Source organism: Tachypleus tridentatus, chromosome 1 (assembly GCF_004210375.1).
Source record: "Tachypleus tridentatus isolate NWPU-2018 chromosome 1, ASM421037v1, whole genome shotgun sequence".
NCBI classification, from domain to species: Eukaryota; Metazoa; Arthropoda; class Merostomata; order Xiphosura; family Limulidae; genus Tachypleus; species Tachypleus tridentatus.
The window spans coordinates 165,422,613-165,554,289 of NC_134825.1; the positions used below are offsets into that span (position 1 = coordinate 165,422,613).

At 35.3% G+C, this 131,677-nt stretch overlaps 1 pseudogene across 1 annotated transcript; it reads right to left on the reverse strand.

The window, feature by feature from the left end:
- Positions 1-11,340: 11,340 nt before the first annotated feature.
- Positions 11,341-103,233, reverse strand: LOC143233418 (SPARC-related modular calcium-binding protein 1-like; annotated as a pseudogene). Its single transcript, XR_013018130.1, has 13 exons — positions 102,582-103,233; positions 77,418-77,589; positions 73,271-73,474; positions 68,942-68,989; positions 60,424-60,546; positions 45,462-45,695; positions 43,800-43,880; positions 31,638-31,727; positions 29,525-29,774; positions 23,279-23,372; positions 19,836-19,908; positions 16,799-16,988; positions 11,341-14,892 (listed from the first exon to the last, which is right to left on the reverse strand). The product of XR_013018130.1 is annotated as an SPARC-related modular calcium-binding protein 1-like (transcript).
- Between the last annotated feature and the right edge of the window lie 28,444 nt (positions 103,234-131,677).

Sequence of the window (131,677 nt, forward strand, 5' to 3'; positions counted from 1 at the left end):
TCTGAGTTATGGTTGTAAGTCATCTTCAGTATTAAGCCTGTTTCTAAATTTAGTCTTTGTAGCTGTATACAGTGAAAATGTTTGCTCATTAAGATATGTTGTTGGAAAACGCATCAAAATTTTCAAAGCTCTGTTACTTATTTCAGGGTATTTCATGGCCAATTCAATCCAAAATTGTGTAATTTATTCCTGCTGAAATTTTGTTTTTACGGTTTAATCAGTTGAAATTTCTATAAGCTGTTCTTTCTCTTTCAAACGCAAATCGTCAGTACTTGCAGAATCAACAAAGGAATTTTGAATCCACAGTAATTTTTTTTAAATGAGGAGTGAAGTACTCTCCAATAGTTGTACACAAATCAGATACGTGCTGCAAGACCGAAACTTTTGCATCTTCATTTAAGGGAAATTTATTCATAAGTAAAAAACAAAGCAAAAAAACACTGATATTTTCGAAGCAATCAAGTTCTTCCATAAGTATACATTCACTCCAAAGTCTTAGCTTACGTTGGAGCGCTTCCATTTCACTCTGAGCTTTGAAGTACCCTGCATTGTAACGTTCACTTTATCTAGATAGGCAAGTAAGTCCGAAAGGTAAACCACTTTCTGTATCCAGCATTTGTTCCTTAATTTGTATGCAAATTCAAAATGACATTCAGATAAAAAGAAACCTATCTCCTCACGCAGATCGTGAAACAGAGCGAGCACTTTTGCCCGAGAAAGCCATCGGACTTCAATATGAAGTAGCAAATGTTTATACAAACTTCCCATATCTTCACAGAGTAAACTTAAGATCCTCACATTAAGTGGTCTTGATTTTATAAAATGAACTATTTTTATGACATCATCCAGTGCCTCATTTAAGTCTTCTGACATTCGTTTCATTGCAAGTGCATGACGATGAAGACAGCAGTGGATACTCTCGATGTCCGGGTTTTTATGCGTGCCACTACGCCTGAAAATTTTCCAACCACAGCTGTAGCTCCATCAGTGCAAACATCAGGGCAAAGCTGCAATTGGATCTCACGTTCTTCCATAAATAAATCGATCAGTTTAAATATTTCTTCGCCTGTTGTTTGAGTAGGCAAAGGCTTGCAAATTAACATGTCCTCTTTAAAACTAGCTTTGTGAATATGGCAAGCAAACACAAGAAACATCGCATAACCTGCGACATCTGTTGATTCATCCATCTGAAGCGATAAAGATGGACTCACTATAACTTGCCTTATTAACTCCGTATAGCAATTTGCTGACATGTCCTTGATTCTTCGAGAAACCAAGTTTTCAGAAATGGGCACAGAGTTAATGTTTTTAAGAAATTTCTCATCAATCGTGCACTCTATCAAATCTTTTGCGCATGGTTGTATCAAATCTTCTGCAATTGTATGAGCTACACCCGCTTTTGCAATACGGTGACTAAGATAACATGAAGCAATAACAGCACCTTTGTTCTTTCGATGGACAAACGACCGAAATGTAGCTTTCCTTGCATTTAATTGCAAAGACTTTCTTTTGAATTACTCAGAAGCTGGATTTTTTTAATTGGAATGTTTGGTTTCGAGATACCGTTTTAACTTTGCTGGATACAAACTACTGTTACTCAATACTGTTCCACATTCAACACACAGCCCACTAGGTCCATCTTCATTACCCGTCCATGTAAAATTGTATTAAATAAATCTTTGATCATACTTTCTTTTCTTTATTGTTTCGGTATGTCTTGCATTATCGTGAGTTGAAGTGCTTGCACATGACAATAACGTCGATGAATACGTATTAGGCCTAGGCCTTGGACGATTTTTACTTGTATCAGATTTATTTCTGATATTCAGCTACATATCCATTATAAGGGTGACTAATAATTATTTATTTGTCTAAAAACGTATTCTTATATCTTTGGCGCTTCAAAAGTATTTTCACGGACACAAAATAGCTTCTTAATGAAAACTAGTTCAAACACTTGAGTTTTATCTTCACACAATGACATGTTGACCTAAGATCAGCGTTGCCATAACAAGGTTAGAAATAAAAATTTGTGTAAAAGTTAGGTCGCTAGAATAATATATTTTTCTGGAGGAAAAGGTAACCTGTTATTTTTACATTTTTTGTTTTGTTTTTTAATAGAAATTTTAAGCCAAATAACAAACAATTAATCCAGATCTGACATGCGTCTACATCTCGAACGAAATGAAACAAAATGAAAAATGACGTCATGCGAGCGCATGACATCATATACCTCACTGGTACCAAGTTTGTCTGATTAAACTAAAACGAACGAATCTAGCCTGGCCTAATAATTACAAGTTATAATTGTTATAAATATAATTATATTTCATATAAATATACTGTGAAATTGAAACAATTGATACTGCATCTAATTGCATCACAATGTTTCAAATTTGGACAAGTTTCAGCTATGATGTCATGTCTCATTTCGTTCGAGATTTAGCCGTTAATCCAGATCTGGCTTTCAAAAAACAATTGGCATCACTAACCAGGGTTGGCCGATGTTTCATACGAAAATTACGTGGCTATCTTGCATCTCCAATGACGCATGCGATCTCAAGATGGTATCATATCTACTAGCAACCAGCGGGGCCACTATCGAAGTTAATTGAGATTGTATTAACACTTTCACTTCCCCTAAGCTAGATAAAATAGTCTGGCGCTGGGCAGAATAAAATATTAAAAGGCCCAATACGCGATAAACGTGTTATATTAAAGACATATTTTACTTTTTTGTACAGCGTATTCTCATTAAGTTTTATAGTTTTAGTAAAAAATATTAACATTCTAAAATTTCCTCGCGGAGCCCAAGATAACTATGGCGAAACCCAAGGGCACCGCAGAGCATAGTTTGAAAAACCATGGCCTTGTGGATCTGCGTCAAGATAAAGTCTCGGAACGCAAAAATACAAGGTCTGATTACTAGACTCGGACAGAATGCAAATAGCCACCTTTGTAGCTGTGAACTAAAATACACTGCCAGCTACTACGTTTGATTTTTTTTCACACAATACTTTAAAACAATCAAGTATTGAGTCTCTAAACTTTATAAACAGATGTTATTTTTATAAACAATAAAAAATTGTGTCTTCTGCGCCAGTAAATAGGTTGATGTAATGGCAAGATTTACCGGTTAATATCAGGAGCCATAAGTGACCGTCTGCTTTACTAAACCAAAAGTAGCTCCATTCGTTTGTTTTGAATTTCGAGCAAAGCTACTCGAGGGCTATCTGCGCTCGCCGTTCCTAATCGTGCAGTGTAAGACGAGAGGGAATGCAGCTAGTTATCATCACCCACCGCCAACTCTTAGGCTACTCTTTTACCGACGAATAGTGGGATTGACCGCGTCACATTGTGACGCCCCCACGGCTGAAAGGGCGAGCATGTTTGGTGCGACCGGGGTTCGAACCCGCGACCCTCGGATTACGAGTCGAACGCCGTAACACACTTGGCCATGCCGGGCCTACCAGGAAATAACGATTTACAGTTAGCTGATGAAATTTCCAAAGAAACAAAGAGTTTTATCTAACGTACATGGTTACTTGTTAATGAAGAAGCTTTGCTCAACGTTCGAGTTCACTTTACTGAAACAATAATCATCATGTTTGGAATAAATAATAAGTTTGATTTGGTTACAGATCCAGATAAGAGTTAACTTGCGGTAACAATTAAATGATAAACACAACATTACAAGTTCCACCTGATATTTAAATACCAGCAGATGTTTGTTTGTTTGTTTTGGAATTTCGACAAAGCTACTCGAGGGCTATCTGTGCTAGCCGTCCCTGATTTAGCAGTGTAAGACTAGAGAGAAGGCAGAGAGTCATCACCACCCACTGTCATCTCTTGGGCTACTCTTTTACCAACGAATAGTGGGATTGACCGTCACATTATAACGCCCCCACGGCTGAAAGGGCGAGCATGTTTAGCGCGATGGGGATGCGAACCCGCAACCCTCAGATTACGAGTCGAACGCCTTAACACGCTTGGCCATGCCAGGCCACCACCATATGCTAATTTATTCTGAAAGTTATTCATTCACGTGACAAAGAGCAGACTACATTTATATATCTCTAACGTTTCTGTATCATTACACATTTGAACCGAAATTTCTTAAACTGAAATTTATGACTGACAGATTTGAAATTAAACTTAATTTACTGTATCGAAGAACCCGTCATGGCCAGGTGGTTAAGGCGCTCGACTCATAATCTGAGGGTCGCGGGTTTGAATCCCCGTCACATTACACATACTCGCCCTTTCAGCTTTGGGGCGTTATATTATGATGGTCAATTCAATCCCACTATTCTTCGGTAAAAGTGTAGCCCTAGAGTTGGCGGTGGGTGGTGATAACTACTTGCCTTCCCTATAGTATTACATTACTAAATTCGTGAGGCTTTGCGCGAAATAAAAAAACAAACAAACTGTATCAAAAAATATTGAGTCACATTGAGTTTTGTTGTTGTTCGTAATATTCTTTAGGAAGTCAAATACGGGCCTGGCATGGCCAAGCGCGTGAGGCGTGCGACTCGTAATCCGCGGGTTCGCGCCCGCGTCGCGCTAAACATGCTCGCCCTCCCAGCCGTGGGAGCGTATAATGTGACGGTCAATCCCACTATTCGTTGGTAAAAGAATAGCCCAAGAGTTGGCGGTGGGTGGTGATGACTAACTGCCTTCCCTCTAGTCTTACACTACTAAATGAGGGACGGCTAGTGCAGATAGCCCTCGAGTAGCTTTGTGCGAAATTCCAAAATCAAAAAGAAGTCAAATACGTTTGTGTTTTTTTGAAGATGTTGATTTTGACCCACGAAGATATTTATTATACAGATTATAACTAAAACATATTCACTAGCTAAAAACAATAAGAACAGTCTATTTTATAGTAAAGTATATTTTAGAATTTATATAATTATATTGCTAAAAGAGGATTAAAAAATAACCCATGGACAGAGTTAGCTACATCACAACCCATGGGTACGGTAAACTACATCAGATTCAAGATCCTGTCTTTAATAACCAACAATAGAAGCAAACAACAGAAACTCATATTAATACAAATTTGATGGAATAGACGAACTCATTTTACGAGGGTGATAATGTTTAGTGCTCCATATGACACAGTCAAGCTTAGCAAAAGCACAAAACAACTGATATCAAAATACAACTTTTTAAAATTTTTAGTTATTACTTTCTTTAATTTTAAACCTCTAAGGGCCATTAATTTTTATAGAGTTTATGGTCTCCAGTTTTTTATTATTGTATTCTGATACTTTGAATTGTAAATGTAAGCTATTCCCAAGACTTATCAGTTCTTTTCTTTGTTTTCTTAACTGGTGTTTTGTTGTATGCGTTTGATTTTAATAGTATTTTTTTTACTTTGTCTACTAATGTGCTGAATGCTAGAAGGCTCTTTGACGTTTTGAGTCTTTTATTTATATATATATTATTTAGTTTTCAATCAACGATAAAAGATTTGATGGTTAAAAAACGTGTTTCGCGATTGTGAATAAAAAGACGTAATTAATGAGTTCTTGTAACGAAATCATTTCATTGTAGAAAGATATACTTGATCTAAGTTTCAAACAACAGAGGGCTGCAGCAACGTTTAGTTGTTGTTTTTTAATTTAAAAAATTACATTTGTGAAAATACGACAATTTATTTCAAAATATCTTACTAGGATGCAAAATTTTTAGCCGTGGCATTTTCTTCAGTAGATGAGTTGCGATAAAATAGCAGACGAAGTGAGTCCCTGAAGATGGCTACCGTTAGGTCGAGATATTGTATGAATTATGAATGTCGTTACGGCGAAATATTGTATGCATGCTGTTACGGCCCAAATTTTTTAGCATTTAATAAAATCTGCTAGAGTTGTTGGGAGAATTGTTAACCTGGTACACAACTTTACTGAAGCAAAAACATCAAACGTGCCCAAAAGTTTGTTGTTGTTTGTTTGTTTCGTTGTTGGTATAGTTAACAATATTTGTAATTTTACCAAACTAAAAGTTTTAAACCTAAAAGATCAGATATATATATGAAAAGAAAAATTATATTACAAGAATCATTTAACTTTCTGCAATACCTTAAGTGAAATATTATTTTGTGACTTAAGTAGTTCTTCCTTTTACAAATTCATTACATTAACGTTTAGAATATGGATCAATAAGGGATATTTTTAAGTTAAGAAAGTGTCAATTTTTGAAAGATTTTTAGAATATTTGTAGTTAATTTTTGGTCTCGTTTTAATGTTCATGTGCTAATATAAGGATCGTCTTTTCTAAAATTATAAGTGGTTAAATCACTATATATCAGAAATTTCTATTATTGGATTTTTTGTGATAAAAATCTAAAATATCTCAATAAATTACCAGAAATGACGTCGTCTGCCAAGATGTCATAAAATATATCAGTGTAAAAGTAGATAAGTATCTGTACTTACTCAGTTGTTGTGAGTACAGAACCTATCTTGATGGTTCTTTTTCACGAAAAGATGTAGTTACTAACGAAAGAAAGGTTTTAGGGTTAAAGTTTGTTTGTCTGAAAGACTGTTGAAGAGTTAGTACAATACACTGTAAAGCGGAATTTATTTACGTTGTTAACTGAAGTTTGCCTTGTTCACAGGATTATAAGTTTATTACAAACGTGGGAATTTCTGGCACTTCAATAAATATACAAATCAAGTCATAAATGAACTGCATTCTTTTAATGGCCTTATAGAAACTAAATTATATATTTAATATTCTACGTAAATAAAAACACTAGCTATTCATGGTAAAAGAAACTAACTTAAAGTTCCAATAAATTTCATTATCGAAAGACTGTATTTTTATTAGCCAGACTGTATTTGTTTTATTTAGGTCTTTCATACAGTTAATTGCTTTCGACTGGTATTCAAAGTGGGACTTTTTAACAGCGTCCAGTAGTCTCAGACATATCTACTACTTTATACACTTAAAATAATTTAGTTCCTAGCAGAAGATATCAAACAGAATCTGTTCTACAGCAGAAGTTTCAATGTGGATAATACAAATGTGTGGGATGACGTTTCGAAAGTCTTAACCCTTAAACGTCAGCCATCATCAATTGATGATACTACCCACAGCATTCCAGCTGTTTAAGATTTAATGAAAACAAAAGGTGGAAGACTTTTTTTGAAGACGTCAACTGTGATATGTAACTAATTGTATAAGTTGTTTTTTTTTTTCAAAAGGGGCGTTTTCAAGATGTCTTGAAATGTATTCAATGTTAAATTATCATCAATTTCGTGTTAGACGGCCAAGTGTGTTAAGGCGTTCGACTCCTAATCCAAGGCTCGCGGGTTCGAATCCTAATCGCACCAAACATGCATCATAATGTGACGGTCAATCCCACTATTCGTGGATAAAAGAGTAGCCCAAGAGTTGGCGGTGGGTGGTGATGACGAGCTGCCTTCCCTCCACTCTTACACTTCTAAGTTAGGGACGGCTAGCACAGATAGTCCTCGAGTAGCTTTGTGCGAAATTCAAAAACAAACAAACAAACAAAAACAAATTTCGTGTTAGTTTCCGGTGATCATTTTTGCTACGAGAAACATATTTTCATCAAATTCCTGAATCTCGTAAATAAACGTTATAAAAACTTTATTCCTAATTTAAAAAAACTATTAAACAATAAAACAACTAATTTAATAGCCAGCGGGCTTCAAGTGACCGTCAGATATATCGTGGAGAATGAAAAAAACTTCGTACAAGCAATACATGTATATCCTGCTATTCTACTTTAACCAATTACCTTTCGTTTTACAAGGAAGATAACTTTGGACTACATCAAGAAAGTCTCCTATTGATTATTGACGAAAACACAAAGCATAACTTCTAAGAGCAAAAGAACTACAAATTCAAAACTGTGTTTTTCTTTCTTTTTAAACCAGAAATTATTAAGTTCGAGCATAATGAACGATAAACAGCTTTAGTGGTTAAATGACTGCAACAATGATATTGAAAATAAAATAAGCCATAGGACTATAGGACTAAGAGAAATCTAGATCTATAAGCTGGATCATAAGGAAATCCTACAATCTCACCAGGTCGTTTGAAACCAACTGAATGGAATCCACGAACTGCGTGAATTCAGAAGTTATGTTGATAACATATAACATAATTCCTCTTTAATTATTTATCTATTAATTGTCTGTAATTAAGTTTCAGATGTTTCGCCTGTGAAATTTGTTCGATAATGGTTGTTTTTTTAAACTTGTCTCTGAATTAGTCCGTACTACATTTCTAAAATTAGTAACAAGCTGTACGCGTATTATAATTAGGAAAATTCTGTTATTAACTGATACCTGACTCTCATTTGAAGACTGTTGGTTATTCTGGTAACTGTTCTATTGTTTAGGGTCTTCATGAATTTTGATGGTTATTGCAAATAGTACATTTTAAAGATATTTCGGCAGTGTCTCGTGCTACAAAGAACCTTAAATAATCAATTACAAAACATAGCTGACATCTTTATTGAAAAACAAATATTCAAAAATACTGTTAAAAATTAATCACCACAACGAAAATGTCAGAAGCAAAACACAATAGGAATTCAAGCGACGAAAACAAACAAACTTAGGTTTTTTTAACCTCACCATCAGGTAATATATTGTTGCCAATGACGTAACATAACAACGTGGGTTTCATGTTTGTTAACCCTGGCATCAGATAACATGCTGTTGGAAATAAATGATAATATTAAATACTGGGGTGGTCCTTTTGTATTATAAAAACATTCGTAACTGCAAACTTTTATCTATATTTCATAAAATTCAATTTTAGAGGGTTTAATCTTTGGCTAATTTTCTTCAGTTTTAAAGTTATTTTCCGTTTTCAAAAGGATTCCTTGCACAGTATTATGATAGTTAAGACCCCTCTTGGCGTCGCTCTAAATTTTGAAATATTATGTCCCACAAAACTCTGATTGGTAGAAATAAACTGCTTGACTCAACCATTCAAAATATTTTTTTCAGATTTGTAATCCATGAAGTATGAACAAAGATACAGCTGTATGTAGCAGTAATGGTTTTAGAGGTTTCATCGTTCCCATATTCTCCATGATCAGTATCATACACCTTCTAATATAATTATATTATGACCTCTGAGGTCACTTGTTCTTCTTATTACTCTTCCTTCTCTACTGTCAACATCATTTCTTCATTTTCAGTTACTATGATATGTTTTATTCGAGCATGAATCCAAAGGTAAGCAGCATCTACACACGACACAGTCTTCTTTCTTTCTATGTTTATGTTCCTGTCAAGACATTTTACAGATTTAAATTATGATTATGTTGTCTCAATCAGAAGAAAGTTTGTTTATATTGTACTGGTGATTACGTAGTCTGACGCTTCCAATCAGTTCTTCAGCTCTGATGTTTTTTCTCTAAATTTGAGCAAGTTTATCGCGACCGTGGGTCTTAAAACATTTACTGCTATATACTTACTTTAATATTGATGTTTGTTTTACTTAAATATACATATATATATTGAAATGCATGTAACTTATACTGTTAAATGTGTATTGCAAAATCCCGCCTATTCAATAAATATGTTGAAGATTCTCCAATGTAAGAACCAATCACACATGTATGTAAAAACTAGTGACTATCAGTATTGTTGTCAGCTGAAATTTCAAGGACCTCGCCCAACGATTATAAAATGTAGCCATTGCAACACGTGGAAAGACAGTATATATTGTTGGTTTGCCATAGTTGGTATACTACAAATAGTGCAATACGTGGGAAGAGAGTATATATTGTTGGTTTGCTATAGTTGGTACACATTTGTACTATAAATAGTGCAACACGTGGGGAGAAAGTATATATTGTTTATTTCCTATAGTTGGTACACTATAAATAGTGCAACACGTGGGGAAGACAATATATATTATTTGTTTGCTATAGTTGGTACACTATAAACCTCAGAAGCTATAACTGTCAGTAACACTTATTAATCGGGAAACTACAGATATTTAACCAGCAACGTTAATAACTTTCGAACATTACAAACTGTTTCAATTCAGCGTTTTAACATTGGACATCAGTATTTCTACGAAAACATTAGATAACTTCAGCGGTGAAAAACTCACGTATGATCAATGAAGAGCTAGCTAGCTACCCGTTGAGTGAACTGTGCCGATATCAACTCAAAATTAATTCGCTCATCGTGAACCATCGATAAAATATTCAGTTTTAGACCAGTTAGAAGAATCAATAATGTCTCTTTGTTTGTAACGCTTTTGTATATAGATCATTATTTGTACTAACAGTTATTATGAATTGTATTATTATTATCATTGTCTACTAAAATATATTTGTATGAAGAAAGAAAACTGTGTGAATTTTAATCCACTGTTGATGTTAAACATTCAGTTATGGTGGAACTATATATAATTTAAGAGTTTTATGTTAACATTTTAAGCAGAATAAATGGGGTCCAAATCTTTCTTTATCATTGTTACTTTTTAAATATATAACATCAGTGGGTTTATTAAATTTGAAGACTCGGCATGACCAAGTGGTTAAGGCACTCGACTCCTAATACGAGAGTCGCGTGTTCGAATCCCCGTCATACCAAACATGCTTGCCCTTTTAACCGCGGGGGCGTTATAATGTGACGGTCAACCCCTATTCGTTGGTGAAAGAGTAGCCCAAGAGTTGGCGGTGGGTAGTAATGACTAGCTACCTTCCCTGTAGTCTTACATTGCTAAATTAGGGACGACTAGCGCAGATAGCACTCATTAGCTTTGCGCGAAATTTAAAAAAAAACAGACAAACAAAAACAAATCTTCCCTAACAATCTTTAATTAATCAAGACGCTAAATCTAAACATCGTGTTACAGACTCTCAGATGAAACATGGTGGAACACGGTTCGAGAACTAGTGTTGTAGATTACACGTGTCTCCTTAATCAGTCAACTGACGTTCACTGCAGTTTATCACGCTTTGGAAAATGAATATTACTTGTTGTATTTTACGTTTGATTAGAAAAGATGCATCAGAGCTGATCGCTGTGTAATTTAAAAGTAATGGAATGATCACACGGCGAAAGACACGTACAGTAATTACTGTATAAACAATCTTGATTGTAAATGTTTATTTTATCAGCTTTTACGTGACGGCAGAAAAACTAAATCACTAAGAAATCTCAATATTTCTAACATTATTAACATATGTTTAAGACTTAAAGAACTACGTCGACTTAAACATTGGTATAAGATAAAACTGTAGCCTTACCCCCAAAACACGACATTATATGATATAGAATTTAAAAAAAACAACTTAAACCCAGATCTTCTGACACAGTCACTGAGATTATATATTCTGAAATTGTTTATTTGAACACTGGATCAGATATTTCAATAATATTTATCTATATACAAAACTTTTGTTAAAAACTTCGGTTAGAGTCTACTTAAAATTACGTTCATAAGTATACTTAAAGCAGGTCAATAGGCCTTGTCAATAATTCAAATACAATAGTAAGATACAATTTGTTGAAAGTCATAGTTGTCGGTTTGATAAATCATTTGAAAAACATTCAAAAATTAATATTCAAATAATTATTCACTCTTTCAAGTTATATTTTGTGATACATAAACAAAAAAAAAAACTGAAAGCACGCTTTAAAAAATTCTTCAAATAGGTGAATAGCGACACCTAGTGTCCACGATAGCCAGATGGTTAGAGCACTCAACTCTTAATCTGAGGGTCGCGGGTTCGAATCCCCGTCACACCACACATGCTCGCTCTTTTAGCCGTGGGGGCGTTATGATGTTGCGATCAATCCTACTATTTGTTGGTATTTATACCTAGAACTTAATAGTTTCTAGCTTACTTTAGTTTGGTTTTTCACAACTTATTTATACCCTTCTATATTTTGTATGTGTAAACTGACGAGAGAAACTCGGTGCCCGAATTTTAAAATGGCTGAATAATTTTTCTTTAAAACATTTGTTTTCATGTGATACAATCATGTTCTGTGTGACAAGGAAAGCAAGTCAAAGTGTGTGTTAGTAAAGAAATGTGATTTAGTAACATGTTTTGAAGTGTCGTTGTTTCGTTATCATTCGAATGAATCAGCTTACCTGATTTACCTTTCTAATCTTTAGATTACCCATTGAATAATATTAAGTTAGTGTTAACATTTAGTGTAAATAGTCATTTGTTACATAAAATACACAGAAAAACCCACCAGTTCTTGACTGAATTTGCCTACGAATTCCAGTATTTCTGTTGCGTTTGTGCGAGTGATTCGTAGAACTGGAAACCTTGTAATCTACATTGGACTATCTGCTGTGCTTACCGAGGGGAACAGAACCCCTGATATTAGAGTTGTAAATCCGTAGACTTACTGCTGTACCAGCGAGGGACAAGTAATTTATTGTTTGTGTTTTTCTTATAGCAAAGCCACATTGGACTATCTGCTGTGCCCACCGAGGGGAACAGAACCCCTGATATTAGAGTTGTAAATCCATAGACTTACTGCTGTACCAGCGAGGGACAAGTACTGTATCGATAGTTAATGTAGAAAATAGTGCTTAACACCCTGTTAAACCTCATAAGAACGCTATCAGTACTTCTACAGTTCAGAAACTGGATTCGTATATTAAACTACGATCGAATGTTTCTTATTATTTGTACAACTCTTAAACTGAATTACGGAATTTTTGTGAAGGACAAAGGCCAGAAATTAAAAATATGAATTATGTGAAAAAAAAAGACATTTTAAGACACCAAACAAATATTAAACGTATTTCTTTTAATTTCCAAAATACTAAGAAATCTTATCAACCGTAGAGGGGTTTTGTAAGATGTCCCTATATCCGCTCTCCTACAGAAGACATATTTATAAGAGTCATGATGTTGTACACGAAATGTCCTTTGAAAACTCTTCAGTACTCCACATGGCTTACTGTCCTCTTGCATTAGTTTCTCCTTAGTCGTTTACAAATTAAAGGATAACAAATTTATCACAGCTAGCTTGTAGTGTGCAAATTGTTAAACAAAGGCAGAGGATATTTCAGTGCTAACTTGTTAAGTAAACACAGCATGTGTTCTCCACGACAGAACCAAATGGCCCAAAATCAACGACTCGTGCGTCAATATTATGACCATTATTACTGGTTTAGTTTATTTTGAATTTTGCGCGAAGCCACACGAGGGCTATACTGCGCTAACCGTCCCTAAATTAGCAGTGGGATTGACCGTACATTATAATGGCCCTACGGCTGAAAGGACGAGCATGTTTGGTATGACGGGGATTCGAACCAGCGACCCTCAGATTACGAGTCGAGTGCCTTAACCACTTGGCCATGCCGGGTCCCATTACTACTCCTTATTATTGTTTGGGAATTTTCATCACAATTGATAATAATACAAAACGATATCATATGCATCTTTATAGTTTTGAAATAGGAGAAAAACATTTTTTTGGGGAAACGTTTTTACAACTGTCTTTATCAGTATGCTGAAGGCACTGAGAGATCAGATTTGGACAAGAAAATAAGAGAAACTTTTGTAAATAACATAAAGTTAACACCGAGTGCTTTATTTGAAACTGTAGATATAGTAAAAATATTTAAGAAGTGAAAACAGAGATAAGCTATTAAAGATGTATAATTATTAATTTAATAAACCTAAAAATACTTTTTTTCTTCAATAACTACAAAGCAAAACGTTTTATATGAAAATTCTATGGATCATTTCCTCGTATTTTGAACTTATCCTATTGAATATGTATATATTACAAACAGCTCGTCTTTGTAAAAACCAGCATATTCAAATTCATTTTTTTTAAAGAATACGTGATACATATAATTTTTTTCATAATAATTCCTTGTGTTGTAATTTGCAGATAACACTTGAAGGAAATTTCTTAAAAAATGATACGTAAAACATAAAAAATATTAGCATATCTTTTTAGAAAAGTAATGTTAAATTACTAAAAATTCTTATTTCGAGTAGGGCTGCTAAAGAAAAACCACTAAATAATCTGTCGTCAGATACGAAACGGTGCAACGTTTTGTGCTTTACCTTGTGAAATTGGTTTATTTTCTAATTTTGGAGTGTAGTGTGATGTGTTTTTTTTTTTTTAGCCCTAGAATAATTAAATGAGTATTATAAAATGTGAATACTATAAAATGAAACAAAATACATAGTGTACAGTAATTAGATTTTTTCTATTAACTTTTTTAAATAAAAATGGTTTGTTACGCATTCTATCTTAACACTTCATTTAAACCCTAGGCTTAAATGCTGTGAAAAACATCGAGTACAATTTCGAATACATTTGAATTTTTTGCAGCAATAAGAAGCAAGAAAACGTAATTCTTAATACGTTTTATTGTATTTTACGCCTCTGTACTTGTAACCACGGTCCTTGTCAGACATATTGTTTTCACTCTTTATCACACACATATATTACCACATACCACGCGTTCACTCAAAGACGACACCATTTAAAATTGTGTGAAATACTTGTTGAGGCGCTTTATATTTACTAAATATTATATTTCCTTTGAACAATAGATGGCGCAACAATACAGCAGATGACAACGTGTACCCGATCTCCGAAGACTAGCCTCAGAACTGATAGAAGAAAAACACGATGTGATTGACACATTAACTAGTCGTTACTGTCATAAGCCATTCACAGTATGACAAGTATTTGACATTATCTAAACATTTTAATGACTTAACTTGCTGGAAATCAAGGTTGTCAGTCCAGATGGCGGCTAGCCATTACGTCGTTTCAGACTCACTTGACAGACGAACGTTAACAATGTCTGACTAACGTGCTTGAAGCGGCTTCAATATTCTTTTAAAAGGGTTTTTTCCTTTCACAGCATCACCAGGTGTCTTTATCCGGACTGCCAAAAATCACAAATTACACCCACTTAAAACAGTTCAACGGATATTCCTAGTACTCACATAAATAAACGGAAACATTTAAAATATGTACAAAAAAGATTTTTGACAGTTTAAAACATTCATATCTGCTGTTACAATTTATATTTCGGACATAATTTAACCAATCATTTCGTGTAAAAATGATTCTTGCTCACTGTGAATATCTATCTAAATATATTACAACCATAATATTTAAGTCAAAACAAAGCACATTAAAATTAAACAAAACATGCTGCATTTAAAAAAATAACATAGGGTAAAAGCTACAACGTGTGATTATAAAATATATCCTAGGTTTTGGAGGTGACTACAGAAATAGGATCCACATTGCAGTGGGGATACACTGTCTATCAGTCCTAACCTCCAATTCGCTAGTCTTACATAAGAAATAGACACAGAAATAGAAACAAACAAATTGGAGGTTAAGACTAATAGAAGGTGTACCCCACAGCAATGTGGGTCCTACTTACTCAGTAAACTCTGAGACCCTAAGATATATTTCACAATCCCACGTTGTAGCTTGTACCCTGTGAGCTTTTTTTTTTTTCAAATGCAGCGAATTTTGTTTAATTTTAATGTGTTTTGTTTTGGCTTAAAATTATGGTTATAATATAATTAATCAGAGGTTGGGATTTACTGTTACTAACGCAGTCCTTCATGATTTTGTTTACTTATTTAACTTCATTTAAATGTAATTATTTAATTTCCCTAAAATCTATCTATATATTAATATTTCAATTACAAATACATTTTCAATTCTAAGCTGGAAATCTGTGATACCTAGCTTTCATTTATGTCTTTACATGCTGTTTTTTATAATTTTCCATAATGTTTAAATAAGTCCAACTAATAGAAGAAATTATTGTATTTATAAACAAGTTTATGTTTTGGCTTGAAGGCATTTACACTAGTTACAGTTAAATCTATTTAACCATAAAATTGTAAATAACGGATGAGAGTAACAGGGCTGCGAATTTAAGCTTCGTTAAAGTTGTTTCGTTTTTTAATAACGAACATTTCACACAGTTTCGCATGTTTCGAAGAAAAACTTTTTTTATCATGTAAGAATTTTTTTTACTTATCATGAAAAAAAAACAATCTTATTTAGACCAAATGTGCAACAAATTTAACACAATATGTTTGTGTCATTTATACTAGTTCTTGTTGCCATAGCGACGAATAAACAATATTGAAAAGAAATATATAATGTCAAAATTCACACACAAATGAATACCACACATAAATGACACGTCATGCGACTTGCAAATCGTTTATGTACTAGCGACGTGAGTCTTACCGATTGCTCTAGAGAAATCTATACGCGGTGACCGTCAATAATTTGAACATAATGAAATGTGACCTCATATAAAAAAATACATATGACATTTTGTGGAAAATCTGTACGTGATGGAGAAAAACGGATATCATTTTCCTATTCAACGTACGGGAAATATTGTATAACATGAAAAACAAAAATCATTGCAGGCCTGTGTGGTTGATACCTAGAATTGTCGACCTTATGCGTGCGTGAGCTGAGCGGTCAGGTCAGAAACAACTACGGATCAGATGTAGTCATCTGTAATTTTGAATAAATTTCCAGAGAGGAGACAGCTAAACATCAGCACAGGCCGCTACAAGTGTTTATCCGACTTTTAAAATCTAAGAGCAGGATTTATTGTGACATTTATAAAGTGCCCACAGCTGAAAATGTGAAGAAGCATTACACCTCGAACCCTGGAGCCTTCGATCCGCAACCTAAAACGCTAACCACCAATGTAGTCTACATATCAAAGATTGTACTATCTTCATTTGCACTAAAACTATTCATTGAGAAAATGCGACAAATGGTAATTTTCAACCACTAACCTCTTTCTACTTCGATACACTGTAACCATTCTCGTAAGTTCACGTTATTGTCGTTGTTCCCTATTTTGTCGCAGTACCAAAGTAAGTTTCTCCAACACTTCTTCAGTCGTTTCCGACTTCTCTTAGACTTTCTAAAATGCTTCCACGAACGTCGAAAAGTCTTCCATTCCTTACCTCTTCGTTCTAAGACCTGATTGGTTGAAATATCGGTTACAGCTATAAGAAGTATTAAACTCATACCAAAAGATAAGTTGGAATGTCGCCACCTAGTTATTAGTATGTGAGAGATTTACATCAGGCTATATATATTTAATTACTTATAAATGCAGATCCACAACACGTCCATATTAACTTAATAACTATATTATTCTTGTGAAAACAATCATTTGTAAATACTAAAAAAACCAAAAAAATAGAATAATTATGGGACATAATTAATTTTTAGAAGTCCGTAATAAATATTCATACATATTCTACTTTGCAACTGAAATATAAATCCAATCGTCCATACAGGTGTTAAAAGTTTGTTTTTTTTCTATAAAGATTATTCATTGCTAAAAATAATTTAACTTTTACTTAAATGAATTAATGCTTATGTGACGATAAGTTTCAGTGTAAAACATAAAGCAATTAATTCTCAGTAGCTAAGATTATATTATGTTCACTTTAAACAGACATCAGAAGGAAGTAAAAACACAGATATCAGTATAGTTTCGAACATTATACAATTGAAGTATTCTAAGTACAGTCACCGTATTACATATTACAATATTAAATGAACATACTTCTCTTATTATAGCTCGCAAAACAAGAAAATATAAGCTTCATAATATACTAATCATTTGAAATGCTTGAAATAAAATGTCTGCTTTCACCTAGCGGCGACTTTCAACAACTTGATAATAAAATGTCTGTTTTCACCTAGCGGTGACTTTCAACAACTTGATAATAAAATGTCTGCTTTCACCTAGCGGCGACTTTCAACAACTTGATAATAAAATGTCTGCTTTCACCTAGCGGCGACTTTCAACAACTTGATAATAAAATGTCTGCTTTCACCTAGCGGCGACTTTCAACAACTTGATAATAAAATGTATGCTTTCACCTAGCGGTGACTTTCAACAACTTGATAATAAAATGTCTGCTTTCTCCTAGAGGCGATTTTCAACAACTTCCAATTGTACTTATTCTTACAACTTGTTACAAGTTTCCTGAAAAACGAGGTGCTAGTTTTAATAAAACTTATCTAGACATCAGAAGTCTTCAACTTTTATCACTAGTTAAATAATGACCATCGCTAAACTATCAACTTACATTACTAACAGTTTTAACTTTCAGTTAAAAACAATAATGTTTGGTATTGCCGCGGTTCCTCTCCCGCGTCTAGCGGTGCAGAGCTAGAACGCAAGTATCGTCTGTCGTAACTGAAAATCCACTCTCGGTGAGTGGTGGGAAATAAGACTGGTAAGAACCTTCTGGCAAACTGAGAGACAGTCCGCCTTTCGCTTTTTTTCCTTTTCCTCCAGTTTGAGAGCGTTGGCACTTTGCTAGGAACTGACGGAAAGATGACCGAAGAAGGTCATTACCAATGAAGTAAAAAAAAAAACTTGTACTAGAAATGAAATCTCAACACAAGGGATGTTTTAGAAGGCATTATTTCTTGAAATGATAGAAGTAAGTGGATTAATTAGAGTCTTCCGCACTTATTTGATTTTTTCAAATTATTCCAATAATATACTAAAACTCGAGGTCTTAAAAACTGATGAAACATTCCAAACACTATACAAGATTCCCTTTTTTTATCCAATAGAATGTGATTTGGATTAAACCTAAAATCTGTGTCTACCTTTTTAGCCAGGTTACTGAGGTTATTGCACAGTTTTGTTACTGTGTCTACCTTTTTAGCCAGGTTACTGAGGTTATTGCACAGTTTTGTTACTGTGTTTACCTTTTTAACCAGGTTACTGAGGTTATTGCACAATTTTTGTTATTTTTCACAAAATTTTCTAACTCTTTCATTCAACACTATATTTAAAAAAAATTGTTGGCTCACAAGAATGTAATTAAAAGACATTAGAATTATAAATAGAATTGATAGATCATTAAATAGGACGTAAGTGCTATAGGTTGATAATTTAATTAATTATAAGACGTGATTGCTAAAGATTGATAATTTAGTTAATTATAGGATGTAAGTGTTAGAGATTGATAATTTAATTAATCAGAGAATGTAAGTGATATAGATTGATAATTTAGTTAATTATAGGATGTAAGTGTTAGAGACTGTTAATTTAGTTAATTATAAGATGTAAGTGTTAGAGATCGATAATTTAGTTAATTATAAGATGTAAGTGTCAGAGATCGATAATTTAGTTAATTATAGTATGTAAGTGTCAGAGATCGATAATTTAGTTAATTATAGGATGTAAGTGTTAGAGATTGTTCATTTAGTTAATTGTAGGATGTAAGTGCTAAAGACTGATAATTTAGTTATTTATAGAATGTAAATGCTAGAGTTTGATAATTTTGTTAATTATAGGATGTACACGCCAGAATTTGATAATTTTGTTAATTATAGGAAGCATAAATAATATTATAAATTTTAAACGTTAATTGAAGTATTCCATATGGTGTCAGAGTTACTAAAATTTAAAATGCAATTTCTGATGAAAATCGTGCTAACTTATTCTTGCTAAATTCATTAAAGTAAAATTTCAGATCCATCTTTTGTCTCCCACACGTCCCTGCCCAAGAGCCTTTCCACCGTTATCATAACTTGAAGATAAGAGACAAGTCATTCTCTAAAACGCCCTTTATATATACTTATCTCTAAGTTATTGCACCCCTGTTTTCATACCATAATTCACATATATCTTGGTTAAAATATCAGAATGTTCGAGAAGCAAAACACGATTAAAATTTTACTGTCTTATAACCTTCAGTACTAATCCTACTTTTACAACAAAAAAAAACTCTTTCGATAAGTTGACGAGCCTGCGATTATTACTAACGCCCTATCTTGGTAACATGCACCTACCTCGTTATTATTTAAGTCGAGATCTTTAAACTTCCATCGAGCAGCCTGTTCATTTGTCGGTTTCTCTGCGGTGCTAAAATAAGAGCCAATAAAATCCGTTAGCTGAGACCTCTTAATATGTGTTCAAGTGACGTTAATAAAACGGTATTGAAATTTATCTTGTTGAGATTTCATGAAGAAAATTGTATCACAAAAATTATAAAATTTCAAATTTTTTTAGAGATTTCATTTTTAGTTTCTAAAATACGTGTCATATTTAGAAAAAAAACAGTTATTGTTGTCAGTTTGTGAAACTAACCAAACTATCTTTATACTTCCAACCTTACAGGTGAGTTATGATTCATTTCTTCGTTTAAGTTTTCAGATTAACAATCTTTGTTTTTGTTTATTTACATTATTTTTACACTAGTTATGGCCCGGCATGGTCAAGCGTGTTGAGGCGTGCGACTCGTAATCTGAGGGTCGCGGGTTCGCATCCCCGTCGCGCCAAACATGCTCGCCCTTTCGGCCGTGGGGGCGTTATAATGTGACGGTCAATCCCCCTATTCGTTGGTAAAAGAGTAGCCCAAGAGTAGGCGGTGGGTGGTGATGACTAGCTGCCTACCCTCTAGTCTTACTATACTAAATTAGGGACGGCTAGCACAGATAGCAATCGAGTAGCTTTGTGCGAAATTCAAAAAACAAACAAACAAATTTACACCAGTTTGACTTCTGGTTGTCTATTGTAGTATCACCTACGTATGTAAAAAGTGCAATGTCGTGAACCAGAATAGTGGATCATAATAAACTTCGTCCAGGAATTTCACAAAAATTCTAATAGAGCATAAGGGCAGAAAAAGCCATCTTAAAAAGCATATTTGTTCTTGAAACAACACTCAAGACTAAGACTAAATATTGATAATAACAAAAAGGTTGATTTTTTTCCGATTGTTAGACAATATTCAAAACTTATAAATTTGTTCTTCCTATAATTATTATCATTTGTATTATTCCTGTTTCGCAAGCCTACAGAAAAACCCGGGTAAACCTACTTAAAAAAAGAACTCCTTCGCAGATCACAGGGCTATCTTTGTGCCCATTCTTGAAAGAGAAGGAGATATCTTATCAGTTTTTCATAGTTACTAGCTAAATTTTTCTTTGAAGATATTCAAGCACCAAAATCTACAGCAAAAACGGTTAAGCTTTCTACACATAATCTGTGCACAGCTACTAAGTAAACTCCTGCGAAGGTTGTAGGACTATTTTTAAGTTGATTTTTGAAAGTCAAGATTTCCGCTCTCTAAAATTTTCTACTTTCTTCCGTGCATTAACTGAAAGAGAATTTGTGCAACTTAAATCGCATTAATTGGAAACCTCTACGTTAAGAATTCATGATTTTCAGAGTTCACTATTGTATTTTGTCTCTACGTGGTTTTCTGCGACAATTTTGAGCGAATTTTCTAACAGTAGACGATTACCATGACATATTTTTCTATTGATTTTCCTACTTTGCTAAACTGGTAAGTTCGTTTTATTGTTATTGGTATTTATATTTTTCTTTCACAAACCTATAGCTAAATCGGCTGGGTTTTTTGCACAGAAACCTGGAAAGAAATACTATATGAAACACTGAGAATGCCCATGACCTATTTAAAAAGTTGGTTATTTTCCATTTAAAGTTTATTTACGTGGCTATAAATACATAATATATCCAATGTTATTGTGAGTTGCTTCCTTTGTACTCGAAGCTTGTGAAACCTCCAGCTCAAAAACATGGCCTGGCAAGGCCAAGCATGTTAAGGCGTTCGACTCGTAATCCGAGGGTTGGGGGTAAGTCCCCGTCGCACCAAACATGCTCACCTTTTCAGCCGTGGGGGCGTTATAATGTGACGGTCAATCCCACTATTCATTGGTAAAAAGTAGCCCAAGAGTTGGCGGTGGGTGGTAATGACTAGCTGCCTTCACTATATATTGCTGTATTAGAGACGGCTAGCGCAGATAGCCCTCGAGTAGCTTTGTGCAAAATTCAAAAACACAAAACACACACACACAAAAAAAACACTTGGCTCTGTAAATAATGGTTGGATTGGAAAAGGATAATGCAGTAGTAAACTGTTGAAAAACATGTAACATTACACTGAATGTAATACTTGTATGTAACTTACAATTACTTCTCCATAAATTGGCATAAAAACTTAAGAAACAAGATAATTAAAAATTGTTAATTTAAAAAACAGAATAGGGATCGTCCAAAATGTACAGAAACAAATTAAATCAAAACACAGAGATTATATTTTTAAGTCTACAACTAAGAATTCTAACAAAAAGTAAACAAACCAGACTAGAAAAAATAGTCTAAATTATTTTCTCAAACAACAAATCCCTGTTTTGACTCCAATAAAATAGACGAGTACTGTAGATGGGGATTTGTAGCTTAAAAAAAAGTATAGACATTATTTCCAGCCTATGTTTACATACTTTTTTTTATAGTTCCTAGTTGCAGTCTTGAAAATATAACCTTTGCATTTTGATTCAATTTGTTTCTGTACTTTTTTGACGACCCCTTTTTCAATTAAGAATTGTTAATTACCTAGTATAAAACGGTAAAAGGCCTAATGTGGCCAAAGGCTAGCTAGCATCACGTGCTGTCTTCCCAACGTTTTAATGGCGATATATCACACCACTGAACACTTCGCAGTTTCAGCAAATGTGATTACTATTCCAGTTCTTCGATTGATAGTATCTGCAACAATAAGCGATGCGTGCCGTTGTTGGATGACCCTCACTCCGGTCAACTTTTCTAAATTGGTATGGTTATGCTAGACCCTAAGGGTTGTTAGATCTAATTGTTTAGTTCGTGTGTTCCATGATTTGGGTTCAAATTATCAGAGTGATTTCTCAGATATATATATATATATATATATATATAAGATACATATCATTTTGTTTGGTTTGTTTTTAAATTTCACGCAAAGCTACACAAGGGCTATCTGCACTAGCTGTCCCTAATTTAGCAGTGTGTGACTGTAGGGAAGGCAGCTAGTCATCACCACCTACTGCCATCTTTTGGACTACTCTTACTAACGAATAGTGAGATTGACCGCACAATACAACGACCCCATGACTGAAAGGGCGAGCATGCTTGGTGTGACGGGGATTCGAACCCGAGACCCTCAGATTACGAGTTGAGCACTTTAACCACCTGGCCATGCTGAGTCTGTATATCACTTTGCATTCTTACTCAATGTCGTACACTTACACAGAAACACAACTATATGCATATGGAAATACCTTTGCCAACACCTAGACATTTCAAAACTTTCTAGTCTATAATATTCCTGTAAGATAATACTGATAAGATCATAAATAATCAATCATTTAAGCTCTGATCAAAATGTTAGTTCTAAAAATGTAAGAAAAAAACGTGTAGTTTCTTTATATATTTATTAATTTAAAAAACTTACCTGGAAGATATATTTCGAGTCGAGATCGTCATTTCATTGCCTAAATACTCAAGGAATTCGTTGAGGAAGATGTGCTTATTATGTATTCTACAACCTAAACAAAAGAGAGAAGTGGAGAAGTAAGTTAAAAGTAATAAGTGAACATCTCAACATCTTATGTTGCAGCTGTAAACGTACTGATGAAACCGAAACTCGTAATAAAAATTAAATTACTTTACAGGCTGAAAAAATGTGCAACTTTGAAATACTGTTTAAAGGCTGGAAATAAAACAAAAGTCCAGACGTGACCCAGTGGTTAGCATGTTGGATTGTGTATCGAGTCCAGTTAGTGTAGAATGAAAATCAAATAAAAATCAAGACGTGACCCAGTGGTTAACATGTTGGACTGTGTATCGAGTCCAGTTACTGTAGAATTAAAATAAAATTGCGTTTCACAATATCAGGTCTTGGGTGTGTTACAAGAGTAACAGCAAAATCCCAGTATTCGATTATATTAGTCCTAATGTTGGCGGTGCTGACTAAAAGCCTTCTCTTTGGTCTATCAGTTAAAAATTAGGGACATCTAGGAGAGGTGTCCCTTGTGTAGCTTTGTGTGAATACCGAAGAAATACCACATTCTCTGTCCCCGTTTCTAAGCAATATTTCTCAAAAACAACTGAATTAATTTGGACGATAGTTTGAAATGTGAACCAACTTAGGGATTTTTTTATTTCGTTAACTTGTAGTGATTTGAAATTCCAAGAACTAATCATTTCTATCAGTTAACATAGGGACTGATTTTTCACACTATTTTTGTTCTATAACTCAGTCAAAATAACCAGATTTTGTTTGTTTGTTTGTTTGGGAATTTCGCACAAAGCTACTCGAGGGCTATCTGTGCTAGCCGTCCCTAATTTAGTAGTGTAAGACTAGAGGGAAGGCAGCTAGTCATCACCACCCACCACCAACTCTTGGGCTACTCTTTTACCAACGAATAGTGGGATTGACCGTAACATTATACACCCCCACGGCTGAGAGGGCGAGCATGTTTAGCGCGACGGGGATGCGAACCCGCGACCCTCAGATTACGAGTCGCACGCCTCAACACGCTTGGCCATGCCAGGCCTAAAGTGGTTGGTGTCCATTGATAACGACGTATATAAAGACAGTTTTTCATTTTTTTTCGGGTCGAAAATGATTGACGCTGTGTAGCTGATGTATGCGCTCTACTGAGTGCCCCTCTGGTTGTAATTTGTGATTCACCCGTGCGGTAAGTGCCCGTTTTGTTTTTAATGATTTTATTTAAATATTACCATTATACTGAAACACGCCCAGAGGTAAAAATTTGATGTAAACCTTTAGCTGTCTTTACGCAATGACTAGATCACTCGACAAACAAGTGTGTGTGTGTGTCTGTTTTGTAATAGCAAAGCCTCATCGGGCTATTTGCTGAGTCCACCGACGGGAATCGAATCCATGATTTTAGCGTTGTAAATTCATAGACTTACCGCTATATCAGCAGGGTACTGCGAGAAACAAGTAAAACACTTATTTTCTGGGGTCATTGGATACAAAATTTCGCCTAAAAAAACTAATCTTAAAAGCCAGGGAAACGTATAAATCAAAATATAACTAAGCCTCAAATAGTGGTGATCTTTGTAACGTACAGTGATAACAATGTACAAATCTAAGCCTTTCATTAAAGTTTAGAAGTTATCAAACAACAAGCACAAAATCGGGTTGAGATATTTAAACGTGTTACTTTATATTCTTACAATTTTCAAAATCTTCAAACGGTTTCTAGAAATATTATCATTAAAAATAACTGAAATTTTTGTAACAATAATCACAAGCCCATATCAACAGAAGTTAATAACTTATTGTAGCTTTCAACGGAAACTATCAGTAAAAGTTAATGACTTATTATAAGTTTTAACGGAAACTATCAGTTGAAGCTAATAACTTATTGTAAGTTTTAACGGAAGCTATCAGCAGAGGCTAATAACTTGTAAGTTTTAACGGAAGGTAGAAGCTAATAACTTATTGTAAGTTTCAACGGAAGCTATCAGTATAAGTTAATATGCAAATTTTAACGGAAGCTAACTACTATTACTTTATTATACGTCTAATTAGAAGCTAACTACTGACACTTTATTATACGTTTAATTAGAAGCTAACTACTGGCACTTTATTGTACGTTTAATTAGAAGCTAACTACTGGCACATTATTATACGTTTAATTAGAAGCTAACTACTGGCACTTTATTATATGTTTAATTAGAAGCTATATACTGGCACTTTATTATGAGCAGATAGCCCGATGTGGCTTTCCTATAAGAAAAAACACAAAAAAAACACACTTTATTATACGTTTAATTAGAAGCTAACTACTGGCACTTTATTATACGTTTAATTAGAAGCTAACTACTGGCACTTTATTATACGCTTAATCAATAGCTAACTACTATTACTTTATTATACGTTTAATCAATAGCTAACTACTGGCACTTTATTATACGTTTAATTAGAAGCTAACTACTGGCACTTTATTATACGCTTAATCAATAGCTAACTACTGGCACTTTATTATACGTTTAATTAGAAGCTAACTACTGGCACTTTATTATACGTTTAATTAGAAGCTAACTACTGGCACTTTATTGTACGTTTAATTAGAAGCTAACTACTGGCACTTTATTATACGTTTAATCAATAGCTAACTACTATTACTTTATTATACGTTTAATCAATAGCTAACTACTGGCACTTTATTATACGTTTAATCAATAGCTAATTACTGGCACTTTATTATACATTTGATCAATAGCTAATTACTGGCACTTTATTATACATTTGATCAATAGCTAACTACTGGCACTTTATTATACATTTAATCAATAGCTAACTACTGGCACTTTATTATACGTTTAATAAATAGCTAACTACTGGCACTTTATTATACGTTTAATCAATAGCTAATTACTGGCACTTTATTATACATTTAATCAATAGCTAACTACTGGCACTTTATTATACGTTTAATTAGAAGCTAACTACTGGCACTTTATTATACGTTTAATTAGAAGCTAACTACTGGCACTTTATTGTACGTTTAATTAGAAGCTAACTACTGGCACTTTATTATACGTTTAATCAATAGCTAACTACTATTACTTTATTATACGTTTAATCAATAGCTAACTACTGGCACTTTATTATACGTTTAATCAATAGCTAATTACTGGCACTTTATTATACATTTGATCAATAGCTAATTACTGGCACTTTATTATACATTTGATCAATAGCTAACTACTGGCACTTTATTATACGTTTAATCAATAGCTAACTACTGGCACTTTATTATACGTTTAATAAATAGCTAACTACTGGCACTTTATTATACGTTTAATCAATAGCTAATTACTGGCACTTTATTATACATTTAATCAATAGCTAACTACTGGCACTTTATTATACGTTTAATCAATAGCTAACTACTGGCACTTTATTATACGTTTAATAAATAGCTAACTACTGGCACTTTATTATACGTTTAATAAATAGCTAACTACTGGCACTTTATTATACGTTTAATAAATAGCTAACTACTGGCACTTTATTATACGTTTAATTAGAAGCTAACTACTGGCACTTTATTATACATTTAATCAATAGCTAACTACTGGCACTTTATTATACGTTTAATAAATAGCTAACTACTGGCACTTTATTATACGTTTAATTAGAAGCTAACTACTGGCACTTTATTATACGTTTAATCAATAGCTAACTACTGGCACTTTATTATACGTTTAATCAATAGCTAACTACTGGCACTTTATTATACGTTTAATCAATAGCTAACTACTGGCACTTTATTATACGTTTAATCAATAGCTAACTACTGGCACTTTATTATACGTTTAATCAATAGCTAACTACTGGCACTTTATTATACATTTAATCAATAGCTAACTACTGGCACTTTATTATACGTTTAATAAATAGCTAACTACTGGCACTTTATTATACATTTAATCAATAGCTAACTACTGGCACTTTATTATACGTTTAATCAATAGCTAACTACTGGCACTTTATTATACGTTTAATCAATAGCTAACTACTGGCACTTTATTATACGTTTAATCAATAGCTAACTACTGGCACTTTATTATACATTTAATCAATAGCTAACTACTGGCACTTTATTATACATTTAATCAATAGCTAACTACTGGCACTTTATTATACGTTTAATTAGAAGCTAACTACTGGCACTTTATTATACATTTAATCAATAGCTAACTACTGGCACTTTATTATACGTTTAATCAATAGCTAACTACTGGCACTTTATTATACGTTTAATCAATAGCTAACTACTGGTATTTTATGTTTTAACAAAACTTGTCTACTGATACCTAAATATATAAATGCACGTGAATTCATTTGTAAGAGTAACGTGCGTGTGTAGAAAGCTTTAAAAATTTCTTTTAGCTATAAAAAAAATGAAACTTAAAGTGGAAAAATATAAACGACGTCACCAGGAGTGAAAAATAAGAGGAGAGATATTTGGAGATTGGATCTGTCATCCATTTGAACTGATGTCAGTGTTTAGGTTAATTTGTGGGATATTTTCATTTGTTTGTAGACACTCACAGTGCACTCGAGTTTTGATGCTTGCCCCAGACACCTAGGTTTTTAAAGGTATGGTTTTTGAATTTCACGCAAAGCTACACGAGGGCTATCTGCGCTAGTCGTCCCTAAACTAGAGGGAAGGCAGCTAGCCATCACCATCTACCGCCAACTCTTGGACTACTCTTTTACTAATGAATATAGGATTGATCGTCATATTATAACGCTCTCAAAGCTGAAAGAGCGAGCATGTTTGGTGTGACGAAGATTCAAACCCGCGACCCTCACTGGGCCGATTTTCAAAGCGTCGCTAGATACGGCAATCGGTTTGTTATTTTTGATCAGACTATTCGTCTCATTATGTCTTTTGCACTAGAGATGTTTGGTGGGTATCAAATTCATTCATACCTAACCCTCTACATAAATAGTCTAAAAAAATCACTTAAACGTTTACCCCCCCCCCGCTGGTACAGCGGTATGTCTACGGATTATCATCCCTAAAATCAGGGGCTCGATTCCCCTCCGTGAGCTCACCAGATAGCCCCATGTGGCTTTGCTGTAAGAAAAAACAAACACATTTAAGTGTTTTAACTACTTTAAATACACAGTAATGCCTTTACATTTTATGAATTTTCTACAATAAAATACACAATATCGCAGCTGAAAAAACACACATTTCGTGTATGAATCACAAGTTTTCCTCTAATATACGTAATAACTTTAACAGAAAGTACCTGTATCTTAACACATAAAAAGTTTAAAAAACGCTAAAAAGCGGTTCCACATTAGAAGCTCTGATGAAAGGTAACCACTGACATCTTAGTATGTAATAGGTTTTAACATAATCTAAATATAATTACCCTGTTATAAGTTTCAGTGGAAGTTAATTACCGACAGTTTAATTTATATTAAACAAACTCGATTATATACACGTATTAAACTTATGCCTTTTACAAAGTTTATTTATTTACGCTATTTTAGTATCAAAAAAGAAAAACGTATCTAATCAAATCTCGAAGTCTTTTTTTTCCATAACCAACAACCAATCACTTCGAATCCCAGGTGGTAATTTGAAGATGGTCAAACGAAGGTAAGCTATTCCAAAAATAAATTTGACAATAGTATTTTATGGTAGTAATTATTCTGAAGGTTTCGGGATCTTTCTCAGAGTAACGACAAATCTACTGTTAAAAACATACCATAAGGGTTGTACTAAACAATCCATCAGAAAAATACGCTTCGTGTTTCTTTATTACCTATCAGTAGCTTATATGAATGATTTTCATACTACGGGTCGTCATTGTTATCATTCTACGAATCTGTTATGTTTACGAGTAGAAAACAGTGTTATGTTTCAAGTTATAGACTATCTTACGAGAAACTCTTACGATCGTTTGTAGTCGTAATAATAGAGCTGTCTCAACTATAAAAAAAAAAGTTCGAAATTACAACACATTTCTTGTAAGTAATTATAAATTACCAGAAAAATACAACATTTTTTCATTGTAATGGCCCATACATATTACCGAATTTCAGCCCACTCGACAAGATACAAGGTATTTCCACCTTAGTAGTTAAAGAAAAGAAGATAAACGTTTGTTGTCATGAGAGAAAAAGTTTCATTACCTTTAAACATTTTGGCTGTTCTTCGGAGTTTTCTACACCGTGGTCTTCCGCTGTGAGAAGTAGTTCCTAGGATTGGTTTCCCCGTCTGTGGTTCTTACGCACCAGCACACTGCTTTACTCTTATTTTTGAAGCACTGGGTATCTTTGTAATGCCCGTTTTTCTTACACTCTGGGACATAAACTCTGCTCCGAGGGGACGTTCCCTGGGTCTCAAGAGCTTTCTTTCTCGCCACCTTACACTTCTCCAAGACTAAAACCAAATGGTTTGAAGGAATATTCTCATGAAAGCCACTAGTTGATAAATTTGCTAACTAAAGACTATCTCACACTGTAAGTTATATTCCCAAGAAAACAACTGATAAATTATAGGATCTATTCTTTTATTTTACACTTAAGATAAAAGTAGTTGAAGGATAAATTTTAATATCATGGATAATTCGTCGTAAATTCCACTCATTACGAACTATTGTCTTTATTCATACCACCAAGATAAGAACCTTAAGAAGGTAAATGTATCACGGAAAAGCTACTGATAAATAGTTTATTAGTATGTTGCTCTGAAACGAAACTTGCAACCCAAAAGTCAATCATTTTCTAATACTTCTGGCAAAATGGATTTTGAATGTTTTAAATTTTAGTACTGGGAGCAGCTAAACAAAAAATGCTCGAACGAAACTTGGTAGAACAAACTTGACTATCGAAAAAATTAGGCTTAAGAAAGAATAGCTTAACATACTTGACTATCGAAAAAATTAGGCTTAAGAAAGAATAGCTTATAAAGTATTGTACATGAAGCGTAATGTAGACCAATTACTAAGGTTGATAATAAAATTATTAACGTTATTAATAATGATGTTATTGTTAAATGTCTCGGGACATTAGTTTCTTACAGAATTTTGACAGTTATAATATGAAACGTTTTGCTCTAAAGTTTTCAATTATGTCCGTCCAATTCCTAATTGAGTGAAAAGTGTTTGATAATGAAATATACACTAAACTAATCCAAGATATTTAAGTGCTTAATGCTATTAACGAAATTTAAGCATTCCAAACTTTAAGTTTTTTTTTATAAATATTGTAGAAGTAATTTCGTTTAAAGCTTCATTAAAATTTTGGGCCCGGCATGGCCAGGTGGTTAAGGCGCTCGACTCGTAACCCGAGAGTCACGGGTTCGAATCCCCGTCTCACCAAATATGCTCGCCATTTCTGTCGTGGGGGCGTTATAATGTCATGATCAATCCTACTATTCGTTTGTAAAAGAGTAACCCAACAGTTAGTAGTGGGTGGTGATAACTAGCTGCCTTCCCTCTAGTCTTACACTACTAAATTAGGGACGGTTAGCGCAGATAGTCCTCGTGTAGTTTTGCGCGAAATTCATAAAATATTTGGAAAAATATTAATGAGTAGCACGAACACAGGAACGTAGTTGTACGTTTTGTGTCAGAAAGATATCAAAGTCATGTAACAACAGGACAAATTGTATCCAAAGTGTTATATTAACTATATATAATTTAGTGCCGGAATGTACCCATCTCAGGATGTGTGTGTAGTTTCTCATAACAAAGCCACATCGGGCTATTTGCTAAGTACACCGAGGGGAATCGAACCCCTGATTTTAGCGTTGTAAATCCGTAGACTCACCGCTGTACAAGCGGGGAGACCCCAGCTAAGGAGTAAATGTAACTTCACTCAGTTGTAATATAATTTCAACATTTTTGTCGTAACCGTAAAGGCCAAGTGGACGCTCAAATTGACACATGGGACTAGCTAGCACTATGATACATGTCAGCTAGAGGTAAATTAATTATTTTTTTACTTGCTTTATTATTAGCGTTAAAGTTATTTAAAATTATAACCTCTAGAGTCACTTTTTATTTATTTTTCTTTACACGTGCTTTATTCGTGTCTGAACGTTCTAATTCAATAATAATAAATGTTCCAATAATGGGAACAATGGCGTTCGAGAGATTTTTCAGAGAAAACAGAAAAGGTGCTTGTAAAGTATAGACGCATGTATCCTTCTGCACGTGCCACGCTACAATGCACGAGATGGAATGTAATAAAAATAACTTTTAAAATGTTCAAAGTTTCCTATAAATTGTTATGCACTTACGTCCTTCGTCACTTTCTTGAATAAACGTAGGCCTGGTAGGAGCTGGGTGAAGTTGAGAAGATGGTTGTCTCTGCGTTTTTACAGTGTCACCTGAGAATGGAAGACACATTTAAATAACGTATGAATCTATCGCTTCCATTTTCTGTTTTAATATATTCAACGTGAAAGGTAGATATTTTGTTTTCTTTAACTTGTATGTTTAATTTTTTAGGTATTTCGTCATTTAAATTATTTCAAAACTTTCATCAATTTTCACCTATTTAGTACCACAAATAATAAAAATGTGCGGTTATAGAGATCGCTAAGTAATAAAAAATTGAAAAAAATCGTAAACTACTGGCCATATATTTTCAGTATCACAGCTGTAGTTTTTTTTTTTTTTTGTCAACTGTACCCCAAACGATCATAATTTAAACAAAAATATACTAGGAAGTTAATGTAGTTTGTTATTCCAACACCTATCATCTTCACTCGATTCCATTTGTTCTAATCGTATTTTTAGTAAGGAAACATTATTTATAGCAGTAAAGTATTACACTTAGGTCAACAAAAGGGAAAAATGGAAATGTTAATATATAGACAAAGAAAGCAACAATGCTGCATTATTAAAAATGTTAGGCCTAAAGATAAAAGAAACGGCTGATCTAGTTAGGCTTAAACAAGGTATTTGGGTAAATAAATTAATAGCATACTAACACGTTAGGCTTAATCAGCTTATTTTGGTAAGTAAATTAATAATATGCTAACACGTTATAAATTATTTAGGTTGTAACATAAGCTTATATCTACCTTTTCCTATCATATTAGATATACGTGTTCCACAGTTTTTACTTTTATAACGTCTACTGAAGTAAAATTTACTATATCAATATTATCCTTTATCACGGTGTTTGCACATATTCTGCAGTTTTGAGGTTAACCCACACGTAGGTATCTTTATTTGGTTAGTATCGTACTTATTAACCTCTTCATTATTAACTCGCGAACAAAACCATAATCAACTAAGCTTCATTTTACAAATTTCTACATTCACCAATAATAAGTCACCTTTCACAAACTCAAGAAATCTTCCTTAAAACTTTAAATATTATGAATACTTGCAAATCTCTTTTTAGCAGTGAATCTAACTCTGGAACACCAATTATTCGAGAATCAAGGAAAGATACCCAGCTCTTTCACCGAGGGTACTTGTGTAGAAATTATTAAACATTTCTTTATAATATCTTACTTTTACCGCTTAAAGATCTCCATAAATATCTGATGAAATAAAATTTAAAAAATCGAATCTCATCATAACTAGAAACTCTTCAGAAAAGTTAAACTTCTACGCTACTCAATATAGACTGGATCTTTGTAAAACAAACAAAATAATTTATAACTCGTTCAGTACAATAACTTCTAAAATGTCAATGCTGGAATTATGGCCTTTTTAGAACGTCATTTTTTAATTGTTATTCGGTCAGGATTTCTAAAAATATAAAAAAGTCTCATACTTTTTCAGTGCTAGGACATACGAAAAATAATTTCAGTCCCTTCTGTAGTTACAATATACGTATCTCTGTACCACTAGTTCTGAAGAGCTAACGGTAAGTAACATTCAGCTTCTAAACTGCTGATATGTTTCTTCTCAGGATCAACGAGTGGAGATATTCTAAGACATAATGCAGTATTTAAAATCGTAACGAGTAAAACAACCAGTTTACTGACAAGGTACACAATTAATACATTAAATACGTATTATCCACAACCAGAATGATGTCCCGCATATAAAGATAATTTTTTATTACTTTTGCAGGAAATCGCAATTTTCCATCTTTCACTAGCGTTAGATTTTATTACAAATAAGTAGGTCTATTACCTTCACCAGAATTAATTGTGGAAAATATACACTTTCGTCAATAGCACGATATTCAACAGGAACTTAGCTCTCACGATTTTATAAGTAGCAGACACAAACACGGTAGCTGGCAGGATATCTTACTTGAATCTGGCTCTGTTGTTAAGCGCAAGTGCAACCAAAGACTTTGTTTAGTAAACATGGAACAGTTCGAAAAAGAAAACATTCACTTGTAAATCTGGAATTCAACACTCGGGTACACCTACCGTCCTTCGTTCCCCCCCGACGGACTAGAATGGTTGGTTGGTTGGAACGATCGGCTCGTAATCTGCGGGTCCAGTGCTCGAATCCTATCACAGAATATGTTAACCCTTTCGACCGCAGAACCGTTAAAATGTGACGGTCAGTTCCACTTTTCGTTGGTAAAAAGAGTAGTATAAAAAGTCAGTAGATGGTGTTGAATAACTGACTTTTCTATACTCTATCACTCCTAAATTATGGGCGACTAGCACAGATAGCCTTCGAGTAGCTTTGTGCAAAAGTAATTATATTCACTCCTCTTATACACGTATTATATATTGATGTCGACGTCAATGAAGAGCCTAATCAGTTATTAATAATTTGTTCATATTATTATACCTCGAATACTAACTTAGAGGGAGTCTTCAGGATCACAACAAATTTAACGAATGAACATTTGAATTTCCTTACCTTTTCTTTTTTTTTTTGAATTTCGCGCAAAGCTACACGAGGGCTATTTGCGTTATCCGTCCCTAATTTTGCAGTGTAAGACTAGAGGAAAGGCAGCTAGTCATCACCACCCACTGCCAACTCTTGGGCTACTCTTTTACCAACGAATAGTGGGATTAACCGTCACATTATAACGCCCCTACGGCTGGGAGGGCGAGCATGTTTGGTGCGACAGGGATTCGAACCCGCGACCCTCGGATTACGAGTCGAACACCTTAACACGCTTGGCCATGCCGGGCCCCCCTTACCTTTCAATGAATCTTACAAGTGTAATACACATGAAATTCAGCATATGAGCGATATAAATGAATATACAAACATTTCAATATGATACCATACTGCCATTACCAGATAGAGCACCCGTCCCCTGGATGGATGTTACGTAAATTAATGATTAATGAAAAGGTCATCTTAGGACATGAAAGCTTGCTTGCGTTGTATGTAATTTTTAAAAAAAAACCCGCAAAAATGCCCATAAAAACTGCAAAATAAAAAATATGAAACTAGGACTTTGCATATATCTCTGAATGGACCTAACGAACTTTCTTTTCAATTTTGGTGAAGGTTCATCAACAGAGGGCGAGTAGCCATGAAAAACGAGAAAACATAATAATTCCTATAAAATCCATGAAATGCAAAACTGAAAATTTGGATGTACCTTAGCATGGCCCGAATGAGCCTAAACACCAGTTTCAGTGGAGATCCATTCACATTCTGCTAAGTAGTTACATGGACAGACAACATATTTATATAGATGAAAGGATTCAGGCTACGTTTTTGTTAAAATTCTATTAAATTTACTTTATAGTACACGAACACAAAAAGAAATTTTGTCAAATTCCATAGTATTAATAAATATGTGCAGTTTAAACCTTCTTAGAATTGTATAGTATGGTTTTGTATGTTTGTTTCGAATTTCGAGCAAAGCTTCACGAGGGATATCTGCGCTAGCCATCCCTAATTTAGCAGTGTAAGACTGGAGGGAATGCGGTTAGTCATCACTACCTACCGTCAACTCTTGGGCTACTCTTTTACCAACATTATGACCGTCGCGTTATAACGCCCCCACGATTGAAAAGGTGAGCAAGTTTGGTGTGACGGGGATTCGAACCCGCGGCCCTTAGATTGCGAGTCAAGCGCCTTAACCACTTGGTCATATAATGTTGTAGGATTATGTATAATATTCACCCTGCCTTTGTTGAAGATTGATGTTACCACTTAAATGTGCTTAATCCATTATCCACATGAGTAAAACATTAAGGCAACGTAATGAAACATTGCATTGATCTAACGTCTTGCTTTATTATCGTTAATAAAAAACAGATTCTAATAAATATATTGTCAATTATATCACAGTGGTAATATGATGTTTATTATAGCGAAAATCCATAGAGAGGTTTCTTTGTTTTGTTTTGTTTTGAATTTCACGCAAAGCTACACAAGGGCTATCTGCGCTAACCATCCATAATTTAGTAATGTAATACTAGAGAGAAGGCAGGTAGCCATCACTACCTACCGTCACCTCTTGGGCTACTATTTTACCAACAAATAGTGGGATTAATCGTGGCATTATAACGCCCCCACGGTTGAAAGGACGAGCATATTTGGTGTGACGGGGATTCGAACCCGCGACTCTCAGATTACGAGTCGAGTACCTTAACCACCTGTATACAAAAAGGGAAATCCCTGCAAACACATAATATTGCGATGAATAGGTTAAAAGGAAAAAAACACTTGGAAAACTTAGCCATCTTATTTTATTTTAACCTAAATAATTAGCATAATTAACGTAATAAATTTTATGTAAAATATTTTGAGAAACTTAAAGTTTAATTACATAAATATATATCCCCAAAGTAAGTTACCAATAGTTTTATTCGCCGTCATTCTAAACTGGTTTACACTTGTTTATCGTATCGGGCACACGAAGTCATTAATTTTTTTTACGTTAATTCTTTTCAAGGTGAGTCTTAGACGTCATCGCGACGGAAATAGTCATGAATATTTTATATCGGACGCTTGCGTGAATACTCTCGTACCTGAGACATGCGGCCAGCAACGATCAGTTGCAAACTCTCTCTTTGTTAAACTGAAGATAACCTAGGAAGATCGAAACATTGTTCTCTGCTTTATTAGTAAAAGTGTTAATACCCATAACCAGCCGTCCTGAGACACAAACTATTATTCAATGTAAATTAGGGACGTCGTATTCAAAAACAAACTATTCAAAAGTATTATTATTTATTAAATAAGTTTGTTTCTGAATTTTCGCGCAACGCTACAAATGCTATCTGCGCAATGACGTCACTAATTTCTCACTAACAAACTTGGGGAAGGGAATACAGGTAATTAACAATACCCACTTCCAGCTCCGGAGTTTCTCTTCTCTGACAGAAAAATGAAATTTGGTTTAGCACAGCCCCGAAGTGCACAGCGCGGTTTTGTGGAACATTTCTCGAAACATGAACCCACAGATTCAAAACCAAAACATGCTGATCATTAGTTCGCGTTTGTTATTGTGATAACACTAACAGTGTGATTAAACGAAACAGAGTTTAGTTCTTGTTTTGTTTTTCTAGAATTTCACGCAAAGCTACTCAAAGGCTATCTGCGCCAGCCGTCCTTATTTTAGCAGTGTAAGACTAGAGGGAAAGCAGCTAGTCATCACCACCCACCGCGAAATCTTGGGCTACTCTTTTACCAACGAATAATGGGATTGATCGTAACATTATAATGCACCCACGGCTGAAAGAGCGAGCATGTTTGGTGTGACGGGGATTCGAACCCGCAACCCTCAGATTATGAGTCGAACATCTCAACCCACCTGGCCATACCAGGCCAGTTCTTGGTAATAAAAGTACAAACAAATAATGCGTTGTACACAAGTCACTCTGAGGTGTATTATATTTTTCGAAGGACCAGTGGGATCAGGTTTTGTTGTTAGTTTTCACTCGGAAAATTTTGAATTAAACCGAAAAATCCACAATTAGCACACTTTAAGAAATAAACTTTTTTTAAGGTAAAATTAATAGCTTTTGTTTGTTTGTTTGTTTTGAAATTCGCACAAAGCTACTCGAGGGCTATCTGTGCTAGCCGTCCCTAATTTAGTAGTGTAAGACTAGAGGGAAGGCAGCTAGTCATCACCACCCACCGCCAACTCTTGGGCTACTCTTTTACCAACGAAAAGTGGGATTGACCGTCACATTATAACGCCCCCACGGCTGGGAGAGCGAGCATGTTTAGCGCGACTCGGATGCGAACCCGCGACCCTCAGATTCCGAGTGCATGCCATATCGCGCTCGGCCATGCCAGGCCAAAATTAATAGCAATCACACAATTTAATAAAATTTACTGAAGTAACTGAAAACAAGATGGCTCTGTGGTCGGAATGCCATAAACTGATTTTATAAATTAATCGGATTTATTTATGTATAACAAGACGTTCTTAACAGACTTCACAGCAAATAACCGATTGTTCGTTAGGACCTTTTTACTATACTGTATAACAAATAACTAATTACCAATCATGATCTTCGTTTTATCTGACTTCGCATGAAATAACCAATTATAAGTCAGAACATCTGTGTGAATGGATTTCACAACAAATAAGTATTCGATTATCCACAAGGGAGTTGTTGAACAGCCATATCAGTAAACTCTCATAAAATCAACATTTTAATATGTTTTAGTTAGTGCAAAAGGATTAAAATAACCCCTTGCCACTAATTATAAGCTTAACAACAATGCTATTTCGGTGATATTAAAAACTGTTTGCCTAGCATGCAAGGTGGTTTGAGCTCCCGACTCGCAATCTGAGGGTCGCAGATTCGAATCATCGTCCTACCAAACATGCACGCCATTCAAACATGAAGGCGTCATAATGTTAGGATCAATCCCGCTATTCGTTGGTAAAAGAGTAGCCCAAGAGTTGGCGGTGGGTGGTGATGATTAGCTGCCTTCCCTCTAGTCTTACACTGCTAAATTATGGAAGGTAGCTTTGCAAGAAATTAAAAAAAAACAATAGTGTTGTTCTCTTTCGTTCTTGTTGTTGAATATGTTTAAAATTATGTGTTTGTTTTTTCATGTATCACTGGTTACTTTATGTCATATCTTAGAGTATCGAACATTACAATCAATCAGAAAACTTAAGTTTTAAACTTTAAAGTTTAATTAATTCAACAAGACTGAACAAGTCGACTGAAGCTCTTTCCAACTTTGTAACGCTAAATATCTATTTATTGTTGTTGTTACGAACTACTTTTAAATTACTTGGAATCAGTTTTCCAATTGATTTCGGTCTGTAGTATATTGATGTAAAATAACACTAAAGTATGTAAATATCTGCAACATACTTGTAGTGAGAATTTACTAATTGGCCGTTGATCCAAATATGCTGCATGCTGGAAAAGTGAGTAAACTTTTCTCGATTATGTAATTCTTCATTTCCTTTCATACGCCGTCAAAATTATTTGAACAGAAAGATAAAGAAATAACTTAGTTTTTTTGTTTTTTGTTTTTCATATTTAAAATTTCATGTATAGGTTTGCTTCTAATTACGTCACTTGTAGATCTGTTATGGTCTTAACCAGAAGTCGTACTAAACTTTAAAAGAATGGAACTCTCAAATACCCCAAGATTCAAATACTAAAAATAAATTTGAATAAAGCACAATACGAAATGTTCAAATATTAGTTTATTATATCAAACACTAAAGTGTGTGTTAAAAAAACTTGACATAAACGACAATTCAAAAATCTTTCATTCTAAAAACAAACAAAAAGAGTCAAACAAAAGCCAGTAAGTAGCTTTCATGAGTCAGTCAAGGTAACAATGAGAGAGTCAAACAAAAACCAGTAAGTAGCTTTCATGAGTCAGTCAAGGTAACAATGAGAGAGTCAAACAAAAACCAGTAAGTAGCTTTCATGAGTCAGTCAAGGTAACAATGAGAGAGTCAAACAAAAACCAGTAAGTAGCTTTCATGAATCAGTCAAGGTAACAATGAGAGAGTCAAACAAAAACCAGTAAGTAGCTTTCATGAATCAATCAAGGTAACAATGAGAGAGTCAAACAAAAACCAGTAAGTAGCTTTCATGAATCAGTAAAGGTAACAATGAGAGAGTCAAACAAAAACCAGTAAGTAGCTTTCATGAGTCAGTCAAGGTAACAATGAGAGAGTCAAACAAAAACCAGTAAGTAGCTTTCATGAATCAGTCAAGGTAACAATGAGAGAGTCAAACAAAAACCAGTAAGTAGCTTTCATGAATCAGTCAAGGTAACAATGAGAGAGTCAAACAAAAACCAGTAAGTAGCTTTCATGAATCAGTCAAGGTAACAATGAGAGAGTCAAACAAAAACCAGTAAGTAGCTTTCATGAATCAGTCAAGGTAACAATGAGAGAGTCAAGCAAAAACCAGTAAGTAGCTTTCATGAATCAGTCAAGGTAACAATGAGAGAGTCAAACAAAAACCAGTAAGTAGCTTTCATGAATCAGTCAAGGTAACAATGAGAGAGTCAAACAAAAACCAGTAAGTAGCTTTCATGAATCAGTCAAGGTAACAATGAGAGAGTCAAACAAAACCAGTAAGTAGCTTTCATGAGTCAGTCAAGGTAACAATGAGAGAGTCAAACAAAAACCAGTAAGTAGCTTTCATGAATCAGTCAAGGTAACAATGAGAGAGTCAAACAAAAACCAGTAAGTAGCTTTCATGAATCAGTATAGTAACAATAAGAGTAAACAAAACCAGTAAGTAGCTTTCAAATCAGTATAGGTAACAATGAGAGAGTCAAACAAAAACCAGTAAGTAGCTTTCATGAGTCAGTCAAGGTAACAATGAGAGAGTCAAACAAAAACCAGTAAGTAGCTTTCATCAGTCAGTCAAGGTAACAATGAGAGAGTCAAACAAAAACCAGTAAGTAGCTTTCATGAATCAGTCAAGGTAACAATGAGAGAGTCAAACAAAAACCAGTAAGTAGCTTTCATGAATCAGTCAAGGTAACAATGAGAGAGTCAAACAAAACCAGTAAGTAGCTTTCATGAATCAGTCAAGGTAACAATGAGAGAGTCAAACAAAAACCAGTAAGTAGCTTTCATGAATCAGTCAAGGTAACAATGAGAGAGTCAAACAAAAACCAGTAAGTAGCTTTCATGAATCAGTCAAGGTAACAATGAGAGAGTCAAACAAAAATCAGTAAGTAGCTTTCATGAATCAGTAAAGGTAAAAATGAGAGAGTCAAACAAAAACCTGTAAGTAGCTTTCATGAATCAGTCAAGGTAACAATGAGAGAGTCAAACAAAAACCTGTAAGTAGCTTTCATGAATCAGTCAAGGTAACAATGAGAGAGTCAAACAAAAACCAGTAAGTAGCTTTCATGAATCAGTCAAGGTAACAATGAGAGAGTCAAACAAAAACCAGTAAGTAGCTTTCATGAATCAGTCAAGGTAACAATGAGAGAGTCAAACAAAAACCAGTAAGTAGCTTTCATGAATCAGTCAAGGTAACAATGAGAGAGTCAAACAAAAACCAGTAAGTAGCTTTCATGAATCAGTCAAGGTAACAATGAGAGAGTCAAACAAAAACCTGTAAGTAGCTTTCATGAATCAGTCAAGGTAACAATGAGAGAGTCAAACAAAAACCAGTAAGTAGCTTTCATGAATCAGTCAAGGTAACAATGAGAGAGTCAAACAAAAACCAGTAAGTAGCTTTCATGAATCAGTCAAGGTAACAATGAGAGAGTCAAACAAAACCAGTAAGTAGCTTTCATGAATCAGTCAAGGTAACAATGAGAGAGTCAAACAAAACCAGTAAGTAGCTTTCATGAATCAGTCAAGGTAACAATGAGAGAGTCAAACAAAAACCAGTAAGTAGCTTTCATGAATCAGTCAAGGTAACAATGAGAGAGTCAAACAAAAACCAGTAAGTAGCTTTCATGAATCAGTCAAGGTAACAATGAGAGAGTCAAACAAAAACCAGTAAGTAGCTTTCATGAATCAGTCAAGGTAACAATGAGAGAGTCAAACAAAAACCAGTAAGTAGCTTTCATGAATCAGTCAAGGTAACAATGAGAGAGTCAAACAAAAATCAGTAAGTAGCTTTCATGAATCAGTAAAGGTAAAAATGAGAGAGTCAAACATTACATTTTTAGACAATTAGATCAATATTTGAGGCTTAAGCTATGCTTTGTTTGTACTTAAGTACAAAGCTACATATAGGGCTATCTGTGCTTTGCCCACCACGGGTATCGAATCACAGTTTTTAGCACTTGCCACTGTGCCACTGGGGGGGCAGCTATGCTTTCAAATAAAACGAAATATATTTGCATGTTAATAAACTGAAACCTTCAATGCAAGTACAGGAAATTGTAGAAAATTAACTGAAGACAAATTTACCTTCAAGAGAGAAACAACAAAAAACATAAATTTCAGGCATACGTAATTAATCAGCAGAGACTGTTGAGCCCATAGAACAGAGGAATAATCAGTGTTATTGTGACCGAAACAATGAACAATCCTAGCGGCAGTTACGTTAAACTACATAATTATCAACTAACCCTTGAAGAAGGAAAATTTAACTTCTAAAAGCACTTGGTTCATAGGATTTTTACTTTTTGTGATTAGTCTTATTTCTTATATCCTGCTCGGATTAGTCTCGTGGATTGTTTGTTTGTTTTTAATTTCGCGCAAAGCTACACGAGGGCTATCTACGTTGGACATCCTTGATTTTGGAGTGTAAGACAAGAGTGAAGGAAACTAGTCATCACCAACCATCACCGATTCTTGGGCTACTCTTTCACCAACAAATAGTGGGATTGGCCAAAACAATATAACGCTCCCGTGGCTGAAAGGGCGAGCATGTTTGGTGTGACGTGAGTTCGAATCAACGACCCTTAGATTACGAGTCGAGAGCCCTAACCGCCTAGCCATGTCAGACCTAGTGGACATTAAACTGTGAAACAGTCTAGAGCAATTGAAATTATTATTATATGGAAAAGATTGTTCTAAGTTATTATACAGTTACCGTATATAATGTTTTTAATTAATACAAGAAACGTACCAACTGTTTACACTGATATCGTAACCAATGTGCCGCATACATTCTTGACACATAGAAATCACGTAGGAACAAAGGTTTTTAATATTTTACTAAACTCCCCCCCTCACAAAATTCCACTGTCTTCTCTCGAACTCGCCAGTGCCACAACGTGTGTCTGCGGAGTTACAACGCCAGAAACAGAGTTTCGATACCTATGGTAAACAGAGCACAGATAGCCCATTGTGTAGGTATGTAGATAATTTTAAACAAAACTGTCCGCTTTCGAAGAACTAAAATTACAGTGACATCTTAAATCACAGAATGTTTGTCAACCTAGTTACAAACCTTCTGTCAAACCTGCTCGAACACTAGCGACATTTTTTTTAATCGATAAACGCGATGTAAATCATTATTTTAATGTCACCAAAGATATTACTTGGACAAAACCTTACACAATATATAAGATAACCATCAGTAACCAAGTGTTACAAAGAGTTCTAATAACTATAGGTCTACTATTAACAAATATCTTATTAATAATTAATATTTTAACCAACCTGATTATGTAATTAATGACACGATTATTGTAGCTATATAAACTGCGTTTCGAAACGGAGGATATGAAGAAGTAAACGAAACGTTTTACCGGGCATCGGTTCAGTGATGATTTGCTGTTTTATTACAACTTAAATTTTCAATATTATATTATTTTGAGGTATTGTCGTATCTTGTCCCGCCATGGCCAGGTGGTCATCACACCAAAACATGCTCGCCCTTTCAACGGTGGGGGCGTTATAACGTAACGGTCAATCCGACTAATCTTTTGTAAAAGTTTTTTTTTTTGAATTTCGCGCAAAGCTACACGAGGGCTATTTGCGCTAGCCGTCCCTAATTTTGCAGTGTAAGACTAGAGCGAAGGCAGCTAGTCACCACTACCCACTGCCAACTCTTGGTCTACTTTTTTTACCAACGAATAGTGGGATTGACCGCCACATTATAACGCGTCCACGGCTGAAAGGGCGAGCATGTGTGGTGCGACGGGAATTCGAAGCCGCGACTCTCAGCTTACGAGCCGAACGCCTTAATCCACCTAGCCATGTCGGGCCTTTGGTAAAAGAGTTGGCGGTGAGTGGTGATGACTAGCTGCCTTCCTTCTAGTTTTTCATTGCGAAATTAAGGACAGCTAGCGCGAAATTCCAAACACACTAAATCTAAATTTAAAGAAAAGTTTACATATAAAACACGAAGACGAAACGCCAACGCGGTCATCTTGGTTTCAGTTTTCATTTAGCATTTGTCAATTGCCTGTGTCGTTTAACTGTTACATATTTTATGTCCTTACAAAACTAATGAAAATTACAAAGACCAAGGAAAACATTAGCGAAGACGTCAAGAGAAGTTAACAAACAAAATGAAGTTACAGTTATTAAGACATATAAGATTTTTTTTCAGTTTAAAGATTTTTGGGTCAGGATGAAAATAAGCTACATTAAATCAGACATTAATTCTACATTATTATTAAGGCAGTTGAGAGACGTGACGTACCTGGGAGTGGCAACTTCCTTTCTGTCGACTTGCCCACAGGATTCTCTTCTGAATTTAAAGACATAAAAATGCGAAGAAAAACTACATGTCAAACAGGTTAGTGACATTCTGATGGACCGGAGTCCAGATGGATATTGCACATTGGTCCCAGCCGAAGAGTTTGGAGGCGGGAAACCGACAGAAAACGGAAAGTTGGACTTAACAGGATAATAAGAAAGACAGAAAGAAAGAGAGACAGAGTGTGTGCACCTAATGAAGCGAGATATGACGGAATAATAACCTTGAAAGAAATTACACTTATTTAAAACGTCATGTTTTATGCAACATGAATATACCAGAAATACAATATCCAGCAGATATGTGTCGCTGGTGTTAGCTTTTAAACTATTCATGTCATTGTTTAATGTATATTTTCAACATAACTGTATTTTTCATCTATTTCGAGAATATTAAAAAAATTAATTTGAAAACATCAAACACAAAATTAATAATACATCAAATCGCAATGAAACTTCTGATAGTTACTGATGCAAACACAAAGTTACGTACAAAAGAATATATATCATACTAAATGTCTGTACTAAACAATCAATTTTGAAATATTATTTCTGTCATCTGTTCTATGTTTATTTGCTTGAGAATAAAAACACATTGTGCTATCTGCTGTGTCCAACACGGGATATCAAACTCCTATTTTAGCCTTGTCAGCCCGTAACTTAGCGTTGTCCTGCCAGGGGGAGTTATATTATGAAGTAAAAAAATGCTAGAAAGTTAAAATAATGGATGCTCATGAAAAGTGCATCAAAATATAAATAACCCATCAACTCAAAAGCGTAGTTTTGTTAGAACACCAAAAAGAAAAATCTTATTAAAATACATTAATTAGCGTAATTTATTTTTCAGGCATCTTGTGCTACTTTATTAAGTTTAAAAAACAAAAACAAAGTTTGGTTTTCGTACAATGAAAGGAAGCACCTATGATATTAACTGTGTTACCGAAACTAGTCGACTTTTTTAACCTTTAACTGTGTCAAAAGAAAACGTTGTTTTTATGTTTCTAATGTTTAATTAATTAGCATATTGGGAAGTTTTATTGCACTTAGCACCAAACCCTGAACACAAAGTTATGTTTCTGTCTTCTCATAATGTCATTTTCACATATTATTACCAAGCAATAAGCAGTTTTAATAAAGTTGTTTTAATGAGTTTAAGAATAGCATTCTTTTACAAAATTAGCAAATATAACATAGAAGACTGAACCTTAACGTGTGACATGTAAATAACTGAGATATTTAATAAATATTTAAATCACATATTACAAAGATCGTTCAAAGTAATGATTAATTGTTTACAACTAAAGAAAATATGAACGACAATTGTGATTTTGAGATAGAACTAACTGTTAGCCTAATCGGTTTACTAGAGTATGTTCCTAATGAGTTTAATAATGGCTACGCCTAATCGGTCTGGTAAGGTCTATTCCGAATATCTTTAGTAGTGATTAATGCTAATAGGTTTAGTTCTGGCTAATCCTAAAAATATTTTAACGGTGGGTTAGTTCACAGTCATTACGATTCTGTATACATTATCAAAAACACACTAAAATTAATTTTTGCACGTGAATTATTTCACTATGATGTTTAAAAGGAATGAAGAACTTACTACTTAGATCCGTCACGAGACATTTTGACCATTCGACCTGGGAAATTTTTTTATCATGATCAAAATCGCAGTGTCTGATAAATGTTTTGGCACACTGGCGCGGCTCAATTATTTTTTTCGCCATTCGACGAAGATCTCGAACTTCCCTTCTTCTAAGCACATTGTCTTTATTCGTGTCCAGTTGATCAAATTTCCATATGATGACCCGTTGGGTTTCTTGGTTAAGTAGCAACCCTAAAAAAAAAAAAAAAAACAGTACATTTGAGAGATAAAACCGATAATTACGAACAGTACTAAAATATCAAGTATGCGAAAATACTTTCACTGAAATTATTTTATTTCGAATTAAGCACAAAGCTACACAATGGGATATCTGTGTTCTGTCCACCACGTGTATCGAAACCTGATTTCTAGCGGCTTCAGTCAACAGACATACCGCTGTGCCACTGGGGGAGCGACTGAAATGAATAATGAAATAAACAGTTTATTGAAAGTTTTGTGGTGAAGTACATGTTGAAAGTTTTGTGGTGAAGTACATATTGAAAGTTTTGTGGTGAAGTACATGTTGAAAGTTTTGTGGTGAAGTCCATGTTGAAAGTTTTGTGGTGAAGTACATGTTGAAAGTTTTGTGGTGAAGTACATATTGAAAGTTTTGTGGTGAAGTACATATTGAAAGTTTTGTGGTGAAGTACATGTTGAAAGTTTTGTGGTGAAGTACATGTTGAAAGTTTTGTGGTGAAGTCCATGTTGAAAGTTTTGTGGTGAAGTTACATGTTGAAAGTTTTGTGGTGAAGTTACATATTGAAAGTTTTGTGGTGAAGTCCATGTTGAAAGTTTTGTGGTGAAATTACAAATTGAAAGTTTTGTGGTGAAATTACATATTGAAAGTGTTGTGGTGGAATTACATATTGAAAGTTTTGTGGTGAAGTACATATTGAAAGTTTTGTGGTGAAGTTACATATTGTAAGTTTTGTGGTGAAATTACATATTGAAAGTTTTGTGGTGAAATTACATGTTGAAAGTTTTGTGGTGAAGTACATGTTGAAAGTTTTGTGGTGAAATTACATGTTGAAAGTTTTGTGGTGAAATTACATGTTGAAAGTTTGTGGTGAAGTACATGTTGAAAGTTTTGTGGTGAAATACATATTGAAAGTTTTGTGGTGAAATACATGTTGAAAGTTTTGTGGTGAAATTACATGTTGAAAGTTTTGTGGTGAAATTACATGTTGAAAGTTTTGTGGTGAAATTACATATTGAAAGTTTTGTGGTGAAGTCCATGTTGAAAGTTTTGTGGTGAAGTACATATTGAAAGTTTTGTGGTGAAGTACAAATTGAAAGTTTTGTGGTGAAGTACATATTGAAAGTGTTGTGGTGAAGTACATATTGAAAGTTTTGTGGTGAAGTACATGTTGAAAGTTTTGTGGTAAAGTACATGTTGAAAGTTTTGTGGTGAAGTACATATTGAAAGTTTTGTGGTGAAGTACATGTTGAAAGTTTGTGGTGAAATACATATTGAAAGTTTGTGGTGAAGTACATGTTGAAAGTTTTGTGGTGAAGTACATGTTGAAAGTTTTGTGGTGAAATACATGTTGAAAGTTTGTGGTGAAGTTACATATTGAAAGTTTTGTGGTGAAGTACATATTGAAAGTTTTGTGGTGAAGTACATGTTGAAAGTTTTGTGGTGAAGTCCATGTTGAAAGTTTTGTGGTGAAGTCCATGTTGAAAGTTTTGTGGTGAAGTCCATGTTGAAAGTTTTGTGGTGAAGTACATATTGAAAGTTTTGTGGTGAAGTCCATGTTGAAAGTTTTGTGGTGAAATTACATATTGAAAGTTTTGTGGTGAAGTACAAATTGAAAGTTTTGTGGTGAAGCACATATTGAAAGTGTTGTGGTGAAGTACATATTGAAAGTTTTGTGGTGAAGTACATGTTGAAAGTTTTGTGGTGAAGTACATATTGAAAGTTTTGTGGTGAAATACATATTGAAAGTTTTGTGGTGAAATTACATGTTGAAAGTTTTGTGGTGAAGAAATTACATATTGAAAGTTTTGTGGTGAAGTACATGTTGAAAGTTTTGTGGTGAAGTACATGTTGAAAGTTTTGTGGTGAAATACATATTGAAAGTTTTGTGGTGAAATACATATTGAAAGTTTTGTGGTGAAATTACATGTTGAAAGTTTTGTGGTGAAATTACATGTTGAAAGTTTTGTGGTGAAATTACATATTGAAAGTTTTATGGTGAAGTTACATGTTGAAAGTTTGTGGTGAAATTACATATTGAAAGTTTTGTGGTGAAGTACATGTTGAAAGTTTTGTGGTGAAATACATATTGAAAGTTTTGTGGTGAAATTACATATTGAAAGTTTTGTGGTGAAATTACATGTTGAAAGTTTTGTGGTGAAGTACATATTGAAAGTTTTGTGGTGAAGTACATGTTGAAAGTTTTGTGGTGAAATTACATATTGAAAGTTTTGTGGTGAAGTTACATGTTGAAAGTTTTGTGGTGAAGTACATATTGAAAGTTTTGTGGTGAAGTTACATGTTGAAAGTTTTGTGGTGAAGTTACATATTGAAAGTTTTGTGGTGAAGTACATGTTGAAAGTTTTGTGGTGAAATACATATTGAAAGTTTTGTGGTGAAATTACATATTGAAAGTTTTATGTGAAGTACATATTGAAAGTTTTGTGGTGAAGCAACATGTTGAAAGTTTTGTGGTGAAATACATATTGAAAGTTTTGTGGTGAAGTACATGTTGAACGTTTTGTGGTGAAATTACATATTGAAAGTTTTGTGGAAATACATGTTGAAAGTTTTGTGGTGAAATTACATATTGAAAGTTTTGTGGTGAAATACATGTTGAAAGTTTTGTGGTGAAATACATATTGAAAGTTTTGTGGTGAAATTACATATTGAAAGTTTTGTGGTGAAGTACATATTGAAAGTTTTGTGGTGAAATTACATGTTGAAAGTTTTGTGGTGAAATTACATGTTGAAAGTTTTGTGGTGAAGTACATATTGAAAGTTTGTGGTGAAAAGTACATGTTGAAAGTTTGTGGTGAAGTACATGTTGAAAGTTTTGTGGTGAAGTACATATTGAAAGTTTGTGGTGAAATTACATATTGAAAGTTTTGTGGTGAAATACATATTGAAAGTTTTGTGGTGAAATTACATGTTGAAAGTTTTGTGGTGAAATACATATTGAAAGTTTTGTGAGTGAAGTACATGTTGAAAGTTTTGTGGTGAAGTACATATTGAAAGTTTTGTGATGAAATTACATGTTGAAAGTTTTGTGGTGAAGTACATATTGAAAGTTTTGTGGTGAAGTACATATTGAAAGTTTTGTGGTGAAGTACATGTTGAAAGTTTTGTGGTGAAGTACATGTTGAAAGTTTTGTGGTGAAATACATATTGAAAGTTTTGTGGTGAAGTACATGTTGAAAGTTTTGTGGTGAAGTACATGTTGAAAGTTTTGTGGTGAAGTACATATTGAAAGTTTTGTGGTGAAGTACATGTTGAAAGTTTTGTGGTGAAGTACATATTGAAAGTTTTGTGATGAAGTACATGTTGAAAGTTTTGTGGTGAAGTACATATTGAAAGTTTTGTGGTGAAGTACATGCTTTCACAAATTGCTGTAGCTCGTTTTAGAAAATTACAGATACTTGGAAAGCAACTTCTATTCCTAATACTCACACCATAATCTTTACAACTGGTCAGATAACCAATCACAATTCAACTGTTTACTCGTCTGTCTCTCAAGGCTCAGCCTGGGACGGCCAGATGGTTCGAGTTCTCGACTCGTAATCTGAGGGTCGCGGGTTCAAATCCTCATCACACCAAACATGCTCGCCCTCTCAGCTGTGAGAGTGCTACAATGTGACACTCAATCCTACTATTCGTTAGTAAAATAGCCCAACAGTTGGCGGTGAATGGTGAAAACTCGCTGCCTCCCTTCTAGTCTTACACTGCTAAATTAGGGACGGTTAGTGCAGACAGCTCACGTGTAGCTTTGCACGAAATTCAAAACCAAACCTCTATTAAAGGCCCAGTATATTTGACCATCATTTCAAAATGGCCTCTCACAGATAGCCACCACTACCTAATAATTGTGTTTCCAGTATTAAGGGTCTTTACAACAATCAAAAGGTTGTCAAACGTACTTGGAATGATTTACTATTTACAGAGACTAACCTCATTAAAACATAAATACCTATGTTTATGGGGAGTAGGTTATTTTGACCTTACAGATGGTATCTGTTCAAAGATAAAATAATACAGTAAAGGTCACTATGGATGTAATAATAGCTGCTGTTTCCTGTCTTATTTTTCTTCACAATCCCATGTTTCTAACTATTAAATTTTCTTAGGTATCATGCAATTTAACAGTTAAGTTCATTCATTAGTTAGCCTGGCCGTGTATTTTGTTTTACCCACTATTAACCCCTAAACTGAAAAAAAAAAAAAAGCCACCTAGCTAACTAATTAACGAATATTTGATGTTAAATTCTTATCGATGTTATAAGTGTAGCTACCAGTTTCGCCGAAAATTTTGATTCATTCCTTCAAATCGCGCGTTCAATCCTTTTTATATTTTTCTTGACCAGATATTTTATTTCACACCTTACATGTTTTATTAGTTTAAATATAACAAGATGAGATGCAGAATAAATTACGTAGAAAACCTATGAAAATAAAACATTATCGTGCCGGTTCAAACTGTAAAGAAAATATTATTAATTGTACCGTAATGGGAGGGTTAATGTTGTAGCGTAGAACACCATCTCACAAGAATAAAAACCTAAAGGTAGCTTGATTAACTGTCGCTGATATAAAATGAAATTAACATTATATTCTAACAGAAACGCCTCCTAAGAGTGACTGTTTATGCTAGTAATTACTAATTGTAGTATGCGTATGCCTCATATAAACATTTAGAAAAAGGTGAACATTTTATAGAAAGGGGTTTTCTTTTCTGGTTTGTTTTGAATTTCGCGCTAAGCTCCACGAGAGCTATCTGAGTTACCCGTCCCTAAATTAGCAGTGTAAGGCTACTCTTTTGCGAACGAATAGTGGGAGTAACCGTAATATTATAACGCCCCCTCTGCTAAAGGGCGAACATGTTTTGCGTGACAGAGAGTCGAACACGCGACCCGCGGATAACGAGTCGAGTGCCTTAAACACCTGGCTATGCCAGGCCTTTTTGTTTGGGCAGTACTGCACAAGAAAAATGTTCAAATTGTGTTTTTCAATTAAACACAACTCATTACATCAAAATGATTTGATGCCCAGAGTTCAAAACCTTCATACATTTTATTAATATAAACTGTAATGTTTTTTACATATTAAGTGATACCATTTATTGAAGAAAAAAATTTAAACTCCAGTTTCTCAGTACTACATTTAAATATAACATAAATAAAGATATAATCAAACCCTCACATACAGTCATAGAGAAAGTCGTGTTCTTGTTGTGTTTAGAGAACTTCTATTTAAAACTGTGTTCTGTTATAAAGAAATGGTTCTTGCACATACCACAGTTATCTTTCTAATTTTTTTATGGAGTTTTGTTTGTGATGTTATTCAATAGATGGCACATAAGTTAGGTTACATATATCAATACTGACATACACGCTGCGTCCACTATAGTAAAACACGAGGCATAAATCACGCAGCTTAATGTTCTTCAAGTATAACAGTGTACACTCTTTCATTACTTGTATTATTTTTACAATACATACACAATGTATATTACACATTGTTACTTATCGTATTTTTTTACAATATGAACAGTGTATATCACACATTGTTTTTTGTCGGTTTTTTTTAATTTCGCGCAAAGCTACTCGAGGGCTATCTGCGCTAGCCGTCCCTAATTTCGCAGTGTAAAACTAGAGGAAAAGCAGCTAGTCATCACCACCCACCGCCAACTCTTGGGCTACTCTTCTACCAACGATTAATGAGATTGACCGTCACATTGTAAAGCCCCCACGGCTGAAAGGGCGAGCATGTTTGGTGCGACAGGGATTCGAGCCCGCAACCCTCGGATTACGAGTCGAACGCCTTAACACGCTTGGCCATGCCAGGCCCCACATATTGTTACTTATAGTATTTTTTTACAATATAAACACAGTGCATATCACACACTGTTACTTATGGTATTTTTTTACAATATAAACACAGTGTATATCACACATTGTTACTTATGGTATTTTTTACAATATAAACACAGTGCATATCACACATTATTACTTATGGTATTTTTTTACAATATAAACACAGTGCATATCACAAATTGTTACTTATGGTATTTTTTACTATATAAACACAGTGCATATCACACATTGTTACTTATGGTATTTTTTTACAATATAAACACAGTGTATATCACACATTGTTACTTATGGTATTTTTTACTATATAAACACAGTGCATATTACACATTGTTACTTATGGTATTTTTTTACAATATAAACACAGTGCATATCACACATTGTTACTTATGGTATTTTTTTACAATATAAACACAGTGTATATCACACATTCTTACTTATGGTATTTTTTACAATATAAACACAGTGTATATCACACATTCTTACTTATGGTATTTTTTTACAATATAAACAGTGTATGTCACACATTGTTACTTATGGTATTTTTTACAATATAAACACAGTGTATATCACACATTGTTACTTATGGTATTTTTTTACAATATAAACAGTGTATGTCACACATTGTTACTTATGGTATTTTTTTACAATATAAACACAGCGTATATCACACATTCTTACTTATGGTATTTTTTACAATATAAACAGTGTATATCACACGCTGTTATTGTTTTTTTAAATATAAACACAAAATATATCACACTTTGTTACTTATTGTATTTTTAAAATACAAATACAATGTATATCACACATTCTTGTATTTTCAAAACGACTTGTATCGCACGCTAACTGAAAAGAAAAACACAAGTGTGGCCGGCACGCACGAACATTTATGTTGTGGTTAAAATTCATTCCAGTACTATGTCCAGCACTTAAGTTGTTCATGTAATAATTTTGCTGTGACTCGTACACAACTAAATAATATAAACCATTTATTTAATATTTACGTAGTTTTTATTACCAGATTATCTTTGTTAAAACCGATCTCTTTACAGAAGTTGGTAGAAATACTTATTTTTAAATATAAGTTTTTACGTAATACTAATACTAACTCTTTGTTAACGTTAGAAATTGGATTAACATTTAATAAGTTAACTTTCGAGGGTCGCATTGGAAGCCACCACTGAAAAGTAGATTAAAAAATATAATTTGGAATTTCGAAAATATTAATAAAGTGGAACACAATACAGTTCTAGAGGGAAACGTTCCATGACCGGACAATTGATTCCAAGTTATCAAAATAACTTGCAAGTGTTAAAGCCTGGAGTTTAGTACGGACTTCTCAATATTCCCACGCTCTCGAACGAGAGCTGTGAAGTAAACGTTCAAGTAGCATAGTCCAAATTTTGTCAACCTAACTGGAAAAAAAACGTTTGTACTTTCATCACTGTTAATCACGTGAACTTCAACTGGAAACGCTAAGGCTATAGTCAGCTGATCAGGATAATTTGGTACGAATGACTGTTACATGAAAATTTCCCCATAAAGTTTGCTCAATTTTAATATCTTTTCTTTGCAGTCTGTAAACTTTTGTATGAATTTTTAACAGAGACTTTAATTTTTTTCCAAACCATGAGCCAACTATCTAACGTTTGTTTTTTCTTGGTCTACATTCCGTGGCTGATAAGAAAGTTGGAGTTCTTCAAAGAAGTGTTGCTGGGAAAATCTAGACACGTGCAAGTGTGAAATATTTTTCTTTTGTTATTTTATTTCTTTTAATTTCGCGCAAAGCTACTCGAGGGCTATCTGCGCTAGCCGTCCCTAATTTAGCAGTGTAAGACCAGAGGGAAGGCAGCTAGTCATCACCACCCACCACCAACTGTTGGGTCACAAAGGGCGAGCATGTTTGGTGAGACCGGGATTCGAACCTGCGATCCTCGGATTACGATTTCAAGTGCCTTAACCACCTGACCATGACAGGGCCGAGTAGGAAATAATAAAGAATATTTATTGATCCGACATTAAATTTTCTTATATTAAAAAATAAGTTGACAGTTAGATGTCCTTAACAATTCGGTTTCCACGCTTATAGTATTCTTTTTTTTGTTTTCTTTTAAGCATAAAACTACATAATTGGCTATCTGCGTTCTGTCCACTACAGAAAATCGAAACCTGGATATAAATTTTATAAGTATATGAATATACTACTGACCAATGAGGGAAGTTTACCTTCTTCAAATTTCTCACAGAGATCAGACTAAAATTTGTTCTAAATGTCTATTTTCAGACAGCGACAGCAGCTAACTTTGGAGGAGAAACCATAGTTAATAATTGAACGTCTTTAAAGAAAAAAAGTGTGCAGAAATTTACCGGTATTTTTTCCAAAGCATAAAGAATACTAGGATGAAACTGAATATTTATAATCACGAAAAAACATGTAGACTTGTACGTTAGAAAGAACAACGGTACGCAAATTGGTAACACAATAAAATACCACATTTATCTATCTCACGAAGGTTAAACATCATAATATTAAAGTCTCCTGCTAGGACAGCGTTACATCTTCGAACTTATAACGCTAAAATCAAGGGTTCGATTCCCCTTGGTGGACACAGCAGAGAGCCCGATGTAATTTTGTTATAAGAAAATACATACATATAATATTGAATCCAAAGAATGTCTGTTTCTTTGTTTGTTTTGAATTTCGCACAAAGCTACTCGAGGGCTATCTGTGCTAGCCGTCCCTAATTTAGCAGTGTAAGACTAGAGGGAAGGCAGCTAGTCATCACCACCCACCGCCAACTCTTGGGCTACTCTTTTACCAACGAATAGTGGGATTGACCGTAACATTATAACGTCCCCACGACGTTATGAAAGGGCGAGCATGTTTGGCGCGACAGGGCCAAAAAATGTTAGTTATGACACCTGTACCAATAGTTGTGATGATGTAACAAAGACCACTAGATGGCAGAATAGATCAGGTTGTATCAAAGAATATTACATGGCACAATGGATTAGGTTTTAACAAAGAAGAATATATTGCAAAATAGACCAAGGTGTAGTAACAAAAAAATAATACATGGCAGAATAGATTTCAAGTCAGTATATTCTAGAATTATTAGTGTATTTGAACAAAATTCTCAACGGAGAGAAAATTCAGTACACATGTCGCACACGTCCCTGGCAACAAATACATGAAAAGACATTTTCAAAGTACGTTCATTTGATACGCTCTATAGTTCATGGTAGAAATGTTGTTTGCCCTTCACTCCTCTCTGCAAGTAAGGAGTACATTTTTTTATGTTTGAAAAAAAATCTTTTAAGAAAAAGAAAAGAAGAAAAAATTACCCTGTTCTAAATATGATAGGTCTTTCATCAAATTTTCTGCTTTCACTAACACTTCGTTCGTGTCGTCTGATTACCAACAAATTATCTGTTTTTGTTCCATAAGAATAACTAAAGCTTTGAAAAAACAAAAAGTTTTAAAACTTGGCACTTTTCCAAAATTACAGTATTTGTATGAAAATCCCAAATAAAGTGATTCACTTTGTTTTAAAGTGACAGTGGATTATTTGCTGTCTCACTGTGGAGAATCGAGTCCCGGATTTTAACGTTTAAAGTACATATACTTACGGCTATCCTACCAGAAGGTACGTAAAATACTGACTTATTACTGTCAAATGTATGACCTTTTAACTCATTAATTTATTACTATATAATATTTAAAGATGGCAATCGTAAATTTCATGAATTATGTATATTAAACAACAATAACCCGTTTCACATGATCCAGAAACATTAATATACTCTTCAAAATGAAACGCAAAAGGCAAAATTTGAGACAAATTGTTAACACGTTTATTCCGGGTAGTTCTGTATGACATGTGTGAAACTTTGCACATTCACTGCTGAACATCCAAAGTCTGCAAAGGCGAAGTCCACGCTCACTAGTTGAAGTTTAACGTCACTCAATGTCAATAACGAGTATGCCCCCATGAGCATCAATAACTGTTTGGCATCTTCTGCCCATGGAAACGATGAAATGACGAATCATATCCTGTGGAATGGCTGTCCACTCAGCCTGCAAAGCTGCTGCAAGCTGAGGTAGAGTCTGCAGTTGAGGTTGTCGCCGTCGCAGACGTCGGTCCAACTCATCCCAAAGATGTTCGATGGGGTTTAAATCTGGTGATCTGGAGAGCCATGGAAGAACGTTGATGTTGTGATGTCTCAAGAAGACAGTGGTGAGTCGGGCTGTGTGAGGACGGGCGTTGTCATGTTGAAAAACGTCGTTGACGTTCACCATGATGGGTTGCACATGGGGCCTAAGACTCTCGTCGACGTATCGTTGAGCCGTAAGATTCCCTCGAATGTGCAAAAGGTCTGTTCTGGCATTGTAGGCGATGGCAGCCCACATCATGACGATGTCACCACCAAATCTGTCAATTTCCTGCACACAGTTTGCTGCAAAACGTTCACCTCGGCGACGGTAAACACGGGTCCTTCCATCCTGCCTACGAAGCATAAAACGTGATTCATCGCTGAACCAAACATGCCTCCATCGTCGATGAGGCCATACCCGATGTGCCCGAGTCCACTGCAGCCGTGCTTGACGATGTTGCTGGGTGAGGATGACGCCTCTGACTGGACGTCGAGGTCGGATTCCTGCCTCTCGTAGACGGTTGCGTACGGTCTGATCAGAAATCCTACACAGCCCTGGTATGGTTGAGGCAGTAGACGTCGCAGTGGTGGTCCTATCCCGAAGGTGACGTAACCGGATGTAGCGATCTTGTGCGGGCGTGGTCACACGAGGTCTGCCAGATTGTGGACGGTCACAAGTTGATCCATGTTGTTGATGATGACTCCATAGCCTTGTGATGGTGCTTGGGTGGACATTCGCAGCTCTGGCAACATCTGATCGAGATTCGCCTGCTTCCAAGCGACCAATGGCGTTGTTGCGTTGTGCTTCAGTCAGTCTTAGCGTAACTGTATTGCGTGTCGGTGGCTTAACACTGAGCTATGGAAACCGAGAACCCGTTACTTTTATAGGGATTTTGCACATGTTGCACTTGCAGAACATGCAAATCTCTCAAACAAATTTATTGGACACGAATGCGTTTTGGCGAAAATTCCGATGTTTTCCTCCGTTTTCAAAGTGCACAACTTTTATTGTCATTTTGGTCTGACAATCAGTGCCTTAACACGTGTAACATCACATACTCTGAGCTTGTAACGTTATTACATATATTTCTCTTTAAATTAACAAAAATATCCCTTTTGCGTTTCTTGTTTTGAAGAGTATATTATTAATCATAGAATTTACCACCAGGTTGTTGTTATCCCTCTTGGTGATAAAATATCCTTACGTTTCTATGAAAGCTTATGCTTTAAAACAACCGTAACTGAAAATTTATCAACTAAACAAGCACGCGCTAATCACATAATTAACTTGAAGAATTTGGGGCTACTAACTATTTACATTAAACAACTGAATTAAAACTATCAAATACTATTATATACTGTCTGATTTTCAAACGCAATGGAAAGGTAGATACGCGACACGAATGGGTAATTGATTGCAAAGAGAGTTTGTTTGTTTGGTTTTTTTAATTACGCGCAAAGCTACACGAGGGCTATCTGCGCTAAACATCCTTAATTTAACAGTGTAAGATTAGAGGGAAAGGAAGCTAGTCATCACCACCAACCACCAACTCTTGAGCTACTCTTTTACCATCGAATAGTCGGATTGACCGTTACATTATAACGCCCCCATGACTGAAAGGACGAGCATGTTTGGTGCGACAGGGATTCGAACCCGGGACCCTCAGATTACAAACGTCTTAACTCACCTGGCCATGCCGGCCTTGCAAAGAGCGAATGGTACTAGTAGGAGTGGTATCTTACGGACCTAAGCACCTATACTCACCGTAGTCCTACTGATTTATTTCTAATTTTGTGTTTATATCTTGCTAATAGTGGTGCACCTTCACCCGTTTATAGATTCGATCTTTGTAAGTTTCGTCACTACTTTTACGTTTCTATTAATTGTCTGTTTGTTATCCTTACAATGTGAATGTTTCGAAATATTGGCATCCAAAGATTCTTGTATACTCCACGCGTAACCAAAGACATATCAGTTTTCATAATTAAAATGAATACTTCCTTATATGTATACAATTATAGAATTATGCCCTCTAATGGTCATACAAATACAGTACTTTAAGAGTTTGTTTGTTTTTTTAAAAAGTTGAATTAATATTAATCAAACTTACTCACTCACACTTTACGCCCTAAGACTGATTAGCTTCTGCGTGTTGTATATAATATAACCAAAACTGAAATATTTTAAACATGATTGCTCTTGACAAGTTTAACGATTTCGGCCATATCCATTTTCTAATTATACTGAGGTCTAATAACACATCGAACAGATATCACTGCTAATGACTAGCAAAAACTGCTACTCTAAGTTCATATCATTGTGCCAACTAATATAAACACACTTTTCAACGAGCCAGTAATAATGTCAAACCAGATCGACAACGGTTACACGTGATTTATATCTTAATCTCGAACGAAGTAATCGGCTGCAATCGTTTGATCGAAAACATGCGGATGCACCGAAATAAAGGTTCATATTACCAAGTGCAAAGTGAAAGATCGAAACGTTTCTTGGCGTTTAGCTACTTTAATGACGGAATATATTAATACAGTACCAGCAACGATGGCCATCACCATATGAATCGCTAAATGTAAGATTGATATTATATGTATGCGATCAACAAACGCCGTTGTCACTAGAAACATTTACCCTTATTTCTTTATCTATTAACAGAACAGACAGACCCAACCAGAAATTTAGTCAGTACGTTCACAATTCTCCTTCTATTGTGCTTTATATGACAGAATGCCGTTTGAATGCTGTTGGATCAACAGTGCGACAAAAGGCTAAGACTTTAGATACGTGGTTACAAATATTAGCAGATACTGTCGTTGAAAAAACGAGAAAGACCGACAGTCACAGAAAAGCGTTGAGAAACAGTAATACTTTAGTGTGCTGCGGGTAATTATTGAGGTACTATTATGGTTTTATCTGTAAAAATAGTACATTTAATATATTAAACAAATTCTTCAACAGTAAATGTGTTTTAACTTCATAATCTAATACTTCTATCATTTAATATTAGCTTCTTGTCTCAAATATAAGTTCTTAAATAAAATATATTCAAACCATAAAAGCTTTGAAATATTTTAAAATCATTCAATCAAAAAAACAAACAATGAACATTTTCAGCTTGAATTTCATTAATACTTCTCAATAAACGATGAAATGTTTTTGTTTGTAAAATACATGAAAGATGACTTGTTTTCCCGGGAAAAAAGCGGGACTACAATAAAACTGATTTACAGTTTAGTTCACAGCACTCAGTAATTGTCCTGTTATTTTGGGGCCCGGCATGGCCAAGCGTGTTAAGGCGTGCGACTCGTAATCTGAGGGTCGCGGGTTCGCATCCCCTTCGCGCCAAGCATGCTCGCCCTTTCAGCCGTGGGGGCGTTATAATGTGACGGTCAATCCCACTATTCGTTGGTAACAGAGTAGCACAAGAGTTGGCGGTGGGTGGTGATGACTAGCTGCCTTCCCTCTAGTCTTACACTGCTAAATTAGGGACGGCTAGCACAGATAGCCCTCGAGTAGCTTTGTGCGAAATTAAACAAAACCAAAAACCTGTTATTTTGTTGTTGTTGTTGTTTATATGCACTCTATTAAGACACGGTGATAGAAGAAAAAAAACATTTTTTGCTGATCTCTAAAAGCAGCCATTCCAGACGAGTATGTGCGTACACACTGAATGTAATCCGGGTCCATAAACTGACGTTTAGCAAACATCATGAAAACACTATGGTCAATATGATACAGTCAACCTACACAATAACTTCACGTTTTATAGATTGCATGGTTAGTACAAGTGATTCACCCTCAAGACAAAACTAGTTACAATAGGTATAACAGAACGAATAAACCCCTTTCTTGACCTCCCAGGGTCAAGGTCTCGCAATAAACAGAAAGCTATTACTGTCTCATTCTTACCAACATTTCTTTACATATTACTATTCGTTTTGTTTTTCATATTCTGTCATTTTTGTCCTGTTGAAATACTCGTGATATCTACAGTAACAATCTTTATTAAAAGGAAAGAAATACAACCACTAATTTCATTAACTGACAGACAGGCAAAGCAATACAACCACTAATTTCATTAACTGACAGACAGGCAAAGCAATACAACCACTAATTTCATTAACTGACATACAGACAAAACAATGCATCCACTAATGCCATTAAGTTAAATGAAAGATAGATGGAAGGTAAAACAATACATCCACTAATTCCATTAACTGACAGACAGGTAAAGCAATACAACCACTAATTTCATTAACTGACAGACAGGTAAAGCAATACAACCACTAATTTCATTAACTGACATACAGACAAAACAATGCATCCACTAATGCCATTAAGTTAAATGAAAGATAGATGGAAGGTAAAACAATACATCCACTAATTCCATTAACTGACAGACAGGTAAAACAATACATCCACTAATTCCATTATGTTCACTGACAGTTAGATGGAAGGTAAAGCAATACTTCCACTAATGTCATTAAGTTAAATGAAAGATAGATGGAAGGTAAAACAATACGTCCACTAATTCCATTATGTTAACTGAGAGATTTATGGAAGGTAAAACAATACATCCACCAATTCTCATAGTCTAACTGAAAGAAAGGTGGAAGGTAAAAAAATACATCCACTAATTCCACTAATGAGAGGTAACAGAAAAACAACCGTGATACGTACCAGCACTGGGTGGGTTCTGGTGATACATACCAACACCAGGTGGATTTTCTAACCGGTCATATTCAGACTTGAAGATCTTCACCAGGTTATTGTTAAATGTCGTTTTATCAGTACTACTACAACCTAAAAAGAGAAACATAAAAAGCATTACAATACATTAGGCTGGTGGGGAAAAAACTTAAAAATTTAGGCTTAACAAAATGTATTTATCCAAGCTTAAAAAGCAACATAACAATTTATGTTTCCAGGCCCCTCCCCAATGGCACAGCGATATGTTTGTGGACTCACAGCTAGAATTCGGGTTTCGATACTCGTGATGAGCAGAGCACAGATAGCCCATTGTATAGCTTTGTGCTTAACATCAACCAAACGTTTTCTAGTGGTTTGTCTGTTTGTTTTACTTGTAAAGCTGCAGAAGTAGGGCTCCATGCGTTGGACCTAATACACAGGACAAACCACGAATTTTATTGCTTTACGTTTTAATATTTATCGCCAGAGGGCTAATGGAAGTTACACGTGTGAGCAAATTAGGAGTGCAGGCTGGTCCTTTAGTAGCGTTCTGGATCTTGAAGCTGTCAATCAGGACTCGAATCAGTGCGATGCCATAAATTATTCCCCGCAAATTAAGCTGTGGATGCATAAAAAGAGTGACAGTCATTCCCTTCGCACGGATGGTGGGTGGTGGGATATTGCTGATTGGCTGCCTTCCCTCTGGTCAACATACAAAATTAGTAGCAACTAGTTAGCTGATTATTTGTTGTATTCATATTGACATAAATGTTCTTTATTGACAGAAATCCGGATTGCCAACTATTAATTACATTAGCTCAGTGAAGCTGGCATGGAACCAAGAACTAGCGTTAATCCTCAGAAAATTCGTCGGTCTTTGATTCGACTAATCGATGAAGCTTTTGAGAAGGAACGTGGACGAGGTCTCGCTCATTATGAAACACCGTATCGTTGGAATGATTTAGTCAGCTTCGAGAATCGCGTGGGCACATTTTGACGTCACCACGAGTGTGAAAATCAAAAACAAAATATGTTAGAGATCAGCGCTCTTTGGTGTAAACGTAAGAAGCAAGAGCAGGTGAAGCCTGGCGCCACATTGTCCAATGAAAGACGAATATTTAATATTCTACAAAAGCTGCTCCGGGAACAAAAACAAATTATGACTTTCCTATTGTTTATGTTTACTACCCGAACTTTACAACAAATATAAGTAAGTGATACGGGTACTGAAGAGTGAAAAATACATCCCCAAACATTGCTTTGAAGATTAGTTCACACCCTTTGTTACAATGGAACTGTATTTGGAATTTCGCGAAAAGCTACACGAGAGCTATCTGTGATAGACGTCTATTAATAATTTAGAAGTCTAAGACTAGAGGGAATGCAGCTAGTCAGAGCCATCCATCGCTAACTCTAGGGTCACTATTTTACCAAATAACGCAGAAAATGACAGTCACATTATAACGACCCGACCGCTGAGGGTCGTGGGTTCGAATCTCCGTCCCATCAAACATGCTCACCCTTTCTTGTGCATTCATTATTTTATAATTAATTAAACAAATAAAGAAAATTTTGTGGAACATACAACAACGTTAAATACTTCATATTCTCAAGCAATATGTAATTACTCGCTGTGTTTGTTATTGATTCTAACAATACAAGTTAACTACTTAGACCCCGCAAAGTGTGACACAAATGTTAGGCCTAACAAAAACGCCCGATTTTTTGCTTAACCCCGTACCCTGATCTGCGCATTACGTGTGACTCATGGAACATAATGCTAAAATGCCTAAGGTATCATACGTGGCACAGCTATATTTATTTGATATGCAACTGATCTTCTTGAATAAGGCATTATGAACTGGTTAAGGGGGTTCAACACACGAGGCTCGAAAAGAGCTACATATGAGCGTCACACGTGACGTTCAAAGTGTATATGAATGATGTGATAGGTCAAGTTACTTTCGCTCAAGAGAAAAATGTGTACCTATAACTAATACAACAATTTTTAATGGTTATTTATATTCAGCAATATTAAAAGGACATACTTCACTCATAATACCTTGGGAATATAGGTAAATAAAGGTACCCATAGAAACCGTTAGATAACCTAAACAGGGTAAATGTTAAACCTCCTTAATGCGCCCTAAGCTATGGGTGTGTATATGTGTGTGTATTTTCTTATAGCAAAGCCACATTGAGCTATCTGCTGAGACCACCGAGAAAAATCGAATCCCTGATTTTAGCGTTGTAAATCTGTGTAGACTTACCGCTGTACCAGCAGGGGGCGCTAAACTATGAATAAATAAAAATAATGTATTTCCCTCCAGAATAATTGCACATAAAAAGAGGGGCTTCACACTTCAACTGATAGTGAAGTTAATACTTTTTTTTTTTTTCAAAACTACCTAAAGTTACCTACCGGCTTATACAATGATCTTCATTTAATGTACCTAATGCTTTTATGATATTTTTCTCACTGGAAGTGGCCCGGCATGGCCAAGCGTGTTAAGGCGTGCGACTCTAATCTGAGGGTCGCGGGTTCGCATCCCGGTCGCGCCAAACATGCTCGCCCTCCCAGCCGTGGGGGCGTTATAATATGACGGTCAATCCCACTATTCGTTGATAAAAGAGTAGCACAAGAGTTGATGACTAGCTGTGGTCTTACATTGCTAAATTAGACGGCTAGCTAGCCCTCGAGTAGCTTTGTGCGAAATTCCAAAACAAACAAACAAACAAACTCACTGGAAGTACAGAATATAAAAACCATAGCTTATATATTTTGGTGTAGGCAGTATAACACAACATGAAGGTAGAAATGATCGAAATAAACAGTCTTTAACGTTAGGTAAACATAATTACAAATAAAAAACAAAGTATGTTTAGAAACGTTACGATGTAGAATTATTACAGATCAAAGCTTCTGTTATAAACCGTAAACATCAAACATACTTTAATAGTGCACTTTTTATAACAGTGCTTCCACGGGCAAGGCACGTTGGATTTTGTACAACCTGATATTTCAAATCGTTCCTGATCGATTGTTTATTGGTTAATACTTTTACCAAAACCTGATTGGACAAAAAGCGGACGATTGCCACACCCTTGGTGAAAACCGGATCCACGGATGGTCACAAAACAGATATCGATAGTAGGTGTACTGATCTTATACCTGATAAAGCAACGTTAATATGAGAAAAGAAGAAAATGATCCGTAAGTGTAAAGTGCAGTACTTGTGGGAAATGCCCTCGATGTCAGTGTGGATGCAATGGTTTAGACCCAGAGGTCAAAATAGCATGAAAAGCAGATGGAAAATAGCCGCGTAGCAAATTAAAGGCACGAATAAACAAAAACGGTTTACTGATTACGCCATTCCATTAAAGAGTGATGAAGATGAAATGTCCAGTGATAATTCTGTGGATCCCTTGGATTTCGTGGCACCGAAGAAACGACGCAGATCATCCAAGAACTCAAAGGTGAAACAAAGGAGTTGTAGTACTCCAACATGGCGCTGGAGGGATGTATATACAATTCTGCAGTTCTTTAATATTGAATCCACATTGACATCAAACTTTCCAAATGAAGAATCTTGACGGAAAACAACCAGTTTCAGTGATCTTCACAAGAGCAATTGATTGTATGGCAGTATTAAGGATTCTAAGCACCTTGTTATTCCCAAAACATCCAGATGGTCTTATGAACCAGATTGGAAACAACATTTGTAAGAAATCTGACGATACGACATTATTCTCATCCGCACACAATGTGCCAAAACTTTACCAGAAAAATTATGCTTGCACTGATCTGTTAGTCGATGAGAGATTGAAGACTGGAATACAAGCTTTTTTGAAACAGCTAGATGGCACTTTCATCAATTGAAGCCTGGGTTTCAGCTGCAACCTACAATAAGATCTGTTCAGCATTACTATAAGCAACCTGCACGGAAAGAGGCACAGTGCCATAGATCATGGTGATGAGTGTGTATTTTCTTATAGCAAAGCCACGTTGGGCTATCTGCTGAGTCCACTGAAAGGAATCGAACCCCTGATTTTAGCGTAGTAAATCCCAGCGGGAGACCAAGGCGATGAGAATTATCCCACTGATGTCAAGGTCAAGGCCTCCGTATCTACTCTGAAAATAAGGAACAAGAACCAGAACAAATAGCCAAGAACATAAAACTATGCTTAATTGTAGCTTGATCGAGCAGGCAAGTCAATAACACGACATTATATGTACATTTTCTAAAAGGCCCAATATGGCCAGGTGGTGAGGGTAACACATAAAGAAAGAAAATTACTACGAACTATACCGAAAAGAACTACATTTAACACATAAAGAAAGAAAATAAGTACAAAGTGCGAGTCAGCCGGTTGTATCTCAGAACGGCTGGTGTGGGTATTTTACTAATAAAGCAGATAACATAATCAGTGATGTCGAGAAAACGAGCCGGTTTTACATATATAAAGTAGAGAACAGTTTCGACCTTCTTAGATCATCTTCAGGTTAACAAAGAGGGTTTTCAGCTGACATTTGCCGGGCAAATGTCTTAGGGACGAGAGTATAAAAAAGCAGAAAAATGGAAACTAGATTTAAAGAACAAAAAAAAAAAACCTTCACTCGTTTTTGAACACTGCAAATCAAATAAACACAACATAACCATAGTAAACTACCAGATCCTAAGTAGAGAAACAAAGAAGCCCTACTTATTAGCAACTAAAATTAAACCAATATAAAGGAACAGCGTTATACCTATACTAATTAATAACCTAATATTCAACTACAACTCCCCCTACAATCCAGGTACCCGTTTATACTCTCGTCCCTAAGACATGTGCCAGGCAGGTTGAAACGTTGTTCTCTGCTTATCAATAAAAGTGTTAATACCCATACCAGTCGTTCCGAGATACATTTTTATTTCAATGGGTTTCTCGTCCTTAAGAGCAAGCCGGTTTCTGAAAGAATAATTCGGAAGCTTATCACAGATGAAATAATTGAAGATAAAACTGTATATGTGAAACATCTTGTGATTATCGTGAGGTTGACAAAAATAAAGCAAGATTGCAAGCGAAGCATGAGGTGGAATCTGTGTGTACAGTCTCAATACGACCGTTAACTTTAAGTTGTAACACTTGTTAGGATTACCAATCAGTTAAAAATGTTGAGTTGTCCGTAGTTTCACTTAGTACATAAAGGTCTGACGCTTTGCTCCAGAAACTGCTTATAGACCCGAGGCCTTGCTCTATGCATTGTTTAGTGACTTGACGTTTTATTCATACACTGCTGGCCAAAATCTTAAGGCCAATGAACATATAGAAATAATATGCATTTTGCGTTGTTATACTCAACCACTTATTTGAGTAGAGCTTCGAAAGATGAAAATAAGAAAAGGGAAAAAAAAAAAAAAAATTTTAACATTTAACAGGGAAAATGTGAACACAATGAAATTGGCCTAAATACTAGCTGGTCAAAAGTTTAAGATCATATTGAAATGAAGTGTTAATCGATAAACACGTAACGAAATTTAGTCATTTTTGTTCAAGCATTAGCATTGTCAACATCTACCACTGACATCACTTGTGTTACAATGGATAAAAACATGATAAAGGCTAAAAAGTTGACAGAGTTTGAACGTGGCAGAATTGTCGAGCTGCAAAAACAAGGTATCTCTCAATGTGCCATCGCTGGTGAGATTTGGGCGTAGTAAAACTTCTGTTGCAAATTTCTTAAAAGACCCTGAGGAATACGGAACGAGAATTTCAAGTGGTCGGCCCAAGAAAATTTCGCCGGCGTTGAATAGGAAGATTCGACGGGTTGTCCGGCAAGATACCAGCCGATCGTCGAGCCAGATTAAGGCCCTTACGGACGAAGAATGCAGCTCAAGAACAATAAGACGGCCTCTACGAGAGAAAGGCTTTAAAAATCGTTAACGTCTTCAAAGGCCATGCCTCCTTCCACACCACGAAACAAATCGATTAAACTTTGCTGAGAAGCACCAAACATGAGACACAGAAAAGTGAACAAAGGTTTTGTTTTCTGATGAGAAAAAAATTTAACCTGGATGATCCAAATGGCTTCCAATATTATTAGCACGACAAGAATATCACACCGGAGACATTTTCTACACGACACAGTTGAGGAGGTTCCATCATGATTTGGGGTGATTTCTCCTTCCATGGAACAATGGAGCTTTAGGTTACACAGGGGCATCAAACAGCAGCTGGCTACATTGGCATGTTGGAGAGAGCATCCTTATTGACTGAAGGTACTCGCTTGTATGGAAATGACTGGATCTTTCAGCAGGACAATACTGCAACCCACAATGCCCGCAGGACAAAGGACTTTATCATGGCGAATAACGTGAATCTTTTGGACTATCCAGCGTGTTCGCCCGAACTGAACCCCATTGAAAATGTTTGGGGGTGGGTGGCAGGGAAGTCTACAGAACGTTCGTCTGAACTTTTCACGCAATTTTCTCAATAAAACGTTGAAAATCTCACATTGTTAGAAAAGCCTTTGTTCAATTCAGTATCACCTTACCTATTTTTTGCTTAGTCAAACCTTTCACTGGAAGTAGTGTTGTACACGGTGTCGTTGTTATCACGTAACGACTGACTTCTTTTTTTTTTACTTCTTGTTGTTGCAAAGTATTTCACACAAAGAACACTTAACCAACGTGTAATTTCCTTAACAATGGCGTTACATTAAATAAAATTCCTATTGGCTTTCTTGACTTATTTAAATCTAAAATACGCCTGCGCAGTTCGTTCAAAATTATATGAACTTTGTGAACACGCATTCAGACGTTTCTGCATAATCAGCTAAGTTGAAATTCATTACAACTTTACACTTACTTTACGGTCCAATAATTTAGCTTCGGTTTATTTCATAGACTGCTCTAAACACTTTTCAGCTATCCCTTTCTCCACTACGGGTTTTATTCTTTATTTTTGGGAGTTTCTTTGTTTCAACTCGTAAAACCGTGTCAAACACTGAACATTCATGACTGTTTCACACTGTGTACACTATTATAAATACCATTACTTTTCTTTATCGTTTACTTTTCGTGAATTTTTATTAAATAAAGTCACGTTTACGTGAGTTACCATGGTTGTCTGACCATGTACATTTTTTTCAAACGGACCAGGATTTACCACTCTAATACACAATGCCTACAAGAAAGCGTAGCGTAAATGGCATCGGTGAAAAGGATGGAATAAGGAAAACTCAAGGGAAACACGCGAAAACTATCGCAAGTTGTAACAATGCCTACCTAAAGACTGTTGCAGAATTCCTGGTATAAAAAATACATAAACGTATGTATTCATATACAATTGTGGCTAGGTGGTTAGAGCGCTCGACTCATAATTCGCGGGTTCCAATCCCCTGTCACACCAAACATGCTCGCCTTGGAGATTATCTTTTGGAATTATAAATATCCTGAGGGGAGGGGTTCGGGGCACCCGTTTGTTTCGACCCTCCAGTGGCACAGCGGCATGTGTGCAAACGCACACTGCTACAAACCGGGTTTCAATACCCGTGATGGGCAGAACACAGATAGCCCATTGTATATCCTTATGCTTAATTCCAAACAAAAAGGCCCGGCATGGCCAGGTGTTTAGGGCACTCAACTCATAATCTGTGGGTCGGGGGTTCTAATCTCCATCATACCAAACATGCTCGCCCTTTCAGTCGTGTGGATGCTAAAATGTTACGGTCAATCCCACTATTAATTGGTAAAAGAGTAGCCCAAGAGTGGGCAGTGGGTGGTGATGACTAGCTGCCTTTCCTCTAGTCTTTACTACTAAATTAGGAATGGCTTGTGCAATTCAAAAACAAACAAACATATAGAATTGCTTATATATTGAAAAATATAACTTTTAAAAACTTTTTTTTGACACAAGCCATTATTAAACTGATAGACAAAACTTATGTGTAACGAGATACCCAAAGAGAAACGGGGATTTCTGATAAAATAATTTTTTATATTTTGTATAAATCACACCAATAAACTCTAAACTGTGAAGAAATCTTTGCAACTGTTCCCAAAAACGTACTCGGAACGTGTAATGTATTTTCAGTCAGGACTTAAATATATTTATTCTCAATTTATCTAATATTCTAACATAACACGTTAACCATGTTTCGTGAGAAACCGAACGCATTATACGAATCATGTTTCTCCTGCTATATTATGTTGCAAAATTCCAAAATCGTCTTGCAAATTATGCTCGGTTCTTTGTAAAAGAAAAAATATATAAACTAAGAATCATATATAATGATTTTTATTGTTAAAATAAAAAGCCAAAGAGTTGGCGGTGGGTGGTGTTGACTTGCTGTCTTTCCACCAGTCTAAAGTAGGGACATCTGGTGCAAATTTGTGGAAATTAACAAATAAACAAAACAATTATTTTTGTTTACACCTACAAATGTCCCTCTATATAAAGTTACAATGTTTGTATATCAGACAGGCTGTTGTAATGTATCATAGAGCACAATTGTTAAACTTGCCTTTCCTTCGTCTTCGACTTGACGATCGACGCTTATTAGTTCGTTTGCCTGAAAAAAACAAAACCAAAACCAAATTTGTATTTTATAGAGTACAGTAATCTCTATTAATATCTTAAATATATATTGACTGGCCAATTTATAACCTCCTCCCCTTTTGAGAAACACCCGATATATTTGTGAAATAAAGTCGACATACGATATGCCAAATGGTTATCATTCAGCAAAACAATATATGATTTCTAATTGAATATTAAAAAGTACTGTGCGTGTTGTTCTAAGGTTCACAGAAGTTTTTATGTTGTTTGTAAATAATCTTAGTTCTCGTAGCTCATCTGGTGGTAAACCTGATGAAACGTTCTAAAGTTTTACTTTGTACAACCAATAAAAAAACAAAAAAACTTGTATGAATAAGGAAGATGTCTCTAACTTTTAAAAAGGCTTGTGGTGAATGTCAACCTAGCAAGAATTTTGCTATCAAGACCTATTATCTCAGAGAGCTATTTAACGTAATTGGCTACAAGAACCTATCAACTTTTGTAACCCAAAGGGGGGGGGTGTTATAATATAACAGTCAATCTCACCATTCGTTGGTAAAATAGTAGCCCGAGAGTTGGCGTTTGGTGGTAATGACTAGCTGCCTTTCCTCTAGTCTTACACTGCTAAATTACGGAGGGCTAGCGCAGATAGCTCTCGTGTAGCTTTGAGGAGGGCTAGCGCAGATAGCTCTCGTGTAGCTTTACGGAGGGCTAGCGCAGATAGCTCTCGTGTAGCTTTGCGTGAAATTCAAAAGAAACCAAAGACCTGCTTCACTTATTCTGACATTGCAACATGGCGGATGTTATGCGTACATGCATAGCGTCTCTAATGTAGTACATTTCAAATTGTTTCTAAAAATGGTCCTGTAGCAACCGTTCAATGTTACCGCCATGTCTGTTATTACCACCGTTTCCATGACTGCGTTCACAATAATATTGAATATTGCAGAGTTTACATGAACCTCTGCCGTTATGGTAACCGTCTATTAATTGAATAATGAACCTGTTTTCAGAATTTCCGCTTAAACCATATACGTCATTGCAATATGGGTTCACGAACATTTACATGCGACAACCATTTGCACGATTAAAAGAATTCACAGATCTGAAAATGTAGTAGTCTGATGAAGTGTTATTGGTATGGTATCTCATCCCTCCTACTTTTACCTAAATTCAATGTGTGTAGCATACCAAATACGTAAAATACCACTAAATACTTTAAAGTAAAATGTTAGAATACACACCTAAATATTAATATATTTTTACTTAAGCTCTAAAAGGTCTCAAGGCATCATACAACACTGAATACTTTAAAGTAAAATGTTAGAATACACACCTAAATATTAATATATTTTTACTTTAGCTCTAAAAGGTCTCAAGGCATCATACAACACTGAATACTTTAATGAGAATCCACCATTGTGGAGTTGCATGATGACCGTGTTTTCGTAAGACTTCGTATTTGTGCTTTTCCTATAATCCTGTAATTACTGCTGAGCACGAAACGCGTCATTTCTCACAGCGCCTTTTCTTGGTTACTGGAAATCACTGGAACGGGAGAAGTCTCCATGGAACATTTAACTTTATTAATAATATTATGCTTTACGTGTATTGACCCGCGTTTGGTGGCAACCGAAACACTCTTTTGTATATGAACGCGTTATCTCAGGTCCGTATCGTGGTGCGGTTCCGTTTTAGTTGGTCCACTTGTGACATTATGGACACTGCTTTAATGTCTGAATTAGCGTTGTTGTTGTTTTTTTTTACTTCAACGCATTAATCTGTTCCTAGCTATGATTTGATACAAACACCATCCAGAATTTATCTCGGCCAATCAGGAGCCCCGGTCTGAATCCAAACAAACAAGTATTAGAATATTCTCTGAGGAATAGAAGAGATATATATACTTATTTACACTTGAAACTACTCCGCACGAGCAATGGTGTGACTAAATGAATCCACTAATTAACACGTGCCGTCTCAATTTTAAATGTAATTTATTATTCTGTCAAGTACGTCCAATAGCAAGTGTCACGCGTGAATCAATAAGACCACATGATGAGGATTTTATCGTCTACTTTGCTATTTTAAAATGTGCACAAGTTAGTTTGAACACTTGAAGATTATTGGTAATGAGAGCTTGTTTGGTTTTTGAAATACGCGCAAAGCAGCACAGCTGCTATCTGCGATAGCCGTCCCTAATTAAGCAGTGTAAGACTACAGGGAAGGCGGCGAGTCATCACCACCCACAGCCAACTCTTGGGCTACTTGTTTAGTAAGATTAACCATGGCATTATAACGCCCCCGCAGCTAAAAGGGCGAGCATATTTGGTATGACGGGGATTCGAACCCAAGACCCTGACATTACGAGTCCAACACCTTAACCATCGGACCATGCTGGGCCATTGCAACGAGAAAATGGTCACTAAAAGCTGTTTAATCCTATACTGGTCTAGTTATATGAAAGAGAAAATATTATTGATCCAAACAAAATTTTGTTTTATAGAATATATAATACTCAAAGAACCAAACTGAAGTACTTAAAGTTCACATTTCGAACATTTGTAAAGTGTGCATAACCTCTGAATTTCATGTAGTCAAAAGAAATATCGGTATGCGGCATGCATGGCAACATAATGTAATTTATGTGATTTTGACAAACCTGTTTATCCACTCAGTTCTTTTCGTGTTCAAATCAATGTTTTATGTTTCGATGAGTAATAACAAGAGTCTGTGTAATACAACGTGCATAACTAACAAGATTCTTCGTTACACGACGTGCGTAACAAGTCTACACAGCACGACGTGTGTAACAAAGAGTCTACGTAACACGAGGTGCGTTCAAAAAGAAAATGCACTTTTTATTGACAAGTTGTATTGAATTACAGGTTAGTTTGGTTGAGTTTTATTGTTGGTCAGCGTAAAGCTCCACTCTATGCTCTGCCACCACGGATTGCAAAACGCTGGGGCCTGGCATGGCCAAGCGTGTTAAGGCGTTCGACTCGTAATCAGAGGGTCGCGGGTTCGAATCCCGATCGCACCAAACATGCTCGCCCTTACAGCCGTGGGGGCGTTATAATGTGACGGTCAATCCCACTATTCGTTGGTAAAGAGTAGCCCAAGAGTTGGCGGTGGATGGTGATGACTAGCTGCCTTCCCTCTAGTCTTACACTGCTAAATTAGGGACGGCTAGCGCAGATAGTCCTCGAGTAGCTTTGCGCGAAATTCAAAACAAACAAACAAGCAAAACGCTGTTTCTAGCGTTATAAGTCCGCAGCATACCAACGTGCCACTAGGGCGTTCGCACAAGTTGTGTTAATAGTAATAGGGCGCTAGACCAAAATCAAAGGGTAAATTCATATCCTAATTTCTTAAGCGTATTCGATATATGACATACGTAGGGAGGTGTTATGATATTCCAGAAGAACAATCTTTCGCAGTGGTCCGCTAGTGTCCTATTAACATGACCACTTGTCCGTTTCACTTTATTCTTACCTCTTATCATTTTCATAAAAATTAAAGTTTCTCATCTCGCATGTTTACAAATGTTACAATGCTGACACTATAAGACCATCAGGTCATTTAGTATGAACGTCGTCACAGGTACCATAAAAGTAATTTTGTTCACGCTTTCCACACTCTTTGTGCCACAGTTTGTTTGAAGACCACAGTATTGTTCTTTCTAAGACATCATATAGATGAAAAACGAATTACAATGTCTATTCTTATAGATTACATTAGAAATCCTTTATCCTCGTTAAGCCACCAGAGGAACATGGAAGTTTCCTATAAGTTTAGCAATAAGTTTATCTTGAATGTTTACCTAGACGGGATTTTTCTAAAGATTAAATTGGGTAAAAGAAGCCTATAGAATAATTAAAGGAAAGACCACAGTTTCTACATCCGAAAATTCGGATCCTAATGAAAGTAAAACTTAGATCTGGCTAAGAGAGTTTATTCTCTATCTGGAAAATTCAGAAAGTTTAAACAGCACATTTACCTATCTGAAAAATGACCGCGAAGACAGAAGATATTACTGTCTTTGTTCAGTAACTAAACAAGAAGAATCTATTGTTTAAAATTAATCGAAAAGTTAATTTGATTTCAATATGTTTAACATTTTATTCATAAGCCTCTATGAGATTACTTTCCTTTATGGTTGAAATATTTTACTAGATGTGGAAGTCGCACGAAACACAGTAGTCTGGTATAGGCACTTTCAGATAATTATTATTAAGACATCGTATTCGTTTAGTTTTTATTACTACAGGTTGATGAACTTTACTCATGTTACCACAGTTTGGTTGCATGTTTTTGACGGAAGTTCCCTGTACGTGTTTTCCGTTGTCATCCACACACCAGCAATAGCCTGTTGTTCGATGACACTGGACTTCCATGTAGGAACCGTCCTCCTCACACTCGGGAATGGTCACCCTGCGGTTGCCCTCCGCAGCCTGGGCTAATGCTAATCTCCGAACATCAAAGCAGTTCGGCGATCCTACAACAAAATAACAACACGAGGCAATGGACTGAAACCAAGCGAGAAAAATAAATAAACAAATAGCAATTGTGTAATTATCCGAAGATGTTATGTTGTGTAACCTGTCGTTTCAAGATGTTAAGCCTATCGACAAATTAAAAAAAGTCGTTTGAGTTACTACTTCTTCTTCGGCAGGATTTAGACCTGAGGGAATCACGTTCGTTGATCTCTTCCATATTTGAGTTACAATAAAATATTTTGTTTGTTTGAACTTCGTGCAAAGCCTATACGGAAGCCATCAGCGCTAGTTGTCCCTAATTGACTATGGGAAGAGCAAGTAGTCAATACCACCCTCCGTCAACTCTTGGAATACTTTTCACTTTTACCAATAAATAATGGGATTGAAAGGGCGCGCATGCTCGATGACGGAACTCAATCCTGCCAGCAGCCAATTTTGAATTGTGCATCCTAACAATCGGGCAAAGTTGAAACCCAGAAGAGGTTTAGTTTGTTTGGAATTTCGCGTAAAACTACACAAGGACTATCTGCGCTAACCGTTCCTAATTTAGCAGTGTAACACTAGAGGGAAGGCAGCTAGTCATCACCACCAACTCTTGGGCTACTCTTTTACCAACGAATAGTGGGATTGACTGTAACATTATAACGTCCCCACGGCTGAAAGACCCTCATATTACGAGTCGAGCGCCTTAACCACCTGGCCATGCCGGGCCTCTATGTAACTTTGGACTTAAAATGAAAGATTAACTCTGGCAACATGTTCGAATGCTCTTCAGTTCAATTGTTTTCGTGCTTCTCAGTTCATCACCCTCTAACACACTCACATATAAATCGAATTAACTAAACACGTACTTTAAACTCTTAAGCTTTTAAGCTCTCTAAAGTGAAGCAAAACTAAGACATAATTGTTTACCCAGTGTAAAATTCTTCGATTTAAAACTACACGCAAGAAAACAATAAAACTGTGCTTTCGAAAGAAAGAAAAATATTTATGATGTCCTGTTTCACTCAGTTCATTTTAACTTCTAAAGCGACTCACATTTCAACACACACACACCCCGAAAAAGAAAATAGAAAAATATAACCCTTTGTTGGTTTATATAAAACACTCAAATTTTTTAAAGTTTAAAACGATAAACTGGCCTGTTTTCTAAACTTAGTTCGTGAAATTTGGGTCATTTCAAAAGACATATATTTAATTCTCCTTGCAAATTAGACATACTAGTATATATATATCCAAAATATTTAGCTCTGTAATTATTTATCACAACTTTAAATATCATATCAGAAATGCAATCTGTGTTGTTTATATTATGTAATTAAAATCACATAACTGAAATATTTAATCACTACGGGTTGTAACCCTTGTAATAAACTGTCACTTAAGATTTGAGCTGTGTCCTTAAAACTGCATTTTTTTTCCAGTTAAGATTTTAAAAAACACAAACACACAAGCGTAGTTCTGTTTTTTACATGTTGAGCATAGATGTTTTTACGTGTCAAGCTGACAAAGTTATTCTATGGACGTAATCAGACAAAGAAGGTTGAATCACACACAGGATCATAATTTGTAGTTGAGTGTCTCAAGAGTTAAAAAAAAAATGGTATCGTATCTAAATTTGCCTGGAAGTTAATTACCCTTGAGGCAGGCACGTTTCCAGAGGTCACGTCAGAAGTCAAAGCCCTTAATTAATATAGTGGTATGTGGAAACTTAAGGAAGGTCTCTAATTCTTGTACAATAAATAATAACGACCTTCAGAGGGACGAGAAACTGAACCTGCGAGTTTACTGATACACAAGTTTCTTTATATCCTATATTACAAAATAACACGATTTTGAAAATAATAACTTAGTTTGCTTGAAAATGTACGTACTGGATTCATAAGGACGACTTCTTTAATACGTGCCTTACGTAAATTCAACTACTAACTGACACACAGACTCGTTGCTAACCGCTAGGTGGCACTTGTGTAAGTCAAAAATATGGGTCAACTACAATATGAATATTGTGGTTGAGCATGTATTTAATTATATGTCAAATCAAAAAGAACCATCGGGTTGAAAAAAAAACACAATCCTAAGGTTATGCAAAGTAAAATCAGTAATTAATATTAAACACGCCCCAGATCAGTGCTTACATAACTGCAAGTGAGCACTCGCTAAACAATGCACCCTCGTTTGTAGATTTCTTATATCCTGAATATTATATTTTGGAATTATAATTATCCTGAGAAGAGAGACTCGGGGGACCCGTTTGTTTCGGCCCTCCAGTGAAACAGCGGCATGTCTACTGACTGACACCCCTATAAACCGGCTTTCGATGCCATTATTGGGCAGAGCACAGACAGCCTATTGTGTTGCCTTATGCTTAATTCTAAACAAACAAAAAAGGCCCAACATGGTCAGGTGTTTAGGACACTCGACTCATAATTTAAGGGTCGGGGGTTCGAATCCCCTCACACCAAACATGCTTGCCCTTTCAGTCGTGGAAGCGTTATAATGTGACGGTCAATCCCACTATTGTTTGGTAAAAGAACAGCCCAAGAGTTGACGGCGAGTGGTGATGAATAGCTGCCTTCCCTCTAGTCTTTACTGCTAAATTAGGGACAGCTAGCGCAAATAACCTTCATGTAACTTTACGCGAAATTCAAAACAAACAAAAACGTTTGTTTCGGGACTTTGGAGCAAATACATTCATTGCATACATCCACACAACGACCCATCCTCAACATTAAATGGCTCCAGATACATAGGGTGTAGATGGTACTTCAGTTAACATCACACTAAAGGGTGAATTTAGTGGACAGTTCCAACAGTATCTTGTTATGTTTAAGAAATTAGTTTTCTCCTTCACGAATTAGAATTTTCCAACCGGGATAAAATATTAATAAGTATTCATGCTTCAATATACGACTTTTTTCTTAATAAAACGCAGCCATAGATGTGATTATGCAACGTCACATTGCATCTTTAATCGAATTTAGTGCATAAACTACAATCTGAAACACACGGGACTAAACCAACAGAACCAACGTCGGTTACTGCTGTTTCTCGAACTTTAAGAAAGAAGTGCTGTATACTGAGGATGCTTCTTGCATATTACTTCGACTAAAAATGTAGTTCATTGCATCTTTGTTTGTCTTAGTGCAAATTAGGCTATTTAAACCTTATCCGCCGCTGAATTAGAGCCTCTAATTTTAGCGTTACAATACCTTCAACATACAGCTCAACCAACGGGGACATAACAGTATTAACGGGTGACTACTACAACTAAAAAGCAGTTACTACGATTAGCCCCTTAGTAGCACAGCGGCAAGGCTACTGACTCACATCCCTATAAACCAGCTTTCGATACCCTTAGTGGGTAGAGCACAGACAGCCCATTGTGTAGCTTTGTGCTTAATTAAAAAAAAACAAATACTACAAGTATGCTACTTATTGTTAAAACATTCTGATATTCTTTATGCTATTCACGTACACCAGGTTTGTTATCGTTCTAATTATAACAAAACGGTTTGCTTTTATTTGACGGTCAGGGCAAAATACAATAAACCATGTTTTTGGTGAGAGAATAGGAATTACAAAGTTCAGAAGATACACATTGTCAGTTATTTGACCTTACACACTTCAACACACGATAACACTCGAACAACGACACACGCTTACCCCCAACGCTTATATTTTTGAACAATTTATTTTTATTTATCACACAAAATAAAGATATATTTTAGGTGTACATTACCTGTTAATTCCAGATTAATTATAAAGCACGCTTGATTATTTTAAAGTAACTGATCCTATAGGTTGTTCTAATTCATTACGATTTGTTTAAAACGTTCTGTTTCAACGACCGAGATTATTAGAAAACGTATCAAAGAGTCATAATTCGGTTTAAACTGTTACCGTTTAAGAGTGCACGCAGAATCCTCTACGCATACTAACCAGAACATTTTCCCTCATTTTTCACTTTAACGGGATATCCCTCACATTTTGCCCGCTCTATCTCACAAGGTGACCGGTAAGTCCGCCCGTCTGTACCACACACTAAAGAAGGCTCCTCATCTTCGCAGGATAAGTCACATTTTGGGTTTTTATCATCAGGCTGAAGAGGAAGCTGTATAATTAAATAATAATTACAACCATGATTAATTAATAATTAATAATTCATGGTAAGAAAGAAATACCTTTGAAAGTTTGAAAATCGTTCACTATACGATAGCAATAACTAAAATAAAATCATCAGTAACAGTCTATGAAATCCTATTCTAATAATTTCGGTCATAAAATTGGTTAAATTAGCAATGTGGTTGATTGAAAGTTCGCTTATTTGTAGGAGAATATAAACATATTTATGGGAAAAAAATGTTTTATTACTTGTGATAGTTGATCTGCCTGTTGAATACTATTTTTACAAATACAAATCTGTAACTAAATTGAGAAAACACTTTTACTGTCCCCAAGTGGGACAGCAGTAAGTCTTCGGACTTGCAAAGCTAAAATCGGGGGTTCGATTCTCCTCGGTGGGCACAGCAGATAGCCCGATGTGGCTTTACTATAAAAAAAACACAAACACACTATCTTCAATAAAAGAAACAAGCTTCTGGGTACGAAGCTGATTCAGTAAATATGTAAAGTTGTTGGTATGATGTAGTTCTATCACACTGATACAACAATATATTTTAACACCAAAAATACACACACACACATTATAGTTATAATATTAAATAAATGAAATAATTTAGTATCATGTTCAATATTTAATATTGTACTTTTTCACTTATGGTACTTATAAAAAAAACAAAAACTTGCTTTGACCACTCAGTCTTAAGAATTACAAATCAATAAAACGTAACACCTACCAGATTTCTTCCCTTGATTTGTTAAAATATATTCCCAAAGCATATATTCTAACAAACTATAGTTTGACAGAAACCACATGGAAAAGGAAATCACAAGTCGGTTATCTTTGTTTTTATCTTGATGTTCATGAATTGAAATGGATCAAAAACGAAAGTTTTTTTTTAATTTGTACTCTTTTTTACGATAAATTATACTCTCAGATATGATCATTTCAAACGTTTAGAATTTAGATTTTTTATGCCTTCTTATACCTCTATGCACAACTTAATATCTAAACTTTTGTACTTAAAACAAAAATCAACTAAACTAACTAATTTAACACATCACGCCTTTTAAAAACAGTCATTAATGAATACTTACATTAGAGCAAAGCTACACGAGCACTATCTGCGCTAGCTGTCCCTAATTTAGCAGTGTAAAACTAGAGGGAAGGCAGCTAGTCACCACCATCCACCGCCAACTCTTGGGTTACTCTTTTACCAACGAATAGTGGGATTAATCGTTACATTATAACGCCTCCACGGCTGAAAGGGCGAGCATGTTTGATGCGACGGGGATTCGAACCCGCGACCCTCAGATTACGAGTCGAACACCTTAACCCACCTGGCCCCATGGCGGGCTCTTAGTGTTCTTTACATATTTCTATTCTGATACAAAGATGTTCCACTTACAGTACATTTTTTTTATTATTTTAGAGATTTTTCTTCTATCATTAATTAGTTAAGAAAATTTTCCTTGTGTTTTGTGAATGCAAAATAATCTTATTATTATAATGGACTTAGCGCGTATGTCACCATCCATGTATGTAGCCAAAACTCCCGGGCCATCTATTTAATTGGCATCGCAAACAAAAATCCACAAGAAAATTCACACTAAATATTCGAGATTCACACAGTGATAAAAGTAATGTTGGTATGTACGACAGCTATTTCTTTATAATAGAACACAATTGTAAACAACGGCACTCTTCCCACAACAAAAACATGACTTTCACTGCGACTATCATGAAGATTTGATGATATATTCATTGATATAATTTTTAACGTGTTAATGAGAAACTACAGTTTGAAAAACTACTATTTATTTCAATAAAGAATAGCACTTTGATACATAAAAAACATCACAGTTTATATCAGTTAAATTTATTAAAACGTTTAGCTCTGCACACTGAATTATTTTGATACAATGAGTTGTGGGTGGATGGGTGGGTTTCGCGTTAATGGCGCAAAGCAACTAAGCTGTGTGCGCCAAGTGAGTTGTTTATAACAATCCGAAACGTTTTCCAGTGAATTACTTTCCAGAAAAAAAAAAAAAGTTCACTTTTTCAGAATTTTTTCCCAGTAAGGTTTGAATACTACGATTAGTATTTATTAGCACAAACAACCGTCCATAGGGGGCGTTTCTGCTTGTATAAAATAATAGCAAAATCAAAGTTTTGTTTGTTTTTTTGGAATTTCGCACAAAGCTACTCGAGGGCTATCTGTGCTAGCCGTCCCTAATTTAGCAGTGTAAGACTAGAGAGAAGGCAGCTAGTCATCACCACCCACCGCCAACTCTTGGGCTACTCTTTTACCAACGAATAGTGGGATTCACCGTAACATTATACGCCCCCACGGCTGGGAGGGCGAGCAGCTCGAACCCGCGACCCTCGGATTACGAGTCGCACGCCTTACGCGCTTGGCCATGCCAGGCCCTCAAAATCAAACAACTATCACTTTTTTTCTTCTACAATATTGTTTAATTAAGAAATACCTAAGTCAAGAAGAAATACATACGTGTTGCGTGTGTGGGTCAACATTTCTTCTCTGAAATACCTCTTATATCTGGGAATGTTTAGTCAAATGGTTTAAGAAAACCGTGTGCAGAAGCTTAAAAAAAAAACACTGCTTTAACATAAAATTAGAAAAATGCTTCGAGAGCACAACCCACACACATACATACACAGCGATACTTTTTACTTTCACAATAAACACCAAACAATTCCATGCCCTCAAAAACGTAAGTACTGCAAAAATGTTGTGAACGTTATCTGATATCCTACATTACTATCGTAAGAACGAAAGTAATTTACCCTCAGTGTGACCTCGGACTTCGAGATACGTTCACCAAAAGTTAAATGACTTCTCCTTGAAAGATATTTGTACCAAATTTAATCAAAATCACATAAAAACTTATCAACTGTACTATTCACGTCCCCACATAGGAGTGAAAACAATATCAGCAATAAAAATTCAGTTTTTAACTGTTTCTAAGTAGCTATGATTGGTTAGTACTTAAATTCGTGAATAATAATAGGTTACTTTCTTTTGAAACAAATGTGTAGTCACGGGACTACTGATAATTATTTGATGTATGCCAATAAATAAATTACTAGCAATTTTACTTCTCTAGCTGATTAGCTTTGCTTTTATAAGCACATCGTACTAAATTACAAGTAAACGAGAAATCTGTATATTATATCTCTACGAAGAATCGAATTTTCTTAAGTTTCCTTAATGCTGCTAATATCCGTTTCATTAGTATCTTACCGCTTTTAAACGTTAAATTTTACACTGCCATCTAGTGTTGACAACTGCTCTTAGAATGATATAAACAAAGGACCTCACAACGAGCCACCTCTTAGTCGATACGGCAAAAACCGTACGGAATCCTAAAAGAAAATCGTAAAACGTTTTTAATCAGTTGCGAGTGAAAGTTCAAAAAGTGACCTCAACAATGAACGAAATCTAACATTTTTCAGTTTCAACGTCCATGTGTTAACGTCTCATGCTTGCGCCGTTATTACATTCCCCGATCTTTGCAACCTTCGAATGATATTTATTTATTAAGCTCTTCAAGAATGACCTCTGATACAGTAGGTCTCAACGTTAATGAAAGACATTAAACTTTATAGAACATTTATCTTCATTCTTTGGATAAACGCCATTCTTAAAAATTCCAACATCTGCGCTTGACAACTAATATCAAGGACACGATGGTAGAACAGTACACGGTATGTTTATTTTTACGACAAATGCACTAATGACTTATTTCGAGGTTATCTGTATTAGCTCATTCTGGAGTTCTTTGCTTAAGAAATGTCAACTTGCTTCGTTATTTATGAACCTACGAAAGTGTTCATTCATTCATCATTGATCGAACTTTGACATCAGTTACATTACAGATATAAACTTTCTGTTTCTGGGGGCGATCTAACCTATCAGGAGTTCCGCGAAGAACTTAGTTTCTTTCTTTCACACTGTTGCCCTCGAAATTTGAGGGTTGCGGGTTCGAATCCCCTCCCACCAAACATTCTCACCCTTTTAGCCGTGAGGATGTTATAAAGTTTCAATCAATCCCACTATTCGTTGGTAAAAGAGTTGCCCAGGAGTTAGTAATGAATGGTGATGCCTTACCTTTAGCCTTTCACTATTAAATTAGGGACAGCAAACGAAGATAGCCATCGTATAGCTTTATTCGAAATTCAAACCAAACCATTCAGGTTGAACATGCCCCAGTGGTTGACGTGACCACGTATTTTAGTGTTGTAAATTTTATGCACTTACCATTGTCCCATCGGGTGACAAATAAGCATTAATTTAAGTGATTTTAATTAATGATTAATTGAGCATTTGTTTTATTCCAGCCAGTCAAGTTTCTGTTCTTCACTGGATTAATTTTCTTTTGAATTATTTGTCTTTACTGCTCTGTACCACTTGTGATCTGTTCCGCGCACGCTTTAATTACAACAGCTATCTATCCACAGTATCCTTGTAGTGGCAGCCCGGCATGGCCAGGTGGGTTAAGGCGTTCGACTCATATTCTGAAGGTCGCGAGTTCAAATTCCAGTCATACCAAACATGCTCTCCTGTAGGGATGTTATAATGTGATGGTCAATCCCACTATTCGTTGGTAAAAGAGTAATCCAAGAGTTGGCGGTGGGTGGTGATGACTAACTGCCTTCCCTCTAGTCTTGCACTGCTAAATTAGGGACGGCTAGCGCAGATAGCCCTCTTGTAGCTTTGCGCGAAATTCCAAAACAAACAAACAATTCAAGATGGCCCTCAAAGTGCTACTACTTTGTGTGACGTTTTAACTTGCGCTTACAGTAACAGTTATAGGTATGTCATGCGGGTTGCGTGGGTTGTCGAGTATTTTTCCAAATAATTATCCTGTATTTTAAACATGTAACGTACTATTTTAAAACTAAATAATTCGGTATTATAATGCCCCATAGCAACTGAATTGATGGCTAATTTTTGAATGCCCATTAGGTTCCAGAACTTTCACTCCCTTGAGACTTCAAACCTCCCAAGTAACATACAGCAGTAATGACACGACCTAGATGTGAACTACTGTTACAAGTGGAAAATATGGCTTTTTTTTATTAGGATATTTAATACACAGAGAAACATTATGAGTCCTTTACTTGAATTTTTAACATACATAAAAACTGTACAAACCTGTCTTTTAACTTTTAATATATTATTTATTTATTTAATGATTTATTTAAGAATAAAGGTGAAGGTGGCCAAAACAAATTTTTATAATTAGTTTTTAATGATATATAAACAAAAACGAAACATTTGGAAAAGAAAAAATGTTATCTCGCACCCGCTGGAACGCTATCTCATAACCCTGGTTGGGAACCACTTCCCTATGGATCTACAATGCTAAAATCAATGAGTTCGATGGCCCTCGGTAGACACAGCATATAGCCCGATACGGTTTCGTGACTGAAAACGCACACACTTCCCCTCTAAAGATAGCTCTGCATAGCCAGGTAGTTAGTGTGCTCGACATATAATGTGAGGGTCGCGAGTTCGAATCCCCATCACAAACATACTTGCCTTTTCAGCTGTAGGAACGTTATAAAGTTAGGTCAATCTTTGGTAAAAGAGCAGCCTAAGAGTTAGCGTTACGTGGTGATGACTAACTGCCTTTGCACTAGTCTTACACTCCTAAATTAGGGACAACTGGCGCAAAAACGTATGCATTTCACCTCCAAAGCTTGATAGGTTTTTTTAAGTGCTATCACTAAAATAGCTCATCAGACCCTTATTCCGATAATCTTGAAAACAAAAATGACTACTCTGGCTTATCATACACTAGTTTCGTCAACAAAAGGGGGCGTTAGGAACGGCACAATATTTTCCATACGAGGGCTCATATGCTGACTCAGTGTATTAACGCCCCCCAGTGGCTCAGCGGTATGTCTGCGAAGTAACAACGCTAAAAGCCGGGTTTCGATACCAGTGGTGGGCAGAGCACAAATAGCCCATTGTGTAGCTTTGTGCTTGTTTCGAAATAACAACAACAGTGTATTAATATCGCATAAATTGTGCTTCTGTCTAATACTAAGCAGATTAATGTTTTTAAAAATCAACGTTATACCATAGGATTTAACCGACTTTACCATTTCGTACATGAGACAGCGTACAGGTCAAATCGGTTCTCCGGGAATTCTACAGATTGTCCTCATAGAGAGTAATCGTTAAATTGGTACCAATTCCCTTCTTAAGTTATGTAATTAATCCAACTGAGAGTTACCGTAGTTACGTCCAGACAATACTCTCGAATACGTTAAGTTCCACAATGGCTCAGCGGTAAATCAGAAGATTTATAACACAATTTACTGGGTTACCATACCCGTAGTGAGCACATCATAAATCATGAATAGCCCATTGTATAGTTTCATATTTAACAAAAAACAAGCAAACGAGTATATTAACTTGCATACAGCAGTTAATGGTGGACATAGTGCTGTTGAAATACTTGTTTCTAGAAAAACAAGATTGTGGTGATGCAAAATGTAATAGGCTTTATATTAACACTTGTGACATGTGTATCACATTTTCAGTCTTAGGATTTTAGTTGTTGCAACTGTTCTCAGTTGATATATTAACCATTCATTAGTAACCTTTACAACTGAAACTCAAACACATTTATAACTGCCTACATATCACATCCGATCTTCACATCAGCTTGATTTGAGCAAATATTAGCGCCTGTTTCGCTGGATATCAGATATTCTGAAAATCATTCCCAAAATTCCAAAGTGTACTTTTCTAAAGTCAAAAGCTACAAAACGCTTCTCGCCAGATTCGAGAATTCATGGTACACGGTTTGTTGCTGCAAAAACACTCTCTTGACATTGAGGTTGTGGATGCGTTAAAAAGGTAACAGCTAAATCTACTATTCGGTCAGACAAGAATAACACAAGAGATGAAAGTGGACACTGTTGGCCAGCTGCCTTCTCTCTAATCTGTTCTAGTCTATTAGTTCAAAATTAAGAATGGTAAAGTATTAACAGCGTGTACGCAGCTCTGGAAGAATGTTTTGTGTTGAATTTCGCGCAAAGCTACTCGAGGGCTATCTGTGCTAGCCGTCCCTAATTTAGCAGTGTAAGACTAGAGGAAAGGCAGATAGTCATCACCACCCACCGCCAACTCTTGGGCTACTCTTGTACGAACGAATAGTGGGATTGATTGTCACATTATAACGCCCCCACGGCTGAAAGGGCGAGCAAGTTTGATGCGACAGGGGTGCGAACCCGCGACCCTCATATTACGAATCGCACGCCTTAACCCACCTGGCCATGCCGGGGCATTTGTGTCAGTACATAGCGACAACTGGAGAGATTCGTGCTATACATGTTATGTTGTTGTTTAAAAAAAAACAAACTCTGAACAACAACACAGTACCATTCGAAAAAATGTATTCCATAACTGTTGTTTAAAACGGATTTCATGATGCAGTTCGTGAAAAGAACACAGGAAACATAGGATGTAATACACAACAGTTGCTCAGCAGGTTAGTGTTGTCGATCTGTGCTTTAAAAACAGACCTGTTTCATCTTCCAAGTATATATGTTTATCAAAGTAATGGTTATGATACACAATCTTTTGAACAAAATGTTCTTTGAACGCGTTTATCACTGAACGACAAAGACCACAGTTACTTGGCAGGGATTAAATCTCTTAAAGAAACGCTAACAAAACTAGATAATTAAACACTTCACGCGGGCACGGCATGGCCGGGCGGTTAAGACACTCGACTCGTAATCCGAGGGTCGCGAGTTCGAATCCCCTTCACACCAAACATGCTTGCCCTTTCAGCCGTGGGAGCGTTATAATGTTACGGTCAATCCCACTATTCGTTGGTAAAAGAGTAGCCCAAGAGTTGGCGGTTGGTGGTGACGACTAGCTGCCTTCCCTCTAGTCTTACACTGCTAAATTAAGGACGGCTAGCGCAGATAGCCCTCGTGCAGCTTTACGCGAAATTCAAAACAAACCAAACCAGTTTACGTGAATAACTAGTTACCTAAAGAGACAAAGGAACTACCGTCGTATACATTTTCTAAATACGTGTGAAAAAAAACATCATCAAGTTCACGTGACATACACTGTAAAGTTATCGGATCAGATTAAGTGATTATTTAGTTTTAATGTGCAAGGTTGTCAGAATCGGTTACCTGTGTTGTTGTGCTCTTCGCTGTGATCGAGTTAAAATGTTAGTGTTACAAGCCCTCAAGTTCACCGTTGATTCACCGGGTTGCATAATTTAAGTATAAATAAACACTTGAAAAAAAGAGTGCACAGATAGATGCACAATTATAATACCTTTCAAACCTGTGAAACGTTTGGCATAGTGATCACAATAACAATACTGCATCTTATTACAACAATGTAACCTTTTTAGTCACGAACTGCATATAACTGAGAGATATCACACAAATATGGAGTATTGAATTATGGCGAGCAATATGTTATAAACTTACAACGTTAAAATCAGTGGTTCGATTCCTTTTGCTCCACATGTTGCAAATTAGCCATTGTGTAGTTTTTTCTTGATGACTAGAAACCCACTTGAAATGAAAATGTTTCTCAGAACGGATGGCATTGAAAGTCGAAACGTTGTTCTCTCTTTATCAACAAAGGTCTTAATACCCACACCAACCGTTCTGAGATACATTGTGTAGTTTTGTTCCAATAATAAATAAAGTAAGTTGAATTAAAACCGACAGATTAAAATAAATATTCTTTCAAATCATTTGCTGTAATTTCATCTGAATGTCAACATTATATCCAGAGAGAAGAAGATTTCATCTGAATATCTGCTACTCGTTTCTTAAGCCCAAAGAGGTGCAAATAATTCTTCAAGTAAGGAGTCGTATAGAGAAGACGAGGTTCTGTGGGCACATTTAAGAAAATATCTAACAAAATAAGTAACGAAGTCAGTTTCTTCTACTTGGATAAAAAAAAAAAAAATGTGTCTACACTTACACCAGATTTCCTAACGAGTCTTTCATCGGAGACCAAGGACAGAAAAACACAATTTATAGCTATTACTATGTGTATGTAGAACATTCAATCAAAAGAATGAAACGGTCTCTGAAGAAAACAAAGAAACACGGTCTTTTTTAAAAGCATTGTAACATACAAGGTTATGTAGTTGACTATTTGTTTGTCTATTTAACAAACGTGAAGCTAGAAGAATAAAAATAGTTTCAAGAAGGAAGGTATATAGATATAAATATTTAAAACAGTTGACACTTTCCAGCTTTTAAACATTCTTAAGTAGATAGAAAATGTCAGTGCAAATTCCAAATACCGAATATTTACCTCTTGGCTACGTCCGTCTCTGCAGATAAACTACTCAGAGTCTCGTGATCTTATGATCCAGTGAAAGTAAATTGAGGCCACCTATACTAAGAAACAAGGAAAGACGGTCATCCTTTTTTTTTTTTTTACATTCTATTTTATTTTTCTCACAGTTTACCGGAGTGTTTTGAAAACATTTAATAAGGTGAGGTGGACAACCTAAAGTGCCAATTAATACTAGCCAGAGTTTGATCAGGAAGTAGTGTGTTCGGCCATAAAGGAAAGCGTTAAAACGTAAATAGAGCACTACCTTAGAATGTGGGACATGCGTGTTAAAATCTTCAACTGGAACACCTAATTATTGTGGCTTTCACCGAGGTACATCCACAACAACCCTAAGAGTATCTCTCTAACTTCCTTCAGAGTAACAGTGGTATTTTATCTAATGCGAAAATATAGCTAATTCTAAATGCTGTAGATATGTAGACAGATATAAACATAGATCTCTGAAGATGATACATCGTCGCGAGAAGCAACGTGAAGTGCTCTTGACGTGATGCTATATGGACAACAGTTGTCCAACAGTTGTGAATAGTTGTAACTGAAGTACAACCTTACCAGAAAACCTCTCTCTACCTCCCCCGACCCAAAAGATAATATTAAAAGTTCTTCACTTTTCAGAACGTATTTAGCCACTAATAACTTGCAACTGGTGCGTTGCTCTCGTAAGCCTTTGACAACGACACTATACAACTGCACAATGCTATGAATTGACATGTATCAGAGACGCATGCGCAAACATCCACAAAGCGTCTAAAAGCAATTGAATCAAAATGAAAGCAGAATTTTATAATTTACGAATAAACATAAGCCAAAAAATCACTCATCTTTTCTCAACATCCTGAATAAGCCAATCTTTGATATGTTTGATGCTTGGGTTATGATGCTCGTTATGCTTGTAAATCGTTGTTTGCCCACTTATTATTAGCCCTCATTTGCCCCTGAAGAAGAAAGCTTCACTTTTAGAAAGCGCTCAGGCTACAGGGGCTCCGATATTCGATTTACATTGTACTCCTAACGTGGTGACTATTATTAACCGTTTATATAACAGTGAAATATAAACATCAGCTTACGGTAGGAATGCAGTACTACACGTTTTTCTAAGAACGAAAGATTCTCCATTATACACGATAATAATGATGTGAACTTGAAGTTATATATAACAACAGGCATGAACAATTGTAATAACACTCAAACATTCACGTTCGCGGTCATCACAGACGTGTACCAGCGCCCCCACACGGACACGCAAACCATGGCGTCTTGTGGGTGTATAAGTAGCTACGCAAAAAACAACAACAACTGGTACACAAAATATATATACTTGGGGTACATCTAATCTGTATCTTAAATACCACTGTGTTCTAGTAGTTTACTAAGAATATGGAATAACCACAAATAAACAACTGTTATGCAGTTTGTATAAAAATCATAAAGTGGTACCTTGAGGTCTTAATAACCCTAAAACAAATGACGGAAACCTATTGCTCTTAGAGATGAAAATGGAACATGCTTTCTATACAATAAGAAGTTGTTAATATGGAGCTTAATGAATAAATTAGTTGTAAAAAGTTAATTGTAACCCTGTGGTATTTTAAAATAAATACGTTTGCTAACTCACTTAACTATATTTTTTATGTGTAATCTTAGTCAAAGAGGCGAATATTTCCAATTAAGAAAAATTGCTAACTTAATATATTTTTGTTCTATTCATATCTAAGACAGACTGCCCCTCCCCCTTTATTCTAGATCGAGAAGCTACTCGAAAGATCTTCAGACTTTTCTGTAATTACACTGTTTTGTTCCTGGATATTATGTGTTATTTCTTAATTGCTAATATTGTAAAAGAACAGAAAATGACCATTATTCCCTTCAAGCTTTGCTTTTGTGACCTGGATAATGAAATTTAGAAATTTTACTATATACCTGATACAGAAAAGACGGGATTATTTAATCTGTGTCAGTTGTATTAAAAAAAGTACAATGCATCTTCCTCGCCGTCAAGTTGCTAATAATATAAATGTACGTCATTCAGAAAACAACAACGAATGTTTGTGTTGTTTATTATACACTGTGTAACACAAATTTTGTTCCTGGATAGTATGTGTTATTTCTTAATTACTTATGTTGTAAAAGTACAGAAAATAGCCATTATTCCCTTCAAACTTTGCTTTTGTGACCTGGATAATGAAATTTAGAAACTAACCTATTTTATATGTAAAAACGGGTAAATTTACACATTTTCATTTACATAAGGTTTGAATAAAACAACATATGAATCAAGATTTACATGTATTTATACTGAAGTTATACAAAAATGTTCAGAAGTGAGTAGTTTCTCGAGATTTGCGACTGTAATGTAAATCACTTTCACGTATCAGCCCCCAAATATAGTCTCCCAACATGTTTTTGTTATACGATCTCAGGTCACGAAAGCAAAGTTTGAAGAGAAAAATAGTTTTTTTTTTTTTCCATTTACTTCAGGCATAAGCAATTGGGAAATAACACTTTCTGTCCAGGAACAAAAAAAAGTAAAAATGTTGTTGCATAGTGTTATCGATCGAGATGGTCGATACCACGAACAACTGCTTTAAATGCTACGCACTAACTGAGACATACCGTTATGCATTTCACACTGAGGCTTGTTGTCAGGTGTATCGTCATTATAAACGCTAAAGTCAAGTTAAAGAGCAACGATCCTTACCACAAGAAAACACTTCCAAAACGTTTGTTTATCGTTAACAAAAAAAAATAACTATAACACGTTTATTTGTTTACATCTTTGACGAAAAACTTGTAAATACATTTATTTGTTTATTTAATGGGAACATTAAAACGTCTTAAAATTGTGTATGTCAAAAATATATGTGTTTTCTATAAACCCTCTATTATTTTGGCCTATAAGAACTGGAAAATAAGTGTTGTTGTTTTTTCATAAGGACTAAACGTTTACAAATAATCACAAAAATCTTAAATAAAGGTAAGTCATACCAGCAGGTCAATGATCTGTGAATAAACCTGACTCACAGTGTATATTCTCAGTATCGTCTTTCCTTTATTTGTCTTACAAAGTTTTATTTGAAATTTAATATACAAAACACATACATAATATACTGAACCACAATAAAAATAGTTTCTTCAGTAGTTTTGTCCCACATGTCCTAAACTATACACACAAAACTTTTAAGGTGTTCATTCTTAAAGGTGCCGGTTTACCTAATCCTAAAATCGTTTAAATTTTTACACCATAACGTGCTTTAAATTATTTCAGATTTTACTCTTTGTCCGTTATGTAATATAGATCTATACCAGTACAAAGGTTTGAGAAAATGGTGTTTTACACTTTAATTTGTTTATAGTTGAATAATGCCAATTAACTGTTGTACGTAACACAGTGTTGCTTGAACTAGATAGGAAGCGCTACGTAACATAATATTGTTTGAACTACAAATGAAATGTCATGTAACATAGTGTTGCTTGAACTAGATAGGAAGCGCTACGTAACATAACATTGTTTAAACTACAAATGAAATGTCATGTAACATAGTGTTGCTTGAGCTAGATAGGAAGCGCTACGTAACATAACATTGTTTAAACTACAAATGAAATGCCGTGTAACATAATGTTGCCTGAGCTAGATAGGAAATGCTACGTAACATACCATTGTTTGAACAACAAATGAAATGCCGTGTAACATAATGTTGCCTGAGCTAGATAGGAAATGCTATGTAACATACCATTGTTTGAACAACAAATGAAATGCCGTGTAACATAATGTTGCCTGAGCTAGATAGGAAATGCTACGTAACATACCATTGTTTGAACTACAAATGAAATGCCGTGTAACATAATGTTGCCTGAGCTAGATATGAAATGCTACGTAACATACCATTGTTTGAACAACAAATGAAATGCCGTGTAACATAATGTTGCCTGAGCTAGATAGGAAATGCTACGTAACATACCATTGTTTGAACTACAAATGAAATGCCGTGTAACATAATGTTGCCTGAGCTAGATAGGAAATGCTACGTAACATACCATTGTTTGAACAACAAATGAAATGCCGTGTAACATAATGTTGCCTGAGCTAGATAGGAAATGCTACGTAACATACCATTGTTTGAACTACAAAGGAAATGCCGTGTAACAGTCTTTTTTTTTTTTTGCACCGGAAAGGAAACGCTGCGTAACATGGTGTTATTCGAACTAGAAAGGAAATGCTATGTAACGTAAAACTACTAGTGCCTCCTTCGCACTAGAATAAATGGTTCATGTCTTTCGCATTTATTATATTTTTAATACAAAATGATTTTTTTAAGAAATGTCCTTCATCTTCTTGATACATCTAAAAACATGTTGAATGAAGTTAAAAGCTTGAATTTAGCGGAAATTCCAAAAACGAGTGTCTGACAGAGGGACGCCACTCTTCCCTTTAGCACATTATCCAACCGCAGAAATGGCGCCACTGTTCCCTACAACACATTATCTAACTACAGAAATGAAACCTTCCCTCTTGTGATCCAGAAACTGATCCCATGGGAACCAAAAGTCACTATGTGACCTTTCAACCTTAAAGATATTGACCACAAAGATATCACCAGAAGAAAAAAAAAATGGAATTAAAAGCACTTTGTCGCGAGGCGCCAGAAGAACACTAACAGAACTAGTGGAGGTTGTCCACAAACTTTAATATCTTTCCCATCAGATACGAAGACACATCTTACTAAACTCTAATGTTATGCTATGGCGTCAATGTTTTTCTGCTTCTTTCGGTGCACCGGATGTTCGACTCGCGACCATGTCGTCGTCTAATGACACTGAACGTGTTTCAACAGTGTAGTGGTCAAATTTACATGTATAGTGCACAAAAACGTGTTTTGTATCATTCTCAGCATAGAAGATCTTTATATATCGATTATCATACACAGTATCTGAAAAAAAAATTAACGTATGGAAACGTTAGTAATAATGTTGTATTATCATATAATTTGTGCTAATGACTGTGATAATTGCAACATTAACAAGCGTTCTTTGTTTGTAAATCAACTTACCTAACCACTCAACAATTACAAGCATTCTTTGTTTGTTAATCAACTTACCTAAACACTCAACAATTACAAGCGTTCTTTGTTTGTTAATCAACATACCTAACCACTCAACAATTACAAGCATTCTTTGTTTGTTAATCAACTTACCTAACCACTCAACAATTACAAGCGTTCTATGTGTGTTAATCAACATACCTAACCACTCAACAATTACAAGCATTCTTTGTTTGTTAATCAACTTACCTAACCACTCAACAATTACAAGCATTCTTTGTTTGTTAATCAACTTACCTAACCACTCAACAATTACAAGCGTTCTTTGTTTGTTAATCAACATACCTAACCACTCAACAATTACAAGCGTTCTTTGTTTGTAAATCAACTTACCTAACCACTCAACAATTACAGCATTCTTTGTTTGTTAATCAACTTACCTAACCACTCAACAATTACAAGCGTTCTTGGTTTGTAAATCTAACCACTCAACAATTACAAGCATTCTTTGTTTGTTAATCAACGTACCTAACCACTCAACAATTACAAGCATTCTTTGTTTGTTAATCAACGTACCTAAACACTCAACAATTACAAGCGTTCTTTGTTTGTTAATCAACATACCTAACCACTCAACAATTACAAGCATTCTTTGTTTGTTAATCAACGTACCTAACCACTCAACAATTACAAGCGTTCTTTGTTTGTAAATCAACTTACCTAACCACTCAACAATTACAAGCATTCTTTGTTTGTAAATCAACGTACCTAACCACTCAACAATTACAAGCGTTCTTTGTTTGTAAATCTAACCACTCAACAATTACAAGCGTTCTTTGTTTGTAAATCTAACCACCCAACAATTACAAGCGTTCTTTGTTTGTAAATCAACTTACCTAACCACTCAACAATTACAAGCATTCTTTGTTTGTTAATCAACTTACCTAACCACTCAACAATTACAAGCATTCTTTGTTTGTTAATCAACTTACCTAACCACTCAACAATTACAATCGTTCTTTGTTTGTTAATCAACATACCTAACCACTCAACAATTACAAGCATTCTTTGTTTGTAAATCAACGTAACTAACCACTCAATAATTACAAGCATTCTTTGTTTGTAAATCAACTTACCTAACCACTCAACAATTACAAGCGTTCTTTGTTTGTAAAATAAATTACCTAACCACTCAACAATTACAAGCGTTCATTGTTTGTAAATCAACGTACCTAACCACTCAACAATTAAAAGCGTTCTTTGTTTGTAAATCAACTTACATAACCACTCAACAATTAAAAGCGTTCTTTGTTTGTTAATCAACGTACCTAACCACTCAACAATTACAAGCATTCTTTGTTTGTTAATCAACTTACCTAACCACTCAACAATTACAAGCATTCTTTGTTTGTTAATCAACTTACCTAACCACTCAACAATTACAAGCGTTCTTTGTTTGTAAATCAACTTACCTAACCACTCAACAATTACAAGCGTTCTGTGTTTGTTAAACAACTTACCTAACCACTCAACAATTACAAGCGTTCTTTGTTTGTTAATCAACGTACCTAACCACTCAACAATTACAAGCGTTCTTTGTTTGTTAAACAACATACCTAACCACTCAACAATTACAAGCATTCTTTGTTTGTTAATCAATATACCTAACCACTCAACAATTACAAGCATTCTTTGTTTATTAATCAGGGTACCTAACCACTCAACAATTACAAGCGTTATTTGTTTGTAAATCAACTTACCTAACCACTCAACAATTACAGCATTCTTTGTTTGTTAATCAACTTACCTAACCACTCAACAATTACAAGCATTCTTTGTTTGTTAATCAAGTTACCTAACCGCTCAACAATTACAATCGTTCTTTGTTTCTTAATCAACATACCTAACCACTCATCAATTACAGCATTCTTTGTTTCTTAATCAACATACCTAACCACTCAGCAATTACAAGCATTCTTTGTTTGTTAATCAACATACCTAACCACTCAACAATCACAAGCGGACTTTGTTTGTAAATCAACTTACCTAACCACTCAACAATTACAATCGTTCTTTGTTTCTTAATCAACTTACCTAACCACTCAACAATTACAATCGTTCTTTGTTTCTTAATCAACTTACCTAACGACTCAACAATTACAATCGTTCTTTGTTTCTTAATCAACTTAAGTAAACACTCAACAATTACAAGTGTTCTTCGTTTGTAAATCAACTTACCTAACCACTCAACAATTACAAGCATTCTTTGTTTGTTAATCAACTTACCTAACCACTCAACAATTACAAGCATTCTTTGTTTGTTAATCAACTTACCTAACCACTCAACAATTACAATCGTTCTTTGTTTGTAAATCAACTTACCTGACCACTCAACAATTAAAAGCATTGTTTGTTTGTTAATCAACTTACGTAACCACTCAACAATTACAATCGTTCTTTGTTTGTTAATCAACTTACCTAACCACTCAACAATTACAAGCGTTCTTTGTTTGTTAATCAACATACCTAACCACTCAACAATTACAAGCGTTCTTTGTTTGTTAATCAACTTACCTAACCACTCAACAATTACAAGCATTCTTTGTTTGTTAATCAACTTACCTAACCACTCAACAATTACAAACGTTCTTTGTTTGTTAATCAAAATACCTAACCACTCAGCAATTACAAGCATTCTTTGTTTGTAAATCAACGTACCTAACCACTCAGCTACAGTCTGTTCTTACTACGACAGCTTTAGACACACATGATATGAACAATTCCAAATGGATGAGCTACACGTTTATCGATGTCAGCATAAGTAAAACTACAGTATCGTAATGTTTCATGTTTTTTATCAGACTAAATATAGTTAACGGTTTAACATTTAGCAATTGTATTTATATAAGAGTATCACTCGAGTTCTCAACACCCTTTAATTAGTTGTTGTTGTTTTTTTTGTTATTTTAAGCTTTCAGTCGTTAAAAGTGTTATAGTTCATGAACTGTAGCAAGATTTATCCGATTCAACAGTCACTATGGTCACTTTCCCCACTTTTAGTCCAAACAGATGTTTTTACAAGCAACTATATTGTTATACAATGAATTTTATTTCTCTCTGTTCCCAAATGATAGAAAGAATTATACCTCTGTAAAAGGTCGCTATGAATCCACACTTTTTGTCATTCAATCAATATGCTCGAAAGGTTTGTTTGCTTGGTTTGACTTTTTGCGCAAAGCTATACGAGGGTTATCTGCGCCAGCCGTCCCTAATTTAACAGTGCGAGACTAGAGAGAAGGCAAATAATCATCACCACCCACTGCCAACTCTTGGGCTACTCTTTTACCAACGAAGAGTTAGTATAAACGTACCATTGCAACGTACCCTCGGCTGTGACAGGGTGTGACAGGGATTCGAACCTGTAATGCTTAGATAAGGGATGAGTGTCCTAACCACCTGACCGCGTCAGGTCTCAAACTCGAAAAACGAAATATTTCGTCATAATAATCTTAATGTTTATTTCAGCGTTTTGCAATTAGTACATTGAAATTTTATCATCCAAAACCAAATCCGCTACTAAGTACATATGACCAAGAGCAAGGCCCCGGCATGGCCAGGTGGTTAAGGCACTCGATTCGTTATCCGAGGCTCGTGGGTTCAAATCCCCATCACACCAACATGCTCGCCCTTTCAACAGTGGGAGGGGTTAAGATGTTACGGTCACTCCGACTATTCGTTGGTAAAACAGTAGCCCACTTGTTGGTGGCGGGTGGTGATGACTAGCTGCCTTCCCTCTAGTCTTACACAGCAAAATTAAGGACGGCTGGAGCAGATAGCCCTCGTGTAGATTTGCGTGAAATTCAAAACAAACTAAAACTAAAAGCACAAATTGCGGTGCAACTTACGAGCAATATGTTTAATTATAACTATTTTATTACCACTTAACCAATCGCAGGATGAAACGTGAATAAGCTATCATGTTTCAATATATATGATAAAAGTAACAAAGACGTTACGATATACCTTCCTAATGAAGTAATTAAAGATATTTATGACCATCAACACTGTGATTTGATTTCGTTGCTTTCAGTCACATTTAGCCGGTGGCTTATTAGTGGTTAAATGTGTTTATTTTATATTTGCTATACATTTGTACAATAATGACTGTGAACTTTTATAGACAATCAGTTGATAAAGCCAATAAATTCTAAACCTTTTCACTACCATGACCACTCAGTGTTCTGTCTATTTGTACAACTCTCTCTAATTTTTTATTTGTTTGTCTAACTTACAATACTATGACCATTCTTGAAGACGAAAACCCACTTGAAATAAAAATATCTCAGAGCGGCTGGTACGGGTATTAAAACTTTTATTGATAAAGAGAGAACAACGTTTCGACCTTCCTACGTTATCTTCAACGATCACTTGTAAACTACCTCTTTCTTAACCTGAAGATGACTGTCTCTCACTAAATTACTTAATCTCTTACGTCCCGCGCTGGAGTAAGCGGTAAGTTTATGGATTTTCAACCCTAAAATCAGGGATTCGATTCTCCTCGGTAGACACAGCAGATAGCCGTCCCTAATTTAGCAGTGTAAGACCAGAGGGAAAGCAGTTATTCATCACCACCCACCGCCAACAATTGAGCTACTGTTTTACCAACGAATAGTGGGATTGACCGTAACATCAGAATGATGTTAATCAGAAATATGAGAATTACATAGCAAGAGCTAGTGTTGAGTTCAGACACAAGTAAACAAAACGCGTGTACATCTCGACTGTAACAGTTAAAATTGTTCAAGAAAAACATAGAACGACATTTAACATCAAAAATTTCTCTGTCACCTTTGTTTCATGATCTGTCTCTTACCTCTTGTTTAATGGTCTACAAAATTTATCTTTGGCTGTATTCAATAACTTCACAAGTAGAAAGAAATCAAGTTCAAGTGTTATAAGCATGAATTTTGTCTACTTCATTATTCCAAATATTTGTAATAAAATTAAATTTATCTGTTTTCCCACAGTTCAACTTTTGAGGGCGTAAGCATTTCCACAATAAGATTTATAACTTGTCATCACTTTCCAGATGACAGTATTACAATATTGAACAAGAGGCACAAATTAAACCAGTTATAGATAGAAACTGAATCTGGTTGTCATTCTAATAATTACAATAATGACAATACAGCTTCGGTCTGCAGCTAAAATTATAAGAAATTTGATTAATATCAAACAGAAACTTTTTATGGGCTTAAACAGAAACCGTAAAAATTAAACAGAAATTAAACAACTTGACGTGATTGTGAAAAGCAAGAAGATTCATTTGAAACAATATTTCACAATCATGGTAGTTTTAAAACCAGGTATAATAACCTTTTAAAGAAAATACAAATATTGATGTTTTGTGCAGGGTGGCCCGTAAGTCCCTACCCATCCATATATTGTATCTAAACAATGTTATAATACTAATGATGAGTTGAAGGCACCTGTTACCGCGGCATTTGGTACAATAAGACCTGCTATGTTGAGGAAAATGTCTCACAGAACATGGCGTCGCATATTATGCAGCGAGAATGAGAGACAGCACACAGATACACTAGATACATAAGATATATGGATGGGTAGGGACTTACGGGCCACCCTGTTCGCGTGGCTTTTGTAATAATGTATTCTAACAATGATGACTTAACCACTTAGTTCAAACTATGTGCATCGCCTGCGTGTTTCCATAACTATTTCAACAACTGAATACTAAGATAATAGTGGTATAATATATTATCAGCGAAGCACTGAAGACGAGCAAGTAAATACAGTTAAGTTGTAAGTTATTAATGAATTTTAAATTGAAATACTTTAGTTGATCAAAATTATCCTTAATAAAAAAGGCCAGTTTGGGTTAAAACGTTCGACTCGTAATCTGAGGTTCGGAGGTTCGAATCCCCGTCGCACCAAACATGTTCGCGCTTTCAGTCGAGGGGGCGTTATAATGTGACGGTCAATCCCACTATTCGTTGGTAAAAGACTAGCCCAATAATTGGCGGCGGGTGCTGGTGACTAGCTGCCTTCCCTATAATCTTACACTGCTAAATTAGGGACGGCTTGCGCAGATAGCCCTTGTGTAGCTTTGCGCGAAATTCAAAACAAACAAATAATCAGTAAAAACACATCTGAACTCTCCAAATGACCTGGGTCTTTGATACACTTAGTCCTAGCGTTGATTTAACGCTTGTGAGAAATCGCTTTAAAGAAGTTAGAAACACGTACCCACCACCCTCTCAGTTATTCTTTGTCCAGCATTCTCAGCCCCCCCCCTCACAAGAATCATTATCTCTTGAACGACCAAATGACGCCGAGTCATTCAAACACTAGGGGCCGCGATAAATCACACTAGAGGGGCGAACTCACGTTGAGTTGATTGGGCGTTGAATATGTATTTTATGTATGCATTAAGATGACGCCCCAGATTTTAACAGGGGATACATCCTTGTGACAGAAGGCGTCAGGACGAAATAATAATTCTTGTGTGCTGTAAACATCCGTCAGAGTGACTTCTCCCTGGAAGATCCAACGTTTGGTGTTCTTTATTTAGTTCATAATGTTCTGTCTCGACGTTAAAGTCTGCATGCGAGATTCTGGTCGAATATATCAAACACCAGAGCTGCAGTAAATATATTAATTATTTATGTATGCCTGAACAAACATAAATCATAAAGCATGTTACGTAGGTATATGTAGAGAAGCCAATAAATATTTTAGTTGGCTAAAGTCACTTGTGAATAATATTTGTCCAAAAAGTTGCGTTTTATTATTATTACTGAAAAAAAAAATATATATATATATATACCTTTCCTCGTAATAATTCACATGCACTTCTAGATCGGTTATAAGGGAAATTCCCAAAAATCAAAGAAAGAACATATAGAACAAACAGGTGATCCTTTGTGCCACGTTAACCAAGAGATTACACTATTAGAATGTTAATTTAAAATACGAGCATTCCCCTTTAGTACAGCCAAGATTTGAAGTAATCAAATCAAGGTCTAAATCATCTGATGCCACAAAGCGGGCTCTGTATCGGATAGGGTGTTTTATATTAAATATTTTAAATGTATGCAGAACAGAAAAAAAAGCAACATATTGATGTAGACATTTCGTTATTTTTGGGTGTTTTTTTTTAGTCTATATTAATTTACCAACAAGCGGTTCTATACATATATATACTTCATAAAGTAATTAAATTTGCTTAAAATTAATTAGGCTTTATTTAACATGTGTTCCCGCTTACGTTCAATCAGTTATATATATGCATATATTAAGGTACTAATGTAGACACACAAAATGAGGTGTAAGGTTGATAAAAGTACTAGCTTTAAGAAAGCGACATAACTCACTAGAGAACAGTCCAGAGCCTAATTTATTGCGTTTCCATCAAATATGCAAATAAAGCAATACTATTAGCTGCTTGGCAAGCAATGTTTGAATTGTATAAGTAATCAAAACCTATCGATGTTTCAGTCATTGCGTTGTTATGTGTCAAAATAATACACTCTTAGTACGTTTCCAAGTTGTTTTGAAATACTTTTTAATTTTTCTCAATTGAAAACTGAAACTCTAGCCTCACATTTATATCTTATATTTTGTTATTAGTACGTCTGTGGCATTGCTTGTTTAACGTTTTTTGGTTTTTTAATCTTAATAGTCCTGCCTTAACTTTACATACATTTTGTTCTCACATGATGATTTTAGTCTTAAATCCAACGCAGTTTTACTTAACAATTTGTCCAATATCTCCTGAAAATACACCATGACAGTGCGTATATTACTTTGTATCGTTGGAAAACGATTTTTTTTTTACCGCACTCCTAAACGGGTAGAGAATCTTTGAAGTTAGCACTATATTAATCAAATGTTGAAGTAGCGATACATCTCACTGTAAGATTTATTTTCCTTTATTTTCACATGGTCCCTATTATTATCCACCAGCTAATCTTTTTTTAAGTTAAAGTTGAATAGTGTATTTAAATTCAAATATACAAACACACAGTGCATGAATAGAACGGATAACATTAATCGTTAACGTACTTTGTTATAGTAACTACTACTAACCCTAAATGTATATGGTAATAGATTAACAATGTTGTCACGATTAGTAGCTCATACGATCACTTAAACCTAATTACCGATTAGTTACTGCTTGTTCTTTTTTGTCATTACTATTATTATTCCGATTAAATTCTTAATATCATACGCTTTGACTGATAGTCTGCCTATGATCATGGAAGTCCTGATGAGAACCGATTCTGTAGCGGTTGTGGTGTGATTTTGGTTCTTCCTGATAGAAAATCTGGTGTGCTTGCTGTTTACTTGATTTGATTTATGGCCTATCCTAACAGCATAAAGACAGGTATCGTAAACTATTTAGTTTCAAGGATAAACAAGATTTCTCATACCAAAGATACCAAGATGAAGGAAGGAAAACGTTCACTGACAACCATTACATGAAAACTCGATAAATAACATAAATATAGAGAAAAAACAGGAAGAAGGCCACAGGCAAACAAACATGTTCCCCTATATCAGATGTTTCTCATAAAACAAACACGGCATGCGTTGACAACATGAAGCCAAAACACTATTCAGAAAATACAACGCAATGCGAAGAGAAAAAAAACAACACTGTTTACAATATTACCTACGAATATGAATTCTGGTACACTAAAGAAATAAAACGACAAGAAAAAGCTACAATTAAGGGGTATATAAAAACTCCTTAAAATACGAGACCAGATAATAACGATCTATCTACGATAGCCTATCATTCATACAAGAAAATCGTACAATAAATTGGAATAATACTAAAATATGATAATGGGATACGAACCAGATACCAATACTACCCAAGTGATAATACCCTCAAACAGCATAGCATAGAAATATTTAATACCTGGTTATCTATCTGAAAATTCGATACAAGTTCTAACATGAGAAACATCGATAAGTCGATAACATACCAGCCTTTCTATCAAGACCTAGGACTGAACTACCGTCACCACAACAGAAACAGTTGTTCTAAGACCTCTAAAGATGGCGGTAAGTAACTGGTAAAATAAGAATATAAACAATTTAATACACAGTATCTAGTAGTAATTAATGAAAAACTAAACTCAAGTGGTCGTAAAGTCTACTAACCACATTGATGTTTTTTGTTGTTTATAACAAATAATGAATATAGAATACATTATAATACTGATAACCAAGATAATAATTACTTTAACGGCTCATACTAAACGTCCTCTTGGATAATAAATGGGCATATGTATATGTTAAGAATACAACGAAAAACAAAACATTTCACATCGTAATAATTTTTCGCTCCAGTCAATGTAAGACATTAAACATCCTGAATCAACCATTTAAGAATAAATTTACACCATCTAGTTAAAAGTTTAAAGGGTTTATGTTAAAACGTTGTGAAACTTACTTCTAAGAAATACGTCTGGGCCATAAATTAGTGGGGCTCATGTTAGGAAACGAAGCCTTTCCATATTATAACTTACCACAGTTAATTAGTATCAAAGATTTAAGAAACTAATGAGACATGCTGCTAATAAAGGTTGGTCGTTACCACATATCGCATTGGAATCGTGGTTAAATTCCTAACTAGAACAGGGAGAAAAAAATGTCAAATAAAGGGAAAGGATAAAAAGTTACAACAATTATGAATTGAACACTAAATTTAACGATGGGTCATGTTGACAGGATCAGTTTGATTTTTTTTAAAACCTTTAGTTATTTATGCACTAAACGATTGTGGTTCATAGCTTTGCTAGTTCCAAGAAGTTTCTCAAAGGTAAGTCACACAAAACATGGAGTATTTGTGTGTGTATGTTTTCTCATTGCAAAGCCATTTCGGGTTATCTGTCCATCGAGAGAAGTCGAACCCCTGATTTTAGCCATATAAAGCCGTAGTCTTTCCGCTATCCCACTGGATACAAAATTGAGACAATACTGTCTATAACGCAATTAATACCATTGAGATGCCCTATATATTCTACATAAAACACAGAGAACGAGAAATTTCCGTCAATATATTTGGTCAGTTCTTTAGAATGAATATTGTAAAAAAGCAGCGAAGTAAACAGGATACAATATATGGGCTCCACAGGTAATGAACCTTGCAAACAATCTATAATAAGGTTATTGCAAAAATGGTAAATAATTTTTGAAAACATTATCTTTGTTGATCAATAGTTTCGTACATTAATATCATTTTGTTAACTTTGTGGACGATTAAGTCGAAATATTTACAAGTTTGTAGCTACGTACATTTGATAGAACGTAGAAAACATTAATAATTAATAAATAAATAAAATATATTACAATATTTCACAGAAACTACTATAATGTAAACAATATATTTATGTCTTAATAATATTATGATAGACATGTTTATGTTAATTTTACCGAGTTACCTTTATATGATAATACAGTACGTTACAAAGATAAAAAATAATAATAATAATTACGAGAAATGCAGAGACATCTAGTAACCCTACCTGACACCTGACCCGAGGAATGTGAGCACACAGTAGAATGGCTGAAAGGATCATTGATAATGTAATCATAGTTTTCTTCGTTAAATGGGTAAAATAAACTTTGGAGGCAAAACTATTCCGTATAGTTTCTGTTAATGGGAAATATTAAAGCGACGAATCTGCATACATATCTATACAGCTGGAAAAAAAAAAACATCGCTCAAATGAACTTCATTGAAGATAGGTTTTAATGCCTATGAGAGCAGTTAAGCCTAACCTTATTGGCGCGAAAGAACACAATTCACAAATTTCGTTTACTAGAGCATAAAAGTTTAATCGGAATCACCAGTTTGAACCATTGATAAACTTGCGTAACGCGGGAATACTTGAAATTCAAACAAGGTATCCTAGGTGAAAGTAAAACGTAGTTAAGGTGACTAACAAAGAATCCATATTTCGCTTTCCACGTTAGCTTTTTCCTTTCTTAAACTTTGATAACTGATAGCATTCTGTTTATGAATGCAAAATCAGTAGAAGTAGAACTCACGTGCAAGTGTACACGCGGCACTCACACGAACTGCTCAATATCTTGCACTTCGTGTGGCCTGCGTGGGTTCTTGCTTGCGGCTGCAATACTAATTTGTGACTAAAGCTTGTCCCAGTAGCAGTTGCTCTAAAAATCACCATCAACCACAGCATTCGGCACGCATGCCTAGTTAGTTAAATATCTTTCTGAGCATGCGCACTCACTACAAAAAAAAAAAAAAGTGTATAAGGCGGTGTAACTTGCTTGAAACATCTCAACCTTGCATATATATATATATATATTTGACACATTTAAAACGTCAATACATTTCTGAATATTAATATAAACATTGATAACGGCTTAGATATTAGTTGATTTATTTTGCTTTATATTAATACTCGTAGCTTAAAAAAAACATTTATATTTGAGTGTTCTAGGCAAGTTGTAAAGATATCGACTACAGGGGTGGTAAACATTATTTCACATCTAGTAGTACAAAAGACAAATATACCAATGCGCCAAGTAGAAATGTATATATATATATATATATGTGTGTGTGTGTGTGTGTTTTAGTGAAAATTAATACATTTTAATGAAGTTAAATAAACAAAATCACAAGGAAGGAACTGCGTTAAAAACAACAAATCCAAACCTCTGACTAATTATGTTAGTTTGTTATAAATTAAAAAACAGGCCGAAACAAAAATAAATTAAACAAAAAACGCTGCACTAATTGAAAAAATCTCAGGATACAAACTATAATGTGGGATTATAAAATGTATCCCAGGTTATGGAGGTGACTTCGGAAGTATGACTCACATTTCGGTGGGGATAAACCGTCTATCAGTATTAACTTCCATTCATCTCACAGAAAAAATAACGTAGCAAGAGATATAGAAATAGAAATTAGAAAAGCGAGATATGGGTGCTCATGCTTGTATAGTTCATTTGGTGTCTTTCTACCATATTGGGGGCTGGAATGCTAACTTCAAGAGGTAAATTTTCAACTTACTTATTCCCAAATGGCAGTACCTTATTTCCTTATTTTAATTTTCTTATTTTATTTTAATTAACTTTTTTATAATCCCACATTATATAATAGCTTGTACCCTGAGACCTCTTCAATTACTGCAGCATTTTTTGGTTTATTTTTATTTCATTTTTTTTTAAGTTATAACAAATTGATATAGATATATATTGATCGATACACACAAATAAGTCCAATGGTACTCACAAAATCCGTACTAGATTGCGAATGTTAATTTCTACATTTCTTTAACAAAATTTCAAATTAAAGGCATGTAAAAAATCCAGTATTTCTTTGTGACAGACATAAGATACACTTAATGAAGACTAGTGTAATTTTTGTCACTATTATAGACCTATTGGTTCATAGCTTTTGGCATTCCTGTTATATATAAACATACCTTGAATACTTCTTCAATATATCACAAATTTCAATATGAACAAACCATTTTACAGAAGCTATGCTAATCTTCTAGTAACAGGAATTATGTATTATGTACAAGTGAAGTTAGACTTTCCAGAATACTGTGCCATCGAATTGTCGTACCATACTTTAACCGAGTAAAACAGGTAGTTGCTTAACTGTAATTGTTTCAAAATAGGCTTGTTTGTTTTGAATTTCACACAAAGCTACACTAGGGCCATCTGCGCTAACTGTCCCTAATTTAGCAATGTAAGGCTAGAAAAAAGGCAGCTAATCATCATCACCCACCGCAAACTCTTGTGATACTCTTTTAACCAACGAATAGTGGGATTGGCCGTCACATAATAACGCCCCAAGGCTGAAAGGGCGAGCATATTTAGTGTGAGGGGAATTCAAACCTGCGACCCTCGGATTACGAGTCTTACGCCCCTAACCACTTGACCATCTTTTAAAGTTATAAATATTGAATTATTCACGTTCCCTATCGAAGTTAAAAGTCGACGACGTAACGTAGCAAATGAAAATTAACTTCCAGTGAAAGAAAAGTGACAGTTTTGAGTGAAACTAACCATCATTCCTTTAATGTACATAACTAATTAATATACTTGTTGTTACGTTTTTTTCTCATAAAGACTGCAATACATTGTTTTATCAGCTGGCTACCTTTGAAGTAAAGGATATTTTCGGCCATCAACCTGGTAATATCGGTTAATTGACTTAACAATGCCAAATAATCTCTGAAGCAAAAGTACAGTAATGAAATTAGATATATTAAACCTTCAACCCAGTATCAGTAACGAAAGTACCAATAAAGAAATAACTAAGCATACTTGTTTTAGAGAAAAGCCACGTTGGGCTATCTTCTGTGGCTACATCATGGAATCGGACCCCGGATTTTAACATTATAAGCCCCATCTGGGGACACTGTAACATACCTTACTTACGGAACACATATCTCTAGCTGTTGGCTTCATAAACTGTTGTAGCTTTAGAAAACCCTGGGGAAAGACTTATCTATAAGGGCGACCCCTATACCAAATGAACCTTCTTCCACAATTGCATATATATATATATATACACAAACTTTTTTCTTTCTTTCGTCATTTCCAAGTCTATTACTCTGTCACTTAGCCATGTAAAACCAAAATGTTTTTATTGAAATAAAGGGTATGAAAATGTTACAATAATTGTCACATGGTAAAAATAGTTATCACTGTTATATGAAACTTCAATTGTGTGGATGCCAAATACAAATCTAAAGCAACCTCTTTAACTTCACAACGTGAGTAAATTGTGGCTCCTATATTCACATTTCATATTTTGTGAGTAGCCTCAGCAGATATCCCGATCTCACTTTACTCTGAAACAAACCAGCAAAAGATTCTCTCTGCAAATAAACTATTGCTCAAAAAGTTGTAAACGATTCTCTCTTGTGATAGGCCAAGCATGGTCAGGTGGTTAAGGCACTCGACTCGTAATCAGATGTTCACGGATTCATATCCCCCTCACACCGAACACACTCGCCCTTTCACCCATGAGGGCGTTGTAATGTACAGGTCAATCCCACTGTTCGTAGGTAAAAAAGTAGCCCAAGAGTTGGCGGTGTGTGGTAATGACTAGCTGTCTTTCCTCTAGTCTTAAACTGCCAAATTAGGAACGACTAGCGCAGATAGCCCCCGTGTAGTTTTGCGGGAAATTCAAACACATCTGGTGTATTTATGAATATTAAATTTCATATTATTATTGTCGGAACGACAGCCGATGTATTAGTTTTGGTTTTGGTTTTTGTAAATATTAGGTTCTGGTGTTCGTGTGGAATCATTGCGGTACTTTTAAAACCGTTTTCATCAGTTGAAGAAAATATCAGCCCAAAGAGTGATTAATTATATATATACAAGAGTTGATCCGACGTGTAATTCGGGGTAGTTCGAACTACCCATTTTAAAAGCAGTACCCTTTTTTCTAATAAACTGAAGAACAAATCCTCCTTTTCTAATCCTTATAGAATACGTTTACCAAATGATAAAATTGCCCTTTATCAAGCTTTGAACCGACTCCCCTCCGAATCCTGGATGCATCTCTTGAATATAGATTGTTTGTTTGTTCATAATTTCGCTCAAACCTACACAAGAGCTATCTGCGCTAGTCGTCCCTAATTGAGCAGTGTAAGACTAGAAGGAAGGCATCATCACCCACCGCCAACTCTTGGGCTACTCTTTTACCAACAAACAGTGGGACTGACCGTCACGTCATAGTGCACCCACGGTTGAGAGGGCGAGCATGTCTGGTGTAAAGGGGACTCAAACCCGCGACCCTCAGATTACGACTCGAGTACCTTATCCACCTAACCATGCCGGGCGCTGTATATAAACTGAAGATGGAAATTAAAAGAGTGATTAGTTTATTATAGCCTTCTATCATTTTTAAATATCACTCTAGTAGCTTTATTGTGTTTAATTTTATATAAAATATGTTTACATTCTGTTCAGCCTTCAGGTTTCCCAGGGTCGTAAACATATGGCAATTTTCAACCTATTCCAAAACAAAATTGAATGCATGCTAAAACTGTAAAACTCACTACACATACAATTAACTTGCTGGTTAATATACTAGTGGTTATTTAGAATTATACAAAAAAGAATAATGAGGTCTTTATGAAAAGTTATTTATTAAGAGTTTCTATATGAAATTCACCGGCATTATCGCAGGTTTTACTTCTTTCTATAAATCTCTTATATACGTGCCCGGCATGGCCAAGGTGGGTTAAGGCGTTGGACTCGTAATATGAGGGTCGCGGGTTCGAATCCTCGTCGCACTGAATATGCTCGCCTTTTCAGCCGTGGGAGCGTTACAATGTGACGGTCAATCCCCCTATGCGTTGGTAAAAGAGTAACCCAAGAGTTGACGATGGGTGGTAATGCCTTCCCTCTAGTCTTATACTGCTAAATTAGGGACGGCTAGCGCAGACAGCCCTCGTGAAGCTTTGCATAAAATTTTAAAAAATATATATGTGTGTGTATTATTCAAATGAACACAGTAGAGAATCCTTCGAAAGCCCAGTTGTGATAACGAAACGAGGACAAGAAAAACTCGTATTCTGGTAGAGTTAGTATGAGCAGGGAAGATCTACACATACACTTATCTACAGAAAGATGTTTTAAGTATTTAAAATGAGGACAAGGGCAGCACACACAAGAATATTGAGTAATTAAATTAAGCTAGACACATTGTTTATGTTTCAAGTTAGAATAAATTTGAATAAAAAAATAAAGACACGCCCCCAAAACTATATTTGTTGTAAATCCTAGAAATTAACAAACGAGGACGGGGAAGCCTACTTGTTTACCAGGTTAAGGTGATATTTCTAAATCATGACGAGATAATGGGTAAGGGTTAAGTTGGGATTGAAATGAAATAGACACTAATTTCTTATTCATAGGATCCCCTCACATTATAGCGCTCCCAGAGCTGAAAGTGAAAGCACGTTCGATGTTGGCGGTGGGTGGTAATAACTAGCTGCCTTCTCCCTTACACTGCTAAATTATGGACGGGCTAGCGCAGATAGCCCTTGTGTATTTTGCGTGGAATTCAAAAACAAACAAAAAAAACATACTGTGTTGGCGAAAAATATGATACATTGCTTGATTGTCGCATAGGAAAATGCTGTTTCTTCTATAATGTGACGGTCCATCCCACTATTCGTTGGTAAAAGAGTAACCCAAGAGTTGGCGGTGGGTAGTGATGACTAACTTCCTTCCCTCTAGCCTTACACTGCTAAATTAGGGACGGCGAACGCAGATAGTTCTTGTGTAGCTTTGCGCAAAATTCAAAAACAAACAAACAAACCTTCTAAAATCTGGTCCATGTAAATTACTTAGGGCTTATTAGTTCGCTTTACGACTGGCTGCGAGTTGTTGAGTAAGTAACATCTTCACTTTTAAAATAGTTGAATAAACATTATATCTATTACAACTAGAAATAAAAACTTGTTAATGTGTCACGTTCCAGAGAAACGGTTTCAGTTTTGTTTAACAAAGAAATGAAGAAGAAAGAATTAAGTATCGCCTGTGGTTTATTTTGAAACTGTAGTAAGCACGAATATTAGCTACGAGTAGACAAGTGTCGTGCGTAACCCTAACACGTTCATTTACGTTAGTTATCGTTTTAATATATCTTTAGGGTACGGCTTTATTTACATATTCCTGCCCTGAGTAACTATGTTAGACTGCAGACTTGAGCCCACTAGTTTTATAATGCAAACACCAAGAACTATACTCCAAAATGTTTTTACAAGATGTATACAACTGTACGTAATAGTTGGCCATGGACCAGAAGTTCATCACACCCCATCCCTGAGATTGTTAGGCAGTAATATATGAAAACCTTATGCAATAGCGTCTTCAAAGCAACTGTTAAATAAAAATATGTTAGTGGATTAAAATTCGGGAATGTTTTCAATATGTAAAGTATACTTCAGACGGGTTTGGGCATGTGTTATTGCATTCTCCATTGTCCATTTGACTTTGTAATAAATACCCGATAATTCTTGTTGATTTATTTTGGGAATTTTTTGCTAAATTTTTCAGTTGCCTTTCTTCCACTGATCACCCATAAAAAGGAAGTTATCAGGGTGTTGGAGTGAAGGTTTACTGTTGCTTGAAAGAAAGTTTAGAGATGGAGGCCAGAACGTGTGTAAAGAATCTTTCTATATATACTTCTTAAAACTAATGCTGGTTATGTTTCTATCAGAGGCAGCATCTTCAAACTGCTTGACCTGTGGGCAGTTCTAGAGAAAACACAAGTTCACTTCTGTATGTTAATTTGCCAAAACCTTTTTATCACCAACTTTTCATAGATCTTTAAAGTCTGGTATTCAATATTATAATATGTGGGTTTTATTTTCTAAATATACTAAAGCCATTGCTTCTTTAGCATTGCCTTTCACTCCTTGCTACCTTCATTGGTAATGGTCTTGTCATCCCACTGACATATGTATGTAGAATTTTGATTAGATACACTATGTTTCTCAGTAGCCTGCGCGTTGGAGTCATCTTTGCCATAGCTCTCCTTTCCACGAATGCATTCCTTTCGACATGAAACATGGTAGTGTGCTTTCCTAATTATTAAATCCATTTCTCGAGCTTTCAGTAAAATGTCTTCATCAAGTTTTTACAATGGAAAATGTGTTAACATAGTCTGCTCCATTTTTCGTTTTGTACTATAAAACACTTTCCTCTTGGCCCGTTTCGCCCCCCCCTCTCCCTTTCTCTCCATTTTTCGTTTTGTACTATAAAACACTTTCCTCTTGGCCCGTTTCGCCCCCCCCCGTCTCCCTCTCTCTCTTTTTTTTAAGATTCTGTAAACGTTTGTACATTAATATACACATATAATCGTCTTTTCTTACTCATTTTTACTGTACCCCCAATAGCTCACGGGTACGTCTGAAGAATTACAATGCTAGAATCCAGGTTTCGATACCTGTAGTGGACAGAGCACAGATAACCCATTGTGTTGCTTTGTGCTTAATTACAAACATGGTGTGTGTTTTTCTCGCTTTATTTCGTTTGTAATGAACAACGCTTGTAGCGCTTTGTGAAATGTTTGTAAACCTTAATTTTAGCTTTCACCTTTTCATCAAGTAACTCTTTGTTTGCAGCTATTATATTTTCTTATTAATTTCTCTACAAATACATAACCATCACGCATCACTCTCACTACAAGTACGCATGCACCAACACCAATAATTATAGTAACAACTGTAATAAGGCATACTGGTGTTAATTTACTATTTCTGTTAGAACTAACTATTAAATCACACACAGCCGTTACGACTTCAAGTTTCTACTAGCTTACAGCTGCACATTTGTGTTCTTCAATCTTATTTTTATGATCAATAACTTACTATTTGACAGTACAAAGTAGATGTATATATTTATTTGTGTCCTCACCCTTGTAAACAATGTGTACATGAATGTTTTGGTAAAACACTTCTGGGCTTGTTACAACGTTGTTATTCACGTATGTTAATATTATGCCTAATGTTGGATTATGTGTATACATAACTATGAATATTCCTTATAAGTGAAACGTGTGTTTCATGTGTATTTTAAAGCTTAAACACTATGTTGTTCATACATGTGTATGTAATCAATGTGTGTTTGTTTGTTTTTATTTTGCGCAAGGCTACACGAGTGCTATTTGCGTTAACCGTCGCTAATTTAGCAGTGTAAGACTAGAGGGAAGGCAGCTAGTCATCACTACCAACAGCCAGCTCTTGGGCTACTCTTTCACCAACTAACAGTTGGATTGACCATTACTTTATAATGTCCCCCTCAGCTGAAAGGGCGAGCGCGTTTGATGTGACGGAGATTCGAATCTGCGATCCTCAGACTGCGAGTCGAGCCCCCTAATCACCTGGCCATTTCAGGAATAGCTTGCTAATTTTGTCGTTTCATAGCATTGCACAACAAAGTTTTTGTTTCTTGAACACTGTTGGGTGTTCCTTATAGATTTTTCGCTGCTGATCATGAAAATCACATCCAAATTTACCCATCACGTACCGTTTCATCAAAATCTTCAGTTTCACCAGGACTTTGCTACAATGGAAAAAACGATATAAGGGCAACTGGAATCCGTCAATGCTTGCTGACTGCTGTTGGACACTGCAACGTGATGCACCGGACATTGAATACAAACGAAAATCAGGAGCAAAACACTTTTAATTATGTTGAACTTAATAGTGCATTAAAAACATAAACGCAATTAAATACGTTATTGCCGGTAAACAGTTAACTGTCTATTTCTTAGAGTTTCTACGTAATGAAGCCAAACCAAAACTATATTTGTGCATACTCACCAGGTACTTGTCACAATCAGCAAAAACATTTCAAGAAGCAAAACTTTTCAACAAAACTGTTGTGCAGTGTAATTAGAGTCTAGCATACCTACACAAATAACAAAAGTTGCGTACGTTAGTGTTTACTATAGTATATATATTTTTATTTTCGTAGATGGTTTGTTTTTCTTAAGTAATAATACCATGATTAAAATCCATTTTTACCAAACTTATAAATTTCATTTCATATTGAGTTTTGTTTGTTCTGGATACACAAAAAATTAACCCTTCCTCTTTCCAAATGTCTCTTACTAAGACATTTTCAAGGCCCAAAGCTACCTATTATGAATTATAATAGTAACTTTATTCTTACTGGAAATAAACAAAAACACAACGAAAATTCATGAGAACTATGAGCAAAAAAATAGCCTTACTATAGAGGCTTTGGTTTGTTTTGAATTTCGCGCAAAGCTTCACGAGGGCTCTCTGTGCTAGCCGTCCCTAATTTAGCAGTGTAAGACTAGAGGGAAGGTCATCACCACCCACCGCCAACTCTTGGGCTACTCTTTTACCAACCAATAGTGGGATTAACCGTCAAATTGCAACGTTCTCACGGCTGAAAGGACGAGCATGTTTGGTGTGACGGGGATTAGAACCTGTGACCCTTGGATTACGAGCCGAGTGCCTTAACCACCTGGTCATGCCGGGCCGAGTACAGAGGCATCCTACTTAATCTCCAAGACTTATTTCATAATCCTTCTAAAGATAGAAGAATATTTTTCGGAAACCCATCTCTATCTGTTCCACCACCACCATACCATATACACAGAAGGTTTGAGAATCCTAAAGTTGCCACTGAAGGGAGCACAGACACACGGCAGAGGCAGAGGGCTGGGGTCACATAAACATCGAATAAGAGCACAACCGTGAATATTTCACGAAAGTTTGTTTTTTTTTATCTGATAAACAAATCTTTTGTTTATTGTAAGGTGACAGCAGAGGGGCGTGAGTTTAATGCAAACACCAAGTTTGTTATACTCACTTAACTTACACTCAAAACTGAAGACAGAGGTAGAAGTCACGGTTTAGAAATTAATCCCAAGTTGGGCGTTAGGCTTAAATTTTTTACATTAGGATAATCGAAAAACATTTTTTATAAATACGAGTTCAGTGTTTCTTAAAATATGGACCTACATAAAATAATTGCAGGTAGAATCGATCTGTTTTCTCCAAGCTACCACAATAAGAACGTCCACGCATATCGAATATTCAAGACCTTTAAAATTTAAGTGAAAATTTGTATTTTAGCATGATTTAAGTACAGTAAAAATAGAAATATTTTTATAATGACTAGATTTTAGTAATGTTGAAGGAATGAGAGTAAGCCGGTGTCTTTTAAACCAAAAAACAATTTGGACAATCCAAGTAATTAACCAATCATGTTGTTTTTGCTTATATGCTTTCTTCGCAAATAAGTTTATTCGTTGAAATAAATAGAAAAGAATCGCTACTACCTCTAAGCAGCTGGTTTATACTTTTATCTTTATTATTGAAAACTGTCACTGGGTTTGAAACAAGTTCTGATTCATTCATCAGCGCCTAACTTTGGTGTGCAATGCAGTATTAGGTACTAGTGCAGTAGCCCGTTATGGCTACGTGGTTAATGTACTCGACTCGTAGCCATAGGGTCGAGGATTCGAATCCCAGTCACACCAAACACGTTCGCCCCTTTCAGCCGCATGGCGTTGTAATGTACTGATCAATCCCACTATTCGTTGTTAAAAGAGTAACCCAAGAGTTGGCGGTGGGTGGTGATGACTAGCTGCCTTCCCTCTACTCTTACACTGTTAAATTCAAAAAGGCTAGCATGGATAGCCCTCGCATAGCTTTTCACAAAATTGAAAACAAACCAAACTGTTAGGGTATATTTTAAAACTTCGAGTTTATTGCTATATAACAAAAATGACGCATGTTCTGTTTTTTAAAATGTTGTTACAATAATATTTACAGACCTTTGACTATTGATGCATAATGTAAGCTTCCTGGGGAAAGATTTGATAACCAGATTTGATATATAAATAATTTTCATTTAAATTCAGTTAAAAGATGGTTCGAGCTTGGACTGAGGTTCTGAGGGTCTTTGGTTTGAAACGTACTGCTACCAAACACGCTTTGTACTTGCGGCTGTCGCCTGTTCGTTATAAGAGTAACAGTCTTCATATTCGATTTAAAGTCGTCGTCAAAGTGGCGGCTTCTATCGACTAGTTGCTTTCCCTTTGTTCCGCAGCTCAAAATTAGGAACAGGCGTGTCTTAACCAAAGGGGATCTCTGACCGTTTAGCCCGTTGTTTGTATAAAAGGCGTTGTTCATCCGAACAAACAAGATGTCCAATAGTTTGCCGTCACCACCTCATACACAAACATAATCGTATTAAATAAACGCAACAATAAACGCGCTTTACAGTTATACCAGAGTTATCGTTCTGTCATGAAGTTTATTGATAAAGGTGTATAACCGAAATGCATCTTACTTCTGTACCAAAGATAATCATTACTTCGTATGATCTCTTGATAAAGGTGTATAACCGAAATATATCTTACTTCTGTACCAAAGTTATCATTATTTCGTATGGTCTCTTGATAAAGGTGTATAACTGGAATGCATCTTACATTTTTACCAAATTTATCATTATTTCGTATGGTCTCTTGATAAAGGTGTATAACCGGAATGCATCTTACTTCTGTACCAAAGTTATCATTATTTCGTATGGTCTCATGATAAAGGTGTATAACCGAATGGCATCTTACTTCTGTACCAAAGATAATCATTACTTCGTATGGTCTCTTGATAAAGGTGTATAACCGGAATGCATCTTACTTCTGTACCAAAGTTAATCATTATTCCGTATAATCTCTTGATAAAGGTGTATAACCAGAATACATCTTACATTTGTACCAAAGTTAATCATTATTTCGTATGGTCTCTTGATAAAGAATGTATCTTACTTCTGTATCAAAGTTAATCATTATTTCGTATGGCCTCTTGAAAAAGAATGTATCTTACTTCTGTATCAAAGTTAATCATTATTTCGTATGGTCTCTTGATAAAGAATGTATCTTACTTCTGTATCAAAGTTAATCATTATTTCGTATGGTCTCTTGATAAAGAATGTATCTTACTTCTGTATCAAAGTTAATCATTATTTCGTATGGTCTCTTGATAAAGAATGAATCTTACTTCTGTATCAAAGTTAATCATTATTTCGTATGGTCTCTTGATAAAGAATGTATCTTACTTCTGTACCAAAGTTAATCATTATTTCGTATGGTCTCTTGATAAAGAATGTATCTTACTTCTGTATCAAAGTTAATCATTATTTCGTATGGTCTCTTGATAAAGAATGTATCTTACTTCTGTGTCAAAGTTAATCATTATTTCGTATGGTCTCTTGATAAAGGTGTATAACCAGAATGTATCTTACTTCTGTATCAAAGTTAATCATTATTTCGTATGGTCTCTTGATAAAGGTGTATAACCGGAATGTATCTTACTTCTGTATCAAAGTTAATCATTATTTCGTATGGTCTCTTGATAAAGAATATATCTTACTTCTGTATCAAAGTTAATCATTATTTCGTATGGTCTCTTGATAAAGAATGAATCTTACTTCTGTACCAAAGTTAATCATTATTTCGTATGGTCTCTTGATAAAGAATATATCTTACTTCTGTATCAAAGTTAATCATTATTTCGTATGGTCTCTTGATAAAGAATGTATCTTACTTCTGTACCAAAGTTAATCATTATTTCGTATGGTCTCTTGATAAAGGTGTATAACCGGAATGTATCTTACTTCTGTACCAAAGTTAATCATTATTTCGTATGGTCTCTTGATAAAGGTGTATAACCGGAATGTATCTTACTTCTGTACCAAAGTTAATCATTATTTCGTATGGTCTCTTGATAAAGGTGTATAACCGGAATGTATCTTACTTCTGTATCAAAGTTAATCATTATTTCGTATGGTCTCTTGATAAAGGTGTATAACCGGAATGTATCTTACTTCTGTACCAAAGTTAATCATTATTTCGTATGGTCTCTTGATAAAGGTGTATAACCGGAATGTATCTTACTTCTGTACCAAAGTTAATCATTATTTCGTATGGTCTCTTGATAAAGATGTATAACCGGAATGTATCTTACTTCTGTACCAAAGTTAATCATTATTTCGTATGGTCTCTTGATAAAGGTGTATAACCGGAATGTATCTTACTTCTGTATCAAAGTTAATCATTATTTCGTATGGTCTCTTGATAAAGGTGTATAACCGGAATGTATCTTACTTCTGTACCAAAGTTAATCATTATTTCGTATGGTCTCTTGATAAAGGTGTATAACCGGAATGTATCTTACTTCTGTATCAAAGTTAATCATTATTTCGTATGGTCTCTTGATAAAGATGTATAACCGGAATGTATCTTACTTCTGTACCAAAGTTAATCATTATTTCGTATGGTCTCTTGATAAAGGTGTATAACCGGAATGTATCTTACTTCTGTATCAAAGTTAATAATTATTTCGTATGGTCTCTTGATAAAGGTGTATAACCGGAATGTATCTTACTTCTGTACCAAAGTTAATCATTATTTCGTATGGTCTCTTGATAAAGGTGTATAACCGGAATGTATCTTACTTCTGTATCAAAGTTAATCATTATTTCGTATGGTCTCTTGATAAAGGTGTATAACCGGAATGTATCTTACTTCTGTATCAAAGTTAATCATTATTTCGTATGGTCTCTTGATAAAGGTGTATAACCGGAATGTATCTTACTTCTGTATCAAAGTTAATCATTATTTCGTATGGTCTCTTGATAAAGGTGTATAACCGGAATGTATCTTACTTCTGTACCAAAGTTAATCATTATTTCGTATGGTCTCTTGATAAAGGTGTATAACCGGAATGTATCTTACTTCTGTACCAAAGTTAATCATTATTTCGTATGGTCTCTTGATAAAGATGTATAACCGGAATGTATCTTACTTCTGTACCAAAGTTAATCATTATTTCGTATGGTCTCTTGATAAAGGTGTATAACCGGAATGTATCTTACTTCTGTATCAAAGTTAATCATTATTTCGTATGGTCTCTTGATAAAGGTGTATAACCGGAATGTATCTTACTTCTGTACCAAAGTTAATCATTATTTCGTGTGGTCTCTTGATAAAGGTGTATAACCGGAATGTATCTTACTTCTGTATCAAAGTTAATCATTATTTCGTATGGTCTCTTGATAAAGGTGTATAACCGGAATGTATCTTACTTCTGTACCAAAGTTAATCATTATTTTGTATGGTCTCTTGATAAAGATGTATAACCGGAATGTATCTTACTTCTGTACCAAAGTTAATCATTATTTCGTATGGTCTCTTGATAAAGGTGTATAACCGGAATGTATCTTACTTCTGTATCAAAGTTAATCATTATTTCGTATGGTCTCTTGATAAAGGTGTATAACCGGAATGTATCTTACTTCTGTATCAAAGTTAATCATTATTTCGTATGGTCTCTTGATAAAGGTGTATAACCGGAACATGTTGTACGATTGAACCCGACTTATCATTCTGTCGAATAGCTACTTGACAAAGATGTATAACTGGAATATTAATACGAAGAAGAAAAATGTGGCGTAATAAAAACATACCTATTTCTTTTAATTTGTCAAAATATCACTGGTCAACGTTAAAAAACGACAAGTAGATAAAGAGTGTTTTGTTTGTTTATTTTGAATTTCGCGCCAAGCTACACGAAGGTTATCTGCGCTAACCATCCCTAATTTATCAGTGCAAGATTAGAGAGAAAACAGCTAGTCATCACCACCCACCGCCAACTCTTTATCTACTCTTTTACCAACGAATAGTGGGATTGATAGATGCATTATAACGCCCCCACGGCTGAAAGGGCGAGAATGCTTGGTGTGATGGGGTATTCGAATCCGTGACTTTCACATTAAAAGTAGAGCGTTTTAACCATTTGGTCATGCCAGACCAACATATGAAGTTACACATGTTTTAGGCATGTTTTATTTAGAATTAAATAATATGTTCAAATTAGTTCCATCAAGCCAATCATTTCAAGCTCATGGTAGAGTTTGTGCAGTACGCATGCGTATATTTAGAATATTTTGCGATTAGGTATGTTCCTAGTTTTGATTACAGTAATTAAGTTAATACTGAATTAAATAAATACTTCATAATAAGAATCTAAACGTATATACAGAATTATTAACATTTCCGAGAAGAAGGTGTTCATCTCAATTGTATTTGATGTTTGTTTTTGTTAGCTATCAGTCTGCTTCTTGCCCCCTGGTGGCTCAGTGATAAATCAATACGCTTATGATGGATGAAATCTGGTTTCGATACCTGCAAGATGGGCAGAACACAGTTAACCTATAATAAAGAAACAAAATAAAGCAACAACTGTAACACTACATACTTAATAAAGTTTATGAAATTTCAAAGGTTCGTGTATGTTTTTGTAATGAAACAGGACAGAATGCATTACACAAGTCGTAATTTCTAGAAAGCTACTGTTACATGGTTTAATTAAAATGTGTCGTTATTTTTGTGATTTTTCTTAAAGTTGTTTGAAATAAGGCCAACAAAACAACAACAACTGCTCCTGCTACGTTTACAACATACCTTAAAACGTTTGAGAGAAGGAAGAACGTCTTATATATTTAAGAACTTCCGAACAGGATAGAAACATAGAATTATTTGTCATTATACTATTTAGTTAAGTTAATGACATTATTCAGCCAAAATCATAACTGCAAAAACAACAGCAATCAATGAGATTTCATGTCCGCACCTCTCCACTCCTTTTACAAATTTTGTGCGTTTATATTGGATAACCTCAAGTTTCACCTACGAAGACTCAGAAATCCTTCTCGGATCCAGAACTATCAACTTTGATGTGTCCAGATTTGGTACAAATCTGATCACACTTTGCAGCGAAAACACCCTATCTCCTCATTATAGAAAATGCTACAACGTGTTCCAAATCTGGATACAGACCGAATTTGGGGAGGACAGTCCGACACTGACCTCCAATTGTGTCAAGTTTGCGTTTAAACGGTGTGTAATAGTTGTCGAGATACGTACGTGCAGTGAAATACAGACAGACGGACAGACACACTGATCCGATCGCAATACCCTAACTCCAGTTGCAAGGGTGTTAAAAGTTAAATGTAAAGAGCCAAATAGCTTTTTTGTAAGGGGCGAGGGCATCTTTTGAAGTTACGCCGTCGCATTTAGGGACTTTGGCTTGCTTGAAAATGTTCTAAAAGATAAATGTAAAAAGTGTACTATTAGAAGGAAAATCGGAAGCAAATAGGACTACTTCCTCTACTTCCACATCTACATAAAAGTAGAAGACATATGAAAACTATTTACTTCCTCTACTTCCACATTTAAATAAAGGTAGACTTGTGAAAGCTGTTTACTTCCTCAACTTCCATATCTAACTAAAGGTAGATGACTTGTGAAAGCTGTTTATTTCCTCAACTTCCACATGTAAATGAAGGTAGAAGACTTGTGAAAGCTGTCTGCTCACCATAATAAATTTTAATGCGGAAGTAAAATTATATTCGAAGCAGTGTGACATGTGCTTTCAACATGTTTCAATAAAGAAATTGATTCAAGTACTGAAGTCACGATTGCATGAATTTCTATGATTCATTCTTGTGAGTACAAGATACTTAATCATAACACATGAAAATAAATCCCCATTATAAAATATTGGTATTACATTTATCATAGAGCATATTACACATTTTAGCCTAATGCTGAAACCAGTTACCTTGTTACCTGTAATCGAAATATTAATGAAAATCAGAACTCGATCACAAGAACAAATAAAGATACAAAAAAGTTGTTGCTATTATGGTTATATAGCTTCAATGACGAACCTGTTTAATATATGCTCGTGTTTTTTGGTACGCCCTCCCCAGTGACACAGCGATATGTCTGCGTACTTGAACGCCAAAAATCGGGTTTAGAGACCCGTGATGGGCAGAACACAAATGGCCCATTACGTTCCTTTGTGCTTAACTTCAAACAAATTGTTAGTGCCATCTAGTAGCAGAAAAGACAAGTATACCTAACATTCTATAGAGTATTTAGTTAGCTATTATTATCGATACAACGAATAATTATATCAGAATGTACTTAATATTAAAATTAAATATATATATATGTTTGTAATTATATTAAACACATTTTCATTATCGGTTCAATCGTTTAGCCAAGTGACTCGACATAAATTTATTTTTTATATTAGTAGCCCAAATGCTTGTCTTGTTTGAATATTTTTGAGGCATTGCGTTTAAATAACCAATACAATGCGATCGGCATGGCTTGTAGAACATCTTATTAGTAAATAAGTCAACGTTTTAATGAAAACGTGAAGGGAATGGTGAGCCCTTTGATTCGCAATCGCAGGCGCGCTAACTACCTGGCTACACCTAATCTAACTGTTTGTTGTTCAGCACAAAGATACAAATTAAACTATCTGCGCTGCGTCCACCACGGGTAAAGAAACCTTGCTCTATAAGTCTTCAGAATATCAGCTGTGTCACTGAATGGCGCATCCTGTGCAACTGAATTAGGAACATATTGTAAAAACAATTGAAATAATAAAGTTAATATACATTCATGAATTTTTAGGTTTTTCATAATGAGCTTTGTGCGTTTGGCTTCTTGAATTTTTTTACAAAACCCACACACCTCAGATTGTTATATATGTATAATAACTAATCAATATTTGATCTAACAGTCACACTTTACCTCTCTATTCAAACTTAAATTAATGTAGCTGTGCGTTTGTTTTTTGTTTTGAACATCGCGTAAAGCTACACGAGGACTATCTACGCTAGCCGCCTCTAATTTAGCAGTGAAATACTAAAAAGGGAAGGCAACTAGTCATCACTACCCACCGCCAATTCTCAGGATACTCTTTAACCAACGAATAGTGGTATTGACCGTCAAATTATAACGCCCCCACAGCTGAAAGGGTGAGCATGTTTGGTGGGACGGGGATTATAACCTGTGACACACAGATTGCGAAACAAGATCCCTGGAAATGTCAGACGAGGTGGCTGCGTGTGTTATCACCCTATAGCAACGTCATTTATGAAAAAAACAAGTTGAATTAACTCGCATTTTCTCTCTAAAGGTAGAAATGTATTTAAAATGAATTTGCTTATTTAAGTTCCCAATAATCATAATTAGGCCTAAAGTGTAACGTTTTACGGTGTTTTATTCCTAATAAGATTAAGAACAGCTGTTTACAATCTTAAACTAGAATACATAAAAAAATACTCAAAACAATTCATGCTTTTACACTGAACGTCTCGTATATGTCCTAGAAGAAGGTATTCTTGAGAGCTCTCAAAGCTCTCTGAGGGGTCCATTTCTTCCCTTGGCACGAGCACAGCAAATAAAATCTTTTACATTGTGAATTGACATTTTACAGAATAAAGAGAGAACTGGATGGCCACCACTGAACAACACTTTCGTTTGTTTGTTTTGAATTTCGCGCAAATCTACTCGAGGGCTATAAGCGCGAGCCATCCCTAATTTAGCAGTATAAGACTAGTGTGATGGCAGCTAGTCATTACCACCCACCGCCAACTTTTGGGCTACAATTTTACCTACAAACAGTGGGATTCACCGTCACATTAAAACGCGCCCACAGCTGAAATGGCGAGAATGTTTAGTGTGACGGGGTTTAGAACCCGCGACTCTCGGATTACGAGTTGAGTACCTTAACCACCTGGTACCAGGCCACAATACTTTGGTCAGGTGCTCAATACATGGTGTAGAAATAAATGCTACAAGCATGATTATTCGTCAGCACATCACTGGGGTAGGAAGAACTCATGATGGGACTTATTTTAACCAGGCCCGGCATGGCCAGATTGTTAAAACACTCGACTCGTAATCTGAGGATCGTGCCTTCGAATCCCCGTTACACCAAACATGGTTGTCCTTTCAGCCGTGGGGGCGTTATAATGTGATAGTCAATCCCACTATTCGTTGGCAAAATAGTAGCCCAAGTGTTGGCGGTGGGTTGAGATGACTAGCTGCCTTCCCTCTAGTCTTACACTGCAAAATTAGGGACGGCTAGCGCAGATACCCCTCGTGTAGCTTTGCGCGAAATTAAAAATAAAATAAAACAAACGTAAATCGTATCTGACGTTGTATTAATACAATCGTATCACGGCTTCACTTATACAGTATCGCTGTATGGTCAGACCTTTAGAAATAATCAAATGAATATCTCAGAAATCAGAAAATATAGGCAAAACACTAGCCTAGAGGAAGATTAAATAGCACATTTTACAAATGAGAAACGTTTAAAATAAAACTAACACATTCCAGAAATATACAGCGTTATATGCAACAGTGTATGTGTGTGTGTTTTATTCGTATGATCTCAGCTACATCGGGCTGTCTGCTGAGTCCACCGAGGGGAATCGAACCCCTGATTTTAGCGTTGTAAATCCGTACACGTACCACTCTTATATGCAACAGAATAATGTTTACATAACGTTATCCATTTACACATTTTGCATCAAAATATTATTTGCATTTTTTCTTTGGGTTTCGAATTCAGGAAAAATTTTATGAAAATTTCAGTCATATCACGTTTTATTTTTTGTACCAATTAGCATCACATTATTGGCTCATATGTAGACAAATGCCTATAGTTTTGTCTTGTATCAATTACCTTCACATTATTGGCTCATATGTAGACAAATGCCTATAGTTTTGTCTTGTATCAATTACCTTCACATTATTGGCTCATATGTAGACAAATGCCTAAAGTTTTATCTGGTACTAATTAGCATCACATAATCGGATCGTATTTAGACAAATGCCTAGAGGTTTATCTTGCACCAATTATCTTCACATTATTGGATCGTATTTAGACAAATCCCTAAAGATTTGTCTTGTACCAATTACCTTCACATTATTGGCTCATATGTAGACAAATACCTAAAGTTTTATTTCTGAATATCTTATTTTAAAATTCTTATCTACAAATTTCTTTTCAGTAATGGCATTTCAACTGAAATTGTGAGATACCTAATCGTGTCATTTGTTGTTTATTGACGAGCAGTTTTACCAATTTCTTCCAGCCTCTTCTATATTGAAATCCGACTGTGTTAGAATTTGTTTAAAGATTCTGAGAATTTCAAGCTATTGTAAAGGACGCTCTATTAGGACGAACGTGACTCTGTAGTTAGCTGTTTATGGCTGGTTATGTTATAAGAGTGACAATCAAATCCTAGTATTAGTTAACTAACTGACTAGAGTAGCTTAGCACGGCATTTAACAACCATAAAATTTTCCTCCTTTTTTGCGCCCATCATTTATAGTATTGTTCCCCTCTATTTGTAGTGGTATTTCCAATAAAATATGTTGAATTATAATTTACTTCGAACCAATGTAGAAATTCATTTACCGCTTTACGTTTTTCTCTTAACATAATTTGTGGATCAGACGTATTAGTAACGTTTTTCTTATCAGGAACGAAAATGTAAGTAGTCTGAAACGTTTCTTTGGTATTTAAAACGATTCGTTTTTTCGAAGTAAATGTGACCTTGTGTAATAACTAAGAACACTACATAAAGAAAACAACACCTTGTGTAATTCTAAGAACACTACATAAAGAAAACAACACTTTGTGTAATTCTAAGAACACTACATAAAGAAAACAACACCTTGTATAATTCTAAGAACACTACATAAAGAAAACACCTTGTGTAATTCTAAGAACACTACATAAATAAAACAGCACCTTTTGTTATTCTAAGAACACTACATAAAGAAAACAACACCTTGTGTAATTCTAAGAACACTACATAAAGAAAACAACACCTTGTGTAATTCTAAGAACACTACATAAAGAAAACAACACCTTGTGTAATTCACTACATAGTAGGTTCGTCTTACAGAGTTCCAAGATCTTTGACTTAGCTGAATTAACGATGGTCAGGAATCATTCGAGTAACATCTGTTTCTTTAACGAGTTACAGAGAGTCAATACTCATTGACTGTGAGATTTTTCATGAGATAGAGATCACAAATTGGGTACCTAGCTTTTGCAATGTATGTAGAAAGATGGAAGTAAACTTCTGTGTACTTACACCATCTGAGAACTTAGCACCATCGTAAAGTTGCCCTCTACGTTTTGTGATGCGAATATTGCTCTCACCATTTGTACGTTATAGACAAACAAATACAAAAACAAACCTGGTTGAATACGGTATCCCGAAGAAAATATAAACACATGGATAGAACCTATTGATTTCCATCTGACACTTCATCCACAATTATATAAAACACTCCATATTTATCATTGAAACCTTTAACGAGATCCGTTTAGCCAACTCATTCCAGATGGTATTCAAACCTATTTCACCTTTTTTCCGCCCATTCTCCGGATGTTTTTAACACTTCACTATAATTTGCTAAAGCTTCAGGGAAATAAGAAAATGTTAAAGATTTGGTGTTTTGACGACATCACAAAAAAACTTCTTTTAGTTTGTTTCTTTGTTTGTTTTCTAAATCCGGGAATCAATGGCTGATTTAGGATCTTAATGCACTAACAAGAAGCATTGCACCTTTGTGATACCGAAACTAGAAGTGAAAGTAAAGAAGATGAAACATGTGTCTGTGTATATGTATATGATTCGTGGTTGAGGCATTTTAATTATTTACCTACATCTAAGAATGAGATCCGATGTCGTTTTTTGAAGTTAAGCACACAGCTAAATAAAATGCTACCTGTGTTCTACCCACCATTAATATCGAAATCCGGTTTTTAGCATTATAAGTTGCAAGTGGTATTTGACCGGTAGTGTAATTATTTGGGGTTTACAACTTTAAAATGGATAAAACGAGCACACAGTGAAATGGTACAACGTACTCTTATGTACGCAATATCCATCAAGAGTGAAGCACACTTATACTTTGTCATTGTTCTGTTGATTTAGAGACAAATGATGCAATATGTCGCTCATTCCTTTATGATGTGCATCACAAAAAAAAAATAAAAACTTTTATCACATCAAACTTGACACCTTGTTCACACCTTGTTGGGATATTTTGTGTAATAGACGTTTGTATAGAGAGGGGGAAAAAAAAAAGAGATAAAATATATTTCCTTGAAATCAATAGATGGAATAGAAAAGTTTCTTCTTAGCACACTTAAAAACACTTCTATTTGGACCAATCCACGCTCCACATTGAAACAACTCTATTCGTTGCAACGGTTTCCTGTCGTTTTCAGAACTATAATTGCAAACACGAGGCATTTTAGTTTATAACTCAGACATACGTTATGCAACATGTATTAACATTCTATCTACGTATTTAAAAACGGCTGGTATGGGTTGAGAATATTCTATGTAGAGGAGCGAACAACGTTTCGGCCTTCTTCGGTCATCGTCAGGTTCACAAAGAAAGAAAGGGTTACTGACCACATGTTTGAAGGCGGTTGTGTAATTGAGTGTAGGAATGTATAGGGCGTGCTTAGCTGTTGGATATATTTATTGATATAGACGTAAAGGTGTTCCTTTGTATTGGTTTATTTTGGGCTTGAGTTGTTGTATAAGTGAGGCTTCTTTAATTTTGCGTTTGTTTACATTTGTTTCTTTATTTAGTATTTTGGTGGTTTTTATGGTTATGTTGTGTTTATTTGAATTGCAGTGTTTGAAAACGTGTTTCCATTTTTCTACTTGTTTCTCCAATATACATTTACGACAGAAAGTGTTCGTACCATTGCGTCATGAGTAGTTTTTCCTCATAACTTAAAAAGTATCACGATTAAGATAAAGAAAGTAGAGTATGTTATAAATATTACACTAACACACATCTATATAAATTTTTATGTAAATTATACGACAAGTAAACTGTTTATAAACAAATAACTAAACATAGGAGGGGCAGAAAATGTTCATGCCTCTACTTTAATGGTCAGTTGTATAGCCTTTCAGATGAATTACTTGGCGCAATCTCTCCTTATCGCCCTCCATGATCACTTGACAGTACATGATTCTGTTGACGCGGTGAAGGCTGCCTACACCAGAAGGGCTGCAAAAACCCCATGGCATTATATCGAGCCACCTCCGTGTTTAACTGTAGGGACGGTGTTCTTTGGAAGATTTTGTTCCCCCTTCTTACGGAAAATATTGCGAACATCATTGTGGCCGAAAAGCTCGATTTTAGTCTCGTCTGACCAAAGAATACTCTTCCAATAGGTAAAGGGTTTATCTACATGCTTTCTTGCATACCTCAATCGTGCTTCTAAATGAACAGGCTTTAAATGTGGAGTTCTACGAGGACGGCATGCTTTGAACCCAGTAGAGCGTATCATGTTCGTAACTGTAGAGGTGCTTACTTTAACCCCAGTTTCCCTTACCAGTTTCTGTACCTCATTACGTGTTAAACGAGAGTTCCGACTAACTTCTCTGAGAACCTTTCTCTTGGCTCTCTCTGGAATTTTGGTGGGGCGTCCGGATGGAGGGAGGTTAGCAGTTAATCCTGTGAGCTTAAACTTGGCAATTATGCTTTTAACAGTAGATTTCGGCACATTAAGTTGTGTAGCAATACCGGAAAGAGACACACAAGACTTGTATTTTATAACAATTCGGTTTTTTAAATCACTGGACAGTTGTTTCCTGTTCGCCATAATGACCAAGCAGATAATGACGGAGATGGCGCTAAATTGTCGGAAGTACATTTTTTGCTGGCTAAATTCTAATAATTATGAACCCAGTGTCTGGTTCTGGAATCGTATAATGTAGTTTATTCGCCAAACTGAACAAAATTTTTACAGGAATATCAGTTTCTTCACACGTTCTGAACTGTACGTACACTTTCTGCTCCTACTATTTTTGGTTATTTGTTTATAAACAGTTTATTTGTCGTTTAATTTACATAAACATTTATGTAGATGCGAGTATAATATTTATAATACACTATACTTTTATTACCTAAATCATGATACTTTTTAAGTTATGAGCATAAAAAACACTCGGGACGCAGGGGTACGAACACTTTCTGTCGTAACTGCAGAAGTCGTGACAGTTATCACATTGTATTTTATAAATAATGTTGGTGTGATAATAATGTTAGTGTAGTTTTTACATGGTATAGACCTTAGTTTTGTGCCTGGTTTTTGAATAAATTTGGTATTAACTGGAATGACATTTTGTTACTAGTTTTTGTCAAATGTTGGTTATTTTTCTGTTGATGTCGAGAATATATGGAAACCGGCTGTATGTGGTTTCGTGATTTTTTTAAATCATGGGGTATATTTACTTTTGTTAGTTGATTTTGCTTTTTGTCCAGGTCTGTGCGTATAATGTTTTCTACGGTTTATGGAAGAAACTTATTGATGTTGATGAAGTATTGTTTTATTTTGACTAATACGTTGTTAATTTTATCTGGTGAGCATAATTTTATAGCTGTGTATATTCGGTTTCTTAGTATGTTGAGTTTTTGTTCTGTTTCATGTGCTGAGTCCCAAGGAATTTATAGTCCAGTATGGGTGATTTTTCGATGGATTTCTATTTTAAATTGTGTATCGGTTCTTGTAATTTTGAGGTTAAGAAATGATATTTGATTGCTTTCTTCCTGTTCACATGTGAAGTTAATTTTTTCAATCACATTAACTCTATACATCCCAACAATGAAGTGTATGTTCTGTAGATGTGAATCCCGCAATCGTGTCGTCTACATATCTGTACCAGTTTTGTGGTGGATGTAATGCTGTGTTAATTGCTTGTGTTTCAACTTGTGTCATAAAAATATTGGCTATCTACATATTACACAATTCTGTTACTGTATAACATTGTGAGTTTTGTTTAATGCGTTTAATTAATTTTAATGATTCTCTGATATTCATGGCAACTTTCAAGTTGTTCTGGCACAGAGATATTCCACCATGTTTACTTGTTTGTTTTTTGAATTTCGCGCAAAGCTACACAAGGGTAATCTGCGTTAGCCGTCCCTAATTTAGCAGTGTAAGACTAGAGGAAAGGCAAGCTAGTCATCACCAACCACCGCCAACTGTTGGGCTACTCTTTTACCAACGAATAGTGGGATTGACAGTCACATTATAACGACCCCACGGCTGAAAGGTTTGTTTGTTTTTTGGAATTTCGCACAAAGCAACTCGAGGGTTATCTGTGCTAGCCGTCCCTAATTTAGCAGTGTAAGACTAGAGGGAAGGCAGCTAGTCATCACCACCCACCGCCAATTCTTGGGCTACTCTTTTACCAACGAATAGTGGAATTGACCGTGACATTCTAACGCCCCCACGGCTAGGAGAGCGAGCATGTTTTGGCGCGACTCGGGCGCGAACCCGCGACCCTCAGATTATGAAGCGCACGCTTTAACGCGGTAGGCCATGCCAAACCTCGGCTGAAAGGGCGAGCATGTTTGGTATGACGGGGATTCGAGTCCGCGACCCTCAGATTACGAGTCGGGTGCCTCAACCATCTGACCATGACAGGCCTATTCTACCATGAAATAATTATGTGTTGAATTTTTCAAAAACGTTTCGTTAAAGGTGGATTTTCAAATGTCATTTCTGTTCGTTTAATAAATTTCTTTTTTTTTCTACGTAAATACTACAGATAGTATATATATATATTTAATATATTCAAGTTTGTTTTTCCGTTAAAGCTATCTTATATTTTGTATTTCGGCAGCATGATAACTGAAAACGAGTTTCGATTTCCTCATGTTTTTAATCTTTCTCCTTCCTGTTTTTAACAAATGCATCAACAATCAGTCATTTCCTATTTCTTCAACTTCATAAGTGTACTTGAGGTATGTTTCAAAACTGTTAAAATGCTCCACTGGCTTTATGAAAACCCCATATCTATTTCAACACACCCCATATATGTCATCTAAACCTCTGGTTTTAATTTGGTTTCTGTTCATGTTTGTTTACGTATATGTACAGGGAAAGAGAAACACACAATAACGATGGCAGAAGGTTCGTAGCTAACCTTTCAATGTGTTAAATATACATATATATAATGGTTCTTTCACTGGAGAATATCATAATATATATAATACAGTACCGATAAAGTTGGGTAAACAGTATAAATTGGTTGTTCCCAATGTATTTTTATATTGTTTTATTCGCCCGAAGTGCATTTTGCTTGTTTACTAAATGCTGACGAATGCGAGGATTTGCAAATCACATGACAACCACAGCTGATAGAAAGCCGTAGTGGAAAGGATTGTATCAGGAGTATATTTTGACGTTGTTTCACGTTACTTGTGCGAGGTGGAGGAATGTATCAGAAACACATTTTGATATTGGCGTAACTGAGGTTATGTGAAGAAATGTGTCAGAAATACATCTTGACATTGTTTGACGTTACTTATATAAGGTGATACTACAAAAAATTAATCGTTTTAAGGAAAGATATGAATGATATATCTTTGTCTAAAAGATATTCAGGCACTCAGATAATAAATATGTATTCAGATTGAGAACTTAAAAAGTTTCTAGGAGTGTTCTTGTTCCTAGTAAAATTGGAGAACTATTGGAAATTGGTCAATCTGTGGAACTAGGATCATCCAGAAATATGCAACATGGCCATTATTATAAAAAAAAAAAAAAGTAATTCAGGCTTCGAAACTTATTGTGTGCCATGTCTATTGCTCAACAATTAATCAACAACTGTATTTTGATATATAAAGTACCTTTTCTTAAACAGAGTTTAAAATCGTGATGTCATTGGCAAGTTTAAGTAATATAAATCACAGAAATTTGGACAATATAGATCATTACAATATATAGACATACAAATTGGTATCACTATTTGGAGCATGCATTATCGTGATGGTATTACCTACATCTTGTACAATATAGAGATACCAACTGTTAATATGTGGTGTCTGTTCAAGTTTAATATTCAAATAATCAAAGTCACACAACTAGGATATGACTGAGTGTAGACCTAGCTGGGTTAGTTTCTTTTGAATTTCGCACAAGCTACACGAGGGCTATCTGCGCTAGCCGTCCTTAATTTAGGAGAGTAAGACTAGAGGAAAGACAGCTAGTCGTCACAACCAACCGCCAATTCTTGGGCTACTATTTTACCAACAAATAGTGGGATTGACATTCACATTATAACGTCCCCACGGCTGAAAGGGCGAGCATGTTTGGTGTGACGGAAATTTGAACCAGCGATCCTCGGATTACGAGTCGAGTGCCTTAACCACTTGGCTATTCCGCACCATGTAAGCCTAGTTTTAACCGCGATTTTGAAAGAGTGGGAAGAAGTAACACCCAGGAAGTAGTTCTCTTGAATTAATAACCATTAATCCATTGGTTTTGTGTACTGAAGTTGAATCGGATACTCTAAACAGTCGAAAGCCATTCTACATTTCAAGTTTCAGCCATCTTTCTCATAAAAACATTAACCAATCTCAAGGTATGTGTAGAAAGTTTTAACCATTATCTAACATGGCCCGGCATGGCCAAGCGTGTTAAGGCGTTCGACTTGTAATCCGAGGGTCGCGGGCTCGAATCCCGGTCGCACCAAACATGCTCGCCCTTTCAGCCATGGGGGCTTTACAATGTGACGGTCAATCCCATTATTCGTTCGTAAAAGAGTAGCCCAAGAGTTGGCGGTGGGTGGTGATGACTAGCTGCCTTCCCTCTAGTCTAACACTGCTAAATTAGGGACGGCTAGCGCAGATAGCCCTCGTGTAGCTCTGCGTGAAACTCAAACCAAAGCAAACTGTATGTAGCGTAACGGATTTATCGTTATACGTTAGTTTTAATACCTACGTGTGTTTCAGTTTGATGCGTGTGACGTATATTGCTGGATGTGTATTACCAAAGTCCCGCCTGTCACTAAATGTGTAGAATATTCTCGGGAGCAATAATAAATAGTATGTTTGCGAACATTGTTAAACATTCAAGATTCTCGGTTGAGAATATAAAAGCAAACCATCACAATGTATCTCAGAACAGCTAGGATGAGCATTAACACTTTTACTGATAAGAAGAGAATGTTTAGACCTTCCAGGTCATCTTCAGGGTAAGAAACAGAGTTTGAAGGTGACCGTTGACGGACACGTCTTAGGGACGAGAGTATAAACGGGTACCAGATTGTAGGAGGCGTTACATTTAAATATTAGGTTATTAATTAGTATAAGTTTTAAGGTGTTCCTTTATATTGGTTTTTAGTTTTATTTGCTGTATAAGTAGGGCTTCTTTATTTCCCTACTTATGATTTGGGAGTTTTCTATGGTTATGTCGAGTGTATTTGATTTGCAGTGTTTAAAAACGTGAGGATTTGTTTGTTTGTTTGTTGTTCTTTGAATCTAGTTTCCATTTATCTACTTGTTTCTCCAATACAGAAGTTATGGCTGTTGTTGCATTGTATTTTATAAATTATGCTGGTGTGTTTGTCAGTGTAGTTTTTACGCAGTATACACTTCAGTTTTGAACCTGGTTTTTGAATAAATTTGGTCTTTACTGGAATGTTGTGTTTCAAGTTTTTTTCTAAATGTTGGTTATTTTTTCGCTGATGTCGGGAACATATGGTATACAGCAGTGTAAGGTTTTGTAGATTGTTGTGTCTTGGAATTCATTGTTCTTTGTTTGTTGTTGGTCTAGGTGTGTGTGTTCAATTTTTTCCACGGTTTTTTGAGGAAATTTGTTCATGTTGATGAAGTGTTTTATTTTCGTAATTTCATCATCGGTTTTATTGAACACTAACTTTATGTTCAATAACCAAAACTACCAACAAATAAATGGCCTAAGTATGGGGAATTCCGTGTCACCAGTTCTAGCTAACATTTTTGTGACACAGGTTGAATCTGAAGCGATCAATTCAGCCTTACACCCACCACTGTACTGATACAGGTATGTTGATTGTATAATTTTTTTCAATCACGTTAATTCGATACACCCCAACATTAAAATTCCCGACTATTTCAAGTTGTAATACGTACAACATAAATCAGAGACTCATCCAGGATAAAGTATAATCTGTTACATAATAAATTGAGATCTGAATCAGAGACAGACTTGATCTAAATTAATATTTAAATTCAATTTATATTTATCAGTGCCAAGATTTGATCATGTCTGATAAAAAAAGGTTTTTTTTAATCACCCTCCCTCGAACAACTCGAAAATTATAACAAAAAAGAATTTATCGAAATATCGAAATTCAATTGCCTTCTAAATTAAAATTA